The sequence below is a fragment of the Lytechinus variegatus genome, chromosome 3 (assembly GCF_018143015.1).
Source record: "Lytechinus variegatus isolate NC3 chromosome 3, Lvar_3.0, whole genome shotgun sequence".
In the NCBI taxonomy this organism is placed as follows: Eukaryota; Metazoa; Echinodermata; class Echinoidea; order Temnopleuroida; family Toxopneustidae; genus Lytechinus; species Lytechinus variegatus.
Genome location: NC_054742.1, coordinates 13,408,734 through 13,552,912, shown reverse-complemented (window position 1 = coordinate 13,552,912; position 144,179 = coordinate 13,408,734). Strand labels below are relative to the sequence as shown.

At 34.8% G+C, this 144,179-nt stretch overlaps 3 protein-coding genes across 7 annotated transcripts; 2 read left to right on the top strand and 1 right to left on the bottom strand.

Annotated features, from left to right (window-relative positions):
* Window positions 1–37,065: 37,065 nt before the first annotated feature.
* LOC121410267 lies at window positions 37,066–54,664 on the bottom strand. 2 transcript variants are annotated; one of them, XM_041602232.1, is made up of 5 exons: window positions 54,314–54,664; window positions 52,151–52,308; window positions 51,206–51,331; window positions 42,883–42,977; window positions 37,066–39,750 (listed from the first exon to the last, which is right to left on the bottom strand). In XM_041602232.1, the coding sequence occupies exons 2-5, from the start codon at window positions 52,301–52,303 to the stop codon at window positions 38,757–38,759; spliced, it is 1,368 nt and encodes a 455-aa protein (XP_041458166.1). In that variant the 5' UTR covers window positions 52,304–52,308; window positions 54,314–54,664; the 3' UTR covers window positions 37,066–38,756. The 2 variants fall into 2 exon arrangements, with proteins under 2 accessions (XP_041458166.1, XP_041458165.1); XM_041602231.1 differs by having other exon boundaries at window positions 52,151–52,463; window positions 54,314–54,663.
* Window positions 54,665–61,695: 7,031 nt separating this feature from the next.
* Window positions 61,696–76,573, top strand: LOC121410266 (39S ribosomal protein L42, mitochondrial-like). Its single transcript, XM_041602230.1, has 6 exons — window positions 61,696–61,844; window positions 64,607–64,643; window positions 67,907–67,997; window positions 68,510–68,542; window positions 73,769–73,893; window positions 74,916–76,573. The coding sequence occupies exons 1-6, from the start codon at window positions 61,730–61,732 to the stop codon at window positions 74,974–74,976; spliced, it is 462 nt and encodes a 153-aa protein (XP_041458164.1). The 5' UTR covers window positions 61,696–61,729; the 3' UTR covers window positions 74,977–76,573.
* Window positions 76,574–84,681: 8,108 nt separating this feature from the next.
* LOC121410265 lies at window positions 84,682–127,794 on the top strand. 4 transcript variants are annotated; one of them, XM_041602228.1, is made up of 16 exons: window positions 84,682–84,759; window positions 90,041–90,797; window positions 91,232–91,384; window positions 103,819–103,926; window positions 108,045–108,213; window positions 108,354–108,599; window positions 112,086–112,244; window positions 112,467–112,713; window positions 114,208–114,449; window positions 117,078–117,467; window positions 122,488–122,601; window positions 123,060–123,297; window positions 124,171–124,287; window positions 125,046–125,188; window positions 125,426–125,635; window positions 126,029–127,794. In XM_041602228.1, the coding sequence occupies exons 2-16, from the start codon at window positions 90,065–90,067 to the stop codon at window positions 126,093–126,095; spliced, it is 3,336 nt and encodes a 1,111-aa protein (XP_041458162.1). In that variant the 5' UTR covers window positions 84,682–84,759; window positions 90,041–90,064; the 3' UTR covers window positions 126,096–127,794. The 4 variants fall into 4 exon arrangements, with proteins under 4 accessions (XP_041458162.1, XP_041458160.1, XP_041458163.1 ...); XM_041602226.1 differs by lacking the exon at window positions 84,682–84,759 and adding an exon at window positions 84,791–85,131; XM_041602227.1 differs by lacking the exon at window positions 84,682–84,759 and adding an exon at window positions 88,624–88,810.
* The last annotated feature ends 16,385 nt before the right edge of the window (window positions 127,795–144,179 follow it).

Genomic DNA, 144,179 nt, shown 5'->3' with positions numbered 1-144,179 from the left:
GGGGGGCCTACTATTTTGGGGCAAAAAAATCCTTTTTTAAGTTGAGACAAACGCTGAAAAAAATCATGTTTAATTTACGCCTCATAATCTTCGGTCCCCACAGGCCTACTCGCAGTGGCACCGCATTCTGTTGGTTCACATGGAGGAAAACCACGCTACTGCAACTACGTGCATGCGCATCAAGACATTCTCCTGCACATGGGTCTCCTGGGGGCGTTTCATGAAAGGACTTGTCGGACGTTTTATCCGACAAGTCCCATTTTATCCGACAGTTACCATAGAAACAGCGCCTCTCAGACAATCAAAATCATGGGAAGATGTCAGAACTGACATCTTGTCGGGTGAAAATATTGATGAAACGCTCCCTCGCACTCCACCAACCGCCGATTAGCTCAGGAGGATTACCATATTATGCGCACAAGCAGGCCGTAGAGCAACATTTATAAACAGCTTAAAATGTCCGGTTTTCAGGCCGTAATATCAACAGGTTTCGAGCTCTCATCAATATTAGAATGATAAATAAGGTAACAGTTTCATGAATTCCTCATAATGAAATTGTCCCATTTTTTCCTAATGGAATATCGATATCGAAAAGTTTCATCTCACGCTTAGTAAGAGGAATACGAAAATAGTCATTTTCATATGATGGCAAAATGTCCTTACAATTTTCCCGGGTGCTTGGTCTAAATAATGATTTTAAAAAAATCTGCTCGCGCTTGGCACTCGAATCATTTGTGAAGTACGATCTACTTCACAATTTTCTACGATGCTTGAAATAGTGCTTAAATTGGTCCTCTTCAGATCGCCATCAATTTTTTTTTTTAGCTCTTGCTCGCGCATTATTAATTTTCATAATAAAAGAAATGTATTTAGAATGCCCAGATTCTAGGTGTAAGTCCGATCACTTGATATTGAATGAGGGAAAATGAATATGAAGTTAAAGAAAAGGGCCTGACTGTCTTCATACATTACGAATATGCCAGTTTCCTCTAATATGCCAATTTCCTTTAATACGATCACAAGTTTTAAATCCTTAAATGTTTTAAATCTTAATAGCAATCCGCTATTTGATTTGCTCGTATCATGTATGTTTATCTTAAATGGCAGAAATGACTTCTTTCCATATTATTTTGTAGCCCATAATTCTTGTTTAAATTGACAAAAGCAGACACTAGTGATTCATATGAAATTAATTGGCTCATCAGTTTAATTCTTAATAGCGATTCGTTATTATCTTTTTCCAATTAATCCTTCGCAGTAGCAGAAACGTGAAAATTGAATTAGAGTGTAGCCATCCCGGATAACCGATTAGAGCCTTAAAGTCATCTCTTCTCTCAGCATTAGAGTTAGTCATGTTATTTTTGTTTTTTTATTAAATTTATCGTTGATTTTTTTGTTCTTTTCATTTATTTGATAGACTCTTAAACGAGACTTCTCACACAATCCATTGATGATTGTGCAGATGTGAGGGCCTCGCACCTTAAACAATATTGCTTAAGGTGAAAGAGGCAGAATCTTCTGTTTATTTTTGATGATTTACAATGAAAAAGATAAATGACCGGAATATTCTGGCAAATGTATAGACTTTTAGTTTTCAAAATGATTCTGAAGAGACGTATGAAACGTTTACAACTACCACATGTCAAGGTAACATCCATCATGGAATATGAGAAACGTAATGACCGAGAAAGGTGCCACATACCACCCCGATATTTCATTTGAAAACCTAGGTAAATAACTCATAAATTCTCTCTCTCTGGATCGGGAAAGTGCATTTCACACATTTCATGTATTTACTGTCATGACGATTGATTGTTCAAAAAATCTCATTTGGTTGTTCTGATTCGTCTTTTTTATTTTGCCATTCCCTTTCAATGTAATTAAGACAAACTATCATAATGTCAGAAGGGCATAAGGTTATCAAATCATTAATGTTTCATTTTCCTTAAACTATTTAAAGGGGAATCCATCGATATGGAAAGGTTTAAAAATGAAAGGGAAATCAAGGAATAAAATTTGAACATCGAACAAACGATAAGAAAGCTGTAAATTTGTAAACTTCGTTGAAAAAAAACTACAGCTGTGGAGATTTTCAAAATGGCGGCAAAGATGTGCAATTAAACATACTAAAAATAATTACTTGCCATCTGTTCTTATTGAGTGATAATGCCGTGCTTCATTTATGAGGACATACATTGTTATATATGTTAAAGTTTACCATGGCCTGGGAGAAAATGGAGAGAAAAACGCTTTCATCAGACTTCTTAGTTCATAACCAGATTTGCTCCTCTCTCCCCTCTCTCGATCTCTCTCTCTTCCTTCCCCTCTCTTTCTCTGACACGCACTCACCCACCCGCACACACGTTTAGTTTTGCATACTTTGCATTCTCTTTCTGCATTTTTCAAAATCTATTTTTTGCTTATGGTTCTATGTTTCCTATCCCTTCCTCATGGTTTCTTATTGTTCAATTTGAATATAAAATGGGAAAAGATGTGTGGATTAAAACGGGTCGAAGGAAGCCAATGTGGATTTAAAAAAAGAAAGATTACTGGGTGAAAGGTAGTTTATGGTGTTTTTTTTCTAGCATAAACATGGAAAACTGGAATATTTAAGGTTTGTTTTGATTGCATCTCGAGTATATTTGAGTTTGTTCCTGTTTTGATGCACCTGACTTGATCCGTGGAATGTGAACTTTACCTACTGTCATCAACTTGATCAAAGGAAACCAAACATTTCAAAGCATTTATCATTCCTAAGAAAAAAATGACATAATAAGGAAACAGGTTGGTCAAGAAATCATGGTTTGTTCGTTCCGGAATATGGTGATGAGACAAGTTCATCTTCACATTTAAAGTTGAATTAGATATATATACATATTTGTTGGTTGTAAGGCTAGTTTTCGTAAACAATATCGAAAAGATTTTGTTTCTTTTTTTTACAAATCAGCACTCATGAACTTTATTGCCTTGCTTGACAAAACTATAACATTTTGGAGTGAGTGATATGGCTTGCGACAAATTTCTCATTAGGTAACTTGTCAAGATATACATGTATCATTGCACAAGTTTGGAACCTTGATTTTCTAAAAGAATGCATTTTCTCTGATTTAAGTAATGATTACCATATTGCAAAAAGATGAAGACAAATTCACAGATTCACATCCGATACGAAATTCAGACAGAGTTTGGTTTAAACAAAACTATAAAATCAAGCACAAGTCCCTGATACGTGCGTATCAGTGGATGAAAATCAATTTTCTTAAGTTACTATTAATCATAACCTTTTATATAGCAGGTCCCTTGATGTCACTGTCAAGGATCTACCTCATGCTGTGAATTGAATGACACTCTAAAGACATGTAACCACTCAATGTTTGTCATTTGTTAAATTCTTGCATCAAAGGGAAATCTTTTTATCAATAAGTATTTCTCAGAATATGAGCTTATAACTAATCAGAGCAAAATACTCGAAATGCCACGATAAGCGTATTATAATTGAAATGCATCTTATCCTTTTCGCGCAGAGTAAAGACCACAAATGGCCTTACCAAATTATTTTCGATAGTGTAATTGAGTGGATATGTATTCAAATATTTTTCATGTAAAATCAAAAGAGAAATCTTTTCAAGTAATTACTAAAATCCAAACCATATGAATAAACATTCCTTCAACTATTGCACATTATAACAACACACATATAGTGAGCCAAAATCTCTTAAAGAGGCAACTTCTCCGGTAAGTAGCAATCTTTCGACAAAATACGCGAGATTGGGTGACAAAATATTCCATATGTCCTTCTTATGAAGAAAATTATATAACCTCACCGAAAGAGGACATTGGTTTTCATAAAATTAATATTGTAAGATTTGAATGTTCAAATTCAGTAAAACTTACAATTATCGAATATTTACTGAAAAAAAACTTTCTTAAAGGGTATGAAATCGGGAGCACGTTCGCGTGGGTCAGCACGCGTCTACTGCATGAGATTATGAGTCTGCATCTCATCTTATTGGAGAGGGTCAAAGGCGTGGGAGAGAGATTCGTTTATGACAGATTCCATCAAACATTGCTTGATGGTATGCCACAATAATACTCCTCAAGGAATGTAGGAAACAATCAAATAAAGAGAAGAAGAGAGAGAGAACAATGTAAACAATACCATGTATTCGCTCACTGTGAGTGAAGTAGGCCCAAAACGTATAGTCAAAACCTCACCCAAACCCTATGTTTATCTGCACCTTTACCAACACATTACTATCATCATTTATGATTATGTAAATGATTCATCTCATCTTTACCTGTTAAAGGAGATGATTACTATACCCCCCAAAAAAGGAATAATGATATTTTGCCTAACCTGGTTATGCAGTTTACCAATGTCGGTTGTTTGAGAGTACAAATAGATACTTGTCTTTTCTCGAATATATAAATTGTCGAATGTTCTATCAGTAATGGCATTCACTGCTTTGCAATCAAATTCGAGTAGCCTATTTTTTGGCACACGCATGAAAATTACCAATGCTAATATACCTTTTTGCTGTTAAAATCTTATTCTGATATATATTGAGAAATTAGATAAATCCAAACAGCTTGTTCTAAAACTTTTTGCTGTTTGTTGATTCGCCTTCCCAAAGAATTATCTATCAAAACTGCATCAATTATTCAAGTCTTATGACAATTTTTACTCTGACTTTTACTACGTTCCAACATTGTATTTTACGCGACACGTCGTGTAATTTCTTGGAAATGTTATCTTTTACAAATAAAATTCATCGTCGTACTTCATAAATTAATTTCATAGCATTCCAAAACGACGCCTACGTCAATTTTTACGAAAAAGAAAAGTTATTGTGAACGAGACAAGATTGTAGATTTGTTTTCTTTTACGAAAGCGTAGGAATTATAAGTATGTTCAGAATTTTGTTTTCATTATTGCTGATTTTGTGAATCTCGCAATATGGGAGTTGAGGATGTTTTTTGTCAAGTGACATATGTAGGTTTCTCGGAATATCTTATTACTTCTGAGCTGTTCATCACTGCCCCAGATAAGGTTGTAACACATTCAAAGTGTCACTGCAACATTGCCTCTTATTTCAGAGCAGGACGCTTTAATTTCCTCTTTGGAATTTCGGGTGTGGTCTGATTAACGAATATAACATGCATCAGAAGATGATATGGTATAAAATCTCAATAGATATAAATATTACCAGCAAGCCCATATAAGCTTCTTTTGATAAGATTCAATTGTCAAAAATTGGTTCTCGTCGACAATTTTTTTTTAAGTTCTACACTTTGTTATCATATTTTTCCGGGGTCGTAATGACTCCCAGAACCTTGACTAGTACATTATTATCCTACCTTTTTTCCATTTTTGTCAAGATGTCTCGACCGGGAATCGAACCCGGATGTTTGTTCAAAGCTATCAGTATAACTTCTCTCGCAAGAAGGATAAAATTATGTGTTTTTTATAGAAATGAGATTAAAATGAATATTTGTTGAGAAACTAAAGAATGATACACATTAGAAGATACTGGATCCAGAGATTAAATCAAATACTGATATTAACTTTAATTATTTTCTTTAACTCTTAACTCACATCAGTGAAAATATTCGTCCCTTTTGATTGAATATAAAAGAATAGTCCAACCCGTTGGTCTATTGTGACAAACATCAACGTTTCAGATCGAATGGATTTTGAAGATGTTGTTAGTCAATATTCCTTCTTGCTCATTTCCATTCGACAAATATAGATGTATCAGAAAGAAATCCTTGACTATCACGTGAAAAACTACTAAATTCTTGTGGTTTGAAGTGAAGCAATATACATGCTACCTCGGAAGCGACCTGACACATTAAATTGACCTTGTATATGTTTCTTGTGTGAAGGATGGGATGTAAGATGTTAGTTCATACAAAGCTTTCTATTTCTTTTCCATTCCAGGGTGGTGTTTCATAAAACAGTCTGTAAAGTACAAACAACTTTACGCACGACGCTGGTGACATCCTCTCATTTTAACTAAACATATTTAGATCGAAATGTTCTTTTCAACAAGCATCCGAATGTCAGGTTTATTTTGTCAAAATTTGACTGGAGTTTTTAAGTCACACCTAGTACGTTAAAACAAGATATTGTTTAGTATTCATAATAAAAGGCTGCCAGTAGTGCGTTATATCTTGCGTAACACTTCTTAAAACACCGCTCTGTTTTGTGCCTATAAGATACTCAGATTCGTCCGATAGAAAAAAAAATCCTATAATCAAAATTTGAAGAAAAAAATGTTCCATTACATGCTTGTCAACAAAAATCTAATATGCAAAGATGAGAATCCCGCTTCAGCTGATGGGAAAGAAATGCTTGAAAATTGGATTTTGTACACAATAAGTACAGCTCATCGGTCGTGCGTAAAATCGTTCGTAAATGATGACACACCACTTCGTTCTCATCCGTCTTTTTTTTTTGGCGGGAACAAAAACATCACCAATCCTCTTTTGTGGGTTAAGACTTCCTGTTAGTGGTGGCGAGCTGAATATAATAACATGAACACAGATGTGACAGATAAACTCACGGTCAAGGGCATGTCTTGCAGACCAGACAAGAAAGGTCCCATTATTTCTAAGTAAGATATTTCAGTTCTAGAGCGATAAAAGAGCCAGATTCTATCATGATATTGTTTATCTATACGTGCTCTTTGCAGTGCTTCATAATTTTCAACTGACATACCAACGAAACCGACTACAAACCGAACAATGGTATGTCAATGATAATAACATGATAATGATGATAATAATAGATATGGTCGGTTTGGAGTCGGTTCACACCAACGAAACACCGACCCATGATACTGGAAATGACGTATCAGATTTTGATCGGTTTGATGTCTATTTCAGCATTGTGGCTATTAAATTGTAATTATACATTATTGCACATTTATATTAAGCAATTGGTTTATGTATATACTCAACTGCGCATTACAATAATGTTATAATTAATATCATTATTACCCGGCATATCCTTGCTACGTACAGGCGCTCTGGCATTCAAGGAATTTCTTCCTGCCGGGTACCCATTCACCTCACCTGTCTTGAGTGCAGCACAATGTGGGTACTATTTCTTGCTGAAAGATGCCAATCATGGCTGGGAATTGAACCCACGTCCCACAGATTGAAAGATGAGAGTCATAACCACTAGACCACGACACTCTTGGCTATAGGTCAAAGGAGCACAAAAGAGCAAGTGCCGTGGCCGAGTGGTATAAGGCGGCTTACTATACATAGGATCTTTTATTTGCCACGTCATCTATATTTTTCGTGAGCAAGGCATTTAATCAACAGAGCTCTTTTATCTAATATTCAAACAAATGGAAATGCTCTAAACGTTCTTGACATTTAATAGTGCATTTGGTTAAAGAGAGAAAGAAAGCCTCTCTGATTTGATGTGGAAATTAGATATTTAATAAAATGGAAATTAAATGACATTTATTTTTTTACGATAAGCAAAATTGTTTGACATGATCGAAAATATCATTTCCAATGAAAAGATAAATTGATGAATAGCTTTAGTTTGTTATATTCCCTGTGTGTGAATTGAATATCGATTGCACGTAACAAGATGTTTTTCCATTTCTGGCGTTTAATTGAAAAATGGTATTATGCTCAAAACACTTTAAATAAATGAATTAAGGAACATAATAAAGACACTTAATGATAAGTAGATCTTCATATGTTATTTGGATGATATCATCTCGGTATAAATGGCGTAGATAATAATAGAATATACAATAAAAAATTAAAATATCCATTGGCGTTAAACAACGAGAAGATTTCGTTTTAATGAGGTTTGCATGGTAAGATAGTAGCTAAGGGCGTGATCTCAATACTTTTCAAGGATTTCTGTCTATTAGATAATGATCAAGAAGGGATATAACATGGGTTTCCCCTGAGGTCACGTGTCTTGAGACATTAGTACCGTGCGTCAAGTACAATTAAAATGCATTTTAGAGAAAAGTTGAATTAATAAGGGAGAGGGGGGTTCTCACCCACCTCTCTCCCTCTCTCTCTCTTTCTCTCTCTCTCTCTCTATCGATTTCTCACGGAGGCGATGTACGGTAATCAAATTTGTTCTTACCATGTTTTCGGGGAGGGATGCTCCAGGCCGAAAATTATACGATTTAACAGATCAAGTAAAATCACACAAAGAGAAAGCTGACCTTTTTTTAAATCAAAATCAGAAAGGAGTAACAAAAGTTTTACACTTTTACAGTCTTGAAGTATCTATTCCTTTGTATTTGAAAAAAAAAATGAATTGGCTATCGGTTTAATGTGTAAGATTATTGCTGCAACTTTTGTTGCAACAAGAGAAACATCATACTTGCATGTAAGTATATGAAAGAATTGTGATTTCATATCCCACAAGTAAAGGGAAAGTGAGTCATGACATCATCAGCCCACCTATATGCTTATTCATGCATGACGATGCGTAATTATAACCTTTCACAAAATATCGCTTAACTTACATGACTTAAGAAATTCAATAAATTCATTATTTCTTATTACAATTTTGATTAAATTTACAGCGTCTTGAATGTCGCTCTATTTTATAGCCCAGACTATTCCTTTAATGAGACATCTTATGAGGGTTTTAAAGACAGTATCCAGTTATATGAAGGTGAAAAAAAAACAGTTTCAACTATCCTAATGACATGTTGTGTGGCAGATTTTATTCAAACCTTCTATCCGTTTATAAGATTTGAAATCGAAATTCTGAAAGTTGATTTCCATACAAAATAACAATTGCGTATCGTTATTTTGATTTATATAGACCGTATATGCATGATTTAAAAAATTCACCCATCGAACGGTCTGAAAATTTATTAATATTTCTGTATGCAGGTATGTAGCTTTCTTATTTTCTGTCAGAACACTTATGAGAATATTCAAATGGCTTTCATTCTTAACAGAAAAAAAAATAACGAGAGAGGCATCCAAATATTCATCTAAACTCAAATTTCCATAGAGAGCCATCGGATGAGAAGGGGATAAAACAGTCACCAATTAAAAGACTGGAATGTTAGATAATAATCAAATAAAATGAACATTAATGATCAATTATCAAAAGATTAGACAGGCTTTAAATTATATCAAATTTTAACGATACCTGCGTTTCATCAATATTTTGTTCGACATATAGTTGTCAGTTTTGACAACTTTTCTCGATTTTAATTGGCTGAAAACATTGTTACAATGTTAACTGTCGAGTAAAACAGGACTTCTCGGATAAAACATCCGACAAGTCCGTTCATGAGACTCTCCCAAGGCTTTTCGTTGGGCTGGTATATAGTCTTAACAAAGATGATTGCTGTTCTAAGCAACTATAATCATATCCATCCCTATTATTTAAAATCCCTGGCCGATGACTTAAGAGCGCTGAAAGAATAACAAAAAAGATAAGCGTAACCAATTACCAATAAAAACCGACAAATGCTTTTAGTCACGGAAACTCCAGGTAGCTGTGATATCATAGAAGCCGCTGAATGTCGGCTGATATTCAATATTTCTCTTCGATTTGAACATTCTTTCTCTCAAAGCCAATTAGGCCCTGTGGCGTAAAATAACGTTTATTAATATATTCTACTGAGATCTTTAAAAGAGGTGTTACTTTGACGGAGTGCCGCTCTGCATAAAAAATCCGATGTATCGATTGCAAGATGATGTCATAAAGCTAACGATAGGTGATTCTGAATTATTCGGTTAAATGGCCCAAAACTACTTGTTACAACATGTACAGCATTTTATTAATTTTTTTCGGTTTTAATTTACCCAAATGGGAATGGTAGTTATTAAAAAAAAATACTATCGCGATTCGGGCAAAATCTTTCCAACCAGCCAATAAGGGATTTGTCAGGGTCAACTTATTTTTTAAATCATAGGGGAGATTTAAGAGAGGGAGCCGTGCAATCGATCGAACAAATGCGTGTTAAATGCAACGTAATTTCTTTCTGTGTAAGCAGTTTAAGTAGATGGTGTATATGGGAAGATATACATCAGGACAGGGGTTCTCAAACTACGGCCCGCGGGCCGGATCCGGCCCGCAGAGCTTCTCAATCCGCCCCGCGAGACTCTGCTGGGATTTTTTTAATCACTTTTAAGTCACAATATGAAACAGCTCAATATGATAACATTGTGTATCCACGTAGACCTAACCGTAATAAAAGTAATGGCAGTCAAATTTGACTTTTAAACAAAGTTTAGTGGAGTCTTTACTGTCTGTTCGATCTACTTTCTTATTAGATGACCAGCGCTGTTGTCACCATGTTTGGATCTACATACAGGTGCAAAAGTACATTTTCCATAATGAACATTTTCAAAGAACTAACTCATACTGAAGTACCTTAGGGGCCAAATGGTTTTCAAATGGGGGTCTGCATGGTCATGCAAAAAATCACAATCATATGGTCAGTTTTACGTTTTTGTACATGGTGTTTTAAAAAAAGTGGGGAGCTGTCAGCCCCCCCCCCCTTCCACGGCCCCTGCTTGCCCCATCCTTGTTATAGTCTACAGCAGACATGGTCTATTATTCATTCTACTTTGACTACAAAAAAATATTGATACTTCAAGACATTATCTGTCTCCCCAATACCAGGTATGTATAGGTACAATCTAGATTCGTTTTAATATGTTTTAAAGTTCTACAATTTGTTATCATTATTTTGACTTTTGCTGTGTTTTGAAATCTTTTCTAATTTTGCCTGCGTTCCATATGAAACTGTTATAAATTTGTTAGATTAAATGTTCCCAAAATAAGGGCCAGATTGCAAAAGAGGGCATCTAGGACCCCGACCGCAAGGGTCATTGCGCTTCGCGCACAATATTTTTTCTAAGTATCCACTTCACCCTGGCCCTTTCAGGTTTACTTGGAGTCTCATCAGGCCCTTCAAAGAAAAAGTTTGAGAACCCCTGATATACATGTACACCCATCCCACAATCTTCCTTCCCACTCTCCTCAACAGATTTTCGCAAGTAACACAAATCGTTTGTTTTGTTTTGTTTTTATTCATTTCACCAGAAAATGTTATTTTCATGCACTGACGAAACAAAAAGTTTTAAAATGTAGATAAGAATACAATTATGGGAACAAAGCATATAAGCAACAAAAAAATAATTGAAGCACAGTTTATTGGTAGTTCGTTGAAGTAATAACATGGCTCGAAATAAAGCATTCGTAGTAACAGAAAAAATAATGCTAATAAGTAAAGACAAAACTGAAATTATGCCCCTGAGTCATATAAAGATATAGAAAAATAAACATCGTTTACAAACTATTTAAGAAAAATCAAAGCCATTAGTATACATCGCAACATTTATGAACAGTGCTTTGAAGAAATATCATTGCCATGATTATTAAATATGATTAAAATTGTGTAATTTTCAAGAGAGTCTGACTGATTAGTCTGCGCGCCCACTCCATGCTCTCTACGTTTTCCTCACATTTCCAGAATGATTGGCATGGAACTCTAAATCTCGGTGAGGACGTGTGCGCCTATAATCATTTCTCAATAGGAGGTTCGAGTGAAACTATATTGGCAACAATATCAAAATAAATTAGTGTTGATCCATATTCATAGCTTTTTTTTTGCATTTGGAAGATCATCCCAATGTATGTTCATGTGAAGAAAACACATCAGATATTGATTTTATAACGGTTTGTAGTGATATAATTACAGGTCATGAAGAATCTCAAGATGTGACCAGATCTCGAGGCGTGCGACTTAAATCCAGATTATTAATTATTAATTATTCATACTTGAAAGAGAGACAGGGTGGGGAAGAAAACAAACATGATTAATTGCATCAACCATGTCAACGGCTTACCCACGAAAATATCGATGAGTTGGGGTTCTAAATTCAATCCTGTTTGAGCCTCTAATTCTCAGCTAGGCCTATAATACACTGACAGGATTTGGTGAAAGAAATTTTCGCGTGTAAATACTATTAAGCTGATGGTTGGATTGCACTCTTACAGCGTGAGGAAGTGAAGGATGATGGGACGATAGGAGGCGCTATCACTGCTGAGAGTATCTTGACGAACTATTTCTGTGTATATTCATTGTAGTTACAATATACATCTAATTTCTTTTCCCATTTGCTCATGTGTGGAAAATGAGATTCAAAAAAAAAATCACGAAAAGAAGGGCTGATAATGACACGACTCAAGCCTTTGTCCCTTTTATGCATAGAATTATCTTCGCATCCTCAATTTCAACTGGACATTTTAAACACTCTTTGTAGTCATGAACAAGATAGGTATATAACTATACAATTAATGCCAAGCGAGAGCGGAAGCAAAATTGAGATTTAAGACCAACAAACGGGACATTCTAAGCACTTATCTAATCAACGGGACAGGTATATAACTATAATATAGATGCGAGCGCGAAGCGCGAGCGGAAACAAAATTGAAATTTCAGACCTAAAAACGGGACACTCTATAGTTTGTAAATCAGGAAAAGGGTGGGTTATTGGGCATCTTCCTACATTGATAATGTGAGCATGAAACGCTTGCAGAAAGCTATTGATATTCTGATCTGAAACTTTATGATTTAAGCATTTAGATTATATAAAAAAAAAAAGAAAACCCAAGCTGCGTATCATTCTGAACAAACATGCGTGTGCATGTTTAGATTTATGATAGAGTCTGGGCATTCTAAATATACTTATTATGAAATTCTATAATGCAAGCGCGAAGTGCGAGCTCAAAATATTTAATACTCCGATCTGAAAAATGGTGAATTTAAGCACCATTTCAAGGAATTCTCAGTTCCCATCGAGGTCAACAACCTGTTATAATGAACGCTTTTCAACCCATGGATTGCTGAAATTGACTGTTAATCATCATCAACATCGTCTTCACGGACATTTCAACTCGTTACAGTGACTCTTGTTATTCATCGTGCTTCAACATCAGTTTCATCGTCGCCATCATTGTGAACTTTAATTTATGGAATCTTCGCCAACCAACTGGGATTTTTAATTGGATATAGGATTTCACTTTGGACTGCAAATCTGTCACTTCAAGAGATGTACATTTAAGATCAATATTTATTTGTGTTTTGTTAGTTTATGATTATTACGTTTCCTGTAATAAATAAAAGGAAATCAAATTTAAATCTATTTTTTTTAGTGTTATTTGTTGCAGTATCGTAACAAGAGCACTCTTCAACTGTAAACAACTAGACATTTCATGAAAAGTGCACGAAATCCTTAAATTTCACATTTTAAGATGCAAAAGCGCCCCCATGATAAGCTCGGTCGCTTCACTCTCTAGTTTCCGAGTTTCTTCGAGAACTCTGATGTGTCCCCCCCCCGAATAAAATGTATGCGTATGACCATTGTCGCAAAAGGTAAAAAAATCAAAGGTATATACCTTCTTAGCTCATTAATGATTGAGATACCGCCAAAGAAAACGATGAAATTACCAGAAATTAATAGTTGATAAGGAGGACCCCGCTCCTAGATTATAATTCCTAAATGTCATCAGTGGGCTATGATCGGTCAAGAGTTACGGTTGTGTATATCAGACCCTTTCATCTATTCGTACATTACTGTACAAACTTGAGGAAGACAGTTGTGCGACCTGCATTAAAGGAATGGTCGCAACTGGATGTTATAAGGGATTTCCAGGCTGGAAATATTCATATCTCAATAAACAGAGTAAAATTTACAGAGCAAAACGCTGAAAATATGATCAAATCGGATAACAAAATAACGAAGTTATTGAATTTTAAAGATTTGCATTATTTTAGTAAAACAGTTCTAGGCACGTCTTCATGAATATATTCATATTCATATATGTCCATGGTATATATGTATATGTTCTTTTTATCGTTGCAGGGCCTCTTTGTAAATCAGTTCTATAACTGAAAGGGATGCGTAAATAAAACTAAAATAAATAAATGAAAATTCATTAGGTGGGCTGATGATTTCATATCCCCACTTGTTCTTTTGTATTTTATTATATGAAATTAGGCTTATCAAATATCTACCAAGAACTAAAACAACTGGTTTGACAACTAATTAAGTGCATTAGTTATTTATTGTCGCAACTTATTTCATCATAATGGAGACACATCATTTACACATCAAACATGTCAAAATGAAACAAGTATGATTTCATGTAATAACATAAGAAAAAAAAAGCCGACCTAATGAATATTCATGACGATGTGCATAGAACTGTTTTCACCAAAAAAAAATGATAAACTTAAAAATTCAATAACCTCTTATTTTTTATCTGATTTTGATGAAATTTTCATCATTTTGCTCTGTGGAATTTCCTATATTTATTTAGATATAAATATTTTCAGCCAAGACCATCCCTTTAAGTGACAAGTTAAGATGTTGCGACCGCTTACTGCCTAAAACAGGGACATTTCATTGAGGAGGAAGAAGACATATGCCTTCACACCTTACCCAATACCCTTGCTCCGACTAGTCCAGTTTTAAGGGAATGTACTAACATCCTAATTTCTTCACTACCATGGTTGCGCTTATATACCAATACACTCTCTCACTATTATGTTCAATAAACCACATAATTTAAGTATAGAATAACGAATACCATCATTGGGTCTAAAATGAATGGAGAATTTGCTTCGAAGTTGTAGAGAAATTTGATTTGATTTAAGCCAATACTGTGTGTATCAGCCTTCAACATCCTGATGGATGTGCTTCGATGTGTTTTGTTTTGTACAAACTCATTACTTGCTGAACCTTGGGTGTCAAATCTACTCGAACCTTTACGTATGTGGTATAATACGGAGCGACATCCCATTACAGTATATCCGTCCCCAATCTGGTCTTAAATTCTTGAAGGTTTTCTTGCCCTGTGCCCGGAAAATTTCAATTGATTTTCCTTTCTCACCCTTCCTCCTTAGTTTAGAAAAAGCAATTTAATTTAAAAGAACGTTGTGTGTGGCAAGGTCTATAATCTAGTTGTGAACATTCGTGCATGACACTGCAATAAGGCACAGCAATTACTGATCCGACTATCAGCTTTCCTTCTTTACTCGACCATGTTTTTTAACACTTATCATAACTACAATTTGCTATCGTTTGTTTAAAACCATTCGTATAGACTGAGATTTATTGCAGGGAACATCGTTTTTGAGCAAACGTACACGGAAGAGCCCTTTGCAAATAAACATGATGTTGCCTGCTTGTCCCCACAAACACTTTTTCTAAATAAAGGTGTATAAAACATGAAAATGACCATCTGATGCTGATTGTGATTTCTGAACATGCTCAACCCCCTTCCAGTTTTCGAAACTGTTCAGCGATTCCTGCTCGACAATGTATTATCAAACATTTGAAAAACTTTCAACTTTCTGCCTGGCTCTCAGTATGTAAGGGGGGGGGGGAATAATGATTATACATGAATGCTTATAGTTTCTGGAATGATAAGAAGATAAAGAAGAAGTGATTTGCATGAATCTTGGCTACTCTCAACACGTTGGTTATTTGCATATATAGAGCAAGTATCACTTTAATCAGAAAAACAGAATCAATGATAAAAAAAGATAATCGGAATATGACGTGACCCAATGCAGGTTTCAACCACAAGACAACTCCTTTTCATAACCCCCTCCCCCTGCGTAGGTTGTTGTTCCTGCGACACCTCTGTTCTATATATATATCTTATTCAAATTAAAAGACAGTAGAATATTCGCTACTTGTTAATGATACTCTGAACACGATTAGTCTTCTCTCTGGAAATATGGAAGACTTGTTTTTACTCCTTCTTCTGAACTGGAATGCAAACCAAAGCTTCATCAGGCATGTCAGGAGTCACTTGTAACTGATACTATATGCGTGGTTCACTATTCCTTTGATAGTTCAAAATGCTTTTCATTTGGCATTGTTCCAGCAGACTCCATGTAAAGTGCAATCAAATGATGCACTGAGCGTCTGGTCATGAACTTGTAAGAAACTTCCTCCTTCTCAAATTAAGATGTCTCCATTCATGACAAGCTGGAAATGGTGAGAATTGTTTACAGAAATCTTAAAATCATAATAGATCGGGTAACGAGTAAAGTGCTATCAGGTCCTGATATTTTTTCTGCTATTGAAACAATGATGAAATTATATATTTTGTATGATCAGTCATCGTCTTCCAAATAATCACGATTACAATCGAACTATACTAAAACATTATTCATAAATAACGCAGAACATTATTTGATTTCAAATAGAATATCTTAAACTTGTTAAACAATAAACTCCTTAATCCATTTATTGACAACGTAATAGTACTAAAAATTGATTGATTGAATAATGTAAACGTCATGTTAACTATAACAAAAAAATCACATTCTATTATACGGGCTATTATTATTTTAAAATGTGTGGACCTTGAATTTGATAAGAATAAAGTAAATGTTTTGATATTTGCCGGACATAATGCATAAGTTATAGTAGTAGAGGCAGTAACGAAAAAAAAGGAAACTAGAAAAAGAGAACGATTTGTCATCATCCATGTTATCCTTTAATTCTCACGATGCTTCACAAACAAGGTCTAAGAAAGACAACAGGGGAATTAATAAGTATACACCAACATACACATTTGTTTTAGTTTGATTCCAGAAGTCCATAATTTTCTAGATAAACCAATGAATATCAATAATTGAAGTATGGAAAGAAAAAAGATGCTAGGCAGAATGAAAGGCACGATAAAAAGCAATCCAGCAAACAGTAGGTTTAATAAATATCAACTTATTTCCATTATTTGAAAGTTGATATTTACAAATAAATTAATAATTGACCAAACTATTATCTCACTTTCAAATTTAACGTTTGCCTTTATAGTCTAAAATAGGTACTGATAAGGAAACCCAACAACATGACAGAATTGCATGGATTTGACAAGCCAAACCTCGACAAGATATAAATTGAAAGGAGTGAACGATAGTCAAAACAAGTGTTTGTTTTTAAGTATGTTAAAGAGAGTAAATTTGGAATTCTTGAGCTTCTTGTTATTTTCAGTATAATCAGGAGAAAACAAATTTCCAAGTTGTAAATTTACTACGAAACCGACGTAAATCCTTAAACATTATAATTCCTTAAACTTTGGGAACAGTACATTATTTAGAATCCTTACGAAATTAAAAAGATGTTTCATCGAATTATCTATTTGTAAAAAATGTAAGATGCCAAATCATTTATTTAGAATATAAGATAATTCGATACGATTAGAGAAACTATATCCTAGGCATGCTAGGGTTTTGCTGAAACCATACTCGATAAGTTTTAGCGACCATTGTTTAGAATGTCTTCATATTTGTCACGAACCATTTTGCATATGCAAGGAATTCGTTGACATTTTCTTTAAATTTTTTATAAAATACACTTGTCTGATTGTGTTTTTATTTTCATCAGTCATCTGAGTCTGTCTCGATACATTTTTGAATGGAAATGAACTTCCCTTGTCTCAACAAACAAGTAAGAGACAGCCGCAAGGGACATGGATATTAGATGCTAAATGACGTGTCTTCGATCCACATCTTACTCATATTACAGACATTGAAAACCGATTAGAACAAGAATGACATTTCGTTCTGGTGATGATTGTTGATGGTTTCTTGTCAAGTGGCTTAAACCGTCTAATCTAATATAGTAATGTCTGTATAAAAGTGAAGTGGATGATAGGGGATTTATTGTGGATCATGGAAACTAATTAGATATATCTTAACCTTACCTCATTTCCTTTTTATATTCATATGGCATAGGAAGCAAGACCTCCAAGACAGAAATATCCTTTGCCTATAGCTCTCATGGCATCGCGAAGCCGAACCGGGAATATACCGAGCCGCCCCCTCCCCCATCTAAATTTTGAAAAGGCATAATTTTGCTTTGCAACTATTCACAAAATTTCCACCCCAAATGCGTATACCCGATTTTGATCAGCTTTGTTCTCATGCATGCGTCTACAGATTTTTGCCTTGCTTTGCTGCCCCCCCCCCCCTCCTTTATCGTTCGCATGGTCACATGCAACATCTTAATTAAATCATACCGGTATTAAAAGATGAATATGAGTGTGGCGGGGTAGGAATTGTTAATACAATGTTTACAGTAATAAATCGTTATTTAGAGAAGCATAAAAGACCTGATTCGCTGATCAATCATCTATCCACATTTATATCAATTATTAGCGAAATGCATGATCCTGTAAAGTAAACCGTTTGCAACATATCTAAATTTTATATGCGAATCGCAATCACAGAGAAAACATTGTATAAAGGGAAACCCTATTTATAAAATTGATAATTAGTAATAAGACATATGATTCTATCAAATAATGACATTCTCTCGGATAATGGCAGATAACTTCGGTAACACAATTCTGTCCAAATTATGCTAAACAATGCGACCTTTTGAATCCGCAATTTTTGTTAAAATATTATACATGTATTTTGGTCGTTTTTTTCAAGCATTTAGAATTGGTTTCGTTCGTCTTGATCAACATTTTCTGCGTACAAGAAATATAGAATTAGGTGTATTCTTATAAGAGACATTTCATAAATTATTTTATTAAAAAAAACATTTCTCCTGCATTCACATCTGATACGAAATTATATTACATTTTATCATAATGATGATGCATTACCAACGTGCATATCACCATGCATAAGCGACGAAAGCGGGTGCACTCCTCCCCCCCACATAAAAATATTTGGGGCAGAACAAATTTTTCCCCCTTCCTCATGCACCTCCTAAAAGTAAGAAAATAAAAATTATTCAAAGACTAATAAACATTGAGTGATTTTACTCCTAACAGGATAAGTTACAATCTTATATATATTACAAGTAAATTTAGTATACGTATAATAGATTGTAGCCTCGCTTCCATCGACGAGGTAAAAACCTACCTTTGGTATAAACCCTTTCATTTTCCTTTTCTTCTTGCAAGTATACTTGCATATTTTTAATTGCTCACGTACTTGGTAAATGAATAATTTTGATAAATTATTATTATAGTCATTCGGAAACAATTTTGATTGATTCCCCCAAAAAATCGTTTTGAAATGATCTTTAAACATGTTAAATGCGACTTATTATATTCCCTGCTTACACGGCAAATTAAGTCCTTATACCGCGAGAGGGGTCATAGGCAAGCAAATCAAGGGGAGGGGACAGCCCAGCCGGTGCCAGGTAAAAATGGCAGAGGTAAAAAAGGCAGAGGTAATAATGGCAGAGGTAAAAATGGCAGGGGTAAAAATGGCAATGGTAACAATGGCAGAGGTAAAAGTGGCAGAGGTAATAATGGCAGAGGTAAAAATGGCAGAGGTAATAATGGCAGAGGTAAAAATGGCAAAGGTAAAAATGGCAAAGGTAAAAATGGCAAAGGTAAAAATAGCAGAGGTAAAAATGGCAGAGGTAAAAATGGCAGAGGTAAAAATGGCAAAGGTAAAAATGGCAGAGGTAAAAATGGCAGAGGTAAAAAATGGCAGAGGTAATAATGGCAGAGGTAAAAATGGCAGAGGTAAAAATGACAGTGGTAACAATGACAGAGGTAAAAATGGCAGAGGTAAAGATGATAAAGATAGACTACATCATATTAATTATCATCCATGACCGAACTCTTGTCGACAAAATGGACTATAAAAACTGATTAAATATTATGTTGTTTTTCGTCATTAAAGATCTATACTCTGTCATTTATATATGACTAAACTCAAGCATTTTCTTGCCAAAATTATTTCAATTAGTGACTGCATGATGAAAGGATCTTAAGCTCGTAAGCAGAACAACGCTTTGCGTACAAACCCACGATTTTTTAAAATATAAACACCAATGTGTGCAGCCACTAACCGTGTGAAACGAACAAGTTCGTGTCTACGTCGAACTAGTTTCATAATTTAAACTGGATACAAAAATAACTGAACATTCTGTAATAAAAGTATTTTGTTTTAATTTCCATATCCCGATGGATCATGATGAATAGATATTGATGTCACTGGTGGATCCATGGGGCACAGCTGGCCCGTGCCCCCCCCCCCTTGAGAGGTACAATTAAAATCTTAGCAAATATGCTAACTCAAGTGTGCCCCCTTTTTAAAGTGAGACCCTTTTCTGCTTGCTAATTATTTTTGTGGATGAGTTAGTAGGCGGAAAACTTTTTTGCGTGTCACTTTTCAGGAAAATGTGCCCCCCCCCTTGGAAAATCCTGGATCTGCCCCTGATTAGTGTGATACTTTAAATGTAAATGATACAATTATTGTTCAGTCTTTAGAGCAATACCTCAATGCAGCTAGTACAAACGGATGCCAGGTTCCCAAAGGGTTTGACGTCATATATGGGAAGCTGCCCATGACATTTTATGCACTAAATAATGGTTCATAATTGTTTTTAAAAAAATATTTAAGGAGCGTCAGTGAAATGATTTGTCTCTTGATATATACTGAAGATAATAAAAACATTTTGATTTTTTTTTCTAGAAATTTACATTTCATTAATATTTTCTATACACCAAATATGGGAAAGCGGCTCGCAAAATGACGTCATCATTAAAATATAAAAGTATAGCTTTTTTAATCTTTGATTGATTTCCTAAAACCCTCACCAATATCATTTTATTTTTTTCTGCTATTCTACAATGACTTTTAACTGTAATGAATTAAGTACAATTGCGATAAAGAGTGTGCTTCAAATTTGAATAATAATACAGCGATTTGACATGAGAAGGCCGTCCATGAGAGTCCAGAAAAAAATTCCAAATAAAAGATTAATTTGGTGCAGACGATCTATCTATGATTTTAAAAATGTCACCCTTTCCATTATTTTTAGTTTCTTAGAACCTTTCTTAGTTAATTTATGTAGGGCTTCCATGCGGGGGCTTTATGATTTTTTTTCATGGTGGTTTAAGAGCCTTTTTACCTATACCATTATGACCTCTGCCATTTTTACTCTGCCATTTTTACCTCTGCCATTATTACCTCTGCCATTTTTACCTCTGCCATTATTACCTCTGCCATTTTCACCTCTGCCATTTTTTACCTCTGCCATTATTACCTCTGCCATTTTCACCTTTGCCATTTTTACCGCTGCCATTTTTACCCTTGCCATTTTTACCTCTGCCATTTTTACCTCTGCCATTATTACCTCTGCCATTTTTACCTCTGCCATTTTTACACCGAGCCGAATCAGCCACCCCACTCCATATTTATTGAGAGAAGAAAAGGAATAAGAAATATAAGAGGAGGAAGAAAATTGATGAAATAAGGAGAAGGGAATAATTGGAAAAAGTTTTCAGATCAGTATGTTTGACTTGCGCTTCGTGGTCGCAATGTGCACCCCTCAAAACAGTTCCTGTGCGCCTGTCACCATGATCACTGCCTATTAAGCTTTTTGAAAATACGCAAAAATAAAGAAAAACAAAGAAAGTTTCTTGCAATCGAAACATCAATTCATTAAACAAAAAGTTTTTGAATAAGTATGATTTCAGGGTGAATTTAAACTTGAATGAATATTAGAAGAGTTGTTTACAAATGGCGAGGAAATATTCCAGAGTAAAGAGGCATCAAAACATCATTCTAGTAAAAATTAAAAAACCTAAATACTTGGGATCCATCTTACAAAGAGTTTCAATATAATTAACTCAAACCGAGACTGGTTTCTAAATTTGTAATTAAGAAATAGGAGGTGATTCTCTAATTGAATCGAATAGAACAGAATTTTAATCTATCGCAACTCTAAGATTTGTTTTCAATTAGGAAGAAAAATTAATGGTCTGGTTCACTTTGGTCTCTTATGTGGATATTAATGGATGGCTGTGTTACTTTTGACAAGAACATTTCTTGTGCCGGTTTAATGAGGTATTCAATGCCAGTCTGTCCAGAACATGCTTACAATCAAGTAACTACTCTATTATCTACATTATACTCACGATACTTATCGGAATTAATATCGAGCGAAATGATAGAGGAAAGAAAACAAACTTTTTGTGATAGCATTGCTATTTCATAAAACGAATACACGAGGCATTTAGAAATAGCATGTAAATTCTGTTCATGTTCTTTTCCTATACTTTTTTATTTATAATTCATACAAATGTAATTGTGAAGATATATATTTTCATCATTGAAGATAAGTCAGATAGTCGTCATAATTTGAGAGACATGCAAACAAGAGAAAAAAAAGTAATTTGCATATTTTAAAAAATAAAAAATTGATTTTTGTTCATGAGGACCAAGTGTATAATTTAAAAATGAAATATTTGTTGGTGCTCACTGGAAGGTCGATTAAAACCTACCCCCTTTAAAAGGAATAGTTTGTAACACCATGTTAGACCTACTACTTCATAGTAACACTTAACAGGTGTCTGTGACCTCCTTCATCAATATCCTTCTCCCCCTTCTTCCCTTCTTTCCTGCCAATGCTCCGGTCGCACACCACCATTCCATGTTTGGGCTGGGTTGGTTTAATAAAGTGCGAAGTTTACACGAATTACTTCCTCTTTTACTTCCTTCAATATCGATCACGTGTCATTGCCTGCACGCGATCCCTTAAATCAGATGCACATTTTACCTATTTCGACTGGAGGAAAGGAGAAATTTGATAGAAATTCCCAAGTCACAAGCTATCGGATTTACTTTTGGAATCGGCGAAAAAAATAAACTATTGCGATGAATTATGAATCAAGCAGTACGGACTGATCAAAAGAAGGGGGAGAGAGAAGGCACTGGCGTACAGATGGGACGTGGGGGCGCTTGAGGCCATGGATCCCCCCCAAAAAAAAAAATCACGATCAAGAAAAAGAAAACGAAGGAATGAAAAGAAAAGTAAAGAGAGAAGGGTAAAAAATATTAATTTCTGAGTATTATGTCAAAGTCTATCACAAAATCAGGTTATTGCTGTATTTAAAGGAAAATAAATATCCTGTAAATTTTATATTCACTTGTTTCGGGTTTTATTTAGATTGTGATTGAAGTGTTCGGATCACATAACTTCAAGCCCTTAATGTTAGAGTAAATCGAAGAGCGTTGTTTGTATTCACGATGGAGGTATATAGGATACAGAAAGTACTTGGCGAGGGAACAAAATGACCAACAAGGAAACTGGTGTATTCCAAATGAAAACGAGTAGAAAAAATGATTTATTTCGCTGCTTTCGAAGTCTAACTCTATTGTTCCTTACATAACAATTATTCTTATATTTAAAAATCAAATAAAATTTAAAAATCAAATAATATTTAAAAATCAAATAATATTAAAAAAAATAGTTGTAACTTTATATTTGTTTTGTCAAGTTTAAAAGCCTTGATTCGTTCTGCTCTTAGATTGACGTTTCTTTATTTTTCATGGAAAACCTCCTTTTTCATTATTATCATTATTGTTATTATTGTTAGTATTATCATTATTACTATTATTACTATTATTATTATTTATATCGTTATGCTATGAACCCTTAAATTGAATACTTAATTTCGTTTCCAACAATCTTACATCATCATTGCCTAATATAAAATTTGATTCTAAGAACAGAAAAAGAGTGCGTTGACGACTTTACCAATATAATGTTATCATAATGATTATGTGCATTTACTGTATAACAAAATCTAGCGGCAATCTTTTCTTTTTTGTTACAGTTCGCTTGGGACGGGGAATTAGTCGACTTTTCTTACATTTCTTTTATATTACTTTATATTTTTTCCAAGCAACATAATCTGCATACACACCAAATCAAAGAATCACCTTTGTTTTATTTTTTTCATGAAATTCCCCGCAGTATTAATTCCTGAAGATTATCAGAGTAAGCCCTGATTAATTTATGCAAATTGCTGATCATTTTGATCCCTTATCACGGGCTGTATCGAACCTACTTTGCTGCTTTCTAAACGATTTCTGTGTAAAGAATTCTATGAAGAACGAGGGGTGAGAAAGACGGAGAGAAAATCGAAGGTGGATGAGAGACGATCACCCACCATTTCACTCAATTTAAAAAAGTCATCACTTTGGATTTATTTGATGCATATCAGGGATCAAAATCGACCTGCACTGAAAAATTTTATGTGTGTTTTTAAGAACATGGTTAGCATTATCAAGATTATTTTGGTGTCAGTGATTATCGTTCATCTCAGTGGGCTTAACAGGATAATCACAATATATATTTGGTACGATATTAAAAATCTTATACCCGTTTGAATGAATAATGTATATAGTACTAGCATGACGAGAGAGAGTTAATTAGAACAAATATTCTTTAAACAATTCGTGTGTCAGTATAGTACCGAGCCGAGGTGTAACAAACAATTATAAAAGAATATTAAAGTAGAAATATATTGAAAATCGTAAAACTGGAGAATCATATATCACAATAAAGGAGAAAATAAGGAGAACACGATGGTGTACATCATTTATCATGGAGACGGATGAAACTCAGTTAATTGATAGTTTAAAGTTCTCTCTCTGAATGCTTCAAACACGCAGAATTGCGTCCGCGAAATTGGGGATTTTTTATGACGTCACTGACTGTACGAGAGGCGTGATTGGCTCTCCCAAGTGAAGCTCCACTTGCATGCAGAACCTGTTGCAAGGGTACATTTTCTCCACATTGTCACTGAATACTTCGATCCCGAAATGATCGAAAGAAAACCCAGAATTTTATCTAGATTTGGATTTTCAAATTGATGATTTTGAGATGAAGAGAATGATGATGAAGTGAAACAACACAGTGACGTAGTAGGAGGTAAATTGGGGGAATTACGCCGATGATGATGATGAAAATTCAACTTGCAACACAATCACAAGTAAAGTCATTTACATACCGATTCGCTACCAATTCATGCTGCTGGAAGTGCTAGCTACACCGCGCGGGCCAAATTGAATTCATGCTGAACATGAATAACCACATCCAGACAGTCTATCATAAGAAGGATAATGAGGGTGATTCCATACGTGTCGTACGGGACATTTAGAGAACATTTGACAGTTTTTGACAAGAAAAAACAAAAAATATTCCAGTAACTATAGGTGGTCATCAACTACTACCAGAGTGTAAGAAAAACCAAGACTTAACATGACTTGAATTCACATCCTGTATAATACAGATTAAAAATAGTAATGTGTCGTACGGACGCAGAAAAAGTGGCTTTTTTAGAAACCTCAAGTTTGTACTCAAAAGTCTGTGAGTTGGGCAGATAAATTTCATAGAAACTGAACTCAAATTGACACTCAATTACCCAAGAACAAACACATTTACAAAAGAAAGCAAAATAAACATTCATGAATAAATAAAGCAAATTATAATTTTCGAGAACATTGTGGCGTACGGGACATTCAAAATGTGTCGTACGGGACATCTCTAAATTGAAGCCAAACTTTCTTACTTTATGTCACTTTGACTTCTTCAATCACATTATTTGGCTGATGATAATGATAATCCCATCAAACTAAGACATTCATTAGGTTAGAAACCGCCATTAAGTGAATATTTCTGTCAATATATCATAAACAAAATAATGTGTCGTACGGGACAATTGTGTGTCGTACAGGACACTTGTGTGTCGTACGGGACACTTGTGTGTCGTACGGGACACTTGTGTGTCGTACAGGACACTTGTGTGTTGTACAGGCACTGCGTGTTGTACTGGGCAGCCTGAATAAATAAACATGAACTTTTTATCAATCAGAAGAAGCATTGCCCCTAAATTCTTGCTTATTTATGAATAATCTTTTAATAAGCAGTCATTCAGGACAATACAATTAAGTAACCTCAATATATAAAATTGGGAGCAATATGTTATAATTTTTTTCATGATGGGAAATGTACAAGTGTTCACAGCATTTTTACGAGCTGAAAAACTTCAGGTTTTGTGTGAAGTTATATTTTAGGGAACTAATTGATGATTTCCAAACACTATTTAAACAATAAATGAATGAAACTTTGTGTAAATTATGGGGCTAAAATGATCATGATGTTATGATTTTTTTATATAAAATGTATATCTACATGATATATGTCACAACTGTCACTTTTTTCCCTTTTTTGGTCACAATTTTTTTGTCTAAAGAAATGCGGTTCTACTTTTTCAAACCCATCTGCATTTCATGAAACCATATGGTTTGTCTTATTTTCAAGATTTTTTTTACAACTTGAAAAAAGTAAGGAGTTTCAATATTGTATATAAAAAATAGTAATCATCAAGGGAAGTCCAAATAGATGATCATGATGATTGATATGATTTTTTTTTACATCTTATAATAATTCCACATTAGCATGCAAGAGGAAGTCATCTTCCAGGCTAGGTTGAAATATAAAAGTTTTCTTTTCATGCTCAATGAAAAGAAATTAACCTGCTCTGATCAGTGAAAATCACCAGTTTAGCTGAAGGGATTCACAAAAGAATAAGCCTACATGAAATCAATTAAAATGTTTAGAATCACCTATTTCATGTTCTATGGAGATAAACAAAGTACTTTTTCAGTTCACTTTATGTTAAATCAATTAAATGAATTTAAATATGTCTACTATTTATGGTTTCTGAATCCAAATCCTGCAATTAGATGCATTATTATATTGTGTGTCGTACGGGACATGTCCCGTACGACACAGCGTGTGTCGTACGGGACATTTTTTAATAGGACAATAATTGAAAAATGAAGGGCAGTAATTGGATCCTTATGGGATAAATCGATCACCCATGGGTCAAACAAAGAGAAACTCATTTTATGAAATTGCATCATCAAAAATAAAATTGTAGGAAAAACTTTTGCATTGTCATGTGTCGTACGGGACATTGCCAAAAATAGGTTCGGAAAAATCAGGGCTGCCCCTATTATGGATCATGAAAATGTTGTAGATATTATTTGGAACCATCAATGATATATTATTCTATTGACCTGCAATATTTTCAATCTTCTCTTGCTTTGCAAATAATTGTTTCAGGTGGAATTTGTAATTGACTATTCAATGAGCAAAATTATTGAAAATTTAAAATTCCATTGTTCTCCCCCCAAAAAACTATATCTGTCTTCACTTTTGGTTAAAACTCATAATTTTCATAAAATTTAGGTATCATAGTAAAATATTACACTACTTATGACTTATTGAAAGCATGTTGAAATTTATGATATTTTTGAAGTTCTAGTGTGGAATCGCCCATGATATAACTGTACTTACAAACAAGTGAATAATCCGAACCTGAAGGCAAATCAACTCAACGAATAGTACCAGACGATATGGCATATGCACTGACGATAAACTTCATCCGGCTGGATAGATTGTCACTCGTTCTGTTAGATGTAACTTTTATCTCATTAATTTGACAAACTTACGAAACTCGGGGAATTATTATTCTATATGAAAATATAGTAACATCTCTTATATCATTTTTTGAATTACGATAAAACCTGTTTTGAAGGAAAACGTTGAGGTAAATTAAAATTAGATGTAAAAGATCATCCCATCATGCGTAGCATTATGTGATCGTAAACAAACCATCACAACAACACATGCCGTATTGTTTGCTCGCCTTGGCTGAGACAGAGAATAGATCTATGCACGTGTTGCACAGCTCTCAATCAGCAAGGAAGGAATACGTGCATGTTTGCGATGGTTTGTTTGCAATGACATACAAGCTACGCATGTTGGGGGGGGGGATTTAAAAGTAATTTTAGTTTATCTCAACGTTTTCCTTCAAAAGAGGTTTTATCGTAATACAAAAGATAATAAGAGATGTTACTATATTTTTATATATATAAATAATTCCCCGAGTTTCGTAATTTTGTCAAATTAATGAGTTACAAATTACATCTAACAGAACGAGTGACAATCTATCCCAGCCACATGAAGTTTATCGTCGGTGCATATCGTCTGCTGCTATTCGTTGAGTTGATTTGCTTTCAGGTTAATTCGGATTATTCACTTGTTTGTAAGTACAGTTATATCATTATTTTCCTTCTTATGATAGACTCTCTCTGGATGTGGTTATTCATTTTCATGGATTTAATTTGGCCCGCGCGGTGTACGTATAGCTACCACTTGTAGCAGCAGCTGCATGAGTTGGTAGCGAATCGGCATGTACATGACTTTACTTGTGATCGTCAGGCAAGTTGAATTTTCATCATAATCATCGGCATTGTTCCCCCATTATTTACCTCCAACTACCTCACTGTGTTGTTCACTTCATCATCATTCTCTTCATCTTTAAAATCATCAATTTGAAAATCCAAATCTAGATAAAATTCTGGGTTTTCTTTCATTTCGTGATAGAAGTATTCAGTGACAGTGTGGAGAAAACGTACCCACGCAACAGGTTTTGCATGCAAGTGGAGCTTCACGTGGGAGAGCCAATCACGCCTCTCGTACAGACAGTGACGTCATCAAATTCCAGTCAATTCAGAGACCGATGCGAGGCATATTTCGGAGGGGCATTTTAGCGTTTTTTAATCGGCGATTTTCACCTTTTTGTATTATTTTCGGTATTTTTGAATGACCCACTGATGATCCCCACATCATTACATTTCCATTGATATATAATAAGACCACATTCATAATCAATATATTTCTCCTAGACTACGGTACAAAATTAAGGGGGCATCGAGTCTCTGATAATTGTATTTGAATTTTCAAAAAAAAGAAGAAATTTGAGCCGATTTTCATAAGAAAAAAAAAACAGTTTCATAAACTGATGCTTACCATGCACTAAGTTTGAATAAAGGCATTTTCCTCTACATTACATTATATTAATCAAGAATATCCATTCTGACGTATTGCAGATTTTACTGAGCAAACATTATCATGATTTTGTCATTTGTAACAATCATGTATAAGTTAATACAAATGGAAATAATATCCATATCCACCATGCCCTATATAGAGTACACTCTAAAAAAAATATTGGGTAAGAGTGCTCCATGAGGGTAATTATGTGTCCGACCAACATTGGGCATTTATTTTGGGCACTTTTATTTATACAGTGTGATGAAAATTTTGCACATTTTAAAGTAATTGCTGCTTATTTCTTAACCTTACTGGACAATATATTGGGTAAAATACTGCCAAATTAGTTGGACACATAATTACCCTCGTGGTGGTAAAACAATTACTCAATATTTTACAGTGTAGTGTTAGTGTTAATAATCTTAATTATTTAGTTTTATGAAAAGCAGAACATTTTGAGAAAATATTAATCAAGGTTTCAGGAAAATCCGTTAAAAACTGAGTTATGAATGTATAGTTTGTGATGTCACAGAGGAGAGGCCCCTCTACATATATCATGTCGTGTGATATTAACCCCCCCCCCCAAGTCATATTTAAAAAGAAATAGATTTTATTGGTGAGGTAAATGTATCACCAGACACATCAGTTAGATTATTCCTTCCATAATAAAAATGTTTCACTGTTCTTGTTTTACTTTTTGGAATTTATATATGATAAGGATGACTTTCATTTAAGCTTAAGCGATTTTTTTTTATTGAGAACGTAATTTTAATTTGTTAAAATCGTAGATCCCTTTCAACAAGCTCAACCCTTGGATATGACCTTTTCCAACCCTTAATTTTCACCAAGAATATCAGAAATGAATTATTCGAAATCAATTCCAGAGATAAAGTGATGTAAATGAAATGGCAAATCTACCCCCAACAAAACACGTGGGTTTGAATAAGTACAAGTAAAAATTAAGCAAGGACAACTAAAAAAAATTATCTAAATCGGATGTAGAATAAGGACGTTATGAAATTTCAAACTTTCATTTTATTTCCACATTATCGTTGATATACAAGGTAGTGAGTTGATGATATCACATCCTCACTATTTCTTTTGTATTGTATAAAAATAATATTTAGAATTTGCAGATTTTACTATAAGGAAGGATCTTAACGTGGAACTCCTTGGTAAAAATGATTATATGTAATCAATTAAAGTCAAATTCACAGAGCAAAATGCTGAAAATTTCATTAAAATATGATAACAAATACAGGAGTTATTGATTTTGTTAAGTTTAGCAATATGATGTGAAAAAGAGTACTAGTATTTGCACGTCTTCATGAATATTCATGAGGTGGGCTGATATGTCATGTCCCCATTGTTAATGTTATACGTAAACTCATTCGCGTTCAGAATTCTTCGCGAATCCGGGGGTCCCGACGTTTTCGCGGGATGGTAAATTCGCGATCGGAATATGTATGAAACAGTTCCACAGCATTTCAAAGAAGCAAAACTAGTGCATATCATGTGCAAAACTATGCCCCTCAAAGATCTCAGGCTGATGTGTGTTTTGTACATAAATATGTCCCTGTAAAAACAGTTACAAAGTGTGGAAGTGTGTACTTTCTAAACCTTTCTTTTTTTTACATAATACAGGTGCATGTCTTATATTTTGCACTACACAACCGGGCGTTATGGCGTGCGCCTGTATACTGTAATCAAAGCTGTGGGAAAGTTACAAATATATGCAGAGGTTCGAGGATCGAGCCCCGGTCACGTCTTTCGGATGGTGACGTTAAAGGTCGGTCCCAGACGTAAATAATCGTATTTGATTGATATACGTCTGACAAAACTCAAATACACACACATTTTCACTACTCAGGATGTTAATAGCAAAGCTTTACTGTTGGGGATGTTGGCGCTGACTATTGTGTCAATATTTTCGCGCGTTGTTAAATTCGCGGCCGATCGGCAATTCGCGAAATCCGCGAAAATAAAACACCCGCGAAAATAACAGCTTAAATGATTTCATATTCTTATACATGTATGGATGATTTGTCTTCCTTAGAGATAAAGTAAGTTGCAGCTATGAATATCTACTGCATTAAATCACTTATCCATCCAATTTGTTTAATTATTATTGGAGGCTAAAATTTGAATTAACATAATTCCATATGAATACAAAAGAACAAGAGGGGATATGGCATCATCTATTTACTCATTAAACATTCATGGAGACATTTATAGCTGTTTCACCGAAATAATGCAAACATTCAAAATGTCATAACTTTGTTATTCCTTGTCTGTGTTTATCATATTTTAAAGTGTTTTGTTTGTTTGATTTTTCTTTATCTGTTTAACCATATATATTTACAGCCAGGAGTACTCCTTTGATTGAATCACAATGTGTTGCAACAATGAGCAGACAACATATTAAAGGAGGATTCAAAGTCCTTGCTTCATAATTATGACAAGGTAGCGCAGTAGTAGAGCACCTGCCTCACGAACGGGAGGTCGTGGTTCAATTCCTAGCCGAGTCATGCCAAAGACTTTAGTAAATGGGACACACTCAGGCGCTCGACGTATGTGAAACACATGGGCGATTCCATATTCGTGTCGTACGGAACATTTCGACAACAATTTCTAGTCTCTTAGCTGATTGCTTGCTTGCACAATAAAGATTATATTTTGGTCAACAATAATAACCCGTCCTTATGACCACAAAACAAACTGAAATCCTGGTTTGTTTGGACAGTAGGTTGAAAAGTGTTGCGAAAAATGATATTTTTATACCGGTGTGAGTAAAAAAAAAACACTTTACACCTTACACTTTTACATATTGTTAGTCCAGGTATGGATTCTCATTCTTGTCATACTCTTTTACATGATGAATGCATAAGAAATGTGTGGATAAGAAAATATCGCAATAAGTTTGAACTGGGGTAATTTAAGCCAAATCAACATGGGGCAAGTTGAGCCATGGTAATTCTTATGGTGATGTATAATAAAAATCAAAAAATTAATGTAAAAAGCCGGTGATATGCAGGCAGAAAGGAGCGAATTCACATGACAGTTCTTTTACTTTTAGAAGATGTTAGTATTTATAGAGATTTAGCAAGTGAAAAGACTGTAAATGAAAAATTGACATCCTGGTTCTTCCCGCATACATCTTGTACATAGTTTTTGTGGCTCAACTTACCCCAGACAGTGGCACAACTTACCCCCACTGACGGGGCAAGTTGAGCCATTTGACTTTTTTTTTTTCGAAGGTCACGATGATTTTCAGTGTGGGGTTAGAAAGATATATGTTGGTGAAAAAGACTTCCCAAGAATCAAATCTAAAGGCAAGGTACTTATTTCTACAATATTACTAGTCATATCAATTCTAAAATGCAAAAAAGTGTCTCAACTTACCCCGCCTTCCCCTACCTACTGACAAGGGCGCCGGAAGCGGGGGGGCAGGGGGGCACTTGCCCCCCCAAATAAAATTTTGGGGGGGCAAAACGAGATTTTGCCCCCCCCCCCCCCCAACGTGCCCCCCTGAAAGATGAAAAATGATAAATTATGTAAGGACAAAAGTAAATGGAGGCACTTTTCTGCCTGAAAATTGTCATTTCCATTGTCAAAAATGAAAAAAGTTTGCCCCTGACGGGGCAAATACATTATCATAGTAAGCCTCGCGTCTTTTGACGAACAGTTCCTCTGTGAAACATAGCTTTGATAAGCCCCCTTTCCATCTTATTACAGTGTGATAACGTTTAACCTTTTAATGAATACATTTCAGACTAAAAGCGAATGGCAAATTGATAGTGGTCCATCAATGATTAGGTTTATAATTCTATGATGCTGGCTGTGTCGTCTAACAAACGCGCGGTCGCCCAGAAACGCTCAGACCGGACCCGATATCACTAACGCGCGTGAACACTAGTTACTCGAGCAAGATGGAATCTATGTCATAGCTGTCAAGCCCAGAAACCATAACATCTCGAGAAACTTGTTTCAATTATTTCATTTTCAACTAAATATGAATTGAGTTAATACAGTGATAACAAGAGAGCGGTGTTGGCTCAGTCGGTAACGCGTCTGCCCGTCGAAGTCGAACCAAAGATCGTAGGTTCGAGTCCACCCTGGGCGGATGACTGAAGTCAGTGCGTTGTGTGTAAACGTCTCTCCCATGTTTCATAGATGCAGGCTATGTTACAATGGAAAACACTCCGTCCCTCGGATAGGACGTTAAATGGAGGCCCCGTGTAGAGGAGAGTCACCACCCTTGCACGTTAAGAACCCACTGCACTATTCGTATAGGGGGAAACCCCGGTGTCGAGGTCCACCTGCACCCCCCCCCCCCCAATCAGTTATATCGGGAGGAGAGACCTGTGGATCATAGTGATTCAGTTCGCTTTTCGCCTCCCAGGCACAGGTGACGCCAAACAAATAATAATAACAATTCAGCGCCCTAAAGAAAATACCAAGGTCATTCCAACTCAATATAGACATGTTATCAGAAAATTACACTCAGAATAATCATGTGTAGAGGATTATAATTTATTATTTGTAAAAATGGTGAATCCCACTCGAAAGCAACTTAGAGATAATGTTTAGACATGAAAAAATAAAATCATCTGTGAAAGTGTCTTCTTGACCGGACTCATATTATCCGAGATATGAATAAAAATGTAAAGAATATAAAAGAAAAAAAGCGTTACAGTACTGCTCTACTATATATAAAAAAAAATCTTAAAATATTTTCACAGCCCCGTATTTTCCTCTATTCCTTTTCATTGGCATGATTGGAAGGCGTTTTATCTGATACTATTTCAGCTCATATATAGCACTTATATATGTATTTTAGATTCCAAAACTTCTTCCCATTACCTGTTACTAATCAGATCGAGATGGCAGCTATGTTCTCTGGTTCATCCCAGCTTTTGTTATTCATGGACGTTTGCAAAAATAAAAAAAAAACAACCCGGGAGTGGGTGGGGCTGAAAGACCTAAATTTTCGAAGAAACGTAAGAGCGAGGGGATTTGTGATGGGGGAGCTTTTGCATTTTCTAGAATAAAATTGAAGGATTTCGTGCACACTTTTGGTGAATTTTGTGAATTTTGCCCTCTCGATCGGCGGCCCCGGCTCGTACGGTCATGTTTGTCATCTTAAAGTCTTTAAAAGGCCTATATAACATTGGTTTGAAACAATTTCGTTTGCAATAAGGCTCGTAATTTGCTGGAACTGCGACCCTGGTCATGAAGAAACACCAGGCTGGGTCAGAAGGGAGGAAACAGAAGGAGCAAAAAGAACTCCAAGACTGTTTAATTCTCAAGAAATTCATTTTTGAATGCACTTAGAAACGCAACTTTTATACTAAATTTTTACACAAAATCCTTACCGTGGGGGGGGGGGGGTGGGGGTCCCATAGCCTCTCCCGCTCGATCGCTTCGGTATCTCACGCTGTCAAAAATATTGTGCCCCCTTCGGGATTTTTCCCCCCCAAAACTGAAAGTGTTCCGGCGCGCCTGCCTACTGATTATCAGAGTGTGAAGACATACCACATAAATGTGGTATCAAATCTTTCGGGAGAAAATACTCTTTTCAGCCATATTAAATGATGATGCAATTATGACATACTTTTTCCTTGAATCTTATACAAAATATAATACCAAACTTGTTTGATCACAGGCCCCGTTATATTCATGGCAGTATGGACTCAATGCAAGGATTTTGAATGAATCGGCATTCGCCCTCTATCGTTTAGCTGGAATTTCATCGAGGGGCTCATTTCCCATAGACTCGTGTGTTAAAGTAGCAATTAAAAAGAATTCATAAAAAATAAGGAGGAAATTCGAGGTTGAATGTTTACTACCAGTGGATAGGATAAATGTCTGACATTCCATATCTGACCAGAAAAGGGTACCCCGACCGGCTAATTTTGAAAATAAATCAGCATTTATGAAGACTACCCTGACGGGACCAAATTCATCACTTGAGAGAGTAAAATTACCCTAATTCTTCCGCCAGTAAAAATATAGTTCAATAGTGGTGATATATCTTTCCAATTTGGAAAAAGTAAATTCAGTAGGTACCCTCCCTAGAATCAGTGTTAGATGTCAGTCATATTCATTCATTTTTGTCAATCAGCAATATCAAATTTAAAAATTAAGCAATGGGTTGGGTTGAATGAATATCTATGGTCTGCCAGTTGTTATTAGGCCCTTGCAACCCGAGTCTCTGATTCGTTCTGGATATGATGACTTTCAGGGCACACCCCCTATACTCGGTCACTTTGCTCTTTTTGAAAGAGTTGCAGTATCCCCCCCCCCACCCCGGAATTTTTTTTTCTCTCTATGGTAAAGTTAACACCTTTATTTCTCCAATGATAATACAAATTTGATATAGAAAATCACATAATCACATTTTTGTTTCAGATGCTAAGAACTCTTCGTCCGACATTATTAAGTTATACTCTCTTCCTCTTTTTTTGTGGGGGGGGGGCAACAGCATGACTAGTATGATAACGTGGGTCAACCCATTCATGGCTGTATGCAGACATTTTCTTACCCAGATATCCCATTTTTTACCCTTATCCCCTTCTGTTTTTTTTTCTCATTCCCCTCTCTTTTTCTCCTATTTTTTCACTTCTTGAAAAATCACAGGAACTCCCCCCCCCCCCGTGACGCAGAAACTTTTGATTCGGTGAACACCGATACCTGTGCGACTTAAAGGGGAATCCAACCCAAATAAATACTTGTTTTATAAGGAAAAGAAAAATCAGACAAGTTGATAGGTGAAATTTTGAACAATATTTGACAAACAACAAGAAAGTTATCAATTTTTAAAAGTTGTAATTTTATTGGTAATCACTATACCCATGGAGACTTCAAATTGGCCGCATATGGGATGTCATAGTGATGTAAGGCAAGGACTACTCTTCCATGTACTCCAATACATATTATGGCTAAAATGTCATTTTCCCCAAAAGTTTTATTTCAAATTATATTTTTCTTTCATGAGAACATACAACAATATACTACCTTGGTCATATTTAGATCACACCCCCAGGGGAATGGGTACTAAGGAGAAAACCACAAATCTGTGATAATAAAGTACATGGCCTATGGGAAAGTTGTCCTTGCCCCTTGTCATGATTTACTTACTCAGTTGCCAATTTGAAATCTACATAGTATTAGTGATCTCAATTTTAAAGCGTCTATAACTTTCTTATTGCTGGTCCGATTTCTTTCAAACTTTCACCATTCTGTTTAATTTATTTTTCTCCTTCCCAGCACAACAGTTTATGGCTAAGGCTGGATTCCCCTTTAAATAATGTCATATCACGATAGCAAATGATCATTTCTCATCACATTTGATTCAGACTACAGTGGGAAATTTCGGTCTAATTGTGAATAACTTATATACGATACAAATTATCCTACCCTCTTTAAACTACATCACCCCATCCAATCAAATGGCAATATTTCATTTTTTCCACGACGGAAACTTTACATGAGTCCATTATGTGAGACAGTTTCGGTATCAGCCCACACGTACTTTGGTCTCTTCAAGAACAAAGGAAGTATCATATAATTCATTTACATGTATACTCGATCATTATGAAGTTACTATGGCTTGAGCGCTTTTGATTTTAAGGTGAATTATTCATAGTGTATATCCTAATCGTCATCATAATCATCATTTTTACTATTATATTATTATTATTTATTTTATTATCAGCATCATCATCAACATCATCATTATCAACTATATTACTACCATCAGTACTTGTAGTATTAGTATACTACCATGTCGACATAATCAGTTGTGTATATCATCTCTGATTGTTACTACTGTTTCTCCGAAGTCTTCACTCGGATGAGGGAAACTAATATGGCTCAAGGTTAATTCCAGGCACATAGTTTATGAATGTATCTATATCAAAAGTGAAACTTGAAGTATTACAACATACAGATCGTTAAATATTATCTCAAAAAATATATCACGGAAAAATATAACGATCATCAGCTTTTACATCATTTTGAACACCACAATCACTGTCTTTACGTCACAGGATTGAAATCTAATTTGCACAAATTTAGCCTATTAATATAGGAATATTCTTACTCCAAAGCATCAAGTAATGTTTGTCAATCCTATGATTAGGATACCCTCTTTTGCGCACACAAAAACACTATTAAAAATGTTTAACTACATTCCAACAATCAATTAGGATAGGAATAACACATTATATTAATTAATCACACTTATCATTACCTCTCTATCCAAATAAAGATATTCAATAAAACTTATATAATACTGAATATCTTGTAGTCCCTTCACTACCTTCATTAAATAAAACACATCAACATAAATTGAACCTTGTACATCTAGCCATTTATTGATATAAAACATGAATGTAAACTGAAATTTCATGTAGGCACATGCATGCTAATCATCATTTTGAAAATAACCACTCTTCACGAACAGAGAAGTGGCAATTTTGCACCATAAAGAAAATAATATAACAACAACTTTAGTGTGCAAACCTACATGGAAAGGTACAAAAAGGCAATTTTTGGAACTGTTTTAATAGCTAATGCCCATCTGCACTGCTAAAGGTGCAAATGTACACTCTTCACGTTACATAATATGCTATATGAAAGTGATGTGTTCTTGTATATATACTTACCGTCCCTTTATTATGTAGTCTGAGTTCAAATCAATAATCTATACTTCTACTGCCTGGTGCTATCATTCGAAACTTTGCGGCATCGACCGTAGATTACTGATTCAGATTGCTGTCACACCAACAGAACGACTACATGCAGAAAGATCTTAACTATTTTCAAATTCGGTTTAAAATCGGTATTTGTTGATGTGACCGCAATCGTGTCTAATACTTCATTGAGAGAATTTGGTTGATTGACATCCCGTAGAAATTAAAGGATGTAAATCCCACTTTCCGTTTTGTGTTTAACTCACTTAATACAAAACACAAATGCTATTTACAAGTATTAATTCAAAAGTAATAATCAATAAAATGAAATCAAACAAAATCATACTAAATAGGAGGATATAGGCCCGTTTGTCTGAGGTATTCAGGAATATGTACATACGCAAACAAAGATAATAATCGGTATAAAAAAGGGAGTACAGAAATAAGCTAAAATGATTTTTAAGTATATATATTCTATTATATTGTATATGTATACACACATGCGACCAGCGCAATTACCGAGTTTGTACAATTAAGGGTTATTATTTATATGCATAAATTATTTTTTTAATCCTTATTTTACATTATTGACCACGTGTGTTGAACAGAACATTTTGTATGTACCATTATGGTACTATTCACTTGAAATTAATTCGTTAATCAAATTAACTTTTGTCATTGTAATTTACGAACAGTCATTTCATGATTTCTTTCCCAAATTACGTGACCAAAATAATCATATATTTCAAAAATAAATACTGTATATAAAATACTATGTTAAATCTTTAAAACTTAAAACCTGGCTCATCTTTAGTATAATTGAATATTTATCTACAAGAAATTGAAACTTCAGTAAAAGGCCTTAGCTAAAATTTTGTTGAGACAAAGTGCTATATGACATGTTTTTAATGGTTATACGAGCTTTTGCATAATGCTTTGAATACTTTGAAATGCGACCAGCGCAGAATAATATATACAACAATAATTTCTCTTATTTTTTGGTGTAATCATAATGGCAGAAATACATAAAATAAAGACATTTCATATACATGTCAGGATTTAAATAAACATCATGTAATCCTGTGTCTTTTTCATTTTTTTCGACCACACAGATGTTAAGAGAAAGAAAACATTGGATGATACGGTAAAGAAATCGAATAAAGGAATTATATCGTAAATGATCGATAAACTAGTATATAGGAAATAATAGAAATTTACTAATTTGGATGTGCCGCATACCAATGTATTTGTTTTATTGTTTCGAAGTTAATGTGAGTTTAAAGCCTTTTAGAAAGATTTTCACTCTAAAAAAGAGAATCAAATGACCAAAAATTATGTTAGAGTATAAGATTAAATTTTGACAGGGTTTGACTTTTGTTTTGACTCAGCCAGCTGCTTCGTGACAAACTGCCATTTAACAGGACATTGACTCTTCAGTTCGTTTTTAATATCTTCTGGTAATGACCATGTGGTGGTATTCGTTTTTGTGTCCAAAAAGAAGATACGACCTTGGGTCTTACCTGGTTCATTATCTACATGCATCATCCACCCCTGTACAAGAATGGACTCTTCTAAATATAATCCACATGTGCACTTCTTACGACTGGCATGGATAAGGTCTGATTGCCTACAGAGCTCTAGAACCATCTTGATTCTATCCAAGTCTGGGTGATCTGCTTCAGAATAATCGTGACCTCGACTGTACTCCGAGCCAGGTCTAGGAATCGGCATTGGAGGACGGGAGTCGATCTCATTTGTAGAAGCTGATGCAGATTCTGCCACACCAATTGCTCTACCCATTACACCACCCATTGCCCCATCTACTACCCCATTTTCATCATCATCGTCATTATCTTGAGAATTCTCGTATAGTTCGGGACGTCTTTGAATTTCTGGTTCAGGAATTGGTGGAAGCTTGGGTTGATTTGGCCTCGTGTGGTTCTGCTCCTTCTGTTGCGATTGCGATATTCTCACAAAGGTCTTTGTCTTTGTCTGTGGTGAATCTCCTTGTGGTATCTCATCGACAGAATTCGCCCGACGATTATTCTTGCCCAGGCGTCTGCGTGGTCGTTCAATTGTAGTAAAAACGGGTGTAGTTGGGCCATTCTTACGTACTGTAGATGTTGTAGGAGGTGCTGATGATGGCGCAGAAAGGATACCACACCTATTACATAGAACAGGGTACTTAAGAAAGACAGGACTGTCTGTCTTTCCAGGAATGTTATTCTGCTTGTAATAATCGATCATTTCTTCTAGGTTTGTAAACTGATTGCCTGTACCAACCACATTGAAACTGTTAGTAGACTGAACTACTTGGAAGTGATACAAATGAAGCGGGTCGATCCTGGAAGCGGAGAGAAAACAACAGGAATTCCATTTAAGAATAACTTCAAAGAGATATAATTAGACATAAGACATAATAAGATTGGGGTAGATGGTTTTTTTAATTATATGAAACAATACATATATACTGACACTTTTAATTAGCAAATAATATTACTTGAACACTTTGACAGGTTTAACATATCGATAACCCCGGGAGAATTTATGTTAAATGTTATTAAGCGAGAGTAATTTCTAGTGGATTAGTGATGATTATTCCATAATATCACTGTAAATACACAACACGAACACAAAGCCCAAGAATAAAAGTTTGACTGGTGCATGCACTGATACAAGACATCCTTCGGTAGGAGAAGAACTAATGGAATCAACATGAGAAGAAAAAATAATGAAACGTCACATAAGAGGTAAAATAATTCGTCAGAAACTGAGAGAGAATGGGAAATTGAAAGTCTGAGTGGGGATGGAGTGTGTCACATACTCCATCCCTCGTGGTGGCCAACCCAAGCTTTCCACACTAGACAGCCTGAGAAAGTGTCGATGTCTAGGGAACTTAGAACATGCGTCCGATTGCGTCGACATAATTGGACAGGGGGTTGGGAGAGTTTATTCAGCAGATTAGGTGCATAAGGTTTGATGGTCCCATCATGTTGGAATGAAATCTACCGGGTCATATTCTGTACGGAAGGCCCATAGGACCCAAATTTGTATTTCTAATATGAGCATGTAAGAAAGTGTAACATTTTTTCTGACTCACTCTGTAGTCGGTATCACTAGTGTCAGTAGGACATGGAGGTTGCTTTTTTGGTGTCGTTTTATCGCAATATCGGGAAATACATCAGGAGGTATTTTCCCTTTATTCAATTACAAGTTATTGAATCATATCAATGTTATTGTTAATATATCCTCTTTCGTGTTGAATGTTGATATTTTGCATTAGTTGTTGATATTATTTACAAAACAGAAAGATATCAATGTACATGCAAATGTTTGACCAAATACATTATCTGGACTGTCCAGAAAACGATTGCAATCGATTTCTACCATCTAAATCATGAAAATGGGCATTTATTAAATATTTTCCCATTGTCTGTGCAAAAATATGAAAATAATTGATTTTCATCAAAATTCCAAGATGGCCGACAAAAATGGATCATCGGGCCTTCCGTACAAGGTATGACCAGGCAGCAGCAAATTTCATGCCAACATGATGGGGCCATCAAACCTTATGTACCCGATCAGCTGAATAAACTCTCCCAGCCCCTGGTTTAAGTGTGAAATGAAGAAACTGTAGGCTAAAGGCATGAGTGAGGTAAGCAACAATTGCCTATAAAATGTAAATACAACGACACCTGACGAGTTACGTAACACTAGGCCTACAGCTGATCGTGAATCTCGTGATAAAGCGAAGAGCCTATACATCACGTGATCAAGTGGCGAAAACCAATGGCGCTCACCTGAAGAAATGCGTGTATACAAAAAAAACTGACCGAGAACGTATACGTTCGCCTTCTCGCAAGCAACGTCACCATGCACACATCATAGGTTTTTTTTCATACACACACCGATACAGTTTTATCAAGGAGTAGTAGCCAATGATGAGACTCGTGACAGCATCTAGCGATGCTGACAAGTTTCTATTGCCATCCTCAACTGAAACTTTAGCACTGAAAAAACCCACCAAAAATCATCCAGAGCGAAAAACAAAAGACAAAATACAGGAACGTGATTTGATGAAAAGAATGAGAGCATTCTTAAAGATGTAACTATATCATGGCTATGAATTCAAAACTATGCTAAATTTGATATAAGAGGAATACGAAATAAAAAGAAATGAGAAATATTCAAGTGGTTATGTTAAAAAAGAATTAATGTAGTTTTGATACAATAAACTTTTTTCATTAATTGATTTTGAAGGTAGAAAGAAAAGTTCATTACTTTTAACGATGGCATAACCAGGGAAATTGGAGGTTCCCTACATGGTAAACAGCTCATGAGTTTCAATGGGAAAAGAGGATGATTTACCGGTAGACATGGCTTATAGATGGGGCTTCGGGGCCATACTCCCTCAGTTAAAAAAATGAAGTGCCACCACCAAGGAAAAAAGAATGAAAGGACAGACAAGGAACTGGAAAAGGTGCAATATGACATTATTTTCTAAATAAATTGCCAACATCTATTAAAATATTAGCATGATTAGCTTTTCGTGTTAAAAGCTTTGTCCCATTCACCATTTTTCATCCCCTCATTTTTTTAAATCTTTCGGCTCATTACGCAACTGAATATTACAGAATTTATTAGACAACCTATACAGTCGATCGGTGTACACATAATGTCAAACAACGTCGAGTTTGATCTCATTGCAAATGCTCTAACTCCGATAGCAAATATATATATATATATATAATTGGAAATGACTAAACTTTTCAGAGTTATATGGGGACTTGAACAAGTTCATTTTTTTTTTTTGGGGGGGGGTAATTTGTGGTATAAACCTATATAACAACCGGTTACGCAACTATAAATAGTTGAATTTTAGTACAGTCTTCTGGAGAAAACGCCACCCCGGTACTCAAACAGTCTTGGCATCAATATTTACTTGGTTATTATTCTCGACAATAGATAATCAGTTAATCTCATTATGACCGATGTTCGTTTATCAGTTTATACATTCTGCAGATATAACCCCATATATGGATATGTGATCACAACGCCGTGTCATTAAAACCTACGATTTCATCTTCAGTTCAAGGGCAAAGGTATATGGAAATTAAACAACCTAATACTTAGACATGTTAGAGGCGTTACATTAAAAAAAAAACTATCAGAAGTCTCATCAAGAAAGTAAAACTAGAAAAGGGAAGTATAAAAAATATATATTACAGGATTTGTGATGCCACATGGTTGATGTGGAATAGCTGAAAACACACTTTATTGGACTCATAAACGATTCAATTCGAGATCATTGAAGGTATTCAACTACATGTACTATTATCTTTTTCGATCTGAACGGGGGGGGGGGCTTTAATATCTAGGCCTAAACATTATTAAGAATGATTAAGAGAGTACTTTGATATATGAATTTCAAGGAATATAAAATGCACCATTTTGATATATTTTCCTGAATACTTACACAACTGACATGGTGACGGCCTGTGGGTTGCTCTTGCTATCTCTCATAAGATATGAACCAGTTTTGAAAAGGTGGTGTTTGAATGCCTCTTCTTCCTGTAAATGAGGTTGAAAAGGCGTGAAAAATAATGTAAAATAGGAGGTGAGCTAACAATTAAAAAATAGGAAGTTTTATTATAAAGTATATAATTACTATCTAAGATAACTGAAAGGGATGAGTAAAAAAAAGTTTTCATAAAATAAACACTTGATTCTGTTGTAATGAGAGGATTACTCGTGTACATGCATGGTGTATAATCAACAAAAAGTACATGAAAGAAGTGTTTTCACTTTCCACGTCATTACCCGAATTACAGGAAATTCGAAAATGTAAATTGTGGACTACCCTCCTAATAACGATTATTTCATTTTTGGACCAACGAACCTTCAAAATGTTTCTATTCACGAAACTTTCTTGTTTTCGGACTAACGAACATTAATGTTATACCCGAGTGCGTCGTCCCAATAACGAACTTTGCTACTTTTAATCAACAATTCAAAATTAAATCTATTTATTTATTTCAAATATTTAAAAGAAGGATAGCCCAATCAGCAACAAGCTGGTTTTCGTTGGGGCCCATCGTAAACAAACACAAATATCAAACATGGTGACATATTCAAGTATAAACAAAAAATAAAGCATAATGAAATAATCATAATCAACTATGGAAAATAACAAAATAAATGAAATATGATACTATACAAATGTTACCTAAAAGTAAACGAAAATTAAATATACACGATAAAAAATGAAAAGAGATAAGATATGTACAAAATGAGGAGGAAGAATAGAATAGATTCCACATTAGTCCCTAATACATATCAAATGTTTTCCCCATTTTGTCATTTCCCGGTTAAAGGACAAGTCCACCCCCCAAAAAACTTGATTCGAATGAAAAGAGAAAAATTCAACAAGCATAACACTGAAAATTCCATCAAAATCGGATGTAAAATAAGAAAGTTATGACATTTTAAACTTTCGCTTCATTTCACAAATTAATATAATATGCACATGTCGGTATGCAAATGAGGAAGACATCACTCACTATTTCTTTTGTATTTTATTATATGAAATATGAAATATTTTGATTTTCTCCTCATTGTCATGTGAAATGAAGTTTCATTCCTCCCTGAACACGTGGAATTCCATTATTTTAACATTTTGTACTTCAGGCAAGGAGGTCCTAATCATCAAATTCGTAAAAATTGAAATATTGTATAATTCAAACAATAAAAAACAAAAGAAATAGTGAGTGAGTGACATCATCGACTCTCTCATTTGGATGTAACTGGCTCGTTCATAGTAGTATTGAATAAATGAAATGAAATCCTATATATACGTGCACGGTGACGACATCTTCTTTTGACGAGTATATCTACACTGTGTTGCTTTAAAGGACAAGTCCACCCCAACAAAAAGTTGATTTGAATAAAAGAAGAAAAATCAAACAAGCATAACACTGAAAAGTTCATCAAAATCAGTTGTAAAAAAAATCTGACATTTTAAAGTTTCGCTTAGTTTCACACAACAGTTATAAGGCTCTGCCTTTCTGCCTCTCCTAATGCTTTCATTTGTACATCTTGTACATCTGTTTCACACAACAGTTATGCTGGTCGGTATGCAACTAAACAGATGAAGTCACTCACTCACTACTTCTTTCGTGTTTTTTCAAAATAATGAAATATGAAAAAACATAATTTTCTCCTCATTGTCATGTGAAACTAAATTGTATTCCTCCCTGAACATGTGGAATTACCATTACCTCAACAGTTTATGGTAAAGTCAAGTTGGTCCCTATTGTCAAATATGTAAAAATGGTAATATTGTATAATTAAAACAATTAAAAAAAAAAGAAATAGTGAGGGACACAACTGACTCTCTCATTCGCATAATAATTGCGCATACAACTGATAAGTTGTGACAAAAATGTGAAACTTTAAAATGTTATAACTTTCTTATTTTACATCCGATTTTGATAAAATTTTCAGCGTTATTGATTTTTCTCTATCGATTCAAATCAACATTTTTCGATATAAAGGGAGTTGTATATTTGATAAGATTCTATACGATAAAGGGGTTTATAGACTGCATCATATTTTGGACAATAACGGTAAACTAAAATGTGATACACATTTTCTTAATTTGAATTTAGATGCAAATGATGTTGAAAAGATTAAGCATATTTATGCCTGTTTACCTGTTAGTTGGAAGAACAATAGTGAAATGAATGCAAAGCATAACTCTGGAATCGATTTCAATTTGGGTAAGAAAATTACTAATTTGATGTTTTTAAAATCAAAAGAAATATACGAACAGCTGTTATATAAAAATGAAATTAAACCTTCCATTTTTGACAGAATTAGAACGAATTATGATCTTACCAATAAGGAAATAGAAAGTATATTTTTAAGACTAAGATATTGCACACTGAATAGTCGATTAAGGGAGTTCCAGTATAAACTCTTGCATAGTATTTTATACACTAACCACCACCTTTTCCGTTTTGGTCTTATTTCGACCAATTTATGCTCATTTTGTGAAAGGGAAGAAGAAACATATGAACATCTGTTTTATACTTGTGAATTTTCAAAATCACTTTGGGATCTATGTGCAAGAAGTTTAAATTTTGAAATAGATAAATTTAGTTGGCAGGAAATTCTTTTCGGGAAGCAGGAGAAAAGTAAAGGTAAATATCAATTAATTAATCATGTCTTGATTTTAGTTAAATATCTTATTTACAAAAACCGAGAATTAAAAAAACCTCCTTCATTGATTGAAATAAAAAATAGTACTAGGGGGGATCAAAGAGAAGAAAAGAAATTAGCAACAAAGAGGGGGACTCTTACAATCCATTTCTGTAAATGGGAAAACTTAAATTATATTAGACCATATACTGGAGCCCAGAGCCAGTTCTCCACCGGATAAGGGATGGGGGTGTTCAAGGGAGGGTTGGGGGGGGGGAATGACAAGGGCTGAGAAAAAAAAGAAAAAAAAAATCATAATCCTTTTTTTCTTTTATCCTTTTTTCTCTCTGATCATGTCATATTTTGTTAATATTTCATTTTGTAATTGCTGAAACGCATTAGTATATTAATTTCTAGTATTTTTGAAGTTTGATGTATAAGTTGTATAATTATATTGTAATGGATTTATTGTATAATTTATAATTATGTTTCAAATAGTTTGTACAAAGTATGTATGTTGATTTGAGAGAATATAATAAAACATCCTTAAAAAAAAAAAAAGATACCGAAAAAAAAAAAAAATTTTCTGGGGTAGACTTGACCTTTAACAGTTATCTGATAATAATTGGCATTTTGATCGTTTTAATTAGTAATGCATTGTTTTTAAATTATTGACTTGACCTGGGAACTAAAGAAATTATAATTTCAAACATATTACTCCCGTATACGATATATGATATTACAGATTACGAAGAGTAAGCCTTTCTTGTCAGACATATTTATATCGAAACAAATACGACCAGGATCCAAGAAGCAGATGCAATTAAGAGAGAGACTCTGTCGTTTGGCGTGCACATCGAAACATATCTGATCAGGAAACAACGATATATTAACATATAGAGATAGTGATTTCTACACGATAGGAATTGAAATAGGTTTGTACAATTACTAAAAATAATATATTATTTGCCCTACACTTTGGTTATGATTTATTTTGTTTTGCATGATTTCAGGCTATTTGTTTGTTTGCTTAATTTGCTCAGGGCCATCATCCGAAAATTATACATAGTAAAACAAAATACTTCTCAAAATTCGACAATTTAATATACAAGTCCTTTTGTCATGCTGAGCACAGGCGCGGATCCCATTTTTCAGCAACCAAAAAGAAAGACCGTATAACTTTAGAGAAACCCTGAAAAACAGAAAGAAATGAACTATACGAATGAGGTATATACCCATGCTTCTGCGCATCAAGACATTCTCCTGCGCATGGGTTTCCTGCACTCCATCAACGGCCGATTTGATTAGCTCTGCTTAGGATTACCATATGCGCACAAGTAGGCCGTAAAACAATATTTTAAAAAAAATGCTTAAAACGTCCGGTTTTCAGGCCTTAATATCAACATTATTTCGAGCTATCATTAATATTAGATTGATAAATAACAGTTTCATGAATTCCTAATAGTGAAAATGTCCCTTTTTCAGAGTGAAATATCGATATCGACAAGTTTCATCCCACGCTGAGAAAGAGGAATAGGAAAATAGTAATTTTCATGTGATGACAAAATGTCCTTAAAATTTTCCTGGTGCTTGGCCTAAATGATATTATTTAAAACTATCGGCTCGCGCTTCGCGCTCTCATCATTTGTGAAGTACGATACATATCCACTTCACAATTTTCTCTTTTTTTCCTTTTTGCCGCTTGAAATAGTTTAAATACATAAATTGACCCTCTTCAGATCGCCATCAATTTTTTTTCAGCTCGCGCTCTCGCATTATTGATTTTCATTATAATAAAAGAATTAAGAATGCCCACACTCTCAATCTCAAAAACAAGCGCACACAATGGATACGCAGATTTTGTTTTTTTTTATTATTCAAAAAGTGCTTGAATTATCCAGTTTCATATAAAAATATCACAAATTTTCTTCTCGCCTTTCGCGCTCGCATTATTAATGAAGGAAGATACAGAATTAGTCATCCTTTTCGGGATTTACGAAGCATGAATAGTGTGTCCCGTTGTTAGGTTTAAATCTAATTTTTTTTCGCTCGCGATTCGCGCTCGCATGAAATGTTTAGTTATATACCTATCCTGTTTATGATTACAAAAGGTGCTTAAAATGTCAAAATTTTTAGGTCAAAATGTAAAAAAAAAATGCTCGCGCTTCGCGCTCGCATTATTTGATTGTTGAAACATGCATTGTTTTCCTGGGTAACTGCAAACAGTCCTTAAGTTATGTTTTCCATCAGGCCGGATCGCACTTAAAACATTTCTGCTTGCGATTCGCGATCGCAGTAATTATTCAGTTACATACACATCTTGTTCACAATCACAATCATTGCAGAGAATGTTAAATTTTCAGGACAAAAAAATAAATTTCCTAAAATGAATAGCTTGCGCTTCGCGCTCGTACTATTCAAATAGGGCTGAAATTTATTTATGTTTTGTGAGAATAAGTCAAAGAAGTGACTGTTAGGACTACCCCTTCAAAGAAACAAATAAAAATCAACTTTGAGCGGCCGATCGGGGAAAATATAAGTAAAGTTTTTTTCGCCCCCCCCTCGAATATATATATATATATATATATATATATATATATATATATATATATATATATATATATATATATATATATATATATATAAATGTGTAAAGTTATACATGTACAACAGCTTTTGGCAACTCTTTTTTATTTAAATATTGTAAGAAATGGATGAAGAGAACAATGGTAGGCGTAGCTTAAATCAAGGTTCCCCAGAGCTATCTACCCTTTGGAAAAATTGGTGATGCCGAAAAAATGTCTCTGCCGGGAATCGAACCCGGGCCCCCAGCTTTGAACGCCGGTGCCTTAACCACTAGACCACAGAGACGGTTAGTAGCTAGGGCGAGCCCGATCCGATTGACCGTCAGATAGACAGATTTTCGACACTATACCAATTATATATTCCTTTGTTGGGTGAAGGTGAGTTTTGAACAATGACAAGCCGCCAATTTCAAATGATTTAGATTTAAATCTTTCGAGATTTAAAAATAAATCTTAAAGATTCAAACTAAATCCGGAATTCAATTGGTCCCTAACTACAGTCCATGTGGACTTATTTTAAATCCCTGTATTTTAGAGTGTACACACACACACAATTTCTATATTTTTACACTTGGGCAATCGGGAAGTATTCTTGATATGATGTAAAATTATATTTTACCAAGAAAGGTATTGTAATTAAACCAGATGAAGTCATAATCTTGAATTGCAGTTAAAGTCATTACAAAAAAAAACATATTTACCTTTTCTATTACTGAACATCACTTAGAATTAAATTTCAAAAAGGGTCTATTAAACTATTATCATGTTGGTTCAATTAAAATGTACTTTAAGGTGGTTAAGGTTCTCTTATATCGATGTAGATTTCAAATTGGCAACTGGGTAAGTAAATTATGACATGGGGCAAGGACAACTTTCCCATAGGCCATGTAGTTTATTATCAGGGATTTGTGGTTTTCTCCTAAGTACCCATTCCCCTGGGGCAGTAATCTAAATATAACCCACAGGTAGTATATATTGTTTAATGTCCTCATGAAAAAAAAATATAATTTGAAATAAAACTTTTGGGAAAAATGACATTTTAGCCATAATATGTATTGGAGTACATGGAAGAGTAGTCCTTGCCTTACATCACTATGACATCACATAAGTGGCCAATTTGAAGTCTCCATGGGTATAGTGATTACCAATATTTACAACTTTAAAAAATTCATAACTTTCTTGTTATTTGTCCAATGTTGTTCAAATTTTCACCTATCAACTTGTCTGATTTTTCTTTTTCTTATAAAAACAAGGTTTCATTTGGGTTGGATTCTCCTTTAATGACCACCGTTTGGGGAATTCTTATATACATAATATCTAATAAAGTTTAAGTTTATCTCAACCAATCAATTACATAGTTTAACAAAAATGAGAATACATGATAGGCTTGGGACCCCATAGAAGTAGGGCTTGTGAGAGGGGCCACTTATATAGAACATTACAAGAATGAGATTAAAAATATATACATGATAATCTAGAGAGTAAATATAAAAATACATACAAACATACACACACACACACGCATACTCGCACACACATATGGTTTATCAAGATTCAATTTGAATCTTGAATTGTTGGACTCATTTTGTTTTCATCGATTCATTGCAACCGAACATCAAAAGGGAAAACCCCAGTATTTTTATTATTCTTCAATCAATATACAAACACAATGGAATCTCACCTTTCTATAGGCCTATGCTTATTAATATTAAGAGGTCTTTTCTACTTTATGACCACCAACCTTTGATTTTGCTTTTCTCAAGTGTTAAATAATATTTTGATAATAAAAAAGATGACTTGCCTCTCTCCTTCAATAATACAACGTTTAAAGAATAACATATTTTATGATACACTCTTCAAACAAACGGGCGTGTTTATTGATATGTGTCTGACCAAATATTGATTGGCAAAGATCTTCCATCGGTTATCTTATCATTAGTATTCTTTAAATCATACGAAAATCTCGATCGGGTTTTTTTTCTGATCAGATACGATCTTCGCCAAAACATTCAATTTGTTCAATCCTTTTAAAAATGTATAATGCGACGAATGTGCTCTTTTACAATGTCAGTGCATGGTTGGATATCAATTTCAACGAATTATCATTAAATTGTAATCTTAAATTTCTATGAGATAACAAGGATCTTGAATTGTGATTTATCGTATTTATCATAAGTTGTAATCAGTCGTATTCGTTACACCATAGCCGTTCCTCAACAAAATCAATAACATTGTTTAGATTGCACCTGTATGAAAAATCTAGATTTAACCGGACCATATTATGTCATTCTGTTCTATTTCCTTAGGTGAAAATTTGAGGTTTAGACGGGATTTCACACAAAGGTATTTTACAGAGTGCATGGTTCACTCGATTCACGCTGGTGTCTTTTCAACAATAGAATTTTGTTTATTCGTTGAATAGTATGTGGGACGTGTTGCTGAAAACTCTATAGATTTCGCAGTACAGATTATTTATGACTCACTGCCATTATCTATGAAGCAGTAAATATCTTTGTTAGAACATTCTTAAGAGAAAATCACTGCATAAGATTGCTTCTTGTTCGCAGCAGTTATGAACACATCGAACCGATGGTGGTTTGCATACTTCACCTAGAATCCCCTAAACTATAATGATCTCTAAGGCATATTCCGAAATAATTGTTGGTGGTGTCATACAAAACTATAATTTCTGTAAGCATACATAGCATGCAGACATAATGTATTCATTTATATTCTTGTATTCAATGATAGGTATATTACTATATAAAAATGAATTCATCCGGTTTGTATTAACGATTTGCATTAAGAGAAGTGATAGGAAGACAAAAATGAATGACCCCAATGCAAGAAAATAATGTCAACCCGGGAGCGGATAGTATAAGCTACCGTCTGGAGAATGATGTAACTAAAATATAAATCATAAAACGTGTTTAATATTCCCTCAGTTTTAAATTGAGTGGAAAATAAATATGCCTACATGGAAATAAGAGTGTGAGAAGTAGAGGTGTATCATACCTGTTCTTCTGTTAGGTATGCATGGTAGAAATCAAAGATGGAAGCAGAGTCAGCAATCCTTCTTGATGAGAAGCGTCGATCAGGAGTTCTAGTCCAATTAAGTGCATTCTGTGAATGGTCTCCATCCTTATCAAAAATAATAACATTCATAATCATCACGATAAATAATTTGCTTGAATACGATACCAATATAGGTTTCAATCACTCAAGATTGCGATATGAATTAATGCATTTCCTCTGAAAGTAAAACTGACTGTGCGGTGCTCTCTCTTCTAACGAATACTGAGAAAAGGAAATACTTGATATTGAACTGCTTTCATTGAGCCATGAATTTGATATTTTTCACTTGAATGCTTCTTTTAGCTGCCATATTCACAATACATCCTGCTTGTAACGCCTCGCTCATAAAATCCTCAACTAATATCACAGGGAGACAAACATGAAAAAGTGCAATTTTGGTGAATTAATATCCTCAATTATACGAAATGCCTCATTAGATATCCAGAAGAAGGAATTCGTATATGAGTAAATTCAATGTAATATGTTTGTTTAATAAAAAATTGAAATCACAATCGCTTGAATTTGTCATCACTGCCCTGTTTATGTATTTTTTGAATTATAGTTATTTTTTTGTTTTGAGAGTTTTTTTCGTATAAATATGCTTTTCCCAATACCTATTCACAATTATTCCTTTTGTTGAAATATAAATAATATTCTAACAGATTCCGATGCAATAGTTTAAGCCCAACAAGGGTCAACTTGATTGTTTTATTGTTTGCTGCTCGGTTCTTGCAGTTTATATTGCATAATTTGTATATTATATTTGATGAAATCTTATATATTCTACATGCACTTATTGATTTTATTCATGTTCTGACACAAATATATTTTTGTATTTTAATTGGAATTGAATATTGAATTGAATTTAAAATGAATGATACTCACTGCCTGATCAACAAGTTGTAGAGGAGGTGGAATACGTCGATCACGTCTTTGTCTTGTTTCGGGTGTTCCCGATAGTTCATTCCCGTTCCCGGTCGAGGATACTGATTTATTCCCGGGACTGTAGGGACCATTTGTTCTCAAAAATTTCATCATAGTACCTGCCATCGAGAAATCCCTCGTTTAATACAAGGATACAAGGGAAACTCCATTCGAAGAGGTTTTTTTTTTAGTAAACCCTTTTTGAGACGAATGCAGTAGCAAATTCACAGAAGTTCCATTTTTGCGACTTCTTATAGCATCTTCATAGTATTTCCTATCAAGAAAAAGAATTATATACGTGGTTGGAATTATTCAATTTTCATAAGAATGAATAAAACAAGAATGGAGCAGTCATGATCATTATTAAAGCATCAAAGGTAGCGAATATTTTTTGTCATTTTTTTTGGGGGGAGGGGGGGCAGGGGGGGGGGCTTTGCTAGACATATTACTTGAATGTGTATGCAAAGATATTGCTTTTAAGACCGCTGTTGTTGAAACCAAAATAAAATGTTATCCAAAAGGCAAGCAAATTGTAAAACTAAAGCAAATGCATTTCATTTGTGATTTTTTTTTTAAAGGGGACAAATCGATAACTTGTTTTTCAAGAGTCAGTTTTTAATATTGAAGACACAGAAGTGATGCCACAGATTGCAGTCACATAGTGAAAACAATAAAGGAAAAATAAAAGTAGAAGTAGAAATAAGGGTTTGGGCTGTAATATTCTAGGATAACCGTAATATTCAATGCAGAAAAAATATGAGGTTATCTTTAAGGTAGTCTTGTAAGAATCTCAATATTTCATGCATTTGCTTGTATCATCCGATCTAACAAACTTCATCTTCGATAAGTTTCCTACATGGTGAGGGCATCAACTCTCGAATTCCTGGGTGGATCATGATATCAAATCCGTTCTGAAAGTTTTGTGCAGCTCAAAAATTTTTGCGTGGATGAAATCACAGTAGTATGCTCGAAGGATATAGCGAATGAAACGCTACTTGCACGGATGCATAATAGCTTAGTCCGTGTTCCAACGAATGGCAAGAGTTTCCCCCCGTTTTACATCCGCTTTGCATCCGCAAGTGCTGTGGGACTGGGCCTCCAGTTCGATTGCAAACAATGTGTCTAAACTCAGTATGGACTATAAAATGGGCGAACTAATTAAGCGACATTATCTTCTCGGTGGGAAGATGATGCATCCAAAATTTTAGGCCTATATGCCAAATCAACTATGTTCAACATTGTACACTATCCAATCATGATGTCCTAGTTAGCAAACAACCAAGTTACGACTATGAGATATAGGGATGATGCCATCATCAGCATGATCAGCTATGGTAATTATAGGCACAATGAGGGGAAGGTAACTGTAATGTGGCTGCAAATCGGAATATGAAACTGTGTTTTCCGAGGCTGAAATACCTTGACAGTATGGTAAGTGCAATACCCTCATCAAGAATAAATTATGTTGACCTTGTATATATTATGACTCATTTATACATAACATATGATTCAACTTTACAAATAGTTCTGTGTAAAGTTTGTCAATTTAGACACTATTGATGTAGAGATGATATGTTTACTACAACAGCAAATTATCTCTCTTTTCAGTTGAAATAGCTGGTGGCCATGATAATTTCCATTATTTACAAGATCAACTTCTATAAAGTAGCCTAGCTTATAAATAATCATCCAAATTGTCACGATACGCTGTCGGGATATTCTGAGAAATATAAAACATTAAAAGTACTTAATTTTTTACTTTACTATTGTTCTCCATTTAGCACTCCCTATATGAAAAAAATAACTCCACGAGACCTGCTATATATACCCCCTCCCTCTCATCATTGACCTATGCCGCGGAACCGAATTGCTGGTAGGCTTCAGTCCCCCCCCCCCCCCCTCTCTAATTTTCTAAAACCGTGTGCAATAACGTAAAAATGACCATCTGATCATGTCAGCCCACCACTTTCGGCTCAGCCCCCCCCCCCCCCCTTCAAACCGTTCCGCGGCCCTATATAAGATCCGCATGAGATCAGACAAAATGATAAAGCATTTTACGATTTATGATCATTGACTGGCCATAGTGGTGAAATTTTCGTTAATACAATATGACAATTTTCTTACCTCAAAAAGAGTAGGCTGAAAGCATATTTCTTCAAACATAATAATCGTGTATGGTCTCCCAGGCCAAGAGTCATACATGTATATCGGTAAAGGAAACAGAAATGGTGAAAATCAGGTGTATTATATTCTTGAACACACGCTTTGCACACACATGCGAATACCAGCTTATTTCCCGTATAACATGTCTGCGACCGAGCTCTTCATTGAGTTTGGAGCATTCTTCTTTCGGTTTCTATTCAGCATGATCAAAGTATTACTTGTGACTCACTGTATGTAAAACCCTATTGTGTTTTATCTTCCACGACAAAATGGCATGGGTTTACAGATTCTGCAGTATACTCAAATAGCGGTACATGATTTCTGTTTTGTTTGTGGACCTGCATGGTTCAAGGGTCAGATTTGATACAGGCGTTCATTCGATCAACGGGTGTAAAGGCAGTACTGATCGAGTTAAAGGCCCGGGTTAAAGGACAATCCACCCCTAACAAAAAGTTGATTTGATTAAAAAAATAAAATCCAACAATCATAACACTGAAAACTTTATCAAAATCTATGAGAAAGTTTTGAAATTTTTAAGTTTCGCTTGAATAATGATTTCGCAAAATAGTCACATCATCCGGTCGGTGTGCAAATGGGGGAACTGCACACCACTCACTCTCTATTTCCGTTTTTATTTCATTGTATGAAATATGAAATGTTCTGATTTTCTCATCACCTGTCCAACAAAGTTCTATTTCTCCCTGAACATGTTGAATTACCATTGTTTAACATTTTATGGTGCAGTCAATTAAGTTGGTCATTAATTATTGTCAAATCTGTAAAAATCGAAATATTCATTCAAACAATGAAAAACAAAAGAAATACAGTATGAAACGGCACCGGGGGGCCACTTCCATTCACGAGTGGATACCATGCGTGACCATGGGGTCTCGAAAAGCACCCTAAATACGTAACATATTCTGAAAATGCAAGTTAACAAGTATTGGCGTGTGAAACCCTACCCTTAACAAGTATTGGAAACAAAACGATACTCTTGGCAAATATTCCCTGAAATGCCCTAAAAAAGTACAGGAATGTTTTATTGTTACGGGTCCTTTGGTTGTCGGCTTTACCTTATTTGGTTTAGTACGACCCCATGCACCTTCTACACCTCGCGCAAATAGGACTCTAAACACGTAGTGTTGGGGCAAAAAAGACATCCTTTATAAAACATTTTAATTTTGTTTTATCATCCCCGCAAATTCGACCCTAAACACGTAATTTTCCTAGCGAAATAGATACCCTTTTTTCACTATTTTTGTGTTTTTGACACCCTTTTCACGTTACGTACGTAACGTGCCCTATCGTGAAAAGGACATCCTTTTTACGTGTTTTTTGGTCGCGCATATGGTATCCACTCGTCAATGTAAGTGGGCCCCCCGGGGAAACGGCCGGAACAGATTTGAAGAGTCTATAATTTTTTTGTTTAAAACTATGATGTTTACATTTTGGTGTTAATATAGGTGCTCTGAAGTCTTATATCTTTCATGCTCAGAGCGAACACGGAATGTTTTTCTCCGATCAAAAGGAGGCTTGCGCCAAAATGGCATAAAATGATAAATATGATGATCGGACTTCTTGCTAATCAACAGACTTCCTCTTAACCTATTCATTATCTTTGCCAGAATTTTCGATCGAATTATGCGGTCAAAATTCATTTTCAAATCTGTTTATTTGCTTGAAATGTTCTGTTGTTGTTTCCTTTTAATATGTTCTATTTTAGCTTTGAATATTCCTTCTTTAAGGAAAAACTTTTTTTCAACCGAAGTATGGGAGAGCGTGTAATTTTTTTCAATCCCTTTCATTGTGTGCTAAAAAGGCTATGTTGCCTTTAAACAGTGGCATACAGATGGGCGGGGGCTCGGGGGTGCTCCCCCAATAAATAAAAATCATGACCAAGAAAAAAGTGGAAAGAAAATAAAGGGAAAGATAGGAAGTGAAATATCATTTATTTATGAATATTATGTAAAGATCTATCCCAAATTTTAAAATTTTAATTAAAGAAGTGGATTTTTTTGCCTTGGTCGCTTCGCTCTCTCACAACTTTTTAATATATTTTATCCGATCTGCCATATCTAGCTTCTTAAAAATTGACTCAATACATTATCGCCATAGAAAGACATGAATCCTTTCCAGTTTGTCCTGTCAAGCACATAACTTGGTCAAGGAATCAAGAAACCCTTGATATTAGGATTCATTTCTTTTAAAGGTACCATAACATAATTCGTTTCACATTGGATTTTAACAATTACAAGTTATCCCAATTAATAATGCAAATCTTCTTGCTCGGGTTGAAAAAAAGTCTTCTTTTCTTACTTATGAAGGAAAATTCAAAGGTAAAAGAAGTTGAGATGAAAACAAAGTAATTCAAGTAAATAAATAAATTTGTAAGTGAAATTTGACATCATAATTCGAAAAAACATTGCAAAGATAATGAAATGGTTATGAGAAAGTCTGTTGATTAGCAAAAAGTCTGATCATCAAATTTTGTAATTTCTGCCATTTTGGAGCAAGCCTTTTTTTGAACTCCCCACAAAAACGTTCCTTGTTCACTCAAGCATGAACAAAATTAATTGTTTTAAATGGCATTCCAAAGATAAGATTTAAGAGCATCTATTAACATCAAAATATAGATATCATAATTTGAAACAATTTTTTTATAAACTTTTCAAAACTGTCCCGGTTATTTATTTTTTTTTATACGCACTATAGTGATCGAGTGAGGGACATCATCAACTCTCTCATTTTCATATGACTAAATTGCGCATATAATTTTGTGAAAATAAGTGAAACTTTAGTGTCATAACTTTCTTATTTTACATCCGATTTTGATGAATTTTTCAGCATTACGCTTGTCTGATTTCTCTCTATTGATTCAAATCAACATTTTAAATGGCATGCATGAAGGGGGTTGTCAAACGATATCAACCCCGGGATATCAAAATGGTCAAAAGACCTATATACCTACAAACACACACCCTTACTTTTTTTTTCAACTTACCCACACTCATATCCCCTGCACGCACGCACACACTACATATACGCGGATCCAAAGTGGCCGAATAAGCGCCCCCCCCCCCCATATGCGGATCCGTTGCCCAAGGGGCTGCCCCCCTATTGGCGGAGCAGGGGGAAGAGAAAAAAAGAAGGGCAGAGAGAGTAGAAATATAGTCAGATTGTCTCAGGGACGGGTCCAGGATCCAGGATTATCCAAAAGGGGGCACATTTTCCAGAGGAAAATTTGACAAGCAAAAAAAAGGGTCCTGATTCCTTGTGTATGAATGGCATTTCCTTTAAAAATATCCGGGAAAAATATATGATACCACTCTCAACTGGGGAGCGGGGCACACCTGTGCATACTACAGTAAAGTCATAAACAAAAAACATTTAAGGCTCTCAAAAGGGAGTACCCCCCCCCCCCTCTTAAGAGCGATAATAAACCCTGTACCCGGAGATCAACCACTGTATGAAGAGCTCAGTTGCAAAGGGGGTTAGGTCCATTTTTCATTAAATTTGATTTTTTTTGGGGGGGGGTCTCAATATATAGATTTTTTAGTAGCTCTATAAAATGATACCCCCAAAAAGTTGAAATTCCCATTAAAAGTGAACAAAAATGGCAAAGGAAAATTTCTTTTTTTCACAAGGGGTTAGGTCCATTTAAGTTTGGTTGCAAAAGGTGTTAGTCGACAAAGTCTTTTGGAAAATAATATTTTAAGAAATATGAAGACTGGTAGAATTTTTCATAACCAATTTTATGTTCACGTCATGGTAGGGTGTCATGAAAATTTAGTTTCGGATAAGAGTATTGCAATTTGGGAGAATAAAAAAAATATCTTGTTGGTATGGACTTTACCCTTTTGCAACCAAACTCTTCTGAAGCGCTCATTTGTCAAAAGGGGTTAGGTCCATTTTTCATAAATTTTATTGTTTTCTGTCTCAAAACCTAGAGAATTTTAGTCGCACTGGTGATGCCAAAGATTTTTTTAATCCAAAAGAGATTGGAATCATTTCAGTTCGCTTGCAAAAGGGGTTATTGGCCCACAATGATAACTTTTGAAAAATAAGGCCTATACATAGCAAAAAGTAATTGAAGACAGGTAGATTTCTGTTATACCCAAATTTATGATCACATGATAGAGTAGTACATCGTGACAATTTAGTTTCTCGAAATAATATTGCAATAAGTGAGTGAGAATAAAAAACAAGGTTTCAAGGAATGGTCCAATGTGGACCCAATCCCTTAATTTGCAACCAAACTCTTCGAAGCTCTCAAAAAGGAAATGTATCCCCTCCCCGGTCCCTCATTACGGTTCGGCGCTTTCGAACTCTGGTACAACTTCGATTCGGTTAAAGGGGAATCCAACCCAAATAAAAACTTGTTTTTATAAGAAAAAGAAAAATCAGACAAGTTGATAGGTGAAGGTTTGAACAATATTGGACAAACAACAAGAAAGTTATGAAATTTTAAAAGTTGTAAATATTGGTGATCACTTTACCCATGCATGGAGACTTCAAATTGGCCGCATATGTGATGTCATAGTGATGTAAGGCAAGGACTACTCTTCCATGGACTCCAATACATATTATGGCTAAAATGTCATTTTTCCCAAAAGTTTTATTTCAAATTATATTTTTCTTTCATGAGGACATAAAACAATATAGTACCTGGGTTATATTTAGATTACTGCCCCGGGGAAATGGGTACTTAGGAGAAAACCACAAATCCCTGATGATAAAGTACATGGCCTATGGGAAAGTTGTCCTTGCCCCTTGTCATAATTTAATTACCCAGTTGCCAATTTGGAATCTACATAGTATTAGTGATTTCAATTTTAAAGTAGCTATAACTTTCTTACTGCTTGGCCGATTTCTTTCAAACTTTCACCATTCTGTTTAATTTATTTTTCTCCTTCCCAATACAACTGTTTAAGGCCAAGGCTGGATTCCCCTTTAAATGTCGATCGTACTATGGGCAGCCAAAATGGCCAAATTTAACTATCTCAAAAATAAAGAATCTCTCAGAAATAAATGTAGTGTCTCAGAAATACATGCAGTCTCTTAGAAACACTTGCCGTTTCTTAGAAAAGAATTAACTTCCTCAGAAATAAAAGTAGTATCTCAAAAATATAACATTAAGAAATGAATACATTCCTTTGGACGAATAGTACAAATGAGAAATAAGAGTATATTAAACCAAAAATGGATATAAATGAGGAATAAAAGACAACTCAAAAATAAATCTTGTCAACATACTATAACAAAAAATTAGAAATATAAGACTCATTCAGAAAAAATATCGTAATTGAAAAAGCAGTATATTTTACAAATGAATGTCATTGTTCAAGAAATGGATAATCTCGCAAATAAAAATATTTTGAAACATAAGAAAACGCTAGAAATAAAGATTACTATATATACAAAAGAAAAAAAAGACAACCACAGAACCATTAGTTTATGCGCAACAATACTTGGAAATAAACAAAATCACAGATTGGCAAGCTTTTGCAGGAATTTGTCACAAAAATAACTTATTTCAGAGCAATTGTGAAAGATTGCACTTCTGAAATATTACATTTATTTCTGAGGGTTGTTACGATACTGCAACAAATAACAATTAAACAATTTGGAATATGAGTTCCCTTTTTTATTACAGGAAATAATTAACCAAATACAAAACATAGATAAATATTGATCTTACATGTACATCTCTAGAGGTGACAGGTGTGCAATATATCCGAAGTGAAATCCTACAACCAAATAAAAATACCAGTTGGTTGGCGAAGATTCTGTAAATTAAAGTTCACAATGATGGCGACGATGAAACCGATGTTGAAGCACGATGAATAACAATAGTACGCCACTGTAACAAGTTGAAATGTCCGTGAAGACGATGTTAATTGATGATGATTATTTCAGGCATCCATGGGCTGAAGAGTGTTCATTAAACAGGTTGATGATCTCGATGAGAAATGAGAATTCCTCTCTCAAAGTAACTACAAACAGTTAATTGATGGCGTGCAAATAATTCCGCAGGAGATCAATATTCCAGGTGGAAATAAAGTCTGCTCTGACAGAAAGTCTGGCGTGAAACTCTGAGTTCTGATCTGATGTAATGATGTACTTGAAGAAACTGCAGCTTATATATACAAATTTCAACTATTCTAGAAACTTCGAGTATTCACAATTTTGGAAGCTTCTGGTATTTTCTTTAAAAAGAACATTCTCCTTCTTTCAGGAGCGGTCAAATTCCAGAAGACTCTTGAATGACCTCAGTGAAATTAACAATGTCACCAAATGGCTAAGCCTATTGTTCTTTTCCACTGCAGAGGAAGCTCTATTGTCTGCCTTAAATAACAAAATTCCTCATGTGTAGCCTCCTCTATCGTGTATGTTTGCAAATTGCACAAATAACAGAAATTACTTTATCTCATTAAGTATATTGCCTAATAAGGCTTTACTGCCAGGACATTCTGGAATATTCTTGAAGAGAAGATAACTCATCTGAAGAGCTTGAGCTACATGGAACGACTGAAGAAACTAAACCTATACCAACGTTATCCTATAGGAGAAATAGAGCGGATATGATCCAAACGTTTAAGATTATTCAGGGCATAGATGATTTGGACTGTACAAATTTCTTCAAACTTGACACTCAACCTCGGACAAGAGGACATTCTAGAAAAATAATCAAGTTAAGAGCACATTCAACACTAAGACAACAGGATTTCTCGCAATGAGTAATCAACCTATGGAATGACTTACCTTCAGAGGTTGTTAACAGTAGCAGTATTAATTCATTCAAATCAAATCTAGAGAAGGCCTGGAAAACCAAGTTTAATCGTTTCAACCCAGAAACAAAATTCTCATAATTCGTCCAAACCCACACATGCACATTACGTTTAAAACTGAGGACAAGTTCTATGAAGATGAAGAGGGGCAAATAAGTGTTATACTTTATGCCCAACATCAAGGTAAATCAAGGTAATTGAATGCATGTAATTACTCTTACAATTCTCCTTATATATAACAGAGTTTGATTTATTTTAGCTTAATTTTGGCCCTTTGGCTGCAGCCAATCTGTGCCAAAATGAACAAACTCAAAAATAAAGAAACTCTCAGAAATAGATTATTTTTATGATAATCTGAGAGAGTCTGAGAGACTGTATTAATTTCTAAAAGACTACATGTATTTCTGAGATACATTTATTTCTGAGTTTCTTTATTTTTGAGATTGCTAATTTTGGTCCTTTTGGCTGTCCATACGATATACGATGTGTGGCGCATGGCATGGCATGCGGCACTGCAGGTACTAGATTGCTAGCTACATGTAGCTATGCGCTAGCTGCTCGCTTGCATATTTGCGCTTTGCAATAGGCAATGATGGCTGCCGTGAGGTTGACATCGAATAATTTTGTCTCTCGATTTCGAAGTACATTTTGTAGCATATTTCTCGCTGAGCAGCAAAGGAAATACACAGAAATAACTCCGACGGGTAAGATTTAGCTATGAAAAAATGGAATACAACACTATTGTAACTGAAAATCTTTTATTATTATATAGACATGAGGATACTTGTGGCAGTGCCAGTGGTACGGTACCACTTTGACTTACCGTACACCATTTGAAGTAGGCCTATGTGGGACGTGTCCATAGTGGCGTGTGTCATGTCCTAGACAGGAATAACCGTCGTTTCTGGGGATTTATTTAACAATTTCTGACATTTTACTATAATCCCCATTCACCGACAGTAGTGTGTTAGTGTGAGCCTGCATGGTTTATCATAACCCAGGGAACTCCCGCCCGCTACGTGGGCGGGAGCCCAGGATCTTGCGTGTAAAGCCTAAAGCCCGAGTAAAGGTACCTATAGGACTCGCCTGACAAGCGTGAAGTATGGTCAAAATAATTCTCTGAATAAATAATTAAAACAGAAATCAAGCACTTACCACGATTATATGGATGATGGTCTAACGAGTGGCAGTTTTTCTGACATCTGGGCACAGACTGGAACCTCAAAAAATAAGTTCTCTCCTACCTAGCCAGGCAGGCGGCTTCTAGAGAGTAAAAATCATTTACTGACGTAAGGTTACTCTCAATGAAGCCAGGTATCCCTATCCATTCACGTGCGTGTAGGCCGCCAAAACCTGAAACTTTCGCCCTCAAGATTTCTACTTCTAAAAGATCTAGCCCTAAATCATGTACATGGGATGCAACCTCATTTTTGACATTTCTGCGCCATCAATTTTATTTTCAAACACGAATTCATACAAAAAATGAGAAAAATATCATGACAAGACGGAAGAGACTTGCCCGATGTTTACGCCGCCATCTTGTTTCCTATTGTTATTGACCAACGTTACCCGACGCACGCGTCTGTAACGTGCATTAGGCGTACAAAGGTTAATAGATGAATAAAATTCAGCTTTACAAACCAATTTCACCCTGTAAATACGGATTTCCTATGTAAATCCATCCAGGTATGTAGGTGTCGCTTATCACTGGCATAAATCCCAGGGGGATGGGGGGGATATCATAACATTGAAGAGAAACCCCCATTTCTTTCAATTCATCAATGTTGGGGTCTTTGGGAAGGGATTAAGATGGAATGTCAATTTTTTTTTAAAGTAATCTCTGATAAAACCATTAAACCATCTTGTTTCATATTGTTCTTCGCCAACGTTACAGAAAATCCCACAGAAAATGTTACCTAACTGCATAATTTTTACTGGTTACTCATGTTACATGATGGTTACTCACGTTACAAAGTTACTCATGTTATAGTTTTTCTTCATCATTTTTATTAAAAAAATTGTACTTTCTAATGATTTTGATAGTCATCACTGTGTCAAAGATTGTTGAAGGAAGAGAATTTAAAATCCCACCAATTAACTGTGAAGAATTTTTCTCTCAGAAAACAAAGTCAGTTTTTTGGGTTACTCACGTTACATCACCTGAGCAGGTTGCAATGTTCATTTTTGAATGAGTACTACAAATTTACTTGAAAATCTGTTGTGTATTTTAGGTAATTTGACTCTTCTAAACTTCAGAAATGTATAAAATGGTATGTTGTTACAATAACAGAATGGTAATAAGGCATATTTAATTTTTCACTATTTTTCTTGTATTTTGGTACAGAATGGAAGACACAACTTTTTACCATTTTTTTTCCAAAGTATACATATGAAAATAAACTTTTTTTTTCTTGTTCCTGAAACTATCATGCATGAAGGACTTAAAGTATTAAAAAATTCAAGAAAATATTGAATTTGAATTTTTAAGCTCATGTCCACCAACCTGTGGAATTGCGCTTTTGAAGACCAATTTATAGATAAAAATTATTATTTAACAAAATACTTTGTGTCTATAAATTGTTCTTCAAAACTGCATTTTGTAACATTGCTGATTGAAGGAATTTGAATTTCTTATCTAAATAATCCAAAGGGACAAGAGGAAAATATTTGCAGATTATTTATTTCCAAGTATTTTACCTACCTCCCCAACTCGGCTCTAGCTGCTCTGCACGTTGCCCAACAGCCACCCACCAAATCGTAAAAAAATCTGAAAATGTGCATTTTATCGGAACACTTTAAGTTGGCACTATGCATGTACATGTATGTGGGCGAGACACAACATCGCTTATTCCTTGTTGAAAATTATCAACTTTTGTGGAATAAAGCTTGTTAAATATTTCACCTAGTGGTAATGTGCTTTTCTTTTTAGTTCACTTATCCCTTGGATACATTACTTTTTGTCTCACCCACCGCCATCTGTCTGTCACATACATTATGACACATAACTCAGCAACCAGTCACTTTTCAACCAAACTTGGATGGTAGATGTACTTCGGGGACCTGCATGTAATGCTGCAGTTGGAGGTCATAAAGTAATGTCATAGTCAATGGTCATTTTCAGGTCAACGTTAAAGTTTACGTGCAAGACTCTTATGACACATAACTCCACAACTGTAAGTCACTTTTCCACCAAACTTGGATGGTAGAAGTACTTAGGGGACCTGCATGCTATTCTGCAGTCAGAGGTCATACATGTATGGTAAGGTCAAAGGTCATTTTGAGGTCAAAATTAAAGTGTACATGCAAGACTCTCATGACAAATGTTATTCCATCCCAGTTATTTTACAATGCACTTTTGATACAATTCTGTTACGTGCCCTCGCATATCACAATATTTCTAGTTACTTTTACAAGTGGGCGAGACATAACATCGCTTATGCCTTGTTTAATTTGTTGTTTTCTGCAGGAACATGGAGTCGATGGAAAAGTACCAAAATTAAAAGGTAAGGAGAGCCTGATCGGTTAAAGTGAGCATGGGGCAAAAAAAATTAATTTTCATATTCTTATGATGTAATCACTGCCGGATATTTCATTGATATCTGAGGTTGCTAAAATTAATATTTGTTTATTCTGTAAGATCTAGAAAGCCTCTAGAATTACGCACTTTCGAAAAGGGGTGTTGAACATTGCAGTCACAGTTGGATGCTTTTGAGAAATATTGATTTGGTCCTATTTTGACAATCTTTTTGCCTTGAGGTTTGTTATCGATGAAACACCAGTTAAATACAAAAAAAATATTTGGAAACATTTGTCCATGAATCAGGCCCAGCCCATCAGGGAAATCAGGGAAAATTATTTTACTTTTTTCCAGTCATGGAAAAATCAGGGAATATGATGAAAAGTACTTAAAATCAGGGAAAAATGCCTCAAATGAGGAAAAAGAATCAGGGAATTTTGATCAGCACAAAAGTTGAAAGCACGGTAGTCAGTCAGAGTTATATTTTGTTGCATATCAAGACAACATCCATTGAATGACTGGTTATGGTGGAGTTTTTTTAGTGATTTTTTTAATTCACTGCAACAACTTAGAAAACATGAAAAACTGTGAATGGGTTGAAATAGTTATCAGGGAAAAATCAGGGAATTTTGTTTTCTTGAAAAGCTGGGAACCCTGATGAATGGTCATACCACATGCAAATTTGTCCGTCCATGACAGAAAGAAAATTCAATTACGTTCTGCTGGAGCAATAAATTTAAACAAAAACATGCTGAGCTATCTCACAAGCATAAGACCTAAAGCGTGAATGTATAAAATCCAGATCAATAGATATTCATATGCGAAAGTTGAATTGGAATATCGTCACTGATGATGGGGATCGGCTGTACAAAACGGTTGATTATTTTATGGAATTGCCCAATGGTATATGTAGGGGATATCTCAATCAATTATTTTGTAATTGTGTTTTATCAGTTTGGGGAGATATTTTATTACATACATCTAATAAATGGTATTGTAATTCATAAATATAGCCCCTCCCCCAACACACCCCCTCACACAAGTATTTTCATGCCTCTGACCAAGTCTGAAGGGGGCATTAAATGTTGCAAGGTCAGTCCGTCTATTCCCCTAATTTGTTTCGGTATGATAATTTTAAAAATATTTGACAGATTTCAAATATTGTTAGTGTGTAGGTAGATCACACCAAAGTACAGTCTTTAAACTTTCAGAATTTGTTAAATGTCCGTCAATGACAAAGTGATCAGGCTGAGGATTGAAAATTGTCGAACCTTTTTGTCCCAAAATTCAATCTCAGTGTATCTATTGATGAGCTATCCTCTCTTTTTTTTTTTGTATTTTTTGCATGCCCTTGGCCAGACTAAATCTTGATATTGATTGGAAAGAAGTATAGATCTAAAAAAAAAACTTAATGACATCAATTGATACAAATAATTACATGTATTTCCATCTGTAAGGAAATCTTGGTAACCAACAATTTATAGATTTTTTTTTGAGGGGGTAATCATTCAGCGACAATGAGTGATTTCAAGTACGGTGTTCAGTGTTGGTGTTGAGAGCATAAAAAGTCCGCTAAACCGAGCTCCAACACCGAGCTGAGTTCAGAGGAACGATACCCGTTGCGTTTATCGATAGCACATGACATCACGCCTCTGCATTGCGTTGCTAAATCATCTCAACTTCACGTGAGAAGTTTCAACGACCAAAATGAAATCGGAGAGAAATGCATTAAATTCTCATCGTACAGAATACAAATGCTTTAATTAATTCAAGAACTCGAAAGAGTGAACATTATTCTTCATCAAAATATTTAAAGCTCAAATAATTTGAACTCATCTTAACTGTAAAAGCAGATTTTACGGGGATGTTTCGCTGCCTGTTCACAAGCTTGAGATTGCCAACACCAGCACCGAACTTGAAATCATGATTTTCCCAAACCCTGGGGGTTGGTGTTGGTGAATGGGGAAATTGCATGTAGATCATCAACACCAGCTGCAGCGCAGGGTTTTGCAGACGATATTCAACAGTAACACGAACTGCTGGAAATACGTCATATTTGTGTAGGTCAATCCCAACACCAGCCTGATTTCAAGTACGGTGTTGTGGCTGGTGTTGGTGTTGTCACAACACCAACACCAGATTTCAACACCGTACTTGAAATCACCCAATGAAATATGACTTAACCATAGTTAATAACTTTTCAAGACAATTTTGACAGTTTTAGTCCCCATTCCCTAAAACTTGATTATTAGGATTATCAAGTATTAGAAAGTTGATGAGTATAATTTCAGGTCACTATGCCAAGGTCATTTGGGTGTTAGTAAACTGGTATCGACTTTAAAAGCTTAACCAAAGGTTACGATTTTGAATTTTTAGCTAAAGTTGGATATAAAATAAAATGGTTGTCAGTTTGCATCATGGTCATGGAACACTGAGATGTCATATGCTGCAGCATATCTAAGACCTCAAATAAGTAGTAATAAGTAATAGTAATTCAAAGTATATTGATAGGTCACTGGGTCAAGGTCAAAGAACATGTCAGGTCATATTACTGATAAAATATGTATTTTGTTCATTATTTTAAAAGTATTTAATCAGATTAAAATGAAATTTTTATGAGATAGTTATTGAATGGCAAATTATATTAAGCGAATAGGCCCTACTTCATCTATTTAAAGTAAAATCAAATGTCATCAATGTTGTAGGGTTTTTTTTTCTCTAATTTTGAAAAATTATTCATATCTGTCCCGGGTCGGGGCGCATTATGGTATCATGCTTGGTGTCCGTCTGTCTGTCTGTCCAATACTCATATAATTTGGTGTTTATGGTACTAGCATGGATCCCAGGAAGCCTATACATTTTGACGTCGAAAGGTCAAAGGTCATGGTCACGGTCACAGTGACATGTTTTCACCTTACCCTTCTAAAGTCCTTGCGATAACTTAAGTTAACGTAACCGAGGCTCAGATAATTTGGTGTGTATGATACTGGCATGGATTTCAGGAATTTGAGGTCAAAAGGTCAAAGGTGAAGTCATCACATCACCCTCCACTTTTCTTGCTTGACCAATAACTCCATTCCCATTACAGGCGGGCGTATTATGTGCTCGCCGCTTAGCAACACTGTTGTTATATTCTGTGAAGCTTGAGTACAAGAGTGACATTGAATCATGTACTATGGGCGAGACTGAGTGCAGTGATACATTTTTTTTTAATTGATCAAAGAGACATTGATACTTTTGTTTTTTTAGACCATCAGAGCCTATCATAGTTGAATCAGAGAATAAGGATATGATCATCTGCTATCATCCTGCAGAAAGCTTTCCATATGAACATACCAAGGTATTAACAATACATCAACATTTTTTATTGTTAGAAGTTTGACTATTGAATTTCAATATAGAAATAAATAACCCTTAAATCTGTATTTGTATTTGTTGTTTTAACTAAATGTAACTGGCTCAAATATTAGAATAGATGTTCACCAGGAACTATACTTGAACATCTTTATTAAAAATTTTCTTTTTCTTTCACAGACCTTCAGGTACTGGTCATGGTTTTGTTGAAATTGCTTAAATTTCTTTTTTTCTGCACCAGTTGTGTTTACACTTGGTCACAAATGATCTTTGGTCAATACACATGTTTGTTCATGAGGATAATGGGGTCAAAAGTTCAAATGATGAGGTCATGTTCTTCCCTTTTTCAAGCTATTTAACTTGCTCTCATTTCTTTATTTCTGCATAAATAATGTTCATAATTGTTACATATAGTCCTAGTAGTAGTAGTAGTAGTAGTAAAATTACATAAGCTTCATTAAGTTACTGATATTTACTCTTTCCTTACATCATTAAAAGCCTATACCAAGACCAGATCCATCAAGACCTGAGGTGAGTGTGGTGTCTTTTTTTATTTTTTATTAGTCCTGCGTTTTTATTTCTGCCTTTGCTATCTTCACCCCCCCCCCCCCCCCCCGGTACCCTGTCGTGAGGATTATTTATTATTTAGATATATTATTTCCCCTTCATCAATTTCATTATTTTAAAGATATTGTAGACCACTATGAAATGATCTATTAATGGTTTTACAAATTAATGGCAGAGTCATGAGTCATGATCTACTAAAATACTTATGTATATTTGTCTTTTATTGAAACAAGTTACTCATATTTCCATTTTTTAATATTTTCATTGTACTTCTTAGCTCATCCAGCCCAAAGGGGTGATTCCATACGTGTCGTACGAGACATTTAGAGAACATTTGACAGTTTTTGACAAGAAAAAACAAAAAATATTCCAGTAACTATAGGTTATCATCAAGTACTACCAGAGTGTTAGAAAAACCAAGACTTAACATGACTTGAATTCACATACTGTATAATACAGATTTAAATAGTAATGTGTCGTACGGACGCAGAAAAAGTGGCTTTTTTAGAAACCTCATGTTTGTACTCAAAAGTCTGTGAGTTGGGCAGATAAATTTCATAGAAACTGAACTCAAATTGACACTCAATTACCCAAGAACAAACACATTTATAAAAGAAACCAAAATAAACATTCATGAATAAATAAAGCAAATAATAATTTTCGAGAACATTGTGGCGTACGGGACATTCAAAATGTGTCGTACGGGACATCTCTAAATTGAAGCCAAACTTTCTTTATGTCACTTTGACTTCTTCAATCACATTATTTGGCTGATGATAATGATAATCCTATCAAACTAAGACATTCATTAGGTTAGAAACCGCTATTAGCTGAATATTTCTGTCAATATATCATAAACAAAATAAAGTGTCGTACGGGACAATTGTGTGTTGTACAGGACACTTCTGTGTCGTACGGGACACTTGTGTGTCGTACGGGACACTTGTGTATTGTACAGGCACTTGTGTGTTGTACTGGGCAGCCTGAATAAAAAAATGAACTTTTTATCAATCAGAAGGAGCATTGCCCCTAAATTCTTCTTTTTTATGAAAAATCTTTTAATAAGTAGTCATTCAGGACAATATAATTAAGTAACCTCAATATATACATTTGGGAGCAATATGTTATAATTTTTTACATGATGGAAAATGTACAAGTGTTCACATCATTTTACGAGCTGAAAAAACTTGAGGTTTTGTGTGAAGTTATATTTTAGGGAATTAATTGATGATTTCCAAACACTATTTAAACAATGAATGAATGAAACTTTGTGTAAATTATGGGGCTAAAATGTTATAATTTTTTATATAAAATGTATATCTACATGATATATGTCACAACTGTCACTTGTAATTCCACAATTTTTTTTCTAAAGAAATGCCGTTCTACTTTTTCAAACCCATCTGCATTTCATGAAACCATATGGTTTGTCTTATTTTCCAGATTTTTTTTACAACTTTAAAAAAGTAAGGAGTTTCAATACTGTATATAAAAGATAGTGATTATCAAGGGAAGTCCAAATAGATGATCATGGTGATTGATATGTATTTTTTGTTACACCTTATAATAATTCCACATTAGCATGCAAGAGGAAGTCATCTTCCAGGCTAGGTTGAAATAATTATAAAAGTTTTCTTTTCATGCTCAATGAAAAGAAATTAACCTGCTCTGATCAGTGAAAATCACCAGTTTAGCTGAAGGGATTCACAAAAGAATAAGCCTACATGAAATCAAATAAAATGTTTAGAATCACCTATATCATGTTCTATGTAGATAAACAAAGTACTATTTCAGTTCACTTTATGTTAAATCAATTAAATGAATTTAAATATGCCTACTCTTTATGGTTTCTGAATCCAAATCCTGCAATTAAATGCATTATTATATTGTGAGTCGTACGGGACATGTCCCGTACGACACAGCGTGTGTCGTACAGGACAACTTTTGATAGGACAATAATTGAAAAATGAAGGGCAGTATTTAGATCCTTATGGGATAAATCGATCACCCATGGGTCAAACAAAGAGAAACTGATTTTATGAAATTGCATCATCAAAAATAAAATTGTAGGAAAAACTTTTGCATTGTCATGTGTCGTACGGGACATTGCCAAAAATAGGTTCGGAAAAATCAGGGCTGCCCCTATTATGGATTATGAAAATGTTGTAGATATTATTTGGAACCATCAATGATATATCATTCTATTGACCTGCAATATTTTCAATCTTCTCTTGCATTGCAAATAATTGTTGCAGGCTGTGTTTGTACTTAACTATTCAATTAGGAAAATTATTGAAAATTTAAAGTTCCATTGTTCCCCCCAATTAAAACTATATCTGTCTTCACTTTTGGTTAAAACTCATAATTTTCATAAAATTTAGGTATCATAGTAAAATATTACACTACTTATGACTTATTGAAAGCATGTTGAAATTTATGATATTTTTGAAGTTCTAGTGTGGAATCGCCCAAAGGGTGAGATGAGCTTGAACATGCCATGGCTTAGCGTCCGTTGTCTGTTTGTCCGTCCACTATTTCAAAATGCTTCTTCTTTGTCATTTCAATTCCGGCGATTCAAAACATACTCAAAATTTTGAAACTCATTAAATATGCTAATTTATGCACATTTTTCAAAATACCCTCCCAAAATGCTTCTTCTTTATTTCTTGACCGATTTTAATTATTTGCTTCTATCTGGTAAGGCTTCATGAGGTTCACCAAACTTCTACACAGAATTTTGATATTTGACTAGAAAATTATGCTAAATAGTGCTATATTAATTCATCACACAAAATGCCACTTATATTAATTATAATATTTAATTATAATATCATAATTCATTTGTTGACTTCATTTCTAAATACTTCTTCGTCACTTCAAGGCCGATTTCAATTCTGTTTGCTTTATATGATAGCACTAGGTGGGGGAATCAAAACTACTACACTGAATTTTGAAACTCATTAAATATGCTAATTTATGCGCATTTTCAAAATTCACAAAAATGCTTCTTTATTTCTTGACCGATTTTGATTTTTTTTGCTTCAGAGCTTCATGAGTTTCACAAACTTCTACACAGAATTTTAACATTTTGACTACACCAATTGATATGCTAATTTATGTGAAATTTTGCATATTTTTTAAAATTCACATAAAATGCTTCTTTATTTGTTGACTGATTTTGATTTGTTTTTCCATCTGGTAGAGCTTCATGAGGTTCACTGAACTTGTACACAGAATTTTGAAATTTTGAGTTGTAAATTATTAAAGGGGAAGTTCACCCTGAAGAAAACTTTGTTGTAAAAATAGCAGAAAAAATAGTAAAAAATATTGAAGGTTTGAGGAAAATCCGTTAAAGAGTAAGAAAGTTATTAGAGTTCAAAATTTTGGATTTGTGACGTCATAAACGAGCAGCTGCCCCATGTGTTATGTAATATAAAATGTATGAATTTCAAATTTTGTATGGTTCCTGATGACTTAATTTTGTTTTCTTTTCATGATCGGGTGTGAAATGATTTTGTCTATTGATATAAAAAAGTTACAGTGAAAACCATTTTAAATTTTCTGAGAAAATGACATTTCATTGATTTTTTACCATTCGCTGTGTAGGAATGCTGCTCGCATATGACGTCACAAATCAAATAATTGAATTTCTAATAATTTTTTAATTATTTGATGAATTTTTCTCAAACATTCGGCAATATTTTTTATTATTTTTTCTGCTATTTTTACAATAAACTTTTTGTCAGGGTGAACTTTCCCTTTAATGCTTATTTAGGCATTTATTTATTATGCAATAAATACATTTGTAAATAAAATTTGACAGCATAATTCGAAAATCATGGCAAAGATAATGAAAAGGTTAAGAGGAAGCTTGCTGATTAGCAAGAAGTCTGATCATCAAATTTCTCATTTCTGCCATTTTGGCGCAAGCCTCTTTTTGAATCCCCGACAAAATCATCCCGTGTTCACTCAAGCATAAACAAAATCTATTTTTTTAGATGGCATTTCAAAGATAACATTTCGGAGCATCTATTAACATCAAAATATAGATATCATAATTTGAAACAAAGCTGCTATGGCATACTGAATTTTGCTTTTAAATGGAGATTAACAAATGAATGAAAATAAAGTTCAAATCTATCCCAGGAAAACTTGATTTGAATCAATATCAAGCATTAGGCTTAAAATTTCATCAAAATCGGATGTAATTTTAAGAAAGTTATGACCATTTCAAGTTTTTAAACTTCTGTTTCTTTTTTGTCTCACCTGCATGGCAGAGCGAGAGTCTCGCTCTGCCATGCAGGTGAGACAACTATAGGCGCCGCTTTTCCGACTGCGCCAGCGTCAACATTAAAATCTTAACCAAGATCAAGTTTTTGAAATGTCATCATAACTTAAAAAAGTATATGGACTTAGTTCATGAAACGTGGACATAAGGTTAATCAAGTATTATTGAACATCCTGCCCGAGTTTCAGGTCACATGACCAAGGTCAAAGGTCATTTGGGGTCAGTGAACTTGGACCATGTTAGAGGTAGTTATTAAATTCAACTCATAACTTTCAAAGTTTATACATGTAGATATACATGTAGTTTATGAAATGTGGACATAGTCATATGGAAAATCAAGTATCACTGACAAGTCTTAGGTCACATGATCAAGATCAAACATCATTTAGGGTCAATTAACATAGTATTGTATCATCATATGAATGGTGTTTTTTGTGAATTATTTCATAGTAGTTTTCAAAGTCAGCACTGCTGCTATATTAAATCGCGTAATGCAGGTGAGACTGCCAGAAGTGCTCCATTTGTTAAAAAAAACTCAGTGATATGCAAATGAGAGAGTTAATTCCACATATTCAAGGAGGAATAGAATTTTGTTTTACTTGACAATATTGGGAGATGGGGGATGAAATATTTTATATATCATATAAAAATAAAATAGAAATAGTAAGTGGGTGATGTCATCAGTCGCGTCATTTGCATACCAATCAGGATGTGCATAAAATTGTTTTGTGAAATTAAGTGAATCTTTAAAATGTCATAACTTTTGTATCTTTCAATCCTATTTTGATGAAATTTTCAGTGTTATGCTTGTAAGATTTTTTGCTTTTTATTCAGATAATCTTTTTGGTGGGGTAGACATGTTGTGATAAAATAAATCATAAAATCTTATTCTATTATATCAGGAATCTGCTGAGGGTATGTTACGAGTGAAATTCAAATCAAAGAGCTGGGATAAAGAACGTCAAGGCCCATCGATTGAGGAGCTGAGTGATATGTTTTATACCACCAAACACAGATGGTATCCATTGTAAGTGTACATTTTAATGAAGTCATTTTAGGTTTTGCAAAAACTCGAAATTGCATTGAGCTGTACGGTCTCACTTTTTACAACTTTTTAAAATGTCAGTGACATGAAATGATCAAGTCAGTATGAATAGCTAATGCAAGTGCTTAGCTGATATTTCATAAAAATCCGCTATCACCTATTGACCTTATCCAATGCACTAAAATTTTGTAATTTGCATTTCCAGACCAAGTAAAATAGAATCGTGCAATCAGTTGTATAACTTACATGTAGCATCACTGCAAGTCTGTCATAAATCTTGAACAAAATCAGATGCAAATATTGATTTCTTTGTCTTCATGTTAAAAAGAACCCTTATTTCCTGTTCAAAGATACTGATGAGACACTACTAAAATCATTCTTACTAAGAAAGATCAAAAGTTAGTAGTTGTAAGCAATACAATTTTTTTTTTTAGTTCAGATCCTGATGTATTTTCTTATGAGGAAATTAGCTTTGTGAATATGGTGAAATTAATCCAATAAATAAGTTTGTAGTTAGCACATGTACCAAATATCCTTCCATCTCTACAGATGGAGACATGTTTTGTGATAAGCTGTACAATAATGTTTTTTTATTATTATTTCTTATTAAAAATATCGAGTTTCAGGTCACATGACCAAGGTCAAAGGTCATTTAGGTTCAATAAACTTTGATAATGTTTTGGGAATTTGTGGAATTGTCATAACTTACAAAGTTTATACATGTAGATCCAGCTCATGAAACATAGACATAAGAGTAACCATGTATCCCTGAATATCTCTTGCGTGTTTCAGGTCACATGACCAAGTTCAAAATCATTTAAGGTCAATGAACTGGCCGTGTTGGGGGTATTTGTTGAATTGGCATCAGAACCTAAAAAAATTATGGATCTTCATGTAGTTCATGAAACGTAGATATAAGGGTAATGAAGAATGAATAATTGTTTTGCACACGTCTTAGGTCACATGATCATTATATTAAGATTTTTTTATTATTATTTTTACAGAGGAATAAGGAGGAGAAATCTTGCAAAAGTCAAACCACCAAAGGATAGGCCTATTTTTTGACATCACTGAAGCTCTATGTCTTGAGATTTACAACTTACTACAAAACAAATGGATCTTGTATGTAATTTTGTGAGTTACATGTAGTGCATTTGATTGAAGATGGGAATGGATCTTTTGAAAGAATCAGGTTCTGAAGAAACAAGAATAAACTGTACCGTACATGGAATGAGAATCTTCAATACAAATACCTGATAAAATATAACATCTGAGGCGAGTCACCTCTGCTGTAATGCATAAGAAATATACATTCTACAGTTAGCTCTGCCTAAGTTGAATTTCTCATGACTATTTTGGAGAAATTCAAATTCAATTTACAGAAGGTAAAAACCACATATCTTGCACATTCTGATCTACAGAATTGGTTCACCATCACTACAGATAGTCAACTTATGGAGTTGACTGTATGTCTTAGTTAATTTTTTAAGTATGAACTGGAATGGACACAAAATGAATCTGAATCAACTGCAATTCTTCTTGCTGGCATGTCAAAAGTGAACATTATTCTTCTTTTGATATTCCCAAGAGTTTTGATACATAAGTTATGGATCAAATCCTTAGTATATCAAATTCTGATTGGTCTATAATGAATCAAAAATACTTTGATCTTTATTATAGGATGCTTTTAACAAGTGATTTATACATATGATATCCTGTAAAATGCTTGATGTTACATTGTTTTGCATTGAATTTTGACATAATGGTATAAAGAGCAGTATTAATACACTGCCCATGGTTTGTTAAAAGCCATTATTGATAAAGGTATTATTGAACAATGAATCTGTGCATTCTTACTACTGTGCTTGATTCTGATAGTTAAGATGTTCTGATTGTCATGGTACATGGTTAAATAGGTATCGTACCCAAATGGAAATGGAAATTAAATAAAAAAGAGTAAAAAAAAATGGGAGAAGCAGATAAATGACAGAATATTTAAACAATATCGGATAAGCAATAAATAAGTTTCATAAAAATTAAAAGTGACTGCTCTTGCATTTGCGCCAATGCTTAATATTTTTTGAAGGATTTGCTTCAAATAATATCTCTCCGTTCATTGCGAAATAAAAACAATGTGCTATCTGTGTTTAACTTTGAATACTAACCCAGAATAATATCATTCATGTATATCTTTTTTAATGTATCATTCTTTGTTATTAAGTGTCTATGAGTATCACTAAGTGTTAATGAATATTCACCCCATTTCATTCCCTTTGTAACCATTTTGTTTACCTTCGAAATAGATTGTTACTTGAAAGAACCAGGGAAAGAAAAAATAGTTCATATTGATGTGAAATTTACAATATTTTGCTGTGGCCCATAAGTTCTTTAAAATAAAAACACACCATATGAAAGTATTATGACAAGTGATTTATATCTAATAAGTAGAATGTATTTTGTATATATTCTTAGATATGTCAGGGCTATTTTGCATAAATGATCTATTTAAATACTTTGTTCAAATTTAGCAAGAAAGTATGGGGCATACTTTTGATAACTTGGATTAATGATTGACAACGGTGAAGAGGATAAATGTCGTACAAAAGGAACTGTGTATATTGTTTATTGACAAAGAATTAAACCAAGAAGTCTTTTATACAAATTCCATGCTTCATTGCCTCATGCTCTTTGGCATAGCAGTTGATTAAGGGGAAGTGGGCATATCAGTTAATTAAGAATGTTCTTGAAATTTCATAACCCATTTAAAATTAGCATCACTACATTGCATACCCCCTTCTTCATACAGAAATATTCTCCCTATGACATACCCTGCTTCATGTAACTTTTATTATTCTGTGGGAATCATATCAATTCATACTTGTTGGCAATCAGGAGAGATGTTTTCACAATTGATGAATTTTGTCTCACCTGCATAGCAGAGTGAGACTATAGGCGCCGCTTTTCCGACGGTGGCGGTGGCGGCGTCAACACCAAATCTTAACCAAAGGTTAAGTTTTTGAAATGACAGCATAACTTTGTAAGTACATGGACCTAGTTCATGAAACTTGGCCATAAGGTTAATCAAGTATTGCTGAACATCCTGCCTGAGTTTCATGTCACATGACCAAGGTCAAAGGTCATTTTAGGGTCAATGAACTTGGACCATGTTGGGGAAATCAAAGTCTTAACCAAAGGTTAAGTTTTTGAAATGTCATCATAATTTAGAAAATGTATGGACCCAGTTCATGAAAATTGAACATAATAGTAATCAAGTATCACTGAACATCCTGAGCAAGTTTCAGGTCACAAGAATAAGGTAAAAGGTCATTTAGGGTCAATGATCTTTGGCCAAATGGGGGTATTTGTTGAATTACCATCATTAAATTTTATTGGTCTAATTCATAAAACTTGGACATAAGAGTAATCAAGTATCACTGAACATCCTGTGCACACTTCGGGTCACATGACTAAGGTCAAAGGTCAATGAACTTTGGCCATAATAGGGGTATCTGTTGAATTACCATCTTAACTTTGAAATTTTATGGGTCTGTATCATGAAACCTGGACATAAGAGTAATCAAGTATCACTGAACATCCTGTGTAAGTTTCCGGTCATGTGATCAAGGTCAAAGGTCAGGTAAAGTTAATGAACTTTGGCCATGTTGGGAGTATTTGTTGAATTACCATCATACATTTATCTCTGTAAGTGTATTGGTCTAGTTCATAAAACAGGGACATAAGAGTAACCAAGTATCACTGAACATCTTGTGCGAGTTATAGTAGTTGTCAAAGTCAGCACTGCTGCTATATTGAATCGTGTGATGCAGGTGAGACCGCCAGAGGCATTCCACTTGTTATAAACAAAATATTTTTTTTTAAATGATGAAAGTGAAACATGTTTAGTTTTTCCTTTATATTTGTTAATTTTTATTTTATGTTAAGGTTTTTTTCTCTCTCTCTCTCTCTCTATATATATATATAAAGAGCTCACTTGCAAAAGGGGTTAGGTTCATTTTTCATCAAATTTGATTTTTATGTCTTAATGTATAGATTTTTAGTAGCTCTATAAGATGATACCAAAGAAAATTCCTATTAAAAAGTGAACTAAAATCAAAGAAAAATCACTTTTTTTCAAAAGGAGTTAGGTCCATTTCAGTTTAGTTTAAAAAAGGGTTAGGTCCACAAAGAATTTTTTTGGAAAAGAATATCTTAAAAAATATGAAGTCAGGTAGATTTCTCTTATACCCAATTTGATGTTCCCATGGTAGGGTATCATAAAAATTCAGTTTCGCACAAGAATATTGCAATAAGTGAGAATAAAACACGTTTTTTCTCGGAATGGTCCAAAGTGGACCTAACTCCTTTTGCAACTAAACTCTTCATATAGTGCGTAAGGTTTTAGTGTGCAATTGATCATGTGTATGTAGGTGAGGATATTGTGTGTGTATAGGCATTGGAGCAGGAAGGATCTCAAAGGACATTAGGGCATATTCTCATAAAGATGGAAATTTTCGGAATTTTATGGATTGGGGCAAGAAAAAAATGTGTCGTTTGGACCTTGTAACATCAAATTGAATTTTTTTTTCATCTCAGTCCCTTCTCGGTCATTGTAGTTTGATCTTGTCAAATGTAAGACAAGCTGATTGTTTAAATTTTGGAGTGTTGCTCAACTTTTGACCTCGAACCGTTTGCTTATACTGAGGTATACATGCAGAGCTGCCAACCTGAACATTTCAGTATATTTTAAAGCTGAAAATCAGTATTTTGGTAAGAAAATCAGTATTTTCAAAGAAATGCCATAGGACAACACATAAAACTGAAACTTGAGAAATCAGTATTTTGCATGAAACCATCAGTATTCTTCTCATTTTTCAGTACTAAATACTGAAAATCCGTACTGCTTGGCAGCTCTGTACATGTATATGATTTCAGGTCTATGTGTTGATTTGTATGGATGTATGTGCGTACGCACGTACACTGTATGGTTCTGTGATCTGTTAGTGGACAGATCAGTGGTGTATACATGTAGGGATTCGATCCCGGGTTCAATCTCCGGCCACGGCACATAAGCCCGTGAGGAAGACATTTGATCAACAGTGCTCATTTATCCTATACATTAAAATAGGTTTATGTTTGCTGGCGTGGTGTGCTAGTGTGGCGGATGGGGGCCGGAGCTCTGATATTTTTTCTTGGGAGGGGGCGTAATTTTGATTAACAAAGTTTTTATTGGCCAAGTAAAATATACAAATATTGCCTACCTGATGTGAGTGTAACATTTCACGTCCCCGACGGAGTTATATTTGTTTTGCCTGAAGAGCGCAGCAAATAGGTCAAGAGATACAAAAGAGAGTGGTGTAATATTCAGGAAAGATACAGAAAAAAAGAAGCGGGAAAAGTGAACAAAATAAAGGGAAGCCCAATACTTACACCACCTAGCTACACCACTACCAGGAAAGGGCCGAGCCAGCCCCGCCCCCCCCCCTATTTTTTACAACCTGCAGAAAAAAGTGTACTCTTTATCTTGATAGAAACTACGAAAAGCAGGAAGAAAAGTAAGAAAGAGCTATTATACCCATGATGTGTAATTTACAGCCTCGTAACGGCCGGCCCGATCCCGAAAGGAAACAAGAAAAAGATGAGGGGAAGAATTGGAAAATAGACTTTATATAAATAAAATTTCGCTCGCGCATCGCGCTCGCATTGCCTGTGTAATGAATACAATACAAGAGGATTAAATCGCACTTTATATATCCAGTTCTGAAATCAATTTGCACATAATATTTTAGCTCACACATCAAGCTTTCATTATTTTGTTTGATTTACACAAATTATAATATCAAAATTTTCAGCGCGCGCTCGCATTGTTTTATTTGTGAGATACCTATCCTCTTTGGAAATTCTTTCCAAAATTTGTCAAAATGCTCCTGCCTGTATCATGTCCGTATTATAAAAAAAATTAAGCTCGTGCTTCGCGCTTGCATTTAATTGTTTGAGACACACAAGCTTGTTCTTTAATTTTAAATAAAAACGCGCTTAGACTGTCCAGTTTTCAAGTAGGAATATCACTCTCATTATTTAATTGGCGATACTTGTATCCTCTTCATTAATCACTAAAAACAGTCCTAATTGAGTCCCTTAATTTTCCCGTTTCGGCTCGCGCTCGCATTGTTTAGTTGGATACTTATCTTTGTTCATGATTATTACTGCTCAGAATCTTCAGTCCTAAGGACATAAAATATCAAAGAAGTTTTTTTGCACGCGCTTCGATCGCGCTCGCATTATATATTATGACCACATGAGATACCTTATCTTGTTCATAACAATAAAAACTAACATATACTTAAAACTTCAGTATTTAGTTAGGACTACCCCCTGAAAAACCAACAAAAAAATAGAATATATGGCGGCCAATCGAGAAAAATGTTGCTGAAAATATTTATCGCCCCCCCCCCCTATTGGCGAAAGCTGGATCCGCCCCTGACTACTTTGTGATATACCTAGATTAGATTATGGGAGTGTTGCATAATGTTCTGCACCATAGGCAGCACCCCTGGAAATCGGCAAGAAAAGGGAAAGAAAGAAAGCGCCGGCATCTTTGCAGTGACATAATCTAATTTCCATATTGTTCCTACATTTTGAAAATTGCCCTTTTGGGTCGATATACAGTATAAAAAAAAGTCAACTCGTGCTTCACACTCGTATTGAGATACTGCTAGTTTTTTTAATATAATAAGGTAGGGGAAGGCGGGGTAAGTTGTGACACGTTTTTCATTTTGCATGTTAGAATTTATATGACTAATAATCTTGAAAAAATAAGTACCTTGCCTTTAAATTTCATTGGAAAATATTTTTCACCTATATGTAACTTTCTAACCCACACTAAAAGTCATTGTCACCTAAAAAAAAAAAAAAGATGTCAAAATGCTCAACTTGCCCCATCTGTGGGGTAAGTTGTGCCACCTTCTGGGTTAAGTTGAACCATATAAACTATGTACAAGATGTATACGGAAAGAACCAGCATGTCAATTTTTTTTATTTAGTCTTTTTACTTACTAATTCTCCATACATCCTCTTAAAGTAAAATAACTGTCATGTGAATTTGCTCCTTTCTGCCTGCATGTTATATCAATGTATTTTTACGGGTTTTTTTTATTTTATTATACATTACCATAAGAATTACCATGGCTCAAGTTGCCCCATGTTGGCTGCCTCAAATGACCCCTGTCCAACTTAATGCGATATTTTCACATCCACACATATATGCATCCATCATGTAAAAGACTATGACAAGAATGAGAATCCATACCTGGACTAACAATATTGTTCTTATGTCTTAAGTGTGTGGGTAAATTTCACACCTTTTTTTTTTTTTTTACTTTTTTTTTGGCTGAAATTTGTATTTTTCCCTCTAAAAAGGTAATTTTTGTTTCAAAGTTGAAAACAATGTGGTGGGGTTAAGGGTTATGTATACCCGCATAATTCGTAATTCCGACGCTTCGTTATTCCGAAGGTTCGTAAGTCCGAAAACGAAATAAGGTTCGTAATTCCAAAGGTTCGTTAGTCCGAAAACGAAATGAGGCTCGTAATTCCCGAAGGTTCGTTATTTATTCCGAAAACTAAATGAGGTTCGTTAATCCGAAAATGAAATAAGGTTCGTTTTAAGTACCTTACTTTCAAAATTTAAAAACTATTTACCATTGAATATATTATTTACTATCCATCACCTATTCTATCGTATTTGTCCTATGGTAATATCGTTTGGGCAAATTCAACCCCTTTAAAGTTGAAACCATTGTTTTTACTGCAAAAGCGTTGCTTGCGTATTTGAACAAACTCGCATTATTTAGCTATTCTAAACCTCTAGATATTTATAACTTGAACATTTATCAAATTGCCATTTTTTGTATTCAAGTGCATCAAAGGAACCGTTTTGCCTCTTGCCAATAAGTTTGAAACTAATTCTAGGATTCACAAATATAACACTCGAAACAGTAAAAAAATACGTATCTGGAATATTGATAAGCAAAGCAGTTAGATATGCAGGGCTCACAGTATATGGAACTCATTGCCAACTTTTATTACGGAAAATGTTTTTTTGAATACTTTCAACAAAAATCTTAAAGTTTATTTGTTATCATAATTTATTTCATTCAATTTAAATTTTAGCCTATAGTAATTTTGAATTCTAGCTGAGAGAGAGAGATTGGGTGGGGGGGGGGGCTGGGACAGGGGGCGGGGTGGCAAGATGTTGAATTCAAATACATGCATCATCTAATATTATTATCATTATTAATTTGTATTTTGTTAACTTTTGGACTCCTGCCATTTACAAGCTTTTTTTAAAAAGCTTTCTACAGGTGTTCCATTTTCCATTTATTTCTATAACTTACAATATTAATTACTTATGTATTTGATCTATACATGTGTATTTCAAATACATATTTTGTTGTTTTTTAATGGAAAAAATAAATGAGTTGAATTGAATTGAAGTACTTATATTCTATTCATGTATTCCATGAAGTTCTCAAAATATTCATTTTCAAGTCTGATCGTCAAAACTGGCGTTGAATGCTCGCATTTTCATTATCACAAACATTGCTTAGAACGTACAATTTTCCGGACAAAATTCCTATTTTTTTTTTAATTTAGCTCGCTTCTCGCGTTCGCATTATTCAATCAGGGTTATGAGATACAATTATCTTGTTTATAAGAATAAAGCTAAGAAGTCACTGCTCGAAGTACCCCTTCAAAGAAAAAAAATTAGCTTTGAGCAGCCGATCGGGGAAAATGTGAATGAATCCCCCCCCCCCCTTATTCGAGAAAGCTCGATCCACATCTTCCCTTTTCTTCCGTTTTCCTTCCCCTTTCCTTTCGAGGCCTTTATCATTTTCAAGCTCTAAGCTTAAGATGGAGGTCTCCCACATTTCAAAATATATTATGTCGCTTTTTTTCTGCTATTTGTTTTAATAATTAAAAGAAAATTATCAGGTATAAACATATTTTATTTAGATTGTTAGAATATAATATATGTATGCATATGTTATTCATTATGTAATTTGCTTATTGTTATGTTATGCTATAAGAAAAAATTATTACACTTGTATATGCTTTTGCTATTTGGAATGTGGAAATAAATAAATCTAATCAGTGTATGCATATACACGCATAAATTTAATGTGAAATAAGTGTGCCCCCCCCCTTCATTCCGAAAAGTTGGCTGCGATGGTTGCGGATGGCTTTTTTACCACGCCCCAGCAAAAAAGAGGTCTTTATCAACCCTATTCTGGTCCGAGCAATCAACCCCCCCCCCACCCCGCGCAGAGCTTTTTTTATATATAATATATTTTTATAGGTTAGTGGTAAACATTTAATCAAGTATGGATCATTTAGTAAACATTTTGAACTTTGACAAAACAATTTCAAAATGCATCAACACGCCTCTATCGATATTTCATTTGATAACTTCATAGGATGACATATAACCCACTGCTATATTGGTGGGTGTTCCCAACCCTCATTTTACGAGAATAGAATGCCCATAGAATGTTAGAGAAAAGCACTGGTTGACGAGTCTATATTAAAACCCACTTATTGTCATGATTGTGCAAGGTGACACAAAGAGGATTCCTGACTGAGGGGGGGGGGTAATCAAATCTGCTTTGTTACACTAATCAGGCACATCCAGGCTGTTCTTGATTACAGAGAAGTAGGCTAATTATGAAGCTACTTCATGTTCTTCTCTCATTGCTAGACCTGCAAATATTTATTTCATTATTCATTTTATTGATCCGGTTTACCCATAAATAAATGCACATGATACAAATGTACAATTAAGGACCAAACTGAACATGTTTACAATAAGCACAACTTAAAAAACACCGACTACTGAACATCAAACAAATAAAATAAAAATGCATTCAACGAGATGCCCCTTTCATTTCTGGCGACTATTTATGCCATATGCCTGTTGACATTTTGAGAGATTGCTGTTCTTTATTTAAAAAAAAACGTGGTTTACTATAGAGAAGAGGAAAGAAAGGAAGCATCATATTTTGACATAATTTTGTTCTCATAATGTTCCTACATTTTGAACATTTCATTTTCGGGTTAATATTTTTTTAATGGAACTCGTGCTTCACATACACTCACATATTGAGATACTAGCTGTTTTATAGTTTTTTTTTAATATTTGTGTCAAAGGTACATATTTCAGTTATTTATAGGAATATTCACTATTTCAAGCTCGCGCTAGAAATTTTTCTATAGCAAGATTCCCATTCTTTTCATTAATTCACATAGTGGCGTTATGAGCCAAAAATTTTGAGATATGGCATAGGCTATCTGGCAAGAGTTTAAAAAAAAAAGTTGCGAACGCGAGAAAAAAAAATCGACATTTCTATTACAAAAATCATATTTCTTCATAGGTATAGTATTCAGAAAATGATATCATATTTCACCCTTCTCTCGTTATTTTCTCTTTATGATTTTCATAGCCTTTTTCTTGATTTTTTTGGGGGCAGCGCCCCCCCCCCCCCCCGTATACGCCACCGATTTCAAAAAGTGTATTTCATTTTGGTATACCGTATTTGAATATAAGGTTGTAGAAATCTTCTCATAATAATGAATAGTAATTTTATCCCCTCCCCCCACCGTATTGGAACCGGCGAAGGGGGACGTGTCCCCGTTCGAGGGGAGCTACATGTAACGTACACCCAACGTACATGTATAAAAGCTCGGGGCTCGGATTCGAGGGGAGCGGCAATAGTCTTGAATGCATACTAATTTTGAAAAATAAAATATTCCCGTATTTTCTTTTTCTCTTCGAGAAATTGACTAGGAATATTAAAGGTAATCCCTATATTTTATTCAATTACTTACTTCGTTGGTGTATTATTCCGGCTTTTTTTCTTCAGAAAGTCGCAGGAACATTCCTAAATCTGGAGATATGTGTTGAATAGGGTCTATTTTCGCAGACTCATACAAGACAACAATTCTCTTGGCAACAGGGAAATGGCGACGACGTCCAGGCCTAGCCTGGCGCTGGCCCAGTGTGTGGCGACAACACTCACAAGATCCACTCTCGACAACCAATACGGGAAACTAGTGTTGGTTGATTTATGAATATTTGGACATAGATCTACTTTTTCTTTAGGCGAATGATATCATAATCATACTCATAGGGCCTAGTCGGTAATTGCAGCAGCATTTCAAATGAGTGAGGTGAGTGCAGAGTTCAGACATGTCAGACAGTCATACTAGCCCTAGGCCCAAGTATTACTACTATATACGGTACTAGTAATGACCTCGTTCGTGAATCCTGGATGAGTGGGTGCTGTGACTGACTGTGTCTGTGACTGAGTGTAGTGATCAGTGAATTAATGAACGACGGTACAGCCGCCAAGCAAGGCAAGGGTTCATTTAGACAGCTGGCAGCGGTCTGTTTCGAGGAGTTTTTTAACATTTAAAAAAAAATTTCTCCTCGTACATAGATGGCTCGCTATTGACTATTGTGCAGCCACCATTAGGGGACTTGCAATGCAAAATCCCCCCATCGGGGCTCTTCAATTTTTGTTTTTAATGAATAAAAATTGAAAATTAACGCAACAAAAATGCAAATTAATATTCCCTCTTGGCATTAAGTGCCAAAAAACGGAGAAAAATCAAGTTAAAAGGAAAAAAAACAGTGACTTATCTCGGCTGTCACCCAAATTCACTTCCCCATTTTATCCGATCTTCCTATATAGGTCCTAAGTATGATGGGGTGTCCAAACTTCGCGCACTTTTCAAAAATATTCATCAGGCTTAATTTTGTCCACAAATTATTCATAATTTATACAAAACCAATTCAAGAAATAGTAACCACATTGACGGCAAGATCGTAAACTATAAAATCATAGACGAAAATGTAAAGTAGGTCACGGGGTTTCGCCGGTATCGCGATCTCAAAATTCTATTCCGATCGGCGAATGCGGGCTGTGCTGGAAAACCGTTCAGAAAAAGTGTGACCTAACTTCGCGCACCAAAGCTTTTGTGGATATTTAAACAAAGACTCAAGCTCAAAAAGTGAAATATTTATATCAGATTGATGGCAAAATGCTATGGAATCGGTTAGTACCACATTTAACTCACATTTTTTATGATTTCTGCTTGTAAAATGGTGATATCGTGATGCTTGTTGCTTTCTTCAAAACGGGCGCTAACGGTGACAAATTTGCCGATCTTTTGCCAATATTTTCATGAATACTGGACTAATCCTAAAGAAACTTTCAGCGAAGGGTAATTTTAGGTCGCTTTTCACATTGATGATGTCAGATTTTAAGGATATTGGCTAGTTTTGGAGATAATGACCGTCCGCGAAGTTTGGACACGCGCGAAGTTTGGACTCACTGCCATACATACCACCTGTGAATTGTTGTACTGTATTGTGGATTTGAATCCTGAGTGCTGAAAATCCACCGTTGATCTTAAGTACATAAACATATGGCCATTGAGTCCCCTGTACAGATCGCGCTAGAACTTCAGTCTCTGTATTTGGTGGGTGAAGCCAACGGAGTTCAGCTGAATTCTGAACAACCAACATAACAGAGTCCGAAGCTTTTGGTCTAGGGTTCATTATGCCGCTGCGCACAGAAAAATCAAGCCATAGGCCTAGATCTAGGTCTTACTCTGACTTGGGATAGAACTTAGAAATAGAAGTCGTGTGTTGTGGACGCCAGGGCCCCGTTGTATACCCAGTTGTTGTGTATCCGGACGGGTTGTGTGTCCGGACGATCAATTTTAGAATGTCATTTGGAAAAATTTACAAGCGAAGTTTCATCAATTTTTAGTACAAAATGTTAGAAAATATTATAGAGAACAAAATAGAAGATGATTAACAACTATTCAATTCAATATTTTTAGTGTAATCCAAAGACAAAAAAGAAGGCTTCAAAAATATAAAGTGTCCAGACACCCAACCCCCCATCCTACTACAGTACAAGTTATGATTGATCCAATCAACCGTAACTCTATCATGGAAATCCATCGGTGTCATAATTTCTTACACTCACACGTATTGCAAGGTTAGTACCTCGCCTAGTAGTGTTGAGGACTCCATGATGATGTCTTTTTTAAATACTTTCACATATACTTCTTCATCATTGGACTCTTTGGAGTCTTGAACTGGCCTTACGTGTATAAGAGACACATGTAAACAAAGATGGATTTCCCTAGGAATTCTTTTTTATTAAAACAAAAATGGTTGTGATTTTATTAATCTCTACACCTTCCTACGCCTAATGCATAGGAAGGTTTAAAAGAATAGTCAATTAAAATGTTAAAAAATAAAGGTTTCTTACCAGACCGATCTTGTGTACACGTAGATCCCTCGATCCAAATGTACACAACGCAAATACAGTAGGGTCAACCCTTGAACCGCTTATGTATGACGTACATCCGGTTAGCGATGCCGTTTTGAAGAATAGTTTATAGATACAAATTATTATTTCACAAATACTAAAATTTATTACGTGATTATAAATAATTGGTATCTGGATATACGTCATACATAAGCGGTTCAAGGGTCGACCCTATTGTATTTGCGTTGTGTACATTTGGATCGAGGGATCTACACGACATCGGTCTGGTAAGAAACCTTTATTTTTTAACATTTTAATTGACTATTTTTTTAACCTTTCTACGCATTAGGCGTAGGAAGGTGTAGAGATTATCAGTAAAATCACAACCATTTACGAGATTATAATAAAAAAGATGGATTTCCTAGGGAAATACATCTTTGTTTACATGTGTCTCTTATACATATATGAAGGGCGGTTCAAGACTCCAATGATGAAGAAGTATATGTCAATGTATTTAAAATAGACATCATCATGGAGTCCTCAAGACTAACCTCGCACCATATCCATGAACCGCGTTAGGCAGTGGATTTCTAACTACATGTACAGTAGGGGAGACCGGGGTTAGTTGGAACATGGGGTAAGTTGAAACGTTGTAATTTTCTTTAAAGCCTGTAAAATAAATTTATGCAATACTGCCCTCAATTTATTGCTATTAATAATACAACAGCGTTGAATTATTTATAGCAATAAATTGAGGGCAGTATTGCATAAATTTATTTTACAGGTGTTAAAGAAAATTACAATTCAACTTACCCCACGTTCCAACTAACCCCGGTCTCCCCTAACTAAAAAAATGTTAAAGGGTTGCGCATGCTGTGATCCCACTTCTGGTGTCCACAACACACGACTTCTATGGCTTGATTTTTCTGTGCGTGGCGGCATGTAATGAACCCTTGATAGAATTTCTTTTACCGAAAAGCTTGAACAATGTCCTTTGTAAACAAAGATTAAGGATAGATATCGCTATCGTGCAGCCACCATTAAGCATAGATATCGCTATATCGTGCAGCCACCATTAAGCATACATGTAGATATCGCTATCGTGTAGCCACCATTAAGGATAACGATGCAAAATCCCCCAGATGGGGCTCTTCGATTTTTGTCGTTATTTCATAAAAAATATATAAACAGAACTGTACCAAAATAAAGATTATTTATTCTTTTTTGGCCTGAAATGCACCTAGACAAGGAAAAATAAATTTAAAAGGGGAAAAATCAGTGACTTACTTCGGCTGTTGCGCAACTTCACTTCCCTGTTTTTTCCGAACTTACATAAACATATGGCCATTGAGTCCCTGTACAGATCAAGTTAGAACTTCTGTCTCTGTATTTGGTAAGTGGGGCCAACGGAGTTCAGCGGAACAACCAATTAAACAGAGACAGAAGCTTTTGGTCTAAGTTACCTCAAGTGATGTTCATGCAGGCTCCACTCCACTTCACTAACACTACACCGACCCGAACATCAAGCCCGTGAACTCTCTCTGATACTCTGAGTGGCAAAGGTGGGAAAAAAATGCATATTTCTTGTAAAATCCTACACCAAATCTAGCTTTAAAAGAATAAGAAGCTTCATTTCTTACTTTTCATCCTAATTTCACTCCATATTGATATATCCATCCTCCAGTTAGCCTCAAAATTTGTGATTTAGAGCCAACGTCAAGTTCCTCACATGTATAAATAATTCGCTACCGATTTCAAAACATTGCATGGGTGAGGGTGAGGGTCTGAGCTTTTTTTACGAGGAAAAAAGGAAGAAATGATAAATATTTATATTAAATACAACCACCTTAACCACCTTCTGAAAAAAATCTCGAATCTTTTTAGCTGTCCGCGATCGTAGAAGAACGTGGCTGATCCTGATCTCTTTGTCATCAAAATTCGCTACTTTCCAGCATATTTTTGTGAAAGGTGGTATAAGCTGCTTGTATTCAATATAAATTTATCTTTATCATTTCTTCCTTTTTCCCCTGTAAAAAAGCAAAATTTAGGAGTAATCGAGGAGGGTGCAAAATTGCACCCTTTTCTTCATCTAGACATTGTAGTTAAAGGCGTCGATGGAGCTCCACCACTATGAGCCTAATGGCGCGTAATTGGTCTGTTGACTGAAGGGATGCTGCAAAGCCAGACAAAGTCTCAGTTGAGCATATCCCTGACAGAAATAGACCTATTTATCGATTCTACATGTAGTCTCCAATATGAGAGAGTCTCCAACATGTACATGTATATTGACTGTGCACCTCTACTGAGTACTGACACTTGGTCATGATAGTGCAGTGGGAGCTTACTGCGCAGGGTGTGCATTTCCTCAGGTGATGGTCCATGCATGCTACACTACCCAATCCTTGGGTTGAGTCCATAGACATTGGACTATCAATTCATTTTAAATAACAATTCAATGAAAACAAATATTTCACATTTTCCCCAAGGGAAAATTGACAATGCGTGACATCGGCAAGGAAAATAAACTATTTCATGGGAAACGTTTTTCCTAGAAAAATGCACTTGTGTGCACTCACAATTAAACAAATTTTAGGCAATGTATATTTTCACAATTGATCAAGGTTTTAGAAATTTTATCGAGAAACTTTTTACTTGTCTTTTAATTATAATTTTACCACAGATCTGGCTTTGATTATCTTGTTTGATATGAAGTACAGGTGTATCAGGTATGGTTTACAATTTATCTTAAATTATTACTCTCACAGTTCATTGTTTCTACCTTTATTCAATAGGACGGGTATAATGAAGGAAAGTAGATGATAGGCACAATGTTTGGGCCAGTACACCATGTCCCATCCCCCTACTTTTATGATCAGAAGAAAGTTATTCAACGGCCTAAGAGGAGACGCAAGCAACCTCAGGAGCTCCCTCGTAGTTTACGCTTTGCCAACCTCAATCCTCGTTTGGCTGCTTTCCTTAGCAGCCAGGAACGTCAAAAGAAGAAGCAAGAAGCAGAATCTTATGAGGGACACTTTTCTTCTGACCAAACATCTTTACTTAAATACTCTGAGGAGGCAGGAAATAGTTTCTTTGCCCTCCAAAACACTGAACTTTATCGTCAAATATTCAGAAATAGCTTTGATAATTTAACACTTGATGGAGAACAAACTCAGAGACAGCTCTACCATGAATCTGTTCAAGCAGCTCCAACACTCTTAGTCAAGCTTACGTCCATTCTCTATCTCTTTGTGGACCAACATCTAGATCTTCCTCGAGAATTAGTGAATGCGCTGAGCTGTTCCTATGAAGAACTAACAGCAGAAGCACAATTTGAAAGGAAAGAATGGCAATGTATTGAAAATCTTCCTGATGATGGAGAGAAAGAAGGTGTGGAAGATGGACTTGAAGAAGACAAAGACTTAGATGATAGTCCCATTATTGAAGATACAGATGGCAAAGATAAGAAGAAAAAGAAGAAGAAAAGGACATCTGGAGAGGACCCATCTCAATCACCTGCAGATGGATCCCATGTTCCTAAATCAAAATTAGGTAAATATTATTCAGATTGGTGCTTAGATATTGAATAACATTTCATTTACTTAAAGAGATTTGATTTCACCTGCATTTAAAAAATATTGTTTTTGAGGAAATACATATAGTTTCAGAGCAGCGATTTTTTTTTTTTTATTTTCACTTTTTATTTTATCGTACTTGTCATCCCAATAATCTGTTTGAGGCCTATTCGCCAAGTAAGCTTCATCCTATTAATTTTCTCAAAACCCCTCTTAGAGTGTATTTTCCTTCAATATTTTCGTGTTCTTTTCAATTTTTCCCAATTTGCTGTATTTATAGACACAAAGTACCATTGTAAACTGACTGTTCTCACCTAGTTTCAAATTTAATGCCTGTTTATAATTTGTTTTGTGTACTTGAATTAACTACATGTATTTTGCTTCATGTTTGATATGTCTACTGTTTTCCAGGGAAAGATATTCCTCCAGGGACTGCAAAATCAGCTCCAGCAGGACGTTATTTAAGTAAGACTGGAAGAGATGGAAAACATTCTGCTCTAAACAAAACTCCAGTTCTAAGCAAGCGAGCTCATACTGCAGACATGATTGGGGAAAGCCAAGATGGTATGTAAATTATTGTATTATTTCTTCGACGTTGACACATGTGGTACACATGTACATGTATGTAAAGGGAGTTTTACATGGTTGGTGTTTATTATAATTAGTAAAACAAGAGAATGGCTGATTGGATGAGAATCTATCAATGAATAACAGACTAATGGATTTCATAACATTTCAATTTGTGATGCCACATGTGGGCAGCTCCCAAATATTCATGTCATGAATTTCTTGAAATACATTCACTGCTTTCTCAGAAAATTGAGCATGATTTTTACCTGTACATTTTATTACAAACATGATAAATACTTGGCATGTAGTTTTTTGTCTCACCTGCATAGCAGAGTGAGACTATAGGCGCCACTTTTCCGGCGGCGGCGGCGTCAACATCAAATCTTAACCTGAGGTTAAGTTTTTGAAATGACATCATAACTTAGAAAGTATATGGATCTAGTTCATGAAACTTGGCCATAAGGTTAATCAAGTATTACTGAACATCCTATCAGAGTTTCATGTCACATGACCAAGGTCAAAGGTCATTTAGGGTCAATGAACTTAGACCATGTTGGAGGAATCAACATCAAAATCTTAACCTGAGGTTAAGTTTTTGAAATGATGTCATAACTTAGAAAGTATGTGGACCTAGTTCATGAAACTTGGACATAAGATTAATCAAGTATCACTGAACATCCTGCATGAGTTTTATGTCACATGACCAAGGTCAAAGGTCATTTAGGGTCAATGAACTTTGGCCGAATTGGGGGTATCTTTTGAATTCCCATCATAACTTTGAAAGTTTATGGATCTGATTCATGAAACTTGGACATAATAGTAATCAAGCATGACTGAAAATTTTGTGCAAGTTTCAGGTCTCATGATTAAGGTCAAAGGTCATTTAGGGTCAATGAACTATGGCCGAATTGGGTGTATCTGTTGAATTACCATCATAACTTTGAAAGTTTATGGATCTGATTCATGAAACTTGGACATAAGAGTAATCAAGTATCACTGAACATCCTGTGCGAGTTTCAGGTCACATGATCAAGGTCAAAGGTCATGTAAGGTCATGTAAGGTCAATGAACTTTGGCCATGTTGGGGTTTTTTGTTGAATAACCATCATAAGTTTATTGGTCTAGTTCATAAAAAGTGGACATAATAGTAACCATGTATCACTGAACATCTTGTGCGAGTTAGAGTAGTTTTCAAAGTCAGCACGCTGCTATAGGGTCATTCAAAGGCCAATTCACCCAATGAAAGTGCAATTTTGAACCCGACCCTCTCGGAATTCGTTGTAAATTGGTATACATAAAATTCACCATGGCCCAAGCACAAAACAAAAAAAATTAGTCAAATCGGTTTATCGGTTCTCGCGCTACAGCCGCCCATTTCTCCTTGTTTTGACAAAAATGGGCGTGACCTTTAACTTTCAATGGCCATTGCGTCGTAACGTGTTGACCAATTTTCACGAAACTGGTATCATTTAATAGGAAATTCAGAGAGGAATCCAAAACATGCATCAAATAATGCATTGGAGCGATTTATAAGCTCGTGACCCTTGTCCTTTAATTTGACCTTGAATTTGACCCCCGGACAAATAATTTTTTTACTTGATTTTCGTGTATGTTAATTATTTGTATGATATTGACAAAATATGTTAAAACCAATGATGATATTTTATTCCTTCACCTTTAAAAACTCTTCCAAAGATATCATGAAATTTCACTCTAGTCCCACATACTGATATTCATGTTAGTAAAGTGTTCACCAGTAACATGATTTCTTCCAATCTTTAAGTCACAGTATGCAAACACATGATAAGAAATTAAGCTCATCAGTTCACAAATGAAACATTAAACATTTATGCTCATGAATAGGTATCTGTTTAGGCATTTTATGTTCAGCAATATGTATCATATATATATATATATTATGGGAGCCTTAAATAAGCATATACTCAACAATTTGATGATAAAAGTAAACACTTTACTAACAAGAATATAAATACATATATATATATATATATATATATATATATATATATATATATATATATATATATATATATATATATATGATATATATTGCTGAGCATCAAAATGCCTAAACAGATACCTATTCATGAGCATAAATGTTTAATGTCTCATTTGTGAACTGATGAGCTTAATTTCTTTTAATGTGTTTGCATACTGTGACTTAAGATTAGAAGAAATCATGTAACTTTTGAACACTTTACTAACATGAATATCAGTACGTGGGACTAGAGTGAAATTTCATGGTAGCTTTGGAAGAGTTTTTCGAGGTGAAGAAATAAAATATCATCATTGGTTTTAACATACTTTGTCAATATCATACAAATAATTAACATACACGAAAATCAAGTAAAAAAATTATTTGTCCGGGGGGTCAAATTCAAGGTCAAAGTAAAGGTCAAGTGCCATTACCTTATAAATCGCTCCAAGACATTATTTGATGCATGTTTTGAATTCCTCTCTGAATTTCCTATTAAATGGTACCAGTTTCGTGAAAATTGGTCAACACGTTACGACGCAATGGCCATCGAAAGTTGAAGGTCACGCCCATTTTTGTCAAAACAAGGAGAAAAGGGCGGGCCATAGCGCGAGAACCGACCGACCGATTTGACTAATTTTTTTTGTTTTGTGCTTGGGCCATGGTGAATTTTATGTGTACCAAATTTACAACGAATTCTGAGACGGTCGGGTGCAACCACTGGGTGAATCCAGATGGAATGACCCTATATTGAACTGCGTGATGCAGGTGAGACGGCCAGAGGCATTCCACTTGTTTCCTATTAAACTTTGAAGATTATCAAAATGGATGAAAGATAGAATAATGACAATTAAAAAGATTTTGGCCTGTGATAGACATAATTGGAAGATGATGTTGAGTTTGAATAACCATTAGTCACATGTACATGTCACAAATTCTCAAAATTCATAGAAAATTCTGTACAAAAGTTATCTAAAACAATAATAGTAGAGCTAATGTAATCTGTTTTATAGTCTAACATGCCTATGAAGCTTGGGTAATCTTACATTTAAACTTTGTAATTGAAATACTATTTAACTTTATGATGTATAGCCAGTTGTAGTTGTTTCACTGACTTTGTCAACAATGGGTAGCCAGGATCTTATGGCTTGTCTCCAGTATGTGTAATTCAAAACTTCATAGAGTTATTCTGCTTTGCAATGTACTAAACTTCTCCTGTAAATCAGGGTGTAATCTACCAGAATTAAGTAAGCTATGACCTTTACAATAATTCAAAAAGAAAATAAGTTTGCAACATTCCATCTTTCACTCCAGTGAATTTAAACAGGAAAAAAAATTACATGAGCATGAGCAATTATATCAGATTCAAGTATAAATTCTGTAAAAGTTTATGAATGCACTTCAAATTTACATTTTTTAATTTGTAAAATGTAGCGCAGACCATGTAGTCATTTTAAGAAAAGACAATCCACACGAAATAACAAATCATAGGCCTATTTCTATTCTCCCCAGCATATCCAAAATATTAGAGAAGATTATTTACAAAAGACTTTATAAGTTCCTAGATACTTTTCAGTTTCTAAATTCAAACCAATATGGATTCAGGAAAGGGCATTCAACTGATCAGGCTTTAATACAAATATACGATAAAATTACAAATGCAATGACAAATAAAGAACACATAATAGGAGTATTCATGGACTTAAGCAAAGCATTAGACACTCTTGACCACCAGATTTTACTTAAAAAACTTGAAAATTATGGAATTCAAGGAATCGCACTATCATGGTTTGAGAGTTATTTGTCTGATAGAAAACAATATGTCACTCACAACAATATTTCTTCTAACTTTCAGTCAATAAAATGCGGAGTTCCACAAGGATCAATCCTTGGCCCCTTACTTTTCCTTATATATATTAATGATTTGACTACTGTAACGCCTTTATTATCATTTGTATTATTTGCCGATGACACAAACATTTTTTGTTCAAACACTAGCTTAGAAACTTTAGTAGATACATTTAATCGTGAATTACCAAACTATCTTTATGGTTTAAATGTAATAGGCTCTCACTTAATATAGACAAAACAAACTTTATGTATTTTACGCATACAAGTTCACATATTACTGAGTTTCCATACGACATAAGCATAGATAATATTCCACTCAAAAGGAAAAAAGAAACAAAGTTTTTAGGTGTCACAATAGATGAACATTTAAATTGGAATGAACATATACGTTGTATAACTACTAACATCTCCAGAAACGTAGGTGTACTTTACAAAATGAAAAACATAATTCCTCATACTACACTCGTTCTACTATACAATTCATTAATATTGCCGTATATATCGTACTGCAATATAGTTTGGGCAACGTGTGCAAAAACTAAAATTAATATAATATACTTATTACAGAAAAAAGCAATTCGAATTTGTACTAATTCGCAATATTTATCACACACAAATCCATTATTCCATAAACTAAAGACTCTAACCATTTTTGACATAAACTCATTTCAAAGCTTACTGCTTATGTTCAAATACGTAAATAACATGCTCCCACCTTCATTTCACAATTTTTATACTATGAACACATCTATCCATTCATACCCTACGCGGAACTATTCTAATTTCCATTTAATCAACCCCAAATTGCTTATTGCGCAGAGATCCATAAGACACCATGGTCCTGATTTGTGGAACTCTCTACCTGAATCTATAAAAAGATCCACGTCTCTTTACTCATTTAAGGCAAACGTTAAATCTATGTTGATATCAGAATATTTGAAGTAAAATTTCTGTGTCGATGTGTCATCATTAAAGCATCATCACCATCATCCTCTCCATCGCCTTCATCTTCACCATTTCACCATCATCTTCATCCTTATCTCCATCTTCATTGCTCAAATTAAATTACTGCTGTTTTTTCATGAAATGAACTGTTTATCGATTCTGCTGTATTAATGTATTATATTAATCAATGAGTTCTAACCTGGGGTTGTCATTTTTTCAAGCAATCTGCTTATGATGACAATCCTTCTCCTGCAAATTGTAAATGTTAACTAATTTGGTATGAGATCAGTTTTGTTTGTAATGATAATTTTAGTACATTTAGTTATGATTCATGCCAAAAAAAAGTTCTCAATATACTATGTTTGTTATGTTATGGAAAATGTATTATATACGAATGATGTAATTGCAGAAGTAAACAATAAAATCAAATCAAATCAAATTTTAGAAGCTTTAGGTAACTTTCTAATCATGCACATACATGTAGTTGTATGATAAACCATGGTACATAATGCCAGTTCCTAAAATCACTCAATGCATTTAGGGGTATTATCTTCGTCCGCTTTTTATTGCACGTCAATCCGTTAACTTTTTCTTGTAAACGCGATAACTTCAGTTTGACTTAACCTACATGTAGGCTCATGTAATTTGGTGTGTATGATACTAGCATGGATCCCAGGAAGCCTATTGATTTTGAGGTCAAAAGGTCAAGGTCACAGTGACATATTTTCATCTTACCCTTCTACAGTCCTTGTAAACGCAAAAACTTCAGTTTGACTAAACATAGGCTCATGTATTAATGTGTATGATACTAGCAAGGATCCCAGGAAGCCTATCGATTTTGAGGTCAAAAGGTCAAAGGTCAAGATCACAGTGACACATTTTCATCTTACCCTTCTGAAGTCTTTGTTCATGCAATAACTTTAGTTGAACTTAACCTCCTAGTCCGGCAGCCCAGGAGGTTTATTCAACCGAAAGCCGGACAAGCAAATGACCCCATAGCTGGATGGCATGGACCTTGAAGTTTACAAAAATGCATTGCTGCCGGGTTCTATGCGTGGTCTTTCCTCCGAAATGACGTAATATATGACGTCACTACAAAATGGCCCTATTTCACAATTTTTCAGACATTGTACACATATCATGAAGTCAAGGGAGAATATCTCAGCCAAATCATGCTTGTTTTGTATGAAACTTTCACAATGTATTGTTCAAGTAGTGCACAAGAGATATGCAAAATTTCACGAACAGAAATTATTGTTTACATATGCAAATTACGTAATGAAATTTGCATATCATTAGTTTTGGAGATTTCTCGCATAAAAAATTGTCAAAAATCGATTTAGAAATTTATTTTCTTTTGTAGTGTACTTTATTTGATATTTTTTCTCTCAAGCATAATATCATTGTCTTCATCTATATCTCTACTTTAAGAAAATATATAACAGTAATTGAAAAAGACATTATAGACTGTGATTTCAGCCCCCTTTCCAATATGGTGCGCACGTAGAAATCGTGCGTTTTGGGCCTATTTTCACCATATGGCTGACGTGTGCGAACGATATGCCTACTTTATTGATGTTTCCTGCATTTTGCATGATATTAAATCTTCCAAACAACATATTTTCTTCTTCATTATGTCTCTGGTGATCAATCAATGATTTCAGCAAAAATTGATTGCCCACTGGGCAGTCTATAGGCTACGTTTTCAGCCTAGTTTTCAACAACGAACCTATACAATGTAAGACTGCATCGTTGTAGTCGAGTCGGATAAGAGGTTCCTGTACATGTGTACCATCAAAATATTGATAACTGTCTCGTTAATGAATCTTGATGTTCCCTTCCCAAAATCGTGTCCAACGGAGTTCAAAATTGATATCTTTGGCGGCCCTCTTGGACATTTTTAATGAAAATCAATTATTTTCATATTTTATTGCACAAAGTCTGACAATGGGAAATTTTAAATCAATACGCATTTCACTAGGATTTGGATAGTAGAAATCGGTTGAAATTGTTTTCTGAATAATCCGGTTAATATATTAAAAAAAAAGAATTCATCAAAAATTTTGAACCAAAATGGTCATGTGCATTGACATCTATCTGTTTCATCTTGCATCCGGTCGCCTTTGTTGATGTGCCTAACATGCAGAAAATAACGTACTTAGCGATCGATAGAAAGGTATGTATTACTTGTATCATGTGTATGAGGGTAAAAGGCATTTTCTACACAAAGCAATTTTTATGATAATTAAATCTCTTGAAAAAGATAGAAGTTCGAGGCATTGCTCTACATTTTCATTTTGCATGCAATTACTCTCGGGCACCTTAAAGCATAGTCCCACAAGAACCAGTAAAATGTTACATACAGTACCATACCATTATCCATAGCTTGACTATTATGATATCGTGCTTTTCGGAGCCCCCAATGTGGTAACATTTTGTTTTGAGTATGTAATTTTTTCCTTTAAATCACTTTTCTATATCAGCTACATATAAAGAAATTGGGGCATAGCAAAGCCTAACCCTCAGGGACTGCCAAAGTCACCCAATCTTTTTTTCGTATCTTGCCAGTTTCTCGGAAAATTAGGCATTTTGAGGCAAACAGTGTTTCTGCCTTGCGGTAAAGCCCTTGTTTTTGTTTTGTAACCACATAAAGATGACAAAGTAGGATCTTCTTTATCAGTTACATATGTCTATTTTCATTCTTTATTGTAAAAAAATGCAATGTTTGAGCCCCCATTCAGACAAAAGGGCATTTCTGCTATATAGTAAAGCTAGCTTTGATTTTGGAAACCACTTTGAAATAAAAGAAGAGGCATTTTTTCTATCAGCTACATGTAAAAAAAGTGCGGTACATCGACTGCTACCTTCTTCAGAGGCTCCAAGATTGGCAGATTTTCCCCATATTGGAAAAAATATGGAAAAGTGGTGGGTGACTTTCGGAACCCCCGGAGGGGATAGACTTTGCTGTGCAACCACTTAATATTAGCAGCAGATTGAAGAAAGTCTACTCCTTTAATTCCATGTAGTTTCAAAAGAATGAAACTGGCTTCACCATATAGCAGAAACGCTTTTTGCCTGAATGGGGGCTCGAAAATAGCACATTTTCCCATAAACAGGTAAAGTATGGAAAAAGGGTAGGTGATTTCGGCGACCCCATAAGGGGGGTATGTTCCAATATGCCAACACCTCTTTATAGGCAGCAGATAGAGGAAACTTTACTCTTTCGTCTCCATATAGTTTAAAAGCAATAAGAGTAGTTTTACTACATAGCAAAAGCACCTTTTGCCTCAATGGGGGCTCGAAAATAGCACATTTTCCCATGATTTTGCAAATTACGTAAAAGGGGCGGGTAACTTTAGCAGTTCCAAAAGGGAGTAGGCTTTATGGTACCAGCACCTCTTTATATGAAGCAGGTAGAGAAAACTCTACTCTTTTGTCTCCATATAGTTTAAAAGCAATAAGAGTAGTTTTACTACATAGCAGAAACACCTTTTGCCTCAATGGGGGCTCGAAAATAGCATATTTTCCCATAAATAGTTAGAATATGAAATAGGGTAGTTGAATTTGGCGACCCCCCAAGGGAGGTATGTTCCAATATGCCAACACCTCTTTATATGTAGCAGATAGAGGAAACTCTACTCTTTTGTCTCCATATAGTTTAAAAGCAATAAGAGTAGTTTTACTACATAGCAGAAACACCTTTTGCCTCAATGGGGGCTCGAAAATAGCATATTTTTCCATAAATAATTAAAATATGAAATAGGGTAGGTGATTTTGGTGACACCCTAAGGTGGGTATGTTCCAATATGCCAACACCTCTTTATATGTAGCAGATAGAGGAAACTCTACTCTTTCGTCTCCATATAGTTTAAAAGCAATAAGAGTAGTTTTACTACATAGCAGAAACACCTTTTGCCTCAATGGGGGCTCGAAAATAGCATATTTTCCCATAAATAGTTAGAATATGAAATAGGGTAGGTGATTTTGGTGACACCCTAAGGGGGGTATGTTCCAATATGCCAACACCTCTTTATATGTAGCAGATAGAGGAAACTCTACTCTTTCGTCTCCATATAGTTTAAAAGCAATAAGAGTAGTTTTACTACATAGCAGAAACACCTTTTGCCTCAATGGGGGCTCGAAAATAGCATATTTTTCCATAAATAATTAAAATATGAAATAGGGTAGGTGATTTTGGTGACACCCTAAGGGGGGTATGTTCCAATATGCCAACACCTCTTTATATGTAGCAGATAGAAGAAACTCTACTCTTTCGTCTCCATATAGTTTAAAAGCAATAAGAGTAGTTTTACTACATAGCAGAAACACCTTTTGCCTCAATGGGGGCTCGAAAATAGCATATTTTCCCATGATTTTGCAAATTACGTAAAAGGGGCGGGTAACTTTGGCAGTTCTAAAGGGGGTAGGCTTTATGGTACCAGCACTTCCTTATATGTAGCAGATAGAGGAAACTTTACTCTTTTGTCTCCATATAGTTTAAAAGCAATAAGAGTAGTTTCACTACATAGCAGAAACACCTTTTGCCTCAATGGGGGCCCGAAAATAGCATATTTTCCCATAAATAGGTAAATATGGAAAAAGGTTAGGTGAATTTGGCGACCCCCCAAGGGGAGTATGTTCCAATATGTCAACACCTCTTATATGTAGCAGATAGAGGGAACTCTACTCTTTCGTCTCCATATAGCTAAAAAGCAATAAGAGTTGTTTTACCACATAGCAAAAACACCTTTTGCCTCAATGGGGGCTCGAAAATAGCATATTTTCCCATAAATAGGTAAATATGGAAAAATGTTAGGTGAATTTGGCGACCCCCCAAGGGGAGTATGTTCCATTATGCCAACACCTCTTTATATGTAGCAGATAGAAGAAACTCTACTCTTTCGTCTCCATATAGTTTGAAAATAATAAACGTGGTTTTACTAAATAGCAGAAGCACTTTTTGCCCAAATGGGGGCTCGAAAATAGCATATTTTCCCATTAATGGGCAAAATACGTATAATTATCGGGTAACTTTAGCAGTCCTCAGAGGGAGTAGGCTTTGCTGTAACAGCACACCTTTTTTGTAGCAGATAGAGAAAACTCTACTCTTGTCTCCACATAGTTTAAAAACAATGAAAGTGGCCGTACTACATAGCAGCAACACTTTTTGCCTCAATGGGGGCTTGAAAAAGCATATTTTCCCACAAATAGGTAAAATATGAAAAAGGGTGGGTGATTTCTACGCTCCCTGAAGGGGTATGCTAGTAGCAGATAGAGGAAACTCTACCCTTCTTATCTCCATGTAGTTTAAAAAGAATGAAAGTGGCTTTATTCCATATCAGAAACGTTTTTTACCTTAATATGGGCTCCAAAGTGGCATATTTTCCAATAAATTGGTAATAATGGTATTTGCCCTTTAACTAAGCAAATAAAGACATACATATTGTCATGAAGCGTTACAGTATTATCGGTATATTATATCCTCTTTCGTGTCGAATGCTGATATTTTGAAATAGTTGTTGATGTTTAATGATTGAACAGATAGATATCAATGCACATACAAATTTTTGACCAAAATCATGCCCATTTCGGGATAAATTTTATTTCAAAATATATCATCAGAAAACGAATTAAATCGATTTCTACTATCCCAATCATAGAGAAATGCGTATTGATTAAAAGATTGTCCCATTGTCAGACTCTGTGCAATAAAATATGAAAATAATTGATTTTCATTTTAAAAAAGTCCAAGAGGGCCGCCAAAGATATCAATTTTGAACCCCGTTGGACACGATTTTGGGAAGGGAACATCAAGATTCATTAACGAGACAGTTATCAATATTTTGATGGTACACATGTACAGGAACCTCTTATCCGACTCGACTACAACGATGCAGTCTTACATTGTATAGGTTTGTTGTTGAAAACTAGGCTGAAAACGTAGCCTATAGACTGCCCAGTGGGCAATCAATTTTTGCTGAAATCATTGATTGATCACCAGAGACATAATGAAGAAGAAAATATGTTGTTTGGAAGATTTAATATCATGCAAAATGCAGGAAACATCAATAAAGTAGGCATATCGTTCGCACACGTCAGCCATATGGTGAAAATAGGCCCAAAACGCACGATTTCTACGTGCGCACCATATTGGAAAGGGGGCTGAAATCACAGTCTATAATGTCTTTTTCAATTACTGTTATATATTTTCTTAAAGTAGAGATATAGATGAAGACAATGATATTATGCTTGAGAGAAAAAATATCAAATAAAGTACACTACAAAAGAAAATAAATTTCTAAATCGATTTTTGACAATTTTTTATGCGAGAAATCTCCAAAACTAATGATATGCAAATTTCATTACGTAATTTGCATATGTAAACAATAATTTCTGTTCGTGAAATTTTGCATATCTCTTGTGCACTACTTGAACAATACATTGTGAAAGTTTCATACAAAACAAGCATGATTTGGCTGAGATATTCTCCCTTGACTTCATGATATGTGTACAATGTCTGAAAAATTGTGAAATAGGGCCATTTTGTAGTGACGTCATATATTACGTCATTTTGGAGGAAAGACCACGCATAGAACCCGGCAGCAATGCATTTTTGTAAACTTCAAGGTCCATGCCATCCAGCTATGGGGTCATTTGCTTGTCCGGCTTTCGGTTGAATAAACCTCCTGGGCTGCCGGACTATCCATGTAGGCACATAATTTGGTTTATATGATACTAGCATAGATTCCAGCATTCTATTGATTTTAAGGTCAAAGGTGAAGTTGCCACCTTCCACTTTTCTTGCTTGACCAATTACAGGCGGGCGTATTTTGTGTTCGCCTTAGCGACACTCTTGTTTACCCAGCTATAGTGTAGAAACAATGGTTTAGTATGATTTGTAAAATCAGATGGAGGGGGTTATCAAGTGTGAACAAAATTCAATCTTTTATCCTTAAAACAGTAAGAACTTTCATCTGAAATTTGGTAAGTCAATAGAGTTGAAGACATGCTTTCAGTATCTAGGCAGAAAAATAATTTTATGTAATTTGATTGAAAATTAGGTTTAGGCCAGTTCATGAAATCACTGTTGTCATGTGTATGCCTACCGGTATATGAATGGGCATGCTGTCAGTCGGTCAGACAGCATTAACAATTCTAGTTTTTGTCTCGCACACCAGAGGTGAAGGCAAGACTTAGGGATCCAAATGTCGTCCATCCGTCACAAACATTATGACACTCTGCAACCGAAAGTCACTTTAAACCAAACTTAGTTGGTAGATACACTGAGGGGACCTGCATGTTATGCTGTAGTCGGAGGTCATTGTAAGGTCAAAGGTCATTTTCAGGTCAACGTTAAAGTTTACATGCAAGACCCTTACGACAAATGTTATACCATCCCAGTTATTTCACAATGAACTTTTGATACAATTCTGTTGCGTGCCCTTGCAAATCGCGATGTTACTGGTCATTTTCACAAGTGGGCAAGACACAACATCGCTTATGCCTTTGCAGAGAATGGACAACCAATTCAATATAGTATGTACACAATGAAACAGGGCATTGTGTAGAAAAAAAATGTTAATATCGAATGATTTTCTCTTTTTGTGATTATTCCTCCCCTTTTTACAACATGAAGATATAAAATCAGTGAAACAGAAATCAGATGAGAAAGCAACAAGACGTTATATGAAGAAGGGTCGTAGGCATGCTACTACAGCTGTGGAGTATTACGCCTCATGTTATGGTAGACATTTGTAGATTTGTATGGTGTTTTGAAGTTGAATTCACATGGTTTTTAGTTATTTTTTTTTTGTTTTGAGGTTTGGTTTAAATTACTCTCTATTAAAGGTTTCAATTTGGTGTTTGATTGGGTTTTTTACTCATATTATTTTTTTTACTTTTTATACAATGAATGTATGTATACAATTTACTTAATGAAAATATCAAGACATGCATGTACATTTTTTCAAAATAATATATTTCTTAAAGGGATTTACAACTTTAATATGGCCTCATCCTCATGAACACTAACATAATTTCATTTTCTTGAAGGATATGATTTTAACATATGGTATATCTACCTGGTACAGCTGATAAGATTCCCTAACAATAACAAATGATACCCTCTGTATTTCTATTGAACTTACATATGGAGAACTTCATCATTTTCCTTGTGAAATATTTTTTGGGTTATTTCTATTCATTTTATCATATTTTATTCTCACAACCATGTGTTTTTTATACACCTTTCTCTTTCACTTTACATCTTGGTAAAGGGTGTTACAACTGATAATGTAGCAGCAACGCATTATGTCGCAGATTGCAACATTATGCCAAGAGCGTCCGACGCATAATGATGCAGCCAATGCATAATGTCGTAGTTTTTCTAATGCATAATGTCGCAGCAAATTTCTAACGCATAACGTCACACGTCGCGACGCATAATGTCACAGCGGTATTTTCTTCAGGACTCGAGTTACAGATAAGATATGCTTTCACTAAGGATTTTGAGACACGAGAAACAGAATAAAATGATTTGGAAATCAGGATAACTCTTCGTATGGATATTTCTCGGTTTATTGCCATTTCGTCTTCTGCCTTTTCCCCACTATCACATGGTCTGACATCATTTCGTCTACCATTAGTTAGTCAACTATCAACATAGTCCAATAGCCATTTTGACTATTAGCCAGTTGGTCTAATAGCTGTTTTGTTTATTATCATTTAGTCTAATTGTATTTTTTTCCAATTCGTCCAATATCCACTTTGTCCTATGTCATTACGTCTAGATTACCTTTTGGCCTACATAGCCAATTGGTCTAATAAGCACTTGGTGTACTCTCATTTTGTCCATGTTCCATTTGGTCTAACTTCAGTTGGTTCGCTATCACTTTGTCTAAACCCATTTTGGCTAACAATCATTTGGTATCGTTGCCATTGGTCCAATCACCGGTTCTAGTACAATTACCCCTTGGACAATCACCTTCCGGACAACTACCCCCTGACAATTACACCCGAGGATAATTACCTCCTAGACAATTACCCCCTGGACAGTTACCATAAGTCCCACAGCAGGTCTTAAGCTCATAACCCCACAAGAGATAAATGTAGACTTGTCTCGAAATGTTGCATTGCTGTTCGGCATGTACGTTAACATTACCCTTCGAGAAAAGCCTTCTGCCCCGAAAATGATGGAATTATGTTGTCTTCTGAACTCTATTTTGATTTTAAAAAAATATATATGTTAAAATGAATTTTTATGTAATGTATTGGTTTATGAATAATTTATTTTTTGTATAAATTATTTTTTTGAAATATTTTTAGATGTTATTCCAATCATAAACAAATATTGTCTTGATAAGAAAAAATTAAATATTGATATACTTTATGAATTTTAGTTAGAAAATGATTATTAGATTTGTACATGAAATCATGTTTTTGACTGAGCAATTTTGGATCCGTTTATCTGAGAAACCAAATGTTTGTTTCAATACAACTGAGTGTTCATCTGTTCAAAGACACTCTTCTTGGTACAGAGCTTCGAAAGTATGGTATCTAACAGCGAACTGAGGAATTTATTGCAGTTCAGATGTATGTATACATGAATAATCTGGAGTATGAATTTTGTACTCTATGAATCTCCAAACATCCACAAATAAAGAGCTCTCTTTATTCTTTTTGTTTCAAGTTTAATGTGTTTGTTTTTCATGGATATGTTTAATTTCATTTTGTTATGATTTGCATCAAATTAAGTTTACAGGAACCTTTTGTTTCCTAGTGTTCAGAACTGCATTTGAAGTAATGTTGTTTTTCACATGATTTTTTTTGGGGTGGGGCTTTTGGGTTTATTATGTTCTCTCCTTTGAACCATGTTGGTAAATTGTTTTTCATACTGAAGTTCCTTACAGTTTACTTGATTTTTTTATACGCCCGTGAACATGTATTATGGTATGTTATACACTTGGTGTCCGTCCGTCTGTCTGTTTGTTAACTTTTCTTTGTAAACGCGATAACTTCATTTTGACTTAACCTAAGCTCATATAATTTGGTGTGTATGACTTTGAGGTAGAATGGTCAAAGGTTAAAGGAGAATGAAACATTTGAAACAAGATAGCTTGTGTGAAAACAGAATAATCAAAGAATCAGGTCAACAAAAGTTTGAGAAAAATCGGATAAATAATGAGAAAGTTATGAGCATTTGAAAATTGCGATCATTAATGCTATGGAGATCCTCACATTGGCAATGCAACAAAGATGATGTCACTTGTGAACAACTCTCCCCATTACTTTAGTATATATTTCACTTAAAATGCCTCTTTTATCACATCTATCAGTGGATCATGTGCTCCTTCTATATGAGGGCATGTAATACAGATTTTTAAAGAATACATCATGGATGAAGAGTTTGTACCACCATAAGAAAAAGCAACAAAAAAAAACATTTTGGAGGTATTTTATAGTCCTTCAAAGGGAAAGTTGTTCACATGTGACATCACACATCCTTGACGCATTGCCAATGGGAGGATCTCCATGGCATTAATGACTGCAATATTCAAATGCTCATAACTTTCTCATTATTTGTCCGTTTTTTCTCAAACTTTTTTTGTTCTAATTCTTTGATTTTTCTGTTTTGACACAAGCCTACTCGTTCCAAAGGTTTCATTCCCCTTTAAGGTCACAGTGACATATAATCTAGGCTCATATAATTTGGTGTATATGATACTAGCATGGATCCCAGGTAGCCTATTGATTTTGAGGTCAAAAGGTCAAGGTCAAAGTGACAAGTTTTCATCTAACCCTTCTGCAGTCCTTGTAAACACGATTACTTCAGTGTAACTTAACCTAGGCTCATAGATTTGGTGTGAATGATATGAGCATGGGTCCCAGGAAGCATATTGATTTTGAGGTCAAAAGGTCAAAGGTCAAGGTCACACTGACATGTTTTCATCTTACCCTTCTGCAGTCTTTGTAAACACGATAACTTCAGTTTTACTTAATTACAATAGGCTCACATAAATTGGTGTGTATGATATTAGCATGGATCCCAAGAACCTTTTGATTTTGGGTAAAAAAGTCAAAGGTCAAGGTCACACTGACATGTTTTCATCTTACCCTTCCGAAGTTCTTGTAAACGCGATAACTTTGATTTGGTGTGTATGATACTAGTATGGATCCTAGGAAGCCTATTGATTTTGAGGCCAAAAGGTCAAATGTAAAGTTGCCACCTTCCACTTTTCTTGCTTGACCAAGAACTCAATTTTCCACGTAATAGGCTGGCATATTATATGCTGGCCTTAGCAACACTCTTGTTACTATTACAATGCTAATATATAGATGAGTGCATGCATCTTTATGGTTTGCAAAGAACAGTGGCTTAGTATTAAGCATAACTTGGTTTCAAGTTCACATAATTTATTAAATAGTTTATTTCCAAATTTTCACCCGAGTTATTGCATGTTGTCGTGCTTGAAGATGCATGCTTGCTCTTTATGATTTATTATGTTTGATGATTACATTAAAATAGAAAGAAAAGTGGCAAAATAGGAGCTATATTGAAGCTCTGATTTCTGTATGTATCTTCACTTTCTATTGGTCATTTTCAAACTTTCATACTGATTTTCCCACATACCTGTAATTACAGATTGTACTCATCAATTCTAAGTTTCAAATTCAAGCTTCACAGCACATTTACTCTTTTAAATCTCCTACCTGTAAGTACTTCCAATTTATACATTGTACATGTGAATGATATCAATTCATGTTCATCAGATTCTGTATTAGAGTGGAAAGATGTGATTCAATATTTAAATTCCTTACTTTTTCTCCTCTAATAGATGTTTTTTTGATTAAATTCTTTATTAGTTGGTGGTGGTGTGGCTCAGCCTAGTTTTCTTCAAGTAATAAGTTTCTCCATTACCAAGGCTAAAGAGGAGACTGGTTGGTTGATTCAACATGAAGATGAAGATGAGGCTGTTAGGAGAAGTATCTTGGAGACTATCATTATGAGACTCAACCAGTCATCACAGGAAGCGTGAGTATTTTTAGGGATTATTGTAAAAACAAATTCTACTCCTCAAAAATGTTTGATTTAAAATTCCTAGTCATGAACATATACTATTATATCCCGGTACTGTTGAAGTACATTTCATTTCTTATTTCTTTCAACTACAGGAAAGTTGCTGCATTTGAAGCTAAAGAGAAAGGCCACACTAATCCACTCTCTAAGCGTTATTATGGTGATAGCAGAAGAGAGGCAATGGCAAAGTATGGCAAGAAGTCAACTGTTGCAGTAGCTCCAAGACTTTCTTCTACCAGTATGCAAAGGTTACCACCACCTCCTAAGCTTCCACAGGCAGCACCTGAAGAAATGAGACCAAAGTTTCTGACTGGTTTACCTGATGGATCAATAACTTTATAGTATCCTTCACAAGACTTTTTCCACATATAAAATGGGAATTGTAATATTTTAGTTGTTTTTTTGTCTCACCTGCATGGCAGAGTGAGACTATAGGCGCCGCTTTCCGTTGGCGGCGTCAACATCAAATCTTTACCGAAGATTCGAAATGACAGCATAACTTAGAAAGCATATGTACCTAGTTCATAAAACTCTGACATATGTTTAATCAAGTAATCCTAAACATCCTGCTCAAGTTTCATGTCACATGATTAAGGTCAAAGGTCATTTAGGGTCAATGAACTTAGACCATGGTGGGGAGTCGATATGGAAATCTTAACCTTAGGTTGAGTTTTTTAAATGTCATCATAACTTATATGGACCTAGTTCATATATGGACCTACATGTAGTTCATGAAACTTGGCTATGATGGTTATTAAGTATTACTTAACATCCTGCCGGAGTTTCAAGTCACATGTCTAAGGTCAAAGGTCATATAGGGTCAGTGAACTTTGGCCAAGTTGGGGCTATTTGTTGAATTGATCCCATTCCAACTCTTTTTCTGAAAAACTTCAATAGATGAATTCTAATTATGACAACAATTGTTAGTGATTTGTAATTGGATGCTTCTCTGATAAATTCAAATGTGCCAATATTTTATCTAAACTTAATTAAAAGAACTCCTTGAATGAAGAAGAGCTTAAAAATTATTTGTCCAATTGCTAATCTGAGATTCTTTGCCAAGATCTTAGAAACTCTTAGCAGCCTCCCAAGTTATCTTCAAGAAAATAGTTTGTATGTAAAATTTCAGTCAGGTTATCGTGAGTTCTATGTTGACGAAACTGCTTTGCTTCGAGTCACAAATGATATATTGGTGTCTTTGGACAAAGGTGAGGAAGTTGTCTTATATTGTTAGATTTTTTCAGCTGCTTTCGACACCATAAGACATGACATTCTTTTAAATCGCTTAGAACACACATTTGGAATCTTTGACCATGCTTTGAAGTGGTTCCAATCAATTCTTCCTGACCGTAGTCCCTGTGTGGTTATTGGGAATGAACGATCATCCACCCACCCTTTCAATCAAGGCGTTCTGCAAGGATCAGTATTGGGACCAACCTTGTTTACACTTTATATTTCTCCATTGGAATCCATAATTGATATCATATCCAAAAGATGTTTTATGCGGATGATACGCGACTCTATGTTTCTTTCACGAGATCGAGTAATTCTGACCCTACCACTGAAATTTGTATTGTATACAAGCAATCAAGCAATGGTTTAAAAAGAATAGACTTAAATTAAACAGTAGTAAAACAGAATTCCTTCATATTATATCACATTTTTGAGAAACACCCCAATACAGAGTTTAGATCTTGATGAAACATCAATTCCTAGTAGCAAATCACATAGAAACTTAGGGGCAATCTTTGACTCACGTATAACATTTGAGAACTTTATGTCACATAAATGTCACACTGCATAATATGTTTTTATCGAATAGAAAAAAAATCTAAATTATTTGGATAAACCTACAAATGAAAAACTAATCCATGCATTTGTTCTCTGTCATACTGATTTCTTTACCACAGCGACAATTAAAGAATCTACAGACTATCCAAAACTCTGCTGCAAGATTAGTTACCAGTACTCAAAATAAAAAATATGAATCAATCACCTTTGTACTACGAAACTTACATTTGCTTCCTGTTTATTTTCGTATTTCTTTCAAATTATTAGTTTTTGCATATGAATGCTTCCATGAGATGGCTCCATCATATTTGACCGAAATATTAACTTTACATCAGACTACATTGTACTCGTACTCTAAGATAAAGCACAAAGCAGCTATTTGCTATTCCTCCCATTCTTACCAAAACATATGGTGAGCGCTCATTTGCACATGCTTCTTCCGTCTTATGGAATGCACTTCCGAATTATATGAGAAATAAACATGATTTAGATAATTGTAAGTCTTCCCTAAAAAAAGTATCTGTTTAACATATAATGAATTCAGTGCCCAGCTCTCTTTACTTACTTTCAAATGTCATTCCTTAAATTCAACCAAGTGCATAGAGACATAAATAGCTACGTGTTATGTGCTAAAAAATAACTCAATGTTCTTTGTTATTATCAATTACCATGATAACTTTGAAAGTTTATGGATCTGGTTCATAAAACTGAACATCCTGTGAGAGCTGGAGGTCACGTGACTAAGGTCAAAGGTCATTGAAGGTCAATGAACTTTGGCCAAGATGGGGGTATTTGTTGAATTACCATCATAACTCTGAAATTGTATTGGTCTAGTTCATAAAACTTGCATAATGCAGGTGAGAACTCCAGAGGTGCTCCACTTGTTTTTGTTTTCTTTCAACTCAAAATTAATTTCCAGATTTTTATCCTGCCAAAAGAAAGTGCATGCACTGACACAGATTTTAGGTAACCATGAATAGGGGAAGGCGGGGTAAGTTGAGCATAGGGGCAAGTTGAGCCACCAGCCCCAGGCCAATAATGAATGAGTCAGACATTGTGGTGGTGTCATGTATTGATGACCCATAGCATAACCCCTAACCCCACCACATTGTTTTCCAGTTTGAAACAAAAAGTAGTTTTTTAGAGGGAAAAGTATGAATTTCAGCCAAAAAAGTAAAAAAGAGTGTGAAATAGATAAGTGCTTTATTCACACACACGTCTTTAAATATAGTAAAGACATGATAACAACATTGTTAGTCCAGGTATGGATCTTCATTCTTGTCATAGTCTTTTATATGATGGATGCATAATAAATGTGTGGATACAAAATTATCGCACTAAGTTCGGACTGGGGTAAGTTGAGCCAAACAGCATGGGGCAAGTTGAGCCATGGTAATTCTTATGGTAATGTATCTTAAAAAGCAAACAAACCATAAAAATCAATTGAAATGCAGGCTGAAAGGAGCAAATTTACATGACTGCTCTTTTCCTTTTAAAGGATGTTAGTATTTATAGAGAATTAGCAAGTGAAAAGACTTTAAACAAAAAATTGACATGCTGGTTCTCCCCCCATACATTTTGTACATAGTTTTTGTGGCTCAACTTACCCCAGATGGTGGCACAACTTACCCCATATATGGGGCAAGTTGAGCCATTTGACATCGGTTTTTTCAAAGGTCACGATGACTTTCAGTGTGGGGGTAGAAAGTTATATGTAGGTGAAAAACATTTCCCAAGAATCAAATTTAAAGGCAAGGTACTTATTTCTACAATAGTACTAGTCATATCAATTCTAACATGCAAAATGCAAAAAGTGTCACAACTTACCCCGCCTTCCCCTATCTATTATTGCTCATTAACATTAAATGACTTCTGTGATTGTCCCAGAAACTCGTTGAATTATTCATGAAACTCAATTCCATGGAGATGAATGCATCAATTTAGGAATGATGCTGTTTAATAGTTCCTCCTCTGATAAGAGAGAGGGGCTGTTATTGTGTAAGACTTGTCATATACCTTAACCTTTGTTTTACCAGCTATCCATCAGGTCGTATTGCAATCATCACAAGTCCTTCAGGGGAAAATAGACAGGGACATTATACACATGTGTATGAGGATGATGAAGAAAATTCCTATCTTGCTGTGTTCACACCTACAGGAAGAGGGTGTGTCTCTGATGTGAAAGGAACTATCAGGTAATATTACTATAGCTAGCCCTCTTTTTATATCCAGATGTAAATTATTGATGTGTTTGAAATCAGTAAATGCCAATTGCATTGTTTGCATCAGTCAGAGGAAAAATTTTATATTCTGCATGGTGGTAATTCATACATGTATTTATAAATTTAATCCCTTGTAACTTTTACTTATTTGAAATATGCTTGGACAGGTAAATTTAAAGGATATTTGTCTTCCAGGTTATGGTGTACAGAGAAAGGAGGCATGATAGCTGATGAGGATGGAGCACTCACTACCAAGTGGGAATGGCCTTTACCTCATCTCAGACTTAATAATCCAGTGGTTTACAAGATCAATGATTACATCAGTATTCGCTGTGTGAATAGGGCAGGAGTTTCATTAACATTCACATGTCATAAGGAGACATCCAAGGTTCATGTTGGTCAGACCATCATGGCTACAGAGCCTCAAACACAGGAAGAGATGGTAAGTTTTAACACTTGAAAACTGTTTTCATTTCATGGGAATTCTTACCACTGGTCCTTGAGCAATATGAGAAGAAAGTGTCATCTTAATAGTGTTGCAAAAGGTATTGAATCTGTAGGAACTTCCAAATGACTTTGGATTTTCTTTTTATTATTTTTTTCTACTCCAGTTCTCACAGTTAAAAGATACTGTGGAATCGGTGCATTTTAATTAGGTACCAATGCATACTTTCTCGGCACCTATTTTGGGGAAAGAAAACAAACTATTCTCACCCATAATGACCCTGCATCCCCATTATTGTGAAAGTTTGTCAATAGAGCTGTGTAGAAATTTTAGTAATCTATTAGCCCTGTTGCTGGACTTGCAATGTTGGCAGGTATGCCAATGTACTACACATTTTGTATATTAAATTTTTGTCTCACCTGCATAACAGAGTGAGACTATAGGCGCCGCTTTTCCGACGGCGGCGGCGGCGTCAACATCAAATCTTAACCTGAGGTTAAGTTTTTGAAATGACATCATAACTTAGGAAATATATAGACCTAGGTCATTAAACTTGGACATAAGGTTAATCAAGTATCATCAAACATCCTGCATGAGTTTCACGTCACATGACCAAGGTCAAAGGTCATTTGGGGTCAATGAACTTTGGCCGATTTGGGGGTATATATTGAATTACAATCAAAACTTTAAAAGTTTTTGGATCTGATTCATGAAACTTGGACATAATAGTAAACAAGTATCACTCAACATCCTGTGCAAGTTTCAGGTCACATGATTAAGGTCAAAGGTCATTTAGGGTCAATAAACTTTGGCCGAATTGGGGGTATTTGTTGAATTACCATCATAACTTTGAAAGTATGTTGGTCTAGTTCATAAAACTTGGACATAAGAGTAATCAAGTATCACTGAACATCCTGTGCGCATTTTAGGTCACATGACCAAGGTCAAAGGTCAATGAACTTTGGCCATAATGGGGGTATCTGTTGAATTACCATCATAACTTTGCAAGTTTATTGATCTGACTTTTGAAACTTGGACATAAGAGTAATCAAGTATCACTGAATATCCTGTGCAAGATTCAGGTCACATGATCAAGGTCAAAGGTCATGTGAGGTCAATGAATTTTGGCAACATTGGGGGTATTTGTTGAATTACCATCCTATCTCTGTAAGTGTATTGGTCTACATGTAGTTCATAAAACGTGGAAATAAGAGTAACCAAGTATCACTGAACATCTTGTGCGAGTTATAGTAGTTTTCAATGTCAGCACTGCTGCTATGTTGAATCGCGTGATGCATGTGAGACGGCCAGAGGCATTCCACTTGTTATTTGTAAAGAATCAAATATGGTCAATTACAGGTCATGTTAATGTGATGATGATTTATTGCTAATTTGATTATTTTGCCACAAAATCAAACTATTCAACAAACCATGTCAGAATCAAAAGTCCTTTAACATCATGTGGTTAAGGTAATTATTTGTTGATTATAGGGATATCTGGTGTTACCTGAAGACACTTACACATCTGTATCAGCTAGTGAGAGCTATGCCCCTCCTCCACCCCCACCAAAGCGGAAGAAACCAAAGGATGTTAATGTCTTGAAACGCACTCCTAAACCCAAGGTGGTTATTGACCCTATGGAGGAAATCATAAAGTCTTTAGAGCTGCCAAACATTGGAGAGCATGGTATCCAAGCAGAGAAAGAACTTTATACACTCAAAACAAAAGCAAGGTATTTGACATTACTTTACTCTGTGTTAAACAGTCAAAGATAGACAGAATTTTAAAATTTTCATTAAAATCATTCTTAATATCCTTAATATTTTAAATGACATAAATTTCAGATAACAGCGTTAATAATTATATACAAATTAATTCATAGGAAACATCCTCATCCTCTTTCTGCTTATCTTCAGTACTTCAGCCATAATTATGGAACTATATAGAAGGAAAAAAATAGTCTAGTACTTCGAGAGTGCATATAGAACAAGGAAAAAGGTCAATTGCATTTCGTGGATCTGAAATGTGGAATGTTTTACCAGAAAACATCAAATGTAAAAAATCAGTTAATTCCTTTCAAAAACCATTTTAGTAAAAAATAATGCAAAAAATCAATGTGAATGACTAAAATGTTTATATAGTGTATATATATATATATATATAAACCCCTCAAAAAAAGTTTTGCAACTCAGTTTTGGGGGATGATATCTGTTTGGTTAATGACGTATAAAAGATAAAACTGGTTTCATTGGAAAGCTGAATTAATACTCTTTACAATGACATGCCATTTGCTGTGATTATGTAATCATGGAATATGCAGTCACCATGAACATTGAGAAAAGTCAGAAGTGGAATGTTGCAAAGTGCATTGATTTCTAACAAGAGTCTCTATTTCTATAGAATTTCCACCATGCAGGCCGGCCGGTGACAGTGAATGCACTCGGTCCACCCTCGAAACAATTGGAAACGACGCATTTTGCAACATTTCATTTCTAACATTGCTGCGTATTATCATGTCTGTGTATTTCATGATAACACTAGCATTACAAATGACACATGATTGTAAAGGAAAATAATCATGCTTTCTAAAGATATCACTTTTACACATGATGATGGCACATTAAGAAATTTATTGGCACTCAAACTTGCAGTTTGAGTTGCAGAACTCAAACATGAAATGGCAACGAATTTTGCAACATTTCATTTTTGACATTGCCGCATATTTATCATGTCTGTGTATTTCATGATAACACAAGCATTACAAATGACACATGATTGTAAAGAGGAATAATCATACTTTCCAATGGTACAACTTTTACAAATGATGATGGCTCACGAAGAAATTTATTAGCACTCAAACTTGGGTTGCAGAACTTTTTTTGAGGGGTTTATATATATATATATATATATATATATGCATGTAAAAATCTTGAATCTTCTTTTTTTTTATCAATGCAATCTTTTGTGCTCATTTGCTCTAATTGAATAAGTTTATTTATTTCATTTTTCACCATGCATAACAACAGTAAATTGACAGAATATATTGTTACATTGATAATGATACATAGTAGGAACTAAGCAGAAACAAAATATGTTTGAAGCACAGAGTCCCTTAGATAACATTATAGGTTAGTAATTTTTTTAAAACTAAAACGTGTCTCAAAATAAGCATTTATAAATGTAAACAAAGTTATATTGAATTTAGTCCTTAGATAATACATTTAGCCCTTTTTATAGATAATACATTTAGCATGTATCAATTACTTTTGAAGAGTTATATTTACAGGGTGTCACCCAATTAGCAGCTATTGCTATTTTGTGGTCCCTTTTAGAAAGGACATTATTTTCATGATTGTACATCAATAAGGGTTCTTATGCATTGCATAAAAAATAAAAAAAGTCTCAACTTCAACTTCAATTCTAATGAGTTTTAAATTCTAGGGTGATTTGGAATGGTAATATAAAAGGTTTAATTTTTCATTTCTTAAAGCTAAATTATAGTAGTTGCAGTAAAACACTGATTTCGTGAGAAAGTCTGTAAAACTAAGGTTAAGTAGTATTATATCATCGTTAATCTAGATCTGGTACAGTTACATAAACTGAACTTTGTGAAAACATTTAATCTAAGCTGAAAAAAATCACTAAAAATCGCCAACACAGGCACACGTGGGACGGTGTAAATTATATTGCTGGAATAAAGACCCAACGGAAGTGCCCGAATCCGCGCTTATTTTGCTTATTTCTCAGCAATTACACAATTTCCTCCAAAATCCCTCGGCACATATTTTTTATTCATATAAACAGACACTTGGGTGGGTATTATATTGGATTCTGTAAAAAGTCATTTTGAGATCGTTACCAAAACTGGCGTTTACCTTTAATTTGATTTTCCCTTTATTGATTTAATATTTAACATGTTTATGTTCTAGACAATATTCAAATGCTTACTTAAGTTCATTTTAGAGAAAAGTAGTGTTCTGGGTGTCAGTGATTATACATTTTTCATCATAAATGTTTTTTAGGTTCAAGAATGCAGAGGAAATATAAATCATGTTGTTACAGAAAGGCCAGCCTTTGACAGTTACCTTAAAGATTCTTTTATGGTTGAGTGACTTTGAAAAATGAAAACTGATTGACACTATCCACATGTATAGTCTCATTGGTCTCTTTGGTTTTATGTGGCTTTAGAAATGAGAAATATCAACAGAAAGAAAAGGGAAATCAATGATAACTTCCATTGACGCCTTGAATGACTGTTTAATAAGTTTAATGTGATAAACAAAGGTAAGATTCATGTAACAGGCCTCAGAAAATTAGCTGATGTAATCCTTTGATTCCCTGTTTTTTCCCCCTATTTCAGACATTTATTAGATGAATGGATGGATCATTATCGTATGATACTGAACGTTTCCAATCCTTCATCTGCCCGGGTAGGAAGTGCTATAACCCCAATCAGACACCGAACCCGTCTGATCAAGTCTGCCAAGCCCAAGCTAGAATCTGGATCAGAACGTCCACAGTCTGCAGCTTCTGATTTCTTTCCGCGTCCTAAGCTCCCTATGAGAGCTCCATCTGCTCCTGCTGTTTGTCGCCTGCAGGCATCCAGACCGTACAGCTCTATATCACTTAATACAGAACAGCCTAAGAGGGATGATGTGGCAGGAAGACAGTCTAGAGTAAGGATAGAAGTAGATGGAGTTGACCAAGGTTATCACTCAAGGTATTCAAGAGGAGGTTCCTCATTCAGCAGGTTTGTATTTAATCTCATCAACATCTACATGTGTATTCATGTTTTTTTTCAAGAACTACTCAAAATAATTTTGAAAGTATAATTTTTTATTCCATAAAACTTGCATATAATTACTATCAAGTATTGGCAAATATATTAATTTTATTTGAGATTATTAAGCCAAGGTCAAATGTCATCAAGGGTCAATAAACAGTTAGCAAATTGAAAGATATATAATTAGATTTAAGGATTTGATATCTGTTAAAAATGATTTGTTAATCACAACTCTTAATTCTGTTCGACTCTTATCTGCTATCAGTTGCAGCGGAAAGGCCAATTTCTAACTTTGGGGTCAACATCAGGCGCAGGCAGCGCACAGTGCCACGTGATTCTGATGCTTCAAAAATGAAAACCATATGGCAAAAGAGAAAGAACTGGAATTCAGCGAGAACTTCGAAAATCGATATGCAGCAAATTTCACTCCCATCTCCTGAACCCTGATAAACGGCATAATTTTATGCAAACCGGCTGAACTGCATTGGTCCAGTGCATCATTTTGCATGCATGGGTGCAAGAGATGTAGACTTCTTCCCATAATGCATTGCAAATTTTGGCCTGACCGCAGCAAACGATAGGTGGCGCACCATATTGTAAATTCACCAAATATTGAAAGCTCACTTGGTTTCAGTCAAAGGTCATTTAAAATCACTTAAATTTGAATAAATATGAAATTTTCATTGTATAGAATGAAGAGATTTTTTATTTCAAATCAAAAGATATTTTCTTGAGATGATTATTGGATATTACAACTGATATTTACCAAAGTATTTGATTCGCTGCCAAGGTCATAGGTCATTTGAGGTCAACGAACTTGGTGTTTATTGTATTTTTTTTGGAAAATTCATTTGAATACTACAACAATATTACATAAAATGAATAACAAGAATCAGCCATTACATGAATAAAATTTCAAGCGGTTGGATTAAGGTTAAAGTTCATCTCAGGTCAGAAACTTATTGGTAATTTATATTTTATAATTCACAAGTAAATGGTCTTATCCATTAATGTCTAACTCTAACATTGAGTGCACAATGCATGTATGGTAATCTTTACACATTAAAGAAATCAAGACCAATCTCAGAACAGAAAAGAGATTCAAGTCTTTCACTCCGCTGCCTGCCTGGGGTGTTGTGTAATAGACGCCGGCATGTCTGGAGGTCTAATATAGAAGAGTGATAGTAGACTAGCGACCAGATGTAAACTGCATGTTTTCAATTTGAAACATGTAACTTTACAGAGGATGTTTATTTTGGTTTAGCAATCAAGAGACCTGCTAAGAGTCTGGGAATTGGGATTGTTGGAAACTAGAACTGCGACAACCTGAAGTAAATAATGATCACGGTTCAGTCAATTTTGTGCTGATTTAATTTCCCCATGATTTGTCAATGGCAGGCCACTTTAAAAATAGTCTAGTCCAGTATCATTCTTACTGGAAAAATAATTTGCTTTACATGTTAACCATTTGACATTATACAAATTTGACTGAAATACATAAGTTACTGTTTTGTAATATCTAATTTGATACCATAAGTGGCGGATCCAGAGGGGGGCGCCCCGGGCGCGCGCCCCCCCTATTTTCGCCGGATTTTTTTTTTTTTTTTTTTTGATGGTTATATTTACTGGATTGGTACAATGTAGTCAATTTCAAGGGCTAGATCTAGTCAAAACTATATTTTAACTTACGCTCATGGCCTTTGTGTTCGCACAAATGCACCTCTGTCATACTGTATTGCAATATGTAAATTCCGGAATTCCAGGGTGCGCAAGTCGATTGGTTGGAAAGTTGCACCACTTGTAATCGGGAGTTGCAGTGCAGTGACCAGTGTGAAGATGTTGGATTGGATATCATTTTTTCCCGAAATTTTGTGTTTTTTGTAACATGCGTTTGTCCGTCTTTATGGCAAATATACATGTAAATTGTAAGTAACAGATCGCGAGAGAAAGTGTCAACGATGCGAATGATAATGTCTATCCCCGAGATTATTCTTCACTCAAAGATGAAGCCCTATATCGGGCGCCACGTGCGCAGCATTATCATTCTGCCTTGGTCCCCTTGGTCATGTACGTTTTCACTGAAATGTATAGGTCAGACATATTTGTATTTAATGTAAACTAACTTTTACACTTTCTGGTAGATTCAGAGGCATATTATCCAGGGCGCCCCAACTAAGTTTCGCCGAAGCAATCATTCCAACGAATTATCAAGGAGCAAAATTGTATATTCTCAATCACCAGTCGACCCCACTCCGCGTTTGCTGTGTATAGGCAGCTATATATGTCAGCGTAAGGAGCGAAGATTTTATGTGACGGGGGGGGGGGTGGGGGTGGGGGGAGAATAAAAATACTTTCGTGCTGGGGAAAAACGTCCCGAGGACACATTGTGTATTGTTAAAAAGTAGAAATTGTGACATTAACCCCCCCCCCCTTACCCCATTTTTAATGTTTGATAATCTATAGGTTTGCTGATTACAATATATCTTTAAAAAAAATTGCCAGCAAAATCGAAAACGTAAACAATAAAAATGATGAGAATCCCCTTAAGAAGCATTATATTACTTTGAGGTTGTGCAGAATGACTGGATTATTGAAGATGATTTGAAAATAATACGAGGGAAAAGGTTGATTACCAGAAGATGATGTCGTTTTTTCTGTAGTTTGTAACAATTTACTGTGCATTTTGGGGAAAAAAGAACAAAATTTTATGCATGTTGCCATACGACTAAACAATTCTCGTTTGAAACACACAATGTAAATACACAAATGACAATAAACAGAATGGATTATTCGATTACAAGTCTCAGTTTCGTATCATTTAAATTTGACGTTTCAATCACACGATGCAAGCAAGTGAAGAGCCTTTGCCAAATGTATGTTTTGAATGACCGCTTATACGGTGTGTGACTGGAAACCAGCTCCTAAATGAGTCAGTATGTGTCTTTTATTCATGGAGTTACAGTGATTTAAGTGTGCATTTTTTTTCTAAAGGTGCTCTCAAAATACGACTTATGGACATGATTTTTTGAAAAAGTCCTTCCGTGGGAGGGGGGTATCCCCCCTCCCACACCCTCCCCCCGCTCGGTCGCTTCGCTCCCTCGCCGCTGGCGCCTCCCCTATTTCAAAATCCTGGATCCGCCCCTGACCATAATGTAATATTGCCCTTAATTGTCAATCCAAATGAAACATAAATCATATAAGAAGATTAATTCAAATTCATGCGTGTTTGCATTTATTTTCATCCATGCATTCAAATTTTCCCTACATGGGATTTCACCCTTATCTCACTTGTCAACCCTTCAATGCTTTGATTTATGTTCCCACTGAACATTTTGGATAATCAATTGACTAAATAAGTTACGTACATGTATATACAAGAAAAATATCATCATTACTAATACTAGTTGTAATTGAACTATGAGACTTACAACAGAATATATGGATATACATGTATATAGACAATCAGTTATCAAATACCAAGTTTGCATTCTTACACTAATATACTAACAAAATTCATATCAACAAATTCTGGAGAAAAAAAACAATTCATATAACTTGAAATCGCTTCAGTAAGAGAAAATTAAAAATCAAGAATCACACACACATTATTACAAAATACATGTAGTGCCATGTTATATCACTTCTTCAGGGGAAGGTTCGGGATACAACATCACTGGATCATCTACATAAGGATCTCAACCATCTCCCACAATCGTTCTTTAATATACCATTGATTTTTATTCCAATGTCCTGTAAATAAAACAACAAATTTCTTATGGCGAGATGTTGGCCAACCAAGTATTCGTACTACCTTTGCATAGAATTCTGTATCAAATGCAGGAATTTCATTCCCTTCTATAGCTTGGAACATAGCATAAGCAATTATGTTGATATCTACTGCGCACACTGACCTTTGTAGAAGTCATCATTCATGGAGGTCCTCAACAATCCATTAATGATAAGATCAGTTTTCTGTAATGAAGATAAAGCTGTTATGTGAAGTTGAATTTCCATTGAATTTCAAGCAATATATTTTATGTTTTCATACTACATGAATAAGTTGCCTGACACATAAAAAAAAGCATAAACAAGTATAATACAAGAAAATCTGACAAATTATTATTTCTTTTTACTGTTTTTCTTGAGAACAGTCGTAAGTGACATTGGACTACTCGTAAGGAATTATTTGCCTCCCTGAAATAGAATAATGTCCTCTAAACATTGGACTACTCGTAAGGAATTATTTGCCTCCCTGAAATAAAATAATGACCTTCTCTAAATTTATTTAACATAAAATGTCAGTCATACCTTTTAAATAAGTATACTTCCCCATGTTTTCAATGAATAAGCTTACCTGTTATATTTATATAACTTGTGTTTTTATATGTGTTTTGTTGTTACTTTTTTTGTTTGTTGATTTATATTATTTACCAATTTGCTTAATTGGTTGATATTGAAATCTTCATTTTTCTTGCAATCTAGAAAAGTTGCTTAAAAGATGAATGTTAATCAGGGAGTAGCCTAGATAGGCCAGTTGACTATTTGCTACTCACTCACACCCTATTCATTGCATAATCTTTTTTACATTTTGTTCACATTTTACAATTTTCATTGCTATTTTACTTTATTATGAACTCATTTGATTGATTTGATCTTGATGTACTGTAGCTTCTGCAGTATATTTTATAAATTAAAGAATGTTTCCAGACCAAATTATGCTAAAGATATATCATCTAGGTTGAATTTTGCCCAGGTCAAACAGATTTTTGTGATCACTAGGGCTTTAAGAATCAGTGTTTAAAACTGATCGTATTTTTTAAAATATTTTTTTTAATGTATTTTTTTTGCTTTGGGATTTCCATATACTTAACGTTACAATTACTGGTATAGGTCATGCAGCATGTGAATATAATTAGACATGTTCTTTAAGGCTTAATTTGTACTATATGTCAATATATCCTTTACAATCTAACATTTTCCCCCTCAGAACTACAAGACTGAGCAGTCCACAGCGAATGATGTCAGGGAAGACATCTATAATAGAAACTGAAGCAAGTGGAGACAAAGCAAGAAGATCAGCTCCACTAAAAGGCTGTCCAGTGTATCCTTGTTCTGTAAATTATGTATTTAGACTGGTAATTACTTTTCTATCATCAGTTTAGATATTTACACTATAGAAAATAGTTGTGATCCTTTGCCAAATAATGTTAGACATTGTTACATTGGTGCATTAAAATACTGAGAAAGAGAAGTATGGTTCAAAGGTCACCTTATCAAACGCCAGTCAATCTCTAGCTGATTTATTGAGTTCTTCTGGATATTTTTCTATTTCCTTTAATTTATTTTGAGTTAGTATCTGGACTTTTTTGTATATTTTTTATTCAGCATCATATTATATCATGTATACATTTATTTCAATGTGGTTAATACATAAGTACTGTGTTGTTCAGATATTTTTTCTTTCCTCTTAGTTTTTTTCTCTTTTTTTTTCATTTGCCCAATACTCTTGAAGAGTGGAATGTTATGTTGATTTCCATGACCCCTAGAAATTATTATCAGTGCATTACGAGCCGAGATGTTAGGAGACAATGTAGCAACATGTAAGTGTAGTCGTCACCGTATCCCTGTCATCACAGATGTAGAGCTTGATAAGTTCTTAACAGCTCAGGTACCCCGTGAACAGCTTGTTGTGTTATGTGTGGTTTCATCTATGTTTCCTGGAGCTATGCCATGTGGTGATATGTTGGTCAGACTCTATGAAACCATGAATAGAAACAGGACTAAACCGTGCTATCAGGTAAGAATTCCTTAACACATATCCCCTGCTTTCAAACATCTGTTTTCTCTTAAGAGACTTAGTAGTAGTTATTGTAGTAGTAGTAGTAGTAGTAGCAGTAGTAGTAGTAGTAGTAGCAGTAGTAGTAGTTATTGTAGTAGTAGTAGTAGTAGTAGTAGTAGTAGTAGTACTAGTAGTAGTAGTAGTAGTACTAGTAGTAGTAGTAGTAGTACTAGTAGTATTTACTTATTTCCATATTGAATAGCATATGTACATGGATTGCCCACATTCAGCTCATCTGGCATAGTCATGCTGGTCTTCCTTGTCCAACAAATAAAAAAAACATTTAAAATTGATATATGTATAAGGTAGACATCATAAAACCGATATCAAAATTGCAAATTCATGTGCAGAAGGTAAATAGAAATATGAACATAAAATTGTTTTTAAAAATACAAGTAATCAACACAAAACATATTTACACAAACAATAAAATCACGAATTAGATATCAAGAATTAAATGGCCAATTGTCAATGAGCAAGTCACCGAGCTTTGTATTGTGCTACCTTACTACAGTTTATTAAAAAGTAGATGCTATGTTGAGTCATAACAAAGATTATCTATATTCTATAGGTTATGTATAGATTATTTCAAAGGGAAATTGACATTTTGAAACAGCCAATAGATTAGACCATTAATATTTTACTTATAAAATTATTTGCTCATTAAGATTTAAAGCTTTGTAATAACAGTTTAGTATGCACAGAACTTTTGTGAAATTATTGAAATGGTGAGATTAGTGAAAAAAGTCAGTTTTGTAAACTTTTGCTGAGTACCACTGATCCCAATTAAAAAAAAAATGTTGTTGATTTTTGTTGCATATGTCTGTGTAGTGTGGAGGAGACAGGTATAGACTCTTGATATACGACACTATTGCAGCTGTACATGGAACCACAAACAAACAACCAGAGCTTTATAGAAGACACAATGCAGTACCAGGCATGTTCATGGTGAGTTTTGAATAGACATTCTAGGCTATTTGCAATATATGCAAAAGCCTGAGGTGCTTGCCCCAAGTGCTTTTGCATGTTATTGCGAATATCTGAGATGCCTGCATCTCCATTAACATCACAAATTTAGATATGTGCATTATTTGTTTTATATAATGAGTTGGCAGTATAAATTTGTGGTGGAAAGAATGTTTGAGTCTCTCAGAATGTTCAGGGATCGCACAGATAAAGGATCACTCCTGCTGTCTATTATGACATCACAGGTGTATCTAGTATTAAAGGATTTTAAGGGCAATTCCGTAACATAATCAGTATTGTTTTACATCTGTTCTAATTATCTTTATCTTTTATTCTCTGTATGAATTACTCAAGCAGTGATTATTTGAGAGCATTACACCTCTTCATATGAAGCACAAAGCAGAGTTGAATCATTTCAGGAAGGTCCTGCATATTCTGTAGGGGGATCAGATGTACATACTTCATAGAACTGCTCCCAATCAAGTGCATCATCTAAAGACATCATTGTCAAGTTGATTTTTGTATGATGCTAGAGGAGACTGTTTCTATGTAATATATATACCAGGAGATATTGAGAGATGGTCAAATTGTGATATTTTTGCTCTCTTATGATCTTGTTTCTAATCTGTCCCAGGCTCCCATCTTGCGAATAAAGCCACAATTTTTATTAAATTCACTTTATTTTTAGTTTGTTTCTCTTGATTCTATTTGAAGGTTAAAGCTTCTTATTTTTCTTGTAGATCTATGGTGGAGGTAAGCTGCTCTTCTGTGACCATATCTTCAATGGTTATGGCAATGCAAGGAAGGATTTTCAAAAGCAACTCTCTAGAACTCTTAAAGAGCACAACATGGGCCATTACCTACCCAGAGATTTCAGATTCAGGTAAGCATTTATCTTAACTTGATGAATGTTTATATCTTCATCAGTTTGTGTAATAAGCTGAGTGACAAATATCACTTGTTAATCTGTTAGGCTGTGTTTTCTCGGGCTATTCCATAACTTTCTCTCTTTTACACTCAGTCTAGATGAAATTTTCAGTCTGGCACTTCCCTATTTGTTTAATGTATTGCTTTGATGGACTTGATGAACTCATACTACACCTATTATTACTTTCATCAGTGCAAGCAGAGGTAAACATGGACCAAGGTCTGCTTGGGGAGGAGAGATAGGTGGCCCATACTCTCAATCAAAGAAAGAAGTTTTAGCTTTACCAGGGCTTGATGATCGTAATGGTATCGCCCAATCAGTATCAGTGTCATCCCTTGCCAGCAGTAAAGCACATTCTTTTGGTAGTATCATTCTTCCTCCAAGACCTCATACCAGTGGAAGGTAAGCCTTGTAACTACTTTGCACTACATGTATTCTGCCTAGCCTTATAATGTACATTACACCTAAATATCAAAACTGCTAATACTGCTATAATATAACAATTTAATATTGCATAGTTTGTTGATCGCAAAATCAGGCGAGACTTGAACCACGTTGTATATAATTTGGTAGAAAAAATTTGATGGCATGTAAGGTTGACTGTATACATAATCAATTTATTGATTGAATTAAAGTAGACATTTAGTATTTTGGTTTTAGGACTTATACAAATTGCTTTGAATTCTTATATTCCTTTTCGACATTTTGGTATGCATTTGAACAAGAAATAGTCATGAGTAATGTTTTGTTCGGAAGACTTTTGCCATTGAGTATTTTGATATCATTTGTTTCTAGATACATTGAGACAAGGGCAGACAGCGTCATGAGAAGATTACCTCCAACTGGTCATTTAGTAGCTTGAGACTTTTCTGGAAGAAAACCTATCATTTTGTGTGCTTTGGAGATTATTCTTGTTTAGAGGGATACCTGTACAAGATGCTAATCTGTCCAGATTCTTTGTTGGACCTCTTTGGGAGATTGATTTTGGACTGTCATCTCATACCAAAAGACATGGTGTACAGGGTAAACTTGAAGCTATCATCTGCTTGTCATGAAAGTGAGCCTTACAGAGAGAGAAACCTACAAAGGATCTTGTAGAACAAGAATTGATTCATCATCAAGATGAAAGGTCATCTGGTAGCTTACTGATCTTGGATAATCCTCCCCAAGTTGATTATAATGATAACAGATAAATGGAAAAGGGTAAACAGTTTTGCTCTTCCTGCTAAATGCTACACAACTTGGTGCATCATGGCCTAGTGGTTCCCACTCTCGCCCTTCAGATGGTTATGGGTTTGAATCCTTGCCATGGCGTTTTCCTTCTGCAAGAAATTTATCCACACTGCTGCATTTGACCCAGGTGAGTGAATGGGTACCCGGCAGGATTAATTCCTTGAATGCACTGGGTGCCAGTGAAGGTAGCTCGAGCTAAAGCTGGTGTTAAAATAGCAGTGCTTTGTATACTCAGGCAAAAAGTGCTTTTTAAATCCAGCTATTACTATTGTTTTCTTTCAATGTGTATTCATATTTACATTTCAAACAATATTGACAAAGGAAAGGCCCAGCCAGGTCTATCATAGACACAAGCTAATTCAAGCAATATCCTTGTAAGAAATGGATTTGCCTGAATTTGTAAGCATTATATAAGATCAGTATTTGTACTATGTCTATTCCATATTGTTTTTATCACAAGTAAAAGACTTGTTATATCATAGGGATAATAATGATAATAATGATAACAATGCGCCTCGGAATGGAATATTTCTATATAGATGTCGCTATATAAATGCCTATTATTATTATTATTATTATTATAATAGCAATTAGAACTTGACATGTATGCAATTTGGCTATCTTTTGAAAAAAAAACAGAATTAAAGAGAGTACAAAATCCCCTTTTTAGTATTATGTCTTGCCTTATTCCTTGTTATGACATAACTGATATCAGTATTTGAAAATTTATATTATGGAAAGTGAAAACCTGTCCACTTGAATTATTCAGAGCTCTAAGAAAAAAAATCTCAGAAAAATATTACTTGCAGTGTTGTGTCTTATGACAGATTCACAGAGTAAAATAAAAAAATACAATCAGTTCAGTTCTGTGTAAGCAGCTAGCAGGATAATGATATAGATTCTATATACATGAAATGCTATGTGTTGTAGAGCATCTTCATTCCAATATGTGTACCATGTTTATGCAAACTAGTAATGAAATATGCAAATTGTGACAACACATATAACACTGTTGTGATAAGTGTTGTAAAGTGATGATAAAAAGGTATTTTGTTCATATTGCTTACAATCTACAGATTTTTTTATATGATATTTTTGTATAGAAATATGAATGGGGATCTCAGTGTAATAACAAGGTTATCTAAAGGTGTCATGGTCTAGTGATGGGGTTCTCAAATCTTTTCCTTGAAGGGCAAAATAGGACTCCAATGATATACCTTTAAAAGCCAGAATGAACAGGAGACTTACAAAGAAACCCAATAAGTGCAGAGTGTGAATTCCCTTGCAGGGGTCCAGGGGGTTTACATTCTCTCTGGTGTAATCTCACCCTTATTTTTTGGTAGGAATTTAATCCAACAATTTTTCAGCAGTTTTATATGAAACACTGTCAAATCGGGACAAAATTTTAACCCTAAATAGACTGGGCTATTTCGACGCCTAAAAAGATTGGGGGGGGGCTGATTCAGCCCCCCCTTATGATCTCGGCTGTTGATCACGCGATCGCGACGAAAATTGGCACACGCGTTTCCCATGGCATTATCTACAAAACTATAACATCACATTCGGCAAAAAATCTCATGTCTCATTAATTATGCTAATTTATGCATAAAATCATAAGTTTGCTCTAATTAATAAAATAATGCCCCTGAAATGGTAATTTTTGTTTCACATACTCTAGATAGGCATCTGATCAAATTGATTTAAAAAAAATTTCAAAATCAAATTTATTTTCTTATGTATTCTATTGTTTTCTAAATTTCTTATGTATTTCTTTGTTTTTCGACTTTTTGTTTTATATTGTTTTTTCAATGGAAATTGTCGGGGACTTTATTTTGACCATAAACAAGATAAAATTAATTGATTTTGAGCTGTAAAAGGAAAAATAATGATACATTTATGAATTTTGGCTAAGGACACTATTTGCATTGGATTTGTACACAAATTCACGTTTTTGAGTAATTTTGGGTCTGCATGCACTTACGAAATGTTGCGTAATTTTGGAACCGCGTACCCGGGGGTCACAATTTTGGTCTCAAAAGTTGGGCGAGACTTGAAAGTAAAAGTCAGTGAGTGACGTGGTCAAAAAATTTTGCGCAGCGGATTTATCGCGGAAAATGTTGAGGGGGGGGCTGAATCAGCCCCCCCCCCAGTCTTTTTAGGGTTAAGATACAGTGCAATCAAATCAATACCAGTGATTAAAAACAAATATGTACTTTTTAACCCTAATTCTCCCGGGGGGGGCCAAAATGGCCCCCCCCCTATTTTTGCGATATATCTGCTGTGCAAAATTTTTTGACCTCGCCGCTCACTGACTTTACTTTCAAGTCTCGCGCAAATTTTGGGTTGACCGTTTGATATGTAACTACTGCTTTCATGCAGCACTGGTACATGCCATTTTGGGGCACTTGGCAGACACAGCACAAGCCCATGGGATGCCATCTTTGTAATGATTTTTCATAATAAGATAAAACAGACAAAAATTACTCAAAATTTGCTGAAATTTGTTTAAAAGTCCAGTTGATTTGACTGTCATTTATTTTAGTATGGTTGCATGGGCACACTATGTAATCATATTGGGGCATATTTGATATTGTAACATAATAGTGATTAAAAAGAGAAAAAGAGCATTTTCATGGGACATACTGCATACTTTGAGAACCTCTGGTCTAGTGGATATTATCTCCAGATTATAGATCACAAGGTTCCTACTTGGCACTAGCATCTTTGGAAAGGTGTTGAAGCTTTATTGACATACTCTATCTATTAAAAAGTGAGGCAAATGGGTAATTGAAGGAGTTATTTATTGAAGTGCTTTACAGGGGCTGTGGAAGCTGAAGAGCCCCCATCCCCACACTTTTTTTCCCAAACCTTGTACAAAAACGCAAAATAACCATATGATTGTTTCATAATATAAATTATGAAAATATGATAATAATAGCAATGATTATTAAAATGATAACAATAATAATATTCATTCATTATTATCATCATCATCTTTTTCATCATTACTATTATTATTATTAATATTAATTTGGATAGTGTATGATTAGTTAACTCGTCGGTACCATTTAGGGAGATTGGAGGTGATTGTATAATCTGTCAAATGTGACAAAGTAATTAACAAGAATGTATGCATTGAATGCGCATCTAAAACCTATTCCAGTGGCAGCTTCATATGATATTTCTAAGTTTAGTTTTTGGGGCCCTCCTGCTCTTATAACCCTTTCATAAACCCAATTATGCGGCTAATAGCAGCATAATTTGGTCGTAAAATTGGAGGAGGACCAGAGTTATCCGCATTATTATGATGCTGCTATTATCCGCATGATAGCAGCATCGGGACAAGATTTTTTAGTTTATGAACGCATTTCCAAATAATGCGGATAATTGCCATGGTGCGGTCACAAGGTCACCCTTTTCCAACACAACCGCATCGGAGGGGGCATGTCCATTTGTCATGACGATTATCCGCCTTTTTCAGGACAGGCACTCGTAAAAATAATGCGGCATATTTTTTTCGGAGTTTGTGAACGCGATTTTTATTGAATTATCCGCATTACTCTTAGGTGGCTAATTGGAGAATAGGTTTATGAAAAGGGTATAAGAGGCATTGAATATTAAAGGTCAAGTCCAACTCATAAAAATGTTGATTTGAATCAATAGAGAAAAATCAGACAAGCACAATGCTGAAAATATCATCAAAATCGGATAAAATAAGTAAGTTATGACATTTCAAAGTTTTGCTTATTTTTAACAAAATAGTTATATGAACGAGCCAGTTACATCAAAATGAGAGAGTCAATGATGTCACTCACTCACTATTTCTTTTGGTTTTTATCGTTTGAATTATACAATATTTCAGTTTTTACAAATTTGATGATTAGGACCTCCTTGCCTGAAGCACAAAATGTTAAAATTATGGAATTCCACGTGTTCAGGGAGGAATGAATCTTCATTTCAGATGACAATGACGAGAAAATCAAAATATTTCATGTAATAAAATACAAAGAAATAGTGAGTGAGAGATGTCATCAGTTCCCTCATTTGCATACCGACCGAGATGTGCATATATAACTGTTTTGTGAAATGAAGTGAAACTTTAAAATGTCATAACTTTCTGACTTTACATCTGATTTTGATGAAATTTTCAGTGTTATGATTGTTGAATTTTTCTCTTTTTATTCAAATCAAGTTTTTGTGGGGTGGACTTGTCCTTGAATGATGATCTTTATTAATACCATGCTCTTTATTTGCAATGTATGATTTATCTTAGATTTAAAGACATATGTATTTCAGAATTTACATTGTTGACTCATTTGACTAGGTATTGTATTTCATCATTTGAATATTTATCAGAAAGCATTCTTTATATTGGAAATTATTGCTTGATCACACCATGTACATGTACTTGTTATATTGGGTTCACAGTTACTGTGCACATTCCCATATTACAGAAAACTTCTATGATTATTTGTTCTGATGCATTTGTAATCAACAAAAAATTAAGAAAGAAAAAAAACGGCTTAGCTTCCAAAGACATTCACAGAGAAAGAGAGAGCATGCAGTGTGTGTATTTTTTGACACACTTGTGATTCAAACAAATTAAAGGTCGGTATCACATCCAAAGGAGTGATAGATGTTTCATTCAGAAACTAATACCAAGCAGGTAATTATGCTTCATCATGAATTAAGCTGCAAGCATTTTTTATGTGTCAAGATTCAATCCAGAATGTTAAAATGGGTATACATGATGTATAGATATTGGGAGTATTATTTGCTCCAGGTATAGAGAGCATTCGCAAAGTGTGTTGTTTTCTATGTGTGCATGGGTAAAGGGATTAGGTTTTCTTTGTCTATTACATGTTGGTTTCACTTATGTATAGGATTTATTATTTGGTCTATTAATTTTGTATCTCTAATTTATGGTTAGAAATAAAATACAACTTCGCAAATTTCAAAGAGAGATCTTATACAGCTGATTGTTTCAGCTTGACTTTTATGAGATAACTACATGTATGTTTAATTTGATGTAAATTAAGTTATTTATGTGATTTTTTTCAAACATTTTTCAGTAAATATGTATAAGACCACTATCTAAATGTTTATTATATTGCCGTAACTGAAATCATTATATCTTTGATCATTTCATTAATTGTGAAATCATTGATTCAGTGCTTTCCTATTAAACCGTCCGTAGTAAAGGTCTTTCAACAATGCATTTTGTATATTGGATAAATTCTGTTGTATTGTTTTGCTTTACTAAAATTGATGTAGTTGGAGGTGAAAAGGGTAATGAGAGCGTTACATTGACTTATAACAGGGTTATGCCTTTAGTTTGTGAAACTGCAGAATTTACACTTACCAAAGCTTTCCCATTTTACTTCCAATTTCATATTTCTTTGAATTTTCATTAGAGTATTTAGAGTTTTTTCTCCTTTAGATCAAATTGGATTGTACTTGAGTGGGATTGGCCGTTGTTAATTACTATGATGACTTGATATAATTGTATGCTTTCATGGTTAAAGCACATTACTTGATGTCACATGATTGATTCAGATCAATATCTATCGACAAAGATCTGTTGTAGTAGGATAATGTTATTGTATTAGCACTATTGCTTGTAAGTTTCCCTTATGACCAAATTCATTTGAATGGAAAGTATTTGTTTAGCGAAGCATTATCTACCTTGATAAAATTGGTAAGGCGTGCATAGAAGTTTTATCGTTCCTGAAATCTCGAGGGTATTGTCAAAGTGGCGCAGCAGAGATGAGATACCTGATCTAGAGACGATCGGGAATAAAATTATACCATGTAAACTCAGTTTATAAGATGAATAAACAGAATACACGAGAAGTAGATAGAGAGAAGAAGAGAATGTAGAAAATAATGAATGAATAGTAGGAAGAAGAATAGAGAGGAGGAGCGCAAAAAGACGGGTACTATCTGAATGAATAAATATGAATGGCAAGGAGATGGAAGTGGATAGAGGAGAAAATGACAAGCATCGTATAAAAAGCAACATTTCTTGCACGTGATTATATGAGAAGAGGAAATCAATCCATTTCACAAGTTGTTTTAAAAGACAAAAGTATAGGGGCCGCGGAATGATTTTGAAAGGGGGTCATTTGTTTACGTTTCTGTATAACACGGTTTGAAAAAAAAGTGGGAGAGCTGACATCACCCCCTTCCCACGGTTCCGCAGCCCCTGTACATCATATATCTTCCTTTTTTCATACTTCACATTCATTGTGTGGCTGAATTTATGTATGTTTTACAGAGCAATTTTTTTTTAATCTTGAATCTGGAAAATTATAACCTTTTTTTTCGGGTTCATAGTAGATTTATTTTCAAGCTCCTTTTCTTTGTCTATAAAATCATCCATGGTCTCGCCCCATCCTACCTTCAAAATCTTATCTCTATCTGTCCCTCATCCTCTGCAACTCAACGTCTCCGATCTTCTTCTACTGCTCACGTTCGACTAGCTCTAGGACCCCGCACTTTTACCCGTTATGGAGATCGTGCTTTTTCTGCTATTGCCCCTAAACTCTGGAACAATCTCCCCATCTCCATCCGTAATGCATCCACTGTCGAATCTTTTAAAACACTCCGCAAATCTTACCTCATTAAGCAGTCCTCTTAATTCCATTTCCTGTTCTCTCTCACTGTATTTTGCTACTTCTTTTTTCTCTTTCCAATGCGCTTAGAAACTGTTGTATTTAGCGCTATATAAATGTTAATTATTATTATCATTAGGGGATCAAGATCTTGATCAGAAAAATACCTAGCTTCTTAATTAAAACTCGAATTTAGTTTATCTCTGAAATATCTTATATTTTATTTGTTGGAATGAAAGAACATGAAATACAGTTACCAACAAGAAAAAGAAGAATGTATATACTACAAAAACCAGTGGCGTACCGTGGATCACGATATTGGGGAGGACACCAAACATTAGTCACTTAGTGGGCGCGCGAAGCGCGCTCAATAGGCAGATATACTGACATAATAGAGACATTTTAAAGACTGCCGTTAAAAGGATATTTATCTCACTGATAACGCGATCGCAAAAACGCGAGCTGAACTTTTTTTATCTTTAGACCTATAAAAGAAGGGACATTATAAGAGAATTTTTGTCTTCTTGATACGAACCTGTCTCACTAAACAATGCGAGCGCGAAGCGGGAGCTAATTTTTTTATTAATATTTAGACTTAAAAAGGGACATTATAAACAAATTTTTGTAATCATAATACGTGTAACCAAATAATGCAAGCGGGAAGCGCTAGCTGACTTTTTAAAATATATTTTTACCCCAAACAGGGCCATTTTAAAGGCTTCTTTTAGGAATTCATGAAGAGCATGCAGATCTTACCATATTCAGTAATGCGAGCGCTAAGTGCGTGTTGATTTTTATTTTTTCTATTTTCTATTTTTTAGAATGACATCTAAACGCATGAAGCACTTTTGGTAGTTTATGATACGTATCTCACCAATCAAATATTGCGACCTGAAGGGGGGCATTCTAAGTCTTGATTGTAGGAATTCATACGCGTTTCACTAACCAGAATTCATACGCGTTTAACTAACGCGTTTCACTAACCAAAATGATGCGAGCGCGAAGTGTGAACTGACAGTTTTTATTCAGACCAGAAAAAGAAATTTAAGGATTTTTTAAAAGGATTGATCTCGCCTATACAAATGCGAACGTAAGCACGGACTGGAAATGTTTTATATTCAAACCTCGAAAGGGGCAGTTACTTTAAAGTAGTCCCGAAAAGGAAGCATGTACATAAACTAATAAAAGCTCGAAGTGCGAGGAAATATGATTGGTGTATATTTAATTGAAAATGTGACGAAAAATATTTATCTCGGACAATGCGAGCACCAGGTGTGATGAACGCATAGGCCCTAAGCAAGTTATGATTTATAGCATTAATGAAAAGATATTTTTATGAAATATGATATGATATAATAAATATAGCATAATATTATGTATTGTCTTCTCCTTCCGTACTACATTTCTCTTTCTTCCTCCCTCTCTTTCTCCTTTTCCTTCGATAATTATTCTTATTTTTTGGCCAGCCGATGGGGGGGGGGACACGTGCTCCCCGTAGTTACGCCACTGTACAAAACCATAAAAGTGCCGCAATATTTCAATTAATGTAACGACCTTCGGCGTATTTTGGTTTTTAAAAGAAAAGTGCATGTTGAATATGAGTGTTCTTACAAGATTGACAAAAATAGTTATTAAAACGCAATCGTATAAAATGATTTTTCTTCTTTCTAAATTATATTTCTTAATTTTGTTTTTATCAAATAAAATAGATGTGGTGTGTTTTGTTTCATGTTTGCATCTATACATGAAGTAAATTTTCAATCATTAGTGGTAATCATGGTATAGACAGCTTTCGTACGATATCATTTCCAGGTATGACAATTTGTCCTTTTGATTTTTGTCTCACCTGCATAGCAGAGTGAAACTATAGGCGCCGCTTTTCCGACGGCGGCTGCGGCGTCATCACCACATCTTAACCTAAGTTTGAAATGTCATCATAACTTAGAAAATATATGGACCTAGTTCATTAAACTTGGACATAAGGTTGATCAAGTATGATTGAACAGCCTGCCTCATTTTCACGTCATATGACCAAGGTCAAAGGTCATTTAGGGTGAATAAACTTTGGCCAAATTGGGGGTATCTGTTGAATTACCATCATAACTTTGAAAGTTTATTGGTCTAATTCATAAAACTTGGACATAAGAATAAGTATCACAGAACATCCCGTGCGAGTTTCAGATCACATGACCAAGGTCAAAGGTAAATGGACTTTGGCCATTTTGGGGGTATTTGTTGAATTACCATTATAACTCTAAGTATATTGGTTTAGTTCATAAAACTTGGAAATAAGAGTCATCAAGTATCACTGAACATCTCATGCGAGTTTCAGGTCACATGAACAAAGTCAAAGATCATTTAAGGTCATTGAACTTTGGCCATTTTAGAGGTAATTATTAGATTGCTGTCATAATTTTCAAAGTTTATAGATATAGTGTATATATATATAGGGGTAATCAAGTATCACTGACAAGTTTTAGGTCACATGAACAAGGTCAATTTTAAATGAGCGTAGTATTTTATCATTATATGAATGGTGTTTTTTGTGAATAATTATTTTATAGTAGTTTTCAAAGTCAGCACTGCTGCTATATTAAATCGCGTGATGCAGGTGAGACTGCCAGAGGCGTTCCACTTGTTGTTTAAAGGGATGGTCCGGGCTGGAAGTATTTATAGCTCAATAAATAGAGTAGAATTTACTGAGCAAAATGCCGAGAATTTCATCAAGATCGGATAACAAATAAAGTTATTGAATTTTAAAGTTTAACAATATGTTGTGAAAAGAGTCGTCATGAATATTCATTAGGTGGGCTGATGATGTCACATCCCCACTTGTTCTTTTGTATTTTATTAGATGAAATTAGGTTTATTCAATTTTTTTCATCAAGAACTATAATAATTGGATTGAGAACTGATTCAGTGCATTAGATATTTATTGCTGCAACTTATTTCATTATAAGGGAGACATTTTTATTCACACAAGTATAAAATAATGAAAAAAATATGATTTTATGTAATAACATAAGAAAACGGAAAGTGAAGATGTGACGACTGTTTCCACAAAATATTGCCAAACTTTAAACTTCAACATGTTCGATAACTTTATTATTTGTTATCCGAATTTGATGAAATTTTCTGTATTTTGCTCAGAATTCTACTCTATGTATTAGAATATAAAAATTTTCAGCCCGGAACACCCCTTTAAGTGCATTTGAGTGTCCCAAACTCAGTGGTAACTGACAAAGTCTCAATCTTTCATCATGCTTGCATACCATCGGCAATCTATTGGATATTATATTAGATAATAGAATAGTAATCTCCGAGATCAATTCAATACGTGAATTATTGTCTACATTGGTGTAGTAACCTTTAAATCAATCTCCAAATTCTCTTCATTGTCCTTGCATTTCATTTTTTTTAGTAATAGATGTTTAAAAGGTCCACTCATAAGTGCAGGGAAAACGCTACGACCTATTTTCAGATAGAGCTTTCGGTCAGTATAAATCCCCTCATTCAATAGTTCCATTTTCCTGTCTCGCACTCTGACGTCATACGTATTATGACAAGACAGGACAAATCAAAGTTACGATTATGTATTGTCAAAATAAACCATAGAGAATCATCATGGTAATGCATTTTTTATCTCCCCAAATTACTGACATTTTAGCCGATTCTTCTCCAACAATCTTGAATGAATTATCATACAATACTTGTGAAATATTGAGCGAACGGTGTCACTCTTTTCTTCTTTTACAAAAAAAGGAGTCAGGCGCCTTTTTACGGTCGGTCGGGGGCTGAAGCCCAACCTCTTACCCCCCCCCCTCAAAAAAGGAGAGAAAATGATGATAATGATAATGAACCAATTGATAAGTAATTTGATTACGATTATTCAAAAACAATGATAAAAGTTAAATGTTAAAACACCCCCCCAAAAAAAAAATAATAATAATAACAATAATAAACAAATAACAATAATAGTAATGACAAAAAATAGATAAATGACTTGTAAAAGATAATTTATTGATTTTTTGATTAATTAATTGATTAGCAAATCATTAGACGATCAATTGCCATTGAACATTCTGAAATCATCTTGCAGTTGTTTAAACTGTTTCGAATTAATATGTACTGATGAACTACTGAGGGACCATGGAAATCTCTGGTTAATACTCTAATTCAAGTATACTGATGGATCATTCAAATATCGTATTCATATAAAAATCTTACTGGTTTATTTTTTTCACTCACTCATGAAATCCACTTTCAAATAGTTTCATTCAACCATCACTTTACTCCAGCAATATCATTTTTCATGACAGCGAAGCGTCCGAGTATATTCTCTAGAGAGCAAAATAGGCCATCGTTGCAAATTTGTTGGCGGGGACTCGCTTCGCTCGCCTGTTGAAATATATAATTTTTCAAGATAAGGTACACAAATAATAAAATGTAATGAGAATTATTGATGCTATATAGGCGACATTTCGATTTATTTTTATCATGTTTCTACTATATAAAATGTTGGAATTCCTCTCCCATGGCTTTTGCTATGATTATATGATCATTATTTAAAATACATTTAAAAATTATCAAAGAAGAACAATGAAATGAAAAACAAAGCAAGTACTACATCAACAAGACTATGTAGGCCACATATAGTAGAAACAAAGCAAAGACAAGTCGGAAAGCAAATACATTTTATCAAGTAACTTAATGTACATCATAATTATGTTCATATATGGGCATATTTTTCTTAATGAAACAACAGAAGTCCTACCACGAAAAAAGTTTTTTTTATTCTCGGTCCGGCGCAGCACTCATACAAATAGAGGGACACGGGGTAAATATACAGGATGAGGGCCACCCTGTCTCCCCCATTTATCTCCCCTCTCAGTGGTCTCCCCTTAGTTTATTTCCTTTTTTTGGGGGGGGGTAAGGTAGTCGATAACTGCACCTGGAAGAAGTTAGTAATGATGTGTGGGGGAATAGGTCAGTGATTGGGCCTCGGTGCTTTTTTCTTTAAAGCCTGTGTATAGCTTTGGTAAAGGGTCAATAATGTGATTGATAATCGAATATCATCTAATATGACAGTCTTACTGAAGCGTAGAGACCGTTAGATATTTTTCCAACTGCACTTCTCTGAGAAATTTTCAAATATTCAAATCTTGGATATATAGCGCCCTCTCTCGGCGATGCTTGTTTTAAATTAAAAAAATGGGCATTCAAGCACTTATCTTATAAATTTAGTGAATAGATATCCAAAAGTTACAGATCCGTGAAAAAGGTGATGAAATAACGTTTTGCAGGGCCGGCTTCGGAGCTTCGATGCATTTCTTTTCTTTAATGGATCTCTGTTCAAATTGCATTCCGTCTTCTGGATAAATTAAGCGCGTTTAATTGATTGGTTTTTCCAGCCGTAGGTCTTACTCCGGTTAATACCTCTCGCATTTTTTTTTAAATCACAGAGATGAAGATGAAAGTCGGTAAATTAGGACAGTTTGAGATGTTTTTATTCTCATTTAAAGGTCAGTTTTGATTCGAATGATATGGACCAGCTATATTTGGATTTATAGATAAACAAATACGAAGATTATTATTACCCTGACCCATGATGTTTTAGATGTTTCTTGGAATAAGGGCATTTGATGGTATAGCTGGAGTTTAAGATTTCGGTTAAAAATCACATTTCGTAATTAAAACTGCCTTATCATCATTATGGGCATGTAAATATAGTTTTTCAGTAATTGGCTAATGAATCACTACAGTATAAGGTCGGGAAAATAATCGATTTTTTTGTAATCTCGGTTATTTGTCTATATAATAGCCCTATATCCCGAACTGTGGCTTAATTTGTCGTTTAAAGTTGTTGTTGATGGGTAGCCAGATGTGACACAATCATCAATTAAAGAGTCACAAACTGTGACCACAATGTGGAACTTAAATATTAATAAATCTCAGACAAAGATACACTTTTCACCATCAAAAATGAGAAAAGAGTTATAAATAAATAAATGTAATAAGATGAATATAATTAAACAATATGTAAAGTATTTTCGTCTTGACATGATTGCTTGTCACAGATTTAAATTGTTTGAGCCATGGATTTCACATGCAGTAGTGACTTCGAAACATTAATATGCCTCGTTACATTTGCTACGATCATCGTACGATCGATTTGTATACGATTTTTAACAGTTTAAAGCTGCTTTAACATTGGTTTAAAGGGCTGTGAGTTTTGTATTTATATTATTTACGGCCATCACATGATTTGGCATCGTATACTCGTAGAGGGTTTAAGACAAAGCCATTCAGACAGAGGTATAGGTCGTAGAAATATTGTACGATGCCCTTGTGTTGATCGCATGATGCCCTTGCGCTGTTTGCATGATACGATCATAGAGCTATTAACATGATACGATGCCCAGACTGTCTTATCTTGCATTAGGCCATTACCTTCACGGGGGGGGGGGGGTACTCGACCACAAAAGTGGAAGGTATGTGCCGCGGGCGAAACCAAAAACGGCCGGGGGCTTTGGAGCGGGTCTATTAAAAAAGGAGGGTCCTCGGAACGGGCTTCGGAACTACAAATGTTTGTGAAAACGGGGGTCTGTGGAACGGTTCGCCCGGCCGCGTGTAAGTGCATGATATCCACATCCCTATATATACGGAACAGGCATACGCGCAGCGTGCATGACGGCTATAGCTACAGGTACAGGTAGTCGATGGTCGGACAGCTCTCTGCGGGCCTCTTTTCACCAAAAATGCAGCTCATTGTATCTGATCAATGCGGCCGGAACGGTGCAACGAAAACCAAGCGAAGCTTTATAACAGATTTCTTTCTTCTTTTTTTCTCGATAAGAAGAAAATGCTATACTTTTTTGTTAATTTTCTTAATAAGATAAAACTATGCCTTAATTGGAACGTAAATTCGGAGTGTAAAAATTGGGGTCCTCTCCGCGGCACATATTTACCCATCACCCATTATACTGAGTGCCCCCCCCCCCGCCGGGATCGCCGCCGGGATAACATTCCATTATGTGGAAGTTTAATTCTGCTGCATTCGTAATTACCTTCGGTTCTCATGAGAACTGGTATTCGAGAATTAATTAGAATTGGGCGTAAATTCATGCATTTATTGTAGGCACGCCATTTTCGAATTTTAGGGAGGAACTGATTGTTTAGACCGGTCACCTCCCCCCCCTTACAATCCCCTATATCGGCGAATTAAAAAAATCCTCCAGTTACTGAAAATTGTTTTTTCTAAGATAGGTCACTTTTCCTCAACCCCCCCCCCCCCCCTCTTTATTTAAGAATGTCGATGTACAAAATGCCATTTTGTTGTTTTCTGCTGCTGTTGTTGTTTCTAGGGCATCTTAAAGGCACCCAAACGTAAATGACCTAGATTTGGAATATGAATTTATTGATATCAGGTCCATAACATTATAGGTAGGGGTAAGAGGTGACTGAGATGATGGAACATAATTCACTTCGATGTGTTTAATGGAAGATCCCTACTCTCATTTCGATGGGGTTTTTAAGTAAACCCTTCGGACATGACCGACATGGCTGCAGCTCAAAACTTACATCTGCCTTTTAGAACGTCATTTGGGAATCTTTGAAGTATGTCCTCGTGAGATCAAGAATAAACGGCTGGTCTCTAATCATAGCTATTGGGACTCGTGGTCAAAGCCGAGAATAATAAGAACCACATGCACACATTACAACTAATTACAGCTCATTGTATTTGCTCTATGGTTTTTCACACAGTCTTTAATCAAGAGTGTCTGTATAAGTCACCGATTTTAGATGGAGAGAGTAATATTAGAGATTTTCAGTATACATGGATACCAAGTGGGAAGGGATTTTGTTTTTCACGTAAACTTTTTCACACTCTTGAGGTCTGAACTTTAGGTATAATGCAAACGCGCTTGGTTCAATAATAATCGATGAGACGAAAACAGAAGTGAAATTCAATAGTTGTATCTATGGTGTGAAAACTCTTAATTCAAACAGTCACTCTGTCGGAATAAAAGTGCAAAGCTCGTCATGTATGTACTGTATAAGTCTCGGTGTAAGATATATGGTGCGGAAGGAGGATGAGGTCAGTTTAGTTTAATATTAAGTGACCGATGACAAAATTTCGCTGTGCTGAAGGTCAGTGGGATATTGAACGTGATGGATGTACCTGCGAAATGAAATGTGTACTCCTGATCAGAAGGTCGGGAATATGAACAGTATACATAAAACGGTTTATAATCAAGAAATTTAGAATGAAGACTGTGGTGTCTGCTTGTACTTTTACTTTATCACAATCTCAATGTCCCCGCGATATTTATCGATTATTGTTATAATCATTGTTCTTTTAAACTTCTTTATGTCTTGGATATTTAATCGTGACGCCATGATTTTATTCAAATTATTGATATTAATAGAGGCCTGAGCTTGAAACCCATGTAGAACATGTAGAAGATACACGTTAAATACCATAAGTTTATACATCACTGTTTCGTTGATGCATCTCGTATATAAATTATTCAAAACCACAGGAAACCCCTTCGGATCTCAGCCTTCGTTGCCACTAACTCTTCCTTTTGGCGGTAGTGTACCGCTTATCAAGCATTATTTTTGACCACCTACTGCTTTTCAATTAATAGAATCTACCGCTTTTTCAAATATCTGTTAAACAATTTTTTTTCACCCATCTATTCTATAAAAAATAGATCTAAAAGATTCAATGCCTATAATATAATTAACGCTCACAAAACCCTCTTAAAACCTACTTTGGATTGTACGCGTGCATGTATTTCATATTCCGAAAGTTTTTTTTTTTATGTATATACTTAACCAAATGGGATGTAGTGGGTCAACGGGAGGCGTGGCGGAGGCACGGCTAATGTAGTCGAGACTCTCTAGATCGTTATAACTTCTCAATCATTTATTTTGCGTGTGCGCAAAACATTGGTTATAAGGAAGTCGTAGATGATGGCGGCTAAGGCGGCATCTGAAAAACGCCCTCGGTATGACAATACATATTGCTCCAGTGGGAGTGATGAGTTCGAAGAGATGTCTCTTGCATTTTGCAGTGCTTTTTCTTCTGACTTTAACATAACCGACGTAGAAATAATGATGTCAGAAAACTCCTAAAAATAGAAAAGAATGTGAATTGTGCCAAGGCCATTATAAATAACAAATCGGTATTTTCTATGTTTGAAAATACATCCACCCATGCTCAAAATCTAATACTTGCAGAGGTGCTAATTAAGGGGTTCATATTAGAGCATAATCTGCCCATCGCACTGCAAAGCCATTTTCCAGAACTAGCGCCAAAACTCTTTCCAGACTTCAACATCGGAAGTAAAGTAAGACTTTTATTATATTAAAGTTTCGCTTCTTTTTCATAAAGCATGTCATTTGCGCAACTCATTGACATGCAAATGAGAGAATCGTGGATGTCCCCCACTCACTATAATAATATTTCTTCTTGCTTTCATTGAGACTTGAGACACTTGACCTTTAAGATCGTTATTCACTTCCGCGTTTTCCACGTCAAATCATGATAAAAAATCTTAATCTCTTTTTTTTGCGTTCACCGGGAGTAATACCTAGCGTGACAAAATAGTGGGACTTTGATTGAGAATATACTTTGTCAGTCCAAAAGAGAATAAAAAGATGTAATTTCTTCCAATAAATAAATTGTATGTATTTTGATAAACGACGGATCCATGGACTGATCACTCTAATTTTAAACAAAATTAAATAATCATAGGCCTATCATTTTATTACAAATGCCTGCCAGAAGTACATACCATTCATTAATTGGGGTATATGATTAAAATATCACATTAAATTCAGATCTGAAAGTGCTTTAAAGTGTGTCTTTTGATTTCAAAAATTTGAAATGGCTCTAGCCCGGGGGGGAAGCCCCCCCCCCCCCCCTCCGCTCCTCGGTCGCTCGGCTTCCTCGCCGAGTATACCGCTTTGGCATTCTTCCAGGTATGGAGCTGTCGTCCACTTCCATCCGTATTCATCTGCTAGGTTTCCGATGAACATCCGTTTAACATCCGCGCTACATACTAACCATGTCCATAATGTTTGTTCTTTCCGTTATGTTTGCGCAATTTTTTCGCTAATCTTGTCCATTTCTGGAGCGGATGAAAGCGGGTGGAGCCACTCCCAAAGTTTTGCTTGTCCGCTGTATCCTTTATGAATACGTTTTGTGTCCGTCGGCCAGTGGGACCAGGCCTTTAGAAAATTTTCCCTTTCATACCCCTTGGCCAACCCCCCCCCCCCCCCCGATGCATCAATAACAAAATTATCATCTTTTAAAATCATAAGGAATCTGACTAGAATGTTCTGTCTTTCGCAAATTTGATTTTTTTTTTATGTTTGCGATATAATCCAAGTTGGCATTTAAGCATCATAGCCTTAGAGGAAATATTGTTGATGCCTGATTAGCCTTTGTTGTTATCAGTAAAGAAAACGAAATATCAAGCCGGAAACTTTAATCTGCATAATAACTTTGTAAAGATATTTGTTCTCGCCTCAAAGGTAATACACCACCAATGATTTCAAACAGGAGCTGTTTTTCTGTTATATTCTTTCTATAATCCACTGAGATATACCGGCATGATTGTTAAGACGCATGAACAGCTATTCCATTGTAACTCGCATGAATTCAATATCCAAATTGCTTAAGTACCGAAATCGTTGTTTCGTAGATATATCATACCACTTTATTTGTTGAAAATTTTCAGCTTACTTTGAAGGCACACTCATCCAACTTTATACTAAATATTTGCATTTTTTTCTTCAAGGGATCCTTTCAGGGGCGTGTCGAGGAGATCAGTCAGGGGATAAAAATGGCAAGCAACAACAATCATTTTAAATATATATATATTCTTCAATTCAACAAATTTTTCGATTCCCATAATTATCTTCCAAATTGACCAATTGCAGACTACCAAGTTTGAGTTAAACAATGGGGCACATAATTATACCTTACCCCCAACCCACCCCCTCCGATCCTCGCCAAGAAAGAAAAACTTCTAAAAAAAACTTCTAATTACAGTCATGTAGTACGAGAAAACTACATTTACTGCTTA

What these genes read in the sequence shown, in the direction of transcription:
- LOC121410265 (XM_041602228.1), top strand. Translation starts at nt 90,065, where the DNA reads ATGATAGGCACAATGTTTGGGCCAGTACACCATGTCCCATCCCCCTAC. An exon ending in CAGTACCAGGCATGTTCATG is followed by an intron (nt 124,288 to 125,045) that starts GTGAGTTTTGAA and finishes TTTTTCTTGTAG; the next exon opens with ATCTATGGTGGAGGTAAGCT. An exon ending in AGACCTCATACCAGTGGAAG is followed by an intron (nt 125,636 to 126,028) that starts GTAAGCCTTGTA and finishes ATTTGTTTCTAG; the next exon opens with ATACATTGAGACAAGGGCAG.
- LOC121410267 (XM_041602231.1), bottom strand. Translation starts at nt 52,315, where the DNA reads ATGGCAGGTACTATGATGAAATTTTTGAGAACAAATGGTCCCTACAGT. An exon ending in CATACCTAACAGAAGAACAG is followed by an intron (nt 42,978 to 51,205) that starts GTATGATACACC and finishes CCTCATTTACAG; the next exon opens with GAAGAAGAGGCATTCAAACA. An exon ending in GCCGTCACCATGTCAGTTGT is followed by an intron (nt 39,751 to 42,882) that starts GTAAGTATTCAG and finishes CTCCGCTTCCAG; the next exon opens with GATCGACCCGCTTCATTTGT.
- LOC121410266 (XM_041602230.1), top strand. Translation starts at nt 61,730, where the DNA reads ATGATGGCTGCCGTGAGGTTGACATCGAATAATTTTGTCTCTCGATTT. An exon ending in AAAAGTACCAAAATTAAAAG is followed by an intron (nt 64,644 to 67,906) that starts GTAAGGAGAGCC and finishes TTGTTTTTTTAG; the next exon opens with ACCATCAGAGCCTATCATAG. An exon ending in CAGATCCATCAAGACCTGAG is followed by an intron (nt 68,543 to 73,768) that starts GTGAGTGTGGTG and finishes CTATTATATCAG; the next exon opens with GAATCTGCTGAGGGTATGTT.